This window comes from Hevea brasiliensis, chromosome 17 (genome assembly GCF_030052815.1).
Source record: "Hevea brasiliensis isolate MT/VB/25A 57/8 chromosome 17, ASM3005281v1, whole genome shotgun sequence".
NCBI lineage: Eukaryota > Viridiplantae > Streptophyta > Magnoliopsida > Malpighiales > Euphorbiaceae > Hevea > Hevea brasiliensis.
Window position 1 is genome coordinate 234,274 of NC_079509.1, and position 121,896 is coordinate 356,169.

At 34.0% G+C, this 121,896-nt stretch overlaps 3 protein-coding genes and 2 long non-coding RNA genes across 14 annotated transcripts; 2 read left to right on the forward strand and 3 right to left on the reverse strand.

Moving 5' to 3' along the window:
• The first annotated feature begins 13,854 nt into the window (after window positions 1–13,854).
• Window positions 13,855–14,421, forward strand: LOC131175466 (uncharacterized). The gene has a single exon (XM_058139855.1). The coding sequence runs from the start codon at window positions 13,855–13,857 to the stop codon at window positions 14,419–14,421; it is 567 nt and encodes a 188-aa protein (XP_057995838.1).
• Window positions 14,422–58,263: 43,842 nt separating this feature from the next.
• Window positions 58,264–66,930, reverse strand: LOC110665928 (organic cation/carnitine transporter 7). Of its 3 annotated transcripts, XM_021826237.2 has the most exons (7): window positions 66,551–66,699; window positions 65,552–65,571; window positions 65,303–65,429; window positions 64,447–64,684; window positions 62,834–63,365; window positions 62,526–62,728; window positions 58,264–58,737 (listed from the first exon to the last, which is right to left on the reverse strand). In XM_021826237.2, the coding sequence occupies exons 2-7, from the start codon at window positions 65,562–65,564 to the stop codon at window positions 58,471–58,473; spliced, it is 1,380 nt and encodes a 459-aa protein (XP_021681929.1). In that variant the 5' UTR covers window positions 65,565–65,571; window positions 66,551–66,699; the 3' UTR covers window positions 58,264–58,470. The 3 variants fall into 3 exon arrangements, with proteins under 3 accessions (XP_021681929.1, XP_021681927.1, XP_021681928.1); XM_021826235.2 differs by having other exon boundaries at window positions 65,303–65,571; window positions 66,551–66,926; XM_021826236.2 differs by having other exon boundaries at window positions 58,667–58,811; window positions 65,303–65,571; window positions 66,551–66,930.
• Window positions 66,931–70,848: 3,918 nt separating this feature from the next.
• Window positions 70,849–72,872, reverse strand: LOC131175535 (uncharacterized). The gene is made up of 2 exons (XR_009145723.1): window positions 72,727–72,872; window positions 70,849–71,256 (listed from the first exon to the last, which is right to left on the reverse strand). It is a non-coding gene; the product is annotated as an uncharacterized LOC131175535 (long non-coding RNA).
• Window positions 72,873–72,973: 101 nt separating this feature from the next.
• LOC110665929 (uncharacterized) lies at window positions 72,974–74,768 on the reverse strand. Of its 2 annotated transcripts, none has more exons than XR_009145721.1 (3): window positions 73,818–74,767; window positions 73,113–73,186; window positions 72,974–73,030 (listed from the first exon to the last, which is right to left on the reverse strand). It is a non-coding gene; the product is annotated as an uncharacterized LOC110665929 (long non-coding RNA). The 2 variants fall into 2 exon arrangements; XR_009145722.1 differs by having other exon boundaries at window positions 72,976–73,027; window positions 73,818–74,768.
• Window positions 74,769–111,340: 36,572 nt separating this feature from the next.
• LOC110665930 (uncharacterized) lies at window positions 111,341–121,192 on the forward strand. 7 transcript variants are annotated; one of them, XM_021826242.2, is made up of 13 exons: window positions 111,341–111,626; window positions 112,789–112,890; window positions 112,999–113,206; window positions 113,503–113,592; window positions 114,941–115,054; window positions 115,981–116,166; window positions 117,002–117,127; window positions 118,345–118,847; window positions 119,570–119,669; window positions 119,781–119,840; window positions 120,230–120,322; window positions 120,419–120,538; window positions 120,635–121,192. In XM_021826242.2, the coding sequence occupies exons 2-13, from the start codon at window positions 112,853–112,855 to the stop codon at window positions 120,950–120,952; spliced, it is 1,956 nt and encodes a 651-aa protein (XP_021681934.2). In that variant the 5' UTR covers window positions 111,341–111,626; window positions 112,789–112,852; the 3' UTR covers window positions 120,953–121,192. The 7 variants fall into 7 exon arrangements, with proteins under 7 accessions (XP_021681934.2, XP_021681937.2, XP_021681932.2 ...); XM_021826245.2 differs by lacking the exon at window positions 111,341–111,626 and adding an exon at window positions 111,680–112,474 and having other exon boundaries at window positions 120,619–120,795; XM_021826240.2 differs by lacking the exon at window positions 111,341–111,626 and adding an exon at window positions 111,682–112,474 and having other exon boundaries at window positions 114,941–115,018.
• The last annotated feature ends 704 nt before the right edge of the window (window positions 121,193–121,896 follow it).

Here is a 121,896-nt window from a genome sequence, read left to right on the forward strand (position 1 = left end):
ATTAGGATTGAAGGGTGAGGCTCGGCATTTGAGACAGCCGGGTAATAAGAGAAAGGCCGGTCATTATTCATGGCGACCGGATTGACAGTGATTGTCGGGTCTGGGATAGGTGATTGAAAGGTGAAAGAAGTTGTAGCTTGATGGGGATCCATCGTTGTAGGTGGTGGAGGAGGTAGTGGTAAGCTAGGTTCTGAGGTAGGTTTATTTTGGGACATTTCCCTCATTAACCTCATAAGTTCTGAGACCTGGTCTTTAAGTTCAGATACTTGCCCTTGTAGGTTCTGTACTTGTTCCTGGTCTTCCATTATCTTCTTTGTCCGGGATCTTGTTAAGTACACTCTCTTGGGTTGAACCGTGTGCTTGGTCAGACTTGCCTTGTTTGAAGCAATGTTGATTTCCTGTAGAATGTCGAAAAAAGGATTTTTAATGAATTTTGAATTTTGTAAAGAAAAAACTAAAAGTCCTGGTCTGGACGAAGGGTATAGTGGCATTTGGGACCCAGAATGAAATCTGCGAAAGGATAATTGCATCAACTTTATCATGGCATCGTTCGATAGTCTGACTGTGAATGACTGGATTGAATGCGCGTTTATGATACCTGTCCATATAGCGCATTCAATTTTTCATATAACCCTAGCGAGGGAGTTCCTACGGGAGTCATATTATTCATTCACAAAATTGCTAAACAATGGTCCAAAAATCATTTCATTAACTGAATAATTTGTACACCGTATTCTTTACATTGGCCTAGGCTCTGGGAGGTTTTTTATAATAAGATGACATTTTCTGAGATACTCATATAACCTTTCTTCTTGTTTAGTAGGGTCGAATGCTTTCAGAGCATACTCGGATTCAGGTAGGAGTTCTTGCTTTCCCTGTGCTATCGTTCTCTCCAGCTGGTCAACATTCTCTTTCAGCTCTTGATAGAGAGCAGCTTGTCTTTCTTTCTCCTTCCTTTCCTTAGCACATTCTTTCAAGATATCGTTGATGAGTAGTGCCTGTTCTTTTAATTCGAGCTTCTTCTTTTTGTTTTCCTGTTTATACTCTTCAACGAGTATCTCTTGGTATTTCGTTTTTTCCTAAAGCTTATTATTCTGTGCTTCTACTTCTTTCATTACAGCGTGGAGAGAGTTTTTTTCCTTTTCCCACCGTATCTCTTGCTCTTCAAAACCCATCTTTTCGGCCCTTGCCTCTTCCCTGAGCCTTCTTACTTTCCTCTTGAGAATCTGCTGTTTGTCCTCCAACTGTTTTATTTGTTCTTGCAGTTGCGAGTTTTTGGTGTTTGCCTTTTGTAGTGAGTTTATCAAATGGCTATCAGCTTCTTCTAATAGGACGTTCTGACGAGGGTCGCTGTCTTCGAATTCTACAGTTGAGTATTATCGGTCCCTGCCAGCCCTCCATTCAAGATAATCGCGTGTGGCACTTGGACCTTTAGGCGACCTTTCCATCAAAGAGATGTTTTCCCAGGATCTGCAAGCCATTTTCAACCCTTCCTCTTCCTTGAGCTCATGGTAGAGATGACCTTGGTGATATTCTTCAATGTCAATTCTGGACTGTGTTGAGCCAAACTGCCTCATTACCAATGCCGGAGTGTAACTTGTGTATCCGGTTACTCCGATTAGGGACACCGACTGATTACCTCTCGTGTTGATCAAAACGGATTGACCTGACACCCTCAGCTTCCTCCAACAATAATCATGGCCATTGAAACTCAAAATCTGTTCCCGCCACTGCTGTTCATTCTTCAGACTGATTACTAACCGGGTCATCTTCTCGATGGGAGGCTGGTCAAGGTACCAAGTCAATCCCTTTGTCTCCACAGGGCATATGTGACTGATAATCCAGAGATATAACAATTGAGAACAACACTTGATGGACCCTTTACCCTGTTGTCTGCAGTAGGTAAGGGTTAATAAGGTCTCCGCAAGAATTGCCGGTATCGGATTGACCCCCTGCCTTTCTACCGCCCAGAATACTTCCACCGTGCTGCAGGTTATGATTCCTAATGGTCCTGGGAACAAAATTAGGCCATAGATTCCCAAAGCGAGTGCTACTGAAGCTTGATCCCACTGTTTCTCTTGGAGGCATTGATCTAACCGCTTCTCGAGGTAGGTCCAATACCATCCATGCGTGTTCCCTTTGACTGTTTCTTTTGACTTTGCCTCCTCCGAAGGAATACCCAACAAATGTGTTAATCGCTTCCAGGTCTGCCTATGCTCAAGGTGTAGGTAGATCCGATTCTGTGTTGAGTAAGGAATCTCTAGAAATGCATGATATTCTTCCATAGTGGGAACTGTATCAATGTCATTGAAAGAGAATACCCCGTACTTTGGATTCCAAACTGACAGCATGGCCTTTAATGCCGGGATTTGGACCTTGACTCGCATTAGGGTGGCAATTTTTCCGTATTTCTTTTCAAATCGTGCCTTGACCTGATCGGGAAGCGACCTCCAACCATTAGACAGACCCTTGAGGCTGTTCATTCTGACCTCAATTTTATTCAGATCCCATGAGGGTAGTAAGCTAGCATGTGTCTTGGAAACATTATTTTGCGAGGGTACTGGGGTATGAGTTGATTTGGACCAAAGTTTAGCATTCTGAACTTCTTCTGCCAACTGACTCGAGGATGCCATGATAAAAATGATGCCTTATCTTTTTCACAGATTCTTGGTTTGATGATGCCTGCGGAAAAACTCATTAGCAAGATAAATTTGGGTAGTTTTGAATCATACTGTTGGCAGGGTGACACATACACATTTATCAAAGTAGGACAATGTGTAGGTGTTTCAGTAGAATTCAAAATTACCCTCACAAAAACGAACAAAAGGAAATTAAAGCAGAACAGGGTAAGAGTAAGTATGCCCCTTTTGTCCTAGCATAGGGAGACTCCAGATACCGAATGAGTGCTACCTAATTGGATAGTTCTATCTTATAGGGTAGCTTGCTACGGCTTTCAGCTATTGTGATAGTTTAGCTCAAGGTCTAATTTTCTAAAAGCCACAGGTTCCCAAATTGCCCCATCAGAATAAGAGAGCCCCGTTCTATAACCATGATGTTATCGGGAAAATTTCACGAGTATCACAGTGGATAGAACGAGTTTCAATCTGAGCAGAAGTCTTCACGGATACTAACGGGGTAAAACCCACGGGTACCGCTACATGACCCCCTCCTACTTTCCTAAAAGGGTAAGAAAGACTGGGTATAGGACCGAAGTGTGTGAGGACATCGTGTGAGTGTTCAGTGTGTGAAGGGACACCTTTACCTCTTCCCAATTCAGGGGGATTTTATTCTTTCCATTTTCTCCTTTTTCCCTTTTTTTTTTTCAAAACGAAGAGCACTGTAGGAGGATAAAACAAGCAAAACAAGCGGAACAGTTAGTAGGAATAAACAAAAATTAACACGTAAACTATCGCCGGGTGAGCCCACCTAACTATAATTTGATTGAAAAATTAAATCTACTTTTTAGACCTCTAGACCGGGGTTAAATTCGGATACTATGTCCCCAGCGGAGTCGCCAAGCTGTTGCAAGGAATTTTGCGGTCGCCTGAACGAACCCTCACCGAAGTGGGAAAGAGTGAGCAGTCGCCACTTTAATTTTGAGGGAAATTAAAGAAAACCATTTGTGAAAATAAACTGAAATGAAACCACTTCAAGATAGAGATTCTAGGTTCGGGGTCCGTAAACGGGTGGGGAAGGTGTTAGGCACCCCACCTCGTCCCTTAATAAGGGTAAGTAGATTTAACTTTGCATTAGTTAGGAGGGCTTGAATGGACATGTTAATCCTTTTAACTAAAGGAACATTTGATTTTTCACTAAATTTGAATTACCCAGATACATAAGTAAATGAGATAACCTTAGTGAGTTGCTGTTGTATGTTAATTTTATTTGAAAGAAATATTTTATTAAAATTTAATTTAAGAGTTGGATAAGAACTCTTCTCCGAACTCTTTAATATTTATTAAAATTCTGAGTTGAGACCGGATAAGAACTCTCCTCCGATCTCTATTCAATATTTATTAAAATTTTGAGTTGAGACCGGATAAGAACTCTCCTCTGATCTCTATGTAATATTTATTAAAATTTTGAGTTGAGATCGGATAAGAACTCTCCTCCGATCTCTATTTAATATTTATTAAAATTTTGAGTTGAGACCGGATAAGAACTCTCCTCCGATCTCTATTAAGTATTCATTAAAATTTTGAATTGAGACCGGATAAGAACTCTCCTCCGATTTATTTTAAATTATTTGTTAAAAATTTTGTTTGAGGAACGGATAAAGACTCTCTTCCGACCTCTTCGAAATTTGGACACAACCATATATCATAGGATTCTAAGTTTAAGAGTTCTAGTATTTAAAGGTGCCAGAGGTCGAAATAAGATTTCTTTTAACTCGTTAATACTTTGAGACTAAATAAGGGACGCCGGACTGAATTTTGCTGACCTCCCCTAAGGTTACTTTACCAGTATCCTATCTGTACCTTTTACTTATCTGAGTTTTGATTTTTATTCCGCCTTATGGCATTATGCCGGGTCGCCTTCCATGTCAGCCTAGTGATTCAATTTTGCTATTTCCCTGACGTGTTATTTAGACCCTCTTTTTTTTTTTTTTTAAAGAGACACTTTAAACACAGTTACCTACATTTTGCCTAGCTACTTCTACGTAACTCGGGACTAGATGACTTGCGTTTAGAAATAATAAAGATTAACAAAAGTGTGGGTTAGCCAGCACGAGAGTAAACTAGAGCATATCTTTCCTTCGTATTTTTTTTTAGCGTGAAATGAACTTAAAGAAAACAATAGGCATAAGAAAGAAGACAAAAGGAAATACGTGAAACGAGAACTAGACTTAATAAAATGGCGATATTAACACTGACCTGTAGGGAGTCGAGTCTATTGAACTAACTACAGAATCGCAAAAGTAGCAAGATTGCAGGTTGGCAGCCGGAGGACTATGGTTTGCCTCGAAATGAAGTATTCTTTGTTAAAATGTAAACAGGTCAAAATAACCAAGCTTGGATGGAGTTGAACTTAGACAATATAAATGGAAATAGAGGATAACAAAGATAGAAAGTGGGAGTGCCACAGGATATTGAACGAACTGAAAATGAAATATTTCAGTATTCAAGAATCCCTTTTGCAAGAAAACACTTCGGAAAACTAGTTTCAAAAGTTTTTCTACGAAAACTCTAAAAAAAATAGCAGAGTAACAAACTGAATTAAGTTTCAGAGTTCTTCCACTATAATAACCTTCTTTCCTTTTTTTTTTTTCGTCCCTCTGAACAGTTTTTAGGCAGGTATTTATAGGAATCGGGTGCTCCCCATGAAGGGTCAGGATTTATTTTGAGGGAGATGGAGGGTCTGGATTTTAAAGGACATGATTGGATGCTTGAGAATTAAAGAGAACCAAAATGAACGGCTGAGATTATTCTTCAGAATATTTGTCCTTTTCTTCTTTCAATTTGACGGTCTCAAATCCTCTTGTCCAGAGCGATCTGAGGGCTAAGAGCGAAAGGCGCTGGTCTTGTCGTCTCCTCTCTTGATCTGAGGGCTCCAGGTTCATCCGTACAAGTGAAATCAACGGTGGAGATTGGGATGTACAGGACTGTCATGACATAACCTGGCACCTGTCAGCATTGCGGGCGATTCTTAGGCGTGCGGTGGAGATCTCGTTTGCCACGCTTTAACTACCTCGGCTCTGAATCTGACGACGGTTATTTGGGATTTGTCTTATCCTTTTTGCCTTCCGATCCCTCCCATGCTCCTATTCCGATCTCTCATGCTGATCTCCCATCTTCCGATCTCTATTATTTCGATCCCTAGAGATCTCCCAAATGATGTAATCCGATCTTTTGGAAATAAAAGTCAATTATCATCTTATTATTATTGCATTGATTATTTTCCGATCTCTGATGTGTTTATCCGATCTGGTTCCCAACTGAACAACCCTTAACTGATCCGCAATTCGAAACATTTATCTTAATATGTCGATCTCTAATTAGCCGTTCTCTTTATGGAATTTGAGAGACGTGTCAGAACAGCTGGCGAATCCCGTTAACCGATGCATTGCCTGGGACATCATGAGCATTAAATGCTCGGACGAGTATAAATAGGGGTAGGGGTTAGCCAGTTTCTTACTTATGCCATTTTTTGTCTTTCGCAAGCAATTCCAAAACTCTCTCGATTTTCAAGCTCTTCCGACTCCGTTCAAGCTCCGGTAAGGGTTTTAATCCTTCTTTTAGCTTTAAGTTCTTTGTTTTCCTTAAAAATGAGCGGCGCCAAAGGTCAGAGAGCAGCAAGCCCACCTTCCATCCATGTTTCATGGTCGTCTGATGAAGAAGAGGTGGTCGGGCCGAGCGCACAACCAGAACCTCCTAGGGTCTCCGTTCCAGCTCGGGGGCGAATCGCACCATCAAGGCATGCACCTTCTTCGGGGAGGGAGAATCTTCCTATGGACAAGTTGCCGTCGATCTTACAAGAATCTGATCTGCAATCGTTTAGCCAGGAGTACAACATTGAGCCCGATTCATATGAACTTATCTAGTGTCACGGCGATCACCGAGCTGATCACTTCTTTGAAGAGAATGACATGGTGATGGTATACAAGGAACAATTAAAGGTCGGTCTTCGGTTCCCTCTGGACGACTTCTTCAAGGAGGTCCTAAAATTCCACCGAGTGTGCATTGCCCAAATTCACCCTAACTCGTGGCGGATCTTGGTAGCCTTCCGAGGCCTGTGCCGAGCTAAGGGAATCAGACCTACGGCTAAGGTGTTCGCCGAACTGCACAGGCTAACTCGCCGAAAGGACGATGAGCACTGGTTCTTTCAGGTGAAGCCTCATTGTGGGCTCTTCACCGACCTGCCCTCCTCCCTGAAGAATTGGAAGAACCGCTTCTTCATTCTGAGGAGCAAAAATCCGACCTGCTTCGAGGACTTCCCCCGTAGCTGGTGGCACCAGGGGCCCTTGATTCCGAAGCGTATTACCCTGAACAAGGAGGAAAGCCTAATAGTGATGGAACTGAAGAATCAAGCTGCCACTCAAAAGTACTCCTGTTTAGATGCGGTGACTGCCGAGTTGCATCATTGGACGATGGAGTTGATCACGGGCGAAAGTCGCGGGCTTCCGCAATCTGATGTTGGCATCGGTATTTTCTATTTCTCAGATCTTTGGACCTTAGCGATCTCACTGACCTCTTTTTTGTGCAGGTATGGCGGGTGGTGAAGGTTCTAGGAAGCGAAAGAAAGAAAGAGAGATTTCCCGGAAAATAAAGGAGATGAAGCGTTCGGCACTACTTCAAACACCCGGCCATGAACCTGGGGAGATACAAGGGGACCTGCCTCGACCTTCGGGACAGCCGATCGCAGAAGCTGTCCGATCTCCTCCTCGACGAGAAGAGCCGCCTCCACCTCTTCCAGCTGCTCCAAGCACAGAAGGGGGTCATTCTCGACCTCCTACGAGGCCCCCTTCTCGTGGCGCTCAAGTGCTGATTGCCTCCCTGGAGAACAACCGGACTGTTCGGGAGAACCTCGATTTTGCCAAAGTTTTGGGGTCTTCCATCTGCCTTCGGGAGGATCGGGACAAACTGTCTCCGGACAATCTTGACGACATCCTAACCCGATCCATGAGTCTGAATGTAGAGTGCTTGGTGAACCAGCACATAGTCCAGGAAAAGGCGCACCGCCTGGGTAAGGAGGTCGAGAAGAAGAGTCAAGAAGTGGCATCCCTCCGATCCCAACTCTCATCCGCTCAGGATTACATATCTCAAATTGAGGGGCAGATGAAGTACTATGAGGATAAGCCGCCAATGGACTCATGTTCGCCGAAAGGGATCATGCTCTTAGAGAAGTCCAGCGCGGGCCAACGGCCGCCGTGTCGCTTATCTTGCTGAGGAGCTTAAGGCAAAAGATGAAGAGATGGTGACAGGAATAGCCGGTGCTTATGTGAACGCTCACAAGGATCTCTTGGCCGAGCTCCAGAAGCGTTACCCAGATGAGGACTTCTCTTGGATGGCCGACCTGGCTCCCGAAGGCGAGGAGGAAAGCGAAGAGGAGGCCGAGGGTGAGAGAGAAAATGAGCAACAAAATTTTTGAAATGAAATGAAGTGGAATGCCCCTTTTTGTTGGATGAATGGTTATGATCGGAAAATTTCTAAATTATTAAACACTTGATTGTCTGAGTATGTTGAAATAACTGAAGATGTTTATTAACCTAAGTGTGAGAGATCGGAAAACACAATGAGCATGAGATCGGTAGGGAAGAAATGCTGAACGGGACTTGATTAAAATTGGAAATTTGACTTGAACACTTAAGATCGGAATCCTCATTAAACCGGACCAAAACCTTAGCTCTTAAACTTTTGAAAGGGAGATCGGCAATAAAACTTGTAAGAAAAGATCTAGCGTCAGTTCATTTCGTTTGTCAACAGAGATCAGGAATATACTTGTCTGGTCCGAAGATTCGACAATGGGTTTGAGAGATCGGTGAGCGATTTAATAGACTGGTAAGGCTTTGACTGATGTGAGGACTTAGCATTGATTCAATTCTTTATGAGGAGAGATCGGAAATGTGACTGTCTATCAAAGAGAGATCGGATATGTGACTGTCTATCAAAGAGAGATCGGAAATGTGATTAGATGTCAAAAGGAGACTTAGTACTGAGGTCAGTTTCAAAGTTCTATTGATTTTGGGGATCGGCCAAAATATGGTGTCGACAAACTTCTTCAAATTCACAATCATCCCAATCAATTTCAACATCATTTATCAACTTCCAAAAATTCAAATCCACAATATCTAATTCAAATACCATCCACAATATTACTAATTACTTTTGTTCAAATTAAAATAAAATACTTGCATTCATATGTAATTAAATGTAAAATAACTTATATACATCATACTAAAAATTTACATTAGGAAAAATCCAACTAAAATTTATTACAAACTTTGTACAAACTGCTCACGATCAATTTTACATGTCCATACCTTTACATACATTACACACATCAAAATAAATTTTTACAGTCAGGGTATAAATTATACCCGATAGCTTCTAGGCAAGTAGCTTCTCAATCCTCAGCAACTCAATCTGCTTCTCCTCTAGTCTCTATATCTGCGACAGCAATAACAGCCATCGCTGAGTACTAGGACTCAGTAGGGCATAACATACTAAAAATAATCTTTATACAGAATGTAAATCGTATTTATTCAAAAATTGGACTGAACATGAGAATTAAATACAAAACATGAATTATGAGATTTTAATTCAAACAATTTCATTTCGAAGTATCAAAATACATTTCGTAAAACCCACAGTTATATCATGCCATTCGAAACAAATATAATCTCAATAGCCAGAGAAGGAATCAAAATTCGAAACTGATTACCCCCACTAGTCATGCTAGTGAGGTGTTCAAATATATGGTTATGACACTGTGGTTTCAAAACTTATCTTAACAATTTACTAAACATTTATGCCATCTCAAATATACAAAAATAACTTCCAATAATTTAAATCAAAAGTATCATAAATACTTCATCATAATAATGTCACAATTCAATATTTCAAATTATTCAAAACAATATGTAGAAGATAATTTACAGAAATTATACGTTGTGCACAAACCTTATATGAGTCGCCTTTTGTCCTTGACTCGACACCTCGGGTTCCTTTCCGATATTCTTTTCCACTGAAACACACAGTTTCACAGTGTTTTGGTATCATAACTTAGCATAAATCCAAAAATAAATTTAATTTCACTTTTACCTAGCTTTAATGTGTTAAACTTGACGTTCTTTAAAATTTGTGTTTCAGGGTTACTATTCATTATACTATTCAAGTCAATTTGTTGACTTTCTAAGGCTTAATAGGTATGGAAATTCTAACTTCACTCACATACCACATTTTGGTAACTAAACTTGTTGGTTTTAATTGTTTATTCAAATTCCAAGTCTTTTAAGCAAATTTGTAAATTTTCAGTTTTGGTATCTTATGTTGCACTATTCCAATGGTCATTTTTCTGTTAGAATTTGACAAAACTTTCTTCATAGAAAATGTTTCATATTGTCTTAAATTTATTCTCCTTTATGAATCACTCCATTTGGATTTTTTTAGCTCAAGTTATAGCCATTTGAATCATGGCTGCCGGATTGGACTTAACCCGGATTTCTGGGCACCCAATTGGTCCTGGCAGTTTTAGGTTACCAAATTTGGGTAGCCAAATGACTTGGTTAAGGGCATAATTTGGGTTTGTATATCTCAGCTACCCACTGGTAAAATTTCAGGTCAGTTAGACCTACCTAGCCCAAGTTATGGCCAAATGAACAAATACTGTTCATTTAGTCATTTTTATACAGGTTAGAATGCAAAAATCTGGATTTGGTCAATTTGTTCACTAGGTTTTGATCACTTTTTGGGCATGATTCCTCAATCAAAATTGTGTCATTTTATGTCTATTTTCATTCCTAATTGGTCTCATACCAATTGGACTTGTAAATTTTCAGTTTTGTTCCCTGAAAGGGACCTTGGTCCTGCTGCCTGCAGTATGGCCATTTTCAATCCGAATTTAAAATCACTTCTAACAATTCCAACACATCTCAATTGGTCACAAATGACCATTTTTCATCTCAAACAAGGTCAAACACACCATTTGACCAATTCTCATATTTTTGCCTTCCAAAACCCTAGTTCATGCCATTTGTTGCATTTGACTAATTAAACACCTATAAACATGCTTCCTTAACTCAATTAAGCTTTTTAACATGTTTAGCTCAAACAAATTCATACTTTATCCAACCAAACCCTAGCTGGCCAAAATTTTATATAGTCCCTCAACAAGTATTTTCTTTTCATTTTAAATTAAATCTAGGTTCCTTAAACTATAAATACAATAATTAAACTATAAATTCCATATTTAACTAGTAACCTTGAATGCATAATTTTTTCACCTCTCAAAACTTCTTCTTTATTTTTTATTTTTGTTGTCAATCTCCTTATTAAGGTCTAGCTATAAGATTTAGTCATGGAGAGTAGGGTTTCTATGGTGGGAATTAGGGTTTCTTCAAGCTTAAAATGAGCTTTAATGGAGTTTGGTGAGGGAGAGGGTGAGAAAGAGAGATGGTTCACGTTTTTGAAGAACATGAAGTCTTTTTTTTTCTTGTCTTTTTCTTTTATGAATTTATTCTTTAGGAAGACCATAAATTAAATTAATTAAATTTTAATTATAATATTTATTACATCATGCATGAGGTCATGCATGATGTCATCACTTTTTACTTTTTTTTTCTTTTTTTATTTATTTTTCTATTAGTTTTTTAATTTAATTCCTGATTCTGAAATTTTCTTTTCTTCGATTTTATTTGTGATGATTAGGTCAGAGTCACTCTAAGGTCAATTGACCAAATTGCCCCTCGCCGGTTCGACCCGGTTTGAAAATAATTCAATATTTCTTCTGGATCCCTGACCTAATTATTTGACTGGCTTAACAATTCTTTTTTGTGGTTTTCTCTTTTCCACTGTGTTTGCAATAGTCTTAAGGATTGCGACGTCACATTTTACGGTTCGAAATTTGAGTTTAAATTGACTTCGCAGTCCTTCCCGAGAAGGTCACCCATCGCTGTGACTCTCGGCTCGTTTAACTTCTTATGTTCTGTTTTTCTTATTTATACTTAACTAATTGACAATTACTAATTATTTGGGTTTATGGCTTATCTAGTTATCTTAGATGTGATTCTAATCCCCTTCATTATCCGGACTGACTCTGGTCACCGGAATAGTGAAATATACCAAGCTATACAAATAGGGGTGTTACATGCTTGGAGTTCAGAGTAATTAAGGGGAGTCAGTCCCTCTGTTATGATGCTTAATTTGAACGTGGATCCGACCTTCAAGCTAATTTAACAAAAGAAATGACAGATCACCCAAGATAGGTAATAAGTGGTCAGAGATGAAGTAAATAAGTTGTTGAAGACCAAATTGATCAAGGAAGTTAAGTATCCCACTTGGGTAGCTAATGTGGTATTGGTTAAGAAGTCTAATGCCAAGTGGGGAATGTGTGTTGATTTTATTAACCTCAATCGAGCTTTTCCCAAGGATCATTATCCTTTGCCTATAATAGATCAATTGGTAGATTCAACCACAGGACATGCTATATGCTCCTTAATCGACATTATTTTAGGGTATCACCAAATTAAGATGGATCCAGATGATAAAGAAAAGACTGCTTTTATTATTGACTCAAGGGTGTATTACTATAATGTTATGCCATTCAGATTAAAAAATATAGGAGCAACCTATCAGTGTTTGGTAAAGAAAATGTTTGAAGGATTGATTAGAAAGACAATTGAAGTGTATATAGATGATATGATTATTAAGAGTAAAAGGATGGATGATCATGCAATAGACATCGCAGAAGCTTTTGACATATTGAACAAAGTAGGCCCACGTAACAGCTTTGTGGTAGGTTAATGTCTTGTTTGGTTAGGAAATGTCTACCTTTTTATCAAGTTCTAAAAGCATGGATACTTTTTAAATGGGGTGACGACTGCCAGATATTTTTTGATGAGTTAAAAAATTTTGTCACTAACCTAACTTTTCTTGACTTGCCCAAGCCAGGGGAAGTCTTGTTTTTGTATCTTGTAGTCACTCAAGAAATGATTAGTTTGGTTCTAATTCAGGAAAAAGGTAGTGAGCAGAGGCTAATATATTATATCAGTCAGGTGTTAAAAGCGGCCGAGCTCAACTATTTAGCATTGGAAAAGCTTACTTTTATAGTATTATCGGTAGCAACAAAGTTGAGACCATACTTTGAGTCACCCACTATTGAAGTTCGAACCAATTATCCTTTGAGGAATATATTACATCACCCAAAGACATCGAGTCACTTAGCAACATCGTCAGAAATATTAGGTGCACACAACATCAGATATGTTCCCAGAATAGCACTCAAAGCTTAGGCACTAACAGATTTTGTAGCAGAAATAACACCATTAGTGCAGAAGAAAAAGGAAGAGAGGGAAGAATGGAAGGTTTGGGTCAATGGAGCTATAGGATCAATAGGAGCTAGGATCGAAATTGTGTTAGAAGGACCTTGTCACATCAAGCTTCGTTATGCAGCTCGGTTAGCTTTTTAGGCCACCAATAATGTGGCAGAATATGAAGCATTCCTAATGGCACTTCAGATTATGAAGGAGTTAAGAATCCCAAATGTTACTATTTTTTGCAACTCACAATTGGTTCTTAATCAAGGTCGGGATAATTTTCAAGTCAATGACTCAAACTTAGCAAAGTACAAAACAAGAATTCAAAGATATATGCTGGAGATCCAATCTAATTCTAGAGAGGTGACCATCCTATAAATTTTGATATCGAAAAATAATAAATCTAATGCATTAGCCAAGTTAGCTGTAGCAGCCCGATCCATCTCCAGTTAGTATTATTTGCTTTAGCCCGTGGGCCTCACGAATATGTCCCTTGGGAGGTTTCATTCCCAAAAGTGCACTAACCAGGTGAGAAAGGCTCCCACATATATGGCCCAAATCTTTCTTTCCCATTTCTGATGTGGGACACGAAGTCCACTCCAGTGCGTAGCTAGTTGAACGAGCACATCCCAACCCCATCCTTGGGTCATGATAAGCCCACCAGCTTCTGCCTGGTGCATCCTCACACCACGCACCGTACTAGAGGGAGTCCAACTCTGATACTAAATTGTAGCAGCCCAATCCATCTCCAGTTAGTATTGTTCGCTTTGGCCCGTGGGCCTCACAGATTTGTCCCTTAGGAGGTTTCATTCCCAAAAGCGCGCTAACCAGGTGAGAAAGGTTCCCACATATATGGCCCAAATCTTTCTTTCCCATTTCCGATGTGGGACATGAAGTCCACTCCAGTGCGTAGCTGGTTGAACGAGCACATCCCAACCCCATCCTTGGGTCGTGACATTAGCAGTGAGCAACACTTAACCCAACCTATACCCTTAGAAGAGATTACTATCCCAACTATTGATCAAGAGGAGGCACTAACAAGTGATATTGGTTCCACTTGGATGACCCCGATTTTTTATTATCTGGACAATGGGGTATTTCCTGATGATCCTCTTGAAGCAAAAAAGATAGTGAAAAAGTCTTTTGGTTACAATGTCCTAGATGGATGGCTTTACAGAAGGTCCTTTTTGCGACCATGGTTGAAATGCATCACTCTTGAGGAAGGGATGGCGATCTTGATTGATATTCATAAAGGTCTGTGTGGTAGTCATGAAGGTGCTCAGACCATTGCTAATAAGGTTCTTAGGCAAGGGTATTTTTGGCCTTCAGCAATGGATGATGCCAAGGAATTGGTTCGGAAATGCAAAAAAAGCCAGGAGTATAACTTTATCCCTCAAGCTTTAGTAGAAAAGTTATCGGCCATTAGGAGTCCATGGCCATTTTATTAGTGGGGAATTGATATCATAGGTCCATTTCCTAAGGCTTCAGGATCTAGAAAGTATGTCATTGTGGCCATTAGTCATTTTACTAAGTAGGCTGAGGCAGAAGTCTCGCAGCGGATCACTGCTGATAATGCGATCACCTTTGTCAGACAAAATATTTTTTACATATTTGGTTTTCCTAAAGTAATTATCACTAATAATGGCACTCAGTTTGGAAGCTGCAAGTTTAGATCTTTCTGCTCAGAGTGGGGCATTAACCTCCGATTTGCTTCCATTTACCATCCTCAAACTAATGGAATGACAGAAGTCACTAATCATACCATTTTGAATGGCTTGAAACGAAGGCTGGACAAAGCTAAGTGAAGGTGGCCAAATGAGTTACCACATGTTTTATGGGCATACCAAACTACTCCCAGATTGGCAACTAGGGAGACACCATTCTCTTTAGCATATTGCTTAGAGGCTTTTATTCCTGTAGAAATTACCATGCTCAATGCTCAAACTAAGAATCCTGAGATCACTATAAATGAAGATAATCTCTTATTCAATCTAGACCAAGCTGAAATCCTGCAAGAACGAGTATACATCCAAATGGCAGAATACAGACAAAGGATAGTTCAAATATATAACCAAAATGTGAAACACTGATCTTTCATAGTTAGTGATCTAGTCATGAAAATAATTGATGTCTTAGGAGGGGAACTAGTGTCAGTAAGCTCGCAATAATTGGGAAGGTCCCTATGTCATATCTAAAGTCATCCACTCGGGTTCCTATAAGATTGCTTACCCCAATGGTAGTGATTTACCTCAGACATGGAATATCTATAACTTCCACAAATTTTATTAATAAAGACTTTTGACTATTTGATATGATAATCTAAAAAGGCAATTTATCGCCCACTTAAGACCCTAAGGGGCACTAAGGCGATCTCTAGCTCACCTAAGACCCTAAGGGGCGCTAAGGTGATCTCTCTCTCACCTAAGAGCCTAAGGGGGCGCTAAGGTGATCTCTTGCCCACTTAAGACCTTAAGGGGCACTAAGGCGATCTCTCACCCACCTAAGACCCTATGGGGAACTAAGGCGATCTTTCACCCACCTAAGACCCTAAGGGGCACTAAGGCGATCTCTCACCCATCTAAGACTTAAGGGGCACAAAGGTGATCTCTAGCCCATCCAATACCCTCAAGTGATACTTAGGCAACTTCTCACCCAACAGAACCTTAAAGGGCATAAAGACAATCTCTCGCCCATACATGCTCTAACAAGGCTCTAAAAGGTAATCTCTCACAAATGAAGAGGCAAGATCTTTGTGATAAAATAAGATCTTAAAGGCTATTTCTCACCCAAAAATGCCTTACCAAGGCACTAGTTTTCTTGCCCATAAACACCTAAAGGCAGTCTCCGATGCACTTTGGTCTCAATATGATATTATGGCATTAGAACTATAAAATTTTTTAATAAAATTCTTGCTCTATTTGGGATATTCATACTTAGCAAAATAACCAAAAATTCTTGCTCTGTTTAGGATATTCATCTTAGCAAAATAACTAAAGAAAAAATTAAAAGAGCTTAGAGATCAACAAAAGAGACTTCATTAATTTCAAAGTAAACATTACAAATTTAGTTTATGGGGGTGATCAGTCCCAGTTTGATCAGATACAGATGAGTTTTGTAACTCGGTAGCCCTCCCTCTCCCTCGCTCTCTTCTTGTGCTAGCTCATCCATCTAGAAGAAGTCTTCATTTGGAAACCTCTTGGACAGATCTTTTAGTAGATCACCATAGGCATCCACATAGGTTGTGGCTACCATTTGGTTTGCTTCAGCTTCAGTGGCTTTTAGGCACACTTCTAATTTGACAGACTTTTTCTTTTCTATTTCTAAAGAGAGTTTTCCACCTCTAGTTCTTCTTAAAGTTGTTGGATGGTGGTTTTAGATGTTTTGAGATTGTTAGTGAGCACTTCTATTTGAGAATTCTGGGTGGAAATATAGGTCTTCAAAGACATATTTTCTTGACCCATTTGCTGGAAGGTGCCCTTAAGGTTACTAATTTTTTCTCCAGCCATGTGATCAGTGGTAAGGGCCTCTAGCTTTAGACCACTGGAGTATAGTAGCAAGTCTTTTAGGCTCTCTTTCTCTAGCCATTTTTGGTATAAGTAGACCAAGGCACTCAGCACCCAAGCAAAATCTTTATTGTTCTTCACTGATCAGTTCTCTCAGATAGACTGGGCCAGGATCTAGGAGCCAAGAGAAACTGGAACACTTCTGCTAATCATACACTCGGAAGAAAAGGTATGTCTCACCTTACCCCTCTATAAGGCATAACATGATCCCGTAGAATACCTAATGAACTATCGAACTTCACCGACCGATAACTCATTAAGTACCCTACAAGGGATTTTAAAAAACCATTTTCTTACTTTTTAGATGTGGTGAGCATTTTCTTACATTTAATAGAAGTTTAAAAGCTAGTTAAAATTTTTGTCCATTTTTATTTGTTTGCACATTTTGGGAAAATTTCGGCAGAGTGCCGTCTATATTTTAAGAAAATAGTTCTTTAAAAAACTGTAAAAACACTTCCTATAATTCTTTTCATCAAAATCCATCACTACTACAACACAATCAACACAGTTTTTCTCAAACTCCAAAATTCAAAACAATTCTCAATTCAATTGTCTTCAAAATAATACTAAATAATTTCATTCATATTTCATTAAAGTAAAATCAATTTACATTCATCAACCCAAAATTTACATGAGAAAATCCAAACTAATATTATTACAAAATCAACACAATTTTTATACATGTACATACGGTTATATACACAAATATAAACATTACAAACAGGGTATAAAATTATACCCGACAAAATCTTAGGGATGTAGCTCCAAGATCCTCAGCAGCTCACTCTGCTACTCCTCTAGTCTCTATATCTGCGACAGCAATAACAGTTATCGCTGAATATTATGACTTAGTGGTGTACAACATACTAAAATAACAGTTTATGCATAATTCAAATCACATTTATTCAAATACAGTACTGAAATTGAAAGACAGATAGAAAACATGATTTATAAACTTTTGGTCCAAATAATTTCATTTAGGAAGTCTCAAAACAAATTTCATAAAAACACACAGTTATATAATGCCATTCAGAATAATACTCATCTCAATAGCCGGAGGCTTATGGGAAATCACAAGGCTAGCTAACTCAAACTATGGGTAGCCATTCAAATTTCTTCCTCTATTGGCACACACATCAACACTTCAACCAGAGAGGAAATCAAAAATCAAAACTAATTCCTCTCACTAATCATGCTAGTGAGGCATTCAAATATATGGTCATGACACTATAGTTTCAAAACTGTCTTAGCAATTTACTAAATATTTATTGCCATTTCAAACACATACAAGTAAACTTTCAACAATTTAAGTCAAAAGCATAATAAACATTTCAATCACCATTTTACAATATAAGTAAATCACAATTCGTTTCATGCACTTTGCAAAGGAATTTTAAAGAATATTTATGTTGTGCACAAACCCTATGCGAGTCGCCTCTTGGCCTTGACTCGATGCCCGGGTTCCTTTTTGATATTCTTTTCAAATGAAACACACCATTTTATAGTGTTTCAGTATCACAATTTATCATAAATAAAAATAAATAAATTCAAATCTATTTATATTTAGCTTTAATATACTAAACTTGACGTTCTTTAAAATTTGTATTTCAGGGTTACTATTTACGATACTATTCAAGTTAAATTGTTGACTTTCTCATGCTTAATAGGTATGGGAATTTTAATTTCACCCACATACCACATTTTGGTTACCTAATTTATTGTTTTTGGTTGTTTCCTCAAACTTTAAGTCTCTTAGGTGAAATTTCCAAATTTCAGATTTGGTGCCCTGTTTTGCACCGTTCCATTGGTTAAGTTACGATAGTAATTTGGCTAAGTTTTCTTCATAGAACTTGTTCCTTATTGTCTTAACTTTATTTCCCTTTTTGAATCACTCCATTTGGAGCTTTTTAGCCTAAGTTATGGTTATTTGAACATGGCTGGCTAGATTTGGTATTACCCAGAATTATGGGTATTTCCCAGATTTTTGGTAATTTTTGTACACTGACTACAAGTGAGTTTTTGGATAGGTTATGGTCAAAATTTGGGTTTGTTTTCTTCATGAAAGTTGTAGGGCAATGTCTCAGCTTTCTATCGGTATAAAATTCAGGTCATTTGGACCTTCCTAGACCAAGTTATGGTCATATATGTAACTACTGTTCATTTAGTTATTTTTGTACAGGGCAGTGTGCCCAATTTCGAATTTGGCCTAATTGTTCACTAAGTTATGGTAACTTTCTAGGCATGATTCCTAAATGAAAAATGGTCTATTATTTGTCTAGTTTCATTCCCAATTAGCCTCATACTAATTGGGTTGGTAAATTTTTAGTTTTGATCCCTGAAAGGGACCTAGGTCAAGCTACCTGCATATTGACCTTAACCAATCCGAATTGAAACTTATTTCTAACAATTCACACACACCACAAACGGTCATAATTGACTATTTCTCAACTCAAATAAGGTCAACTACATCAATTGACTAATTATTAACTTTTTTTCTAATTTTTTCAAAATGCTCAAAACCCTAATTACATAGAATTCAAATCCAATGCATTCAAAGTGCACATTCATGATCTATACACCTAATTCACCTCAATAACCATTCAAATCCACCAAATTAATTCAATACCAACCCCACCTACTGCTGTTCGAATTCCATATTACTCCCGCAATAATTGTTTTGTTTTGATTTTAAGTTAATTTCTAAGTTAATTAAACTAGAACATAAACATTTAACTACAATTTCCAAGCTTAGATTACTAACCTTGTTTAGACAAAATTTCCTCTTCTCAAATCTTTAATTCCTTTCTTCCTTTTTGCTCCTAAGTTGCTTAGCAAGGTCCAAAGATAAGATTTAATGGAGGAATTTATGGATTTAGTGATTGGATTTAGGGTTTCTCAAGCTCAAAGTAGGGCTTCAATGTAGTTTGAGAAAGAAAAATGAGAAAGAGATGGGGTGGCTGATATGAGGAAGAAGAAATGATTTTTTTTTTCTTTTAAGTATTAGGATTTATCCCCAAAATTTCAATTTTTTTAATCATTAGATTTATTGCATCATGCTTATGTCATGCATGATGTAAATAAACTTTTTTTCTTTTCTTTTCTCTTTTACATTTATTTTTTCATTAGTTTTTTAATTTAATTCTTGATCCTGAAATTTCTTTTCTCCAATTTTATTGGATAGTTAGGTCAGGAGTCAGCTCTAGGGGTGAATTGACCAAATTGCCCCTTGCTGATTTAATCCGGTTTGCAAGTTATTCGATATTTCTTCCGGATCCTTGACCTAATTATTTGACCTGCTTAATAACTCTTTTTCTTGATTTTCTCTTTTCCACTATGTTTGCAATAGTCCTAAGGACTGCGACGTCATATTTTTTTATTCGAAATTTGAGTTTAAACTGATCTCGCGGTCATTTCCCGAGAAGGTAACCCATCGCTGTGGCTCCTGGCTCATTTAACTTTTTATGCTTTGTTTTTTTTCTTTATACTTAACTATTTGACAATTACTAATTTTTTGTTTTCAGAGATTAACTAGGTGTCTTAGATGTGATTCTAATCCCCTTAACTGTCCGAACCGATATCGATCACCGGAACAGTGAAATATACCAGGCTATGCAAATAGGGGTGTTACAAGGTAGGAGTAGCCAGTTCATTGGTAGAATGTATGGGGCGAAGGGGTGAACCCATGGGATTGGGAGTAATTGGAATAGTAGTAGGCGAGGGATCCCCAAGTCGACTCTCTTAGTAGGAGAAGTGTGTCCAAGCTCGACCTCTTTCTCCCTCTTCAATTCTCTGATCAATCGAGCAGTTTCTTACATTTGGTTGCCTACCATGCCTTCACAAATAAAGCAGTTAGTAAGTGTTACAACTCATAAGGGTAAAGTTAAGGGTGTACCACTAGAGGGACCAAAATCAGCTAATTCTAGGGGCATGTCTATCTTGGCTATATGGGTGCCGAACCACTATTTTAGTTTGGCTTTCAGAACTCTAGTGATCTTGAAACGCTCTTTTTTCCCTTGCTTCTTGAGTTCAACCATCGAAATGTCCTTGATCATGTTTAGCTAGGAGACTTTTTGGTCTTATCGGCTAAGTAGTTCCAATTTCTTAGAATATCATCCCAACTAGTTCACTCTCTACCACGCAAAATGAAAAATCTTCCTTTCTAGTTCTTTAAGGAAGATGGGAGATCAAAAAAAGCTGACAGTTTGGTTAAGCCTGGAAAAACCAAAATTCGTCGTTCTTCTTAGCCTCTTCACTCTTTTAGCTACCTAAGCGATATAGACAAGTAAACACATTTTCAGTAGCCGCCAGATGTTTAGCTCGGCACATCACTCGAAAACCTACTAGTAATCACCAAGAGTTCGAGTGCAGTTACATGATCGATAATTATTAGTACTGCAATACTTTGATATGGAAGGGATCCAAGGGAAATCTTAGATCGGCGTTCAGCTGCTCTTCGTAGATGATTACCCTATCTCCCCCCTCAAAATAGTGGTCAGAGTGGATATGGTCCTTGCATGCTTCCACTTTATCTATTCCTTCGAGAATATGATATAGCGACATCAGAGATGGTAGCTCAATGGGATCCACTTTGATGGCTATCTCATCTATACTTAACAATTCAGCCACCATCTTCTTAGATTTTATTTATTTCGAAGGAAGAGGTAGGTCAATCATTTTTTTGCCCATATGGCTAGGACCTGCAACGTCACCACTTACTACATTTTCCATCACCATTTCTATATAAAACAAAGGACTATTCGCCATGTCTGCGAATAGAGAATCATTGAAGCTAGCACTCCTAGTGGGTATTTCTTGGGTTTCTTGACTATCTCTCTCACTCATTCTCATAAAGGAAGGGAATAAAAAAGTAAAAACAAAGAATAAAAGGAGTTAGTTAGCTAATGTTGATCATCGAAAAGTAGCCAGAGTGTCAAAAGCAGCAGAGAATAAGAAGGTGCTATAGCTCTAATTCAAGCAAGGTGATAAAGTGGTTTTGGTTTTATGGAAGTGTTTATATAGAGAGTTTTAGAATTTAAAATTCAAAATAAATTGTCGAAACATTCACCTCAAAAACATAAGCATGATTGTCTTTTTAGCTTTCCAAGATACAGTTGTCAGGCGCAGTTAATGGTGACAAGATTTCATAGGAGATGATCCAAACATAAAGATTCAGACTGCTGGGAGGACTAATGATATAATACAGGTAAAAATCCATTCTGAATTGAATGAGGGTTGGGTTTTAAAACCGAACCAATATTAGACACTAAGTGTTCGAATAGGTCAAGTGGTGTTCGGTTAAGACACTAGGTGTTCGAGCAAATAATAAAGTGTTCGGATAAGGTAAGGTATCTGAGGTGGTCAGAATAAATAGATTATCGAATAAGAAAGGAAGTGATAGGATAAGAGTGAAACACATGATAAAAACATGTCCTATGATGAAGCCAGAATATAGGGCATATTAGTTGGCACCTCCGTAAAAAGTGGAATCAGTTAGCATAAAATCCCGATTAATCTGGAAAAGGTATTATTCTCTACTCTATAAATAAGGGTCACGACAATATTAAAGGTACACAATTTTTATACTTTTTTTTATTGCTATCTGCTTTCTCGGCATTTACTGTGTCACACCTTACCTTTTTATAAGGCATAACATGATCCTGTAGTATACATAATGAATTACCAAACTTCGCCTACTGATAACCCATTAAATACACTACAAGGGATTTTAAACAATTTCTTACTTCTTTTTAAAGTGGTGAGCACTTTTGACAGGTGTTAAAACTTTTTTAATCAAAGTTAAATCACACATTAGGTCTGAAATAGCTACAAATTTTATAAAAATTTCAACAGAGTGTCATGAAAACAATTCTTCAAAAACCTGTTAAAAAGCACTTCCAATATATTTGTTTCAATCCCCAGCTCCAATAATAGCTCAACTCAAATCAATTTTCACAACACAAGTCAAACTCAAATTCAGCAATTCCAAAAAATAAAATGCAAAATAACTGAGTATTTCAAAAGCTGAAATAAGAGAATTGTAATACAACATTTTGACAGGCCAAAATAATTTACAACTTTATTTTACAACTTCTCAAGACCAAGTACAATATATACATACAGTTCATATACATTACAATAATATTTACAAGGAAGTGGTATACTTAATATACCAGGCAAAATCCCAAAGCAAAGTCACAAGTAGCCTACTCTGCTACTTTATCTATTTGTCTACCTGCAACAGCAATGAAAAAGCTATCGCTGAGTAAAATTTACTCAGTGGTGCATAATAAAAATTTAAAATGCGGTATATAAAACATCTATTGAAAATTCACAATTTAAATAATTCACAATTTCATATCACAATTTTCAAAGCTCATATAACATAAATTTGATCAAACAATTTAATAAACACAGTGTTGCCATCAACACAACTTAGGTCATGACACAAAATTTTTCGAACATGCCGTGTTGTACACCACGACAAGGCATACTCACCCCATTAATCGAAATCAATGAGGGGAGGTGGCTAGCTAGATAATGAGTACCCATCCAAACTCACCTCAGACTGGCAAGCCAGAAAGGGAGGAATATAGTCAAACTCACCCCATAAATGGAAGAAGAACATAGTGATATTACCATGCCAAGTGTGAATCAAAAACAATTGCAAATCACAATATTTAAATATTTCATACAAACCACAAATCATATTTTATATCAAAATTTCCATTTACAAAGTAGGCAACACAATAATTTTCAAATAAAATTTCCAAAGCCAAAACAATAAAAAATTATTCATAACTCTTATTCAATTAGCTTTTTAGTAAAAACAATGAATTTAAAATGTTGTGCACAAACACAATTTAAAACTATAATGTTCAAATGTAATTCAGACAGCAATTAAACAAACCTCATTTCAAATCTCCATTTCTAAAATAGGCAATAAACTTTTCTCAAATAAATTTTCTAAAGCCATAAATTCACAACTCATTTATCCAAATAAATTTTCTAGTAAAAGCAGTGAATATAAAAAGTATTGTGCACAGACCTCGGATGAGTCGCCTCTTGGCCTTGACTCAGTGGTTCTTTTCCCTTCCCAGAGTCTTTTCTAACTGAAACACACAATTTAAAGTATTTCAGTACTCAGTTAAATTGTTTCTAATAATAAAATTCAATAATTAAATTTTATTAGTACTATTCAGTTCCATTCATTTCATTAGTCAACTTATAATATTGACCTTTAATACACACTAGATGAATTAATTTTAATATTACCAATATGTCCCATTTTATAATCCTCAAGTGTTGATATATGTTACCAATTTCATTTTAAAGCTTATTGCATTTTATTATAATTTTTCAGATTTGGTGCACTACTTTGACCTAGCTAATTGACTTATTTCCCTTTGTTTCTGGGTCCTGGTCCAAAGAGAAAATTTGTAGGTCTATGTCTTATTGAATTTTTGCCACTAATTTCAAGTCATTCTGAGTTGTATAGACCAAGATATGGTCAATTTACTAAAGCTGGACAAATTGCATTTTTAAGGCAAGGTTAGGTCATTTTTAGGTCAATTCAATTCTGCCAGTTTTTGTAACCGAACTTGTGCAAACAAATTGACTTAGTTCTGGTCATTTTTGGGCTTTGTTGTCTTCAGAAGAGTTGTAGCTCTATATCTAAGCTTTCCAATGGTATAAATTTCAGGTCATTTTGACTTGTTTTAATTGAGTTATAGCCAAAAGACTTACTACTGTTCATATGGTCAAAATCTGGGTTTGCAAAGTTACAATTCCGAATTTAGGTCAATTTTAGTGTCACTTTTCGGACAGAATTTTGGTAAGTTTCCAACATAAAAGTTGGCCTATCTTATGTCTAGTTTTGCCTCCAATTGGTCTCATACCAATTGGGGTCACCATTTTCCACTTATGGCTTAAAATGTATACTGCCCTTAAACAACCTAAACCTGCATTGAAGATTAGCACTTTTAATGTTTACCATTTATATTTCAATTTGGTCAAATGACCAACCACAACTCAATTTGATAAGTTGTCCAGCAACAATTCAATTTAATGAAACCAAATGTCTAACAATACTCAAATCATTTCAACATCCAGCAGCAATTCAACTCCATTAAATTAAATATCTAACAATTTATTCAAGTCTCCAAACCCTAATCTAATTGATCAAACCAATAATGTACATTCCATTAACTAATTACTCAATATTAATATACATAAAATTTATATTCTCCTAAGTACATCAAAGCTGCCCACTTATACATTTACTTCAATCTTTCATAGACAATTCACAACCTTACTCAATTTAAGCATACACATAAAATTAAATTACTAATACATGTAATTAGCCTAATTAACTTCATTACCCATCAAATTCATGTGATAACAACTCAAACTTCTTCAATATCCATGGCTGCCAAATTTGGGGACTTGTAAATACTCATCAAATCCTTCAATTTCTTCCATAAATCAAGTCATCTCAACCTTCACGCAAACTTTACTTAAGAAAGGAAGGAGTTTAGACACTTACTTATTTTTGAAACTTATTAAATCTTCACTAAAACTCCTTCTTTTTGCTCCCAATATGCTGCCCAAGATGTGTACACAAGAATTAGTAAAGGAAGGTATAAAGAAAATGGCTTAAATCATGGAGATTTTGAGCTTGAAATTGGGGCAGCCATGGATAACATTTTGAGAGAACTTGGTTCGGCTTGGAGAAAAATGTAGAAGAAGAAGATGGAGTTAGTGGAGTTGGCTATCCACTAAGCCTTATATAGGTCCCTTAAAATGTAATTAGTAGAGCACTAACCTTAGTTTAGGACTAATTAATTCCCAAGTTTCATAATTTGTAATTTTTCCACCATACTTCTACTATTTACATTATGTACCACATTTTTATTTTTCATGACATTTTTAAAGTTTAATATTACTTATTTTTAATAGAAATTTGGTTCAAAAGGCAACTCGAGGTGTCAATTGATCAAAATGCCCCTATTCAATTTGTATTCCCACTTTTTCGATAACACCGATTTTTATCGGTTTCTTGATTTTTCATTTTTCTTTGTACTAATTCATTAATTTTTCTTTGACATTTCTAATGTTAATTACACCTCAATAGGCCTTTATTCATGTCTCAAAAATTATTTCCGAGGGTTTCCCGATGTCCAGGGTTAGTCGACGGTCCTCGCCGTAACTTCCCAGTGTGTTACCCATCGCTACGATGCCGGCTTATTTAACCTAGTTTCATTTCCTCTCTTTTATTTTTCCTTAGTTTTTCTTGTATTTTCTTATTATTTATTTCATCATTTTATGTCTTTTCAATATTATCTAAGTGTAATTCGCAACATTCTAACTGTCCGGACAGACACGGGTCATCGGAACAGTAGAATGCACCACTGAATATAGGAGTGTCACATACTGACTTAAGCATTGGAGTGACTTAGCTTAGGCCATCGACATCATCTTTTCTCTTGAGTTGCAGGCAATATCCAATCAGGTTCTGACCCAAGGATCCCAAGCAATATCAACAAATAATTTAAGGTTGTTTTTAGATTCATAGATTTAAAGTTATGGATTTTTTTTTTTAGAGAAAATTTGGCATTTCATGAATAAGAATAATAAAATAAGTACAGCATAATATTCTAATAAGAGAAAAAAATACAAACATAGATAATTAAAATATTCTGTTTAGAGATGATCTGGATAGAGTAGAACAACCTTCCAGATAGTAACTAGTCATTTTTATTTTGGACGACTAAGAAAAACTTTTGTAATACTGCTTTTTTAGGAATTTGTTATCTCTATGGCTCACAGAAGATATGAAACCACTAACTATCAATAGAGGAATAGGCTGCACTACTAGGCTCCATTGATTGAAGAGCATTACCTATGCCTGAGTCTCCAACTAAAAGAAATCAATGATACACGCTTTATTTTGAATTGTCAAATAGCCCATTCAAATATTGGAAAAGAATTCCACTAAGAGATAAAAACAAAATCCCACTAAGGGGAGAGAAACAAAATCCCAATAATGAGGAGAAATAGGACTTCAATATTAAGGAGAGAACCTTATATCTGTTCCTAAAGAACACAAAATCTAAGAAAAGAAACTCAGATCTATTCGAAATAAATGCAGATATGAGAGATTATTGAAAAAAAATAAAATTAATAAAAGAAAAAGGAAATCAATCTAAGGGTAGCCACTGGTGAAAAACTCACTGGTGATTGCAAAAAAAAAAAATTGAAAGAGAGGGAGAAAAGAGGAGAAGAGAGTAGTTTATGAACATCAAGATTTAAAATTATGGATTTAGATTTGTATAAAATATAAGTTTATAAAATATGAATTCAAGTTAAATATAGAGATTAAAAAAAAAAAGAATAAAGATTTCAAATAACAATATTATCTATGTTACTTGAAATTTAAAATCAACCTAAGAAATATTTTTTAAAATATTTGCCTTTGTTTTAAATTCAAAATTTAAAATTTTTTAAAATTTTTTATTATCTGAATTTTAAATTTCAAAACTAATATTTAAAATTCAAATTTCAAAAATTTAAATACACAAATACAAATGCAATATAATTTAATTTAATTAAATAATCCTTAATTGTAGATATATTTATTAATTCGACACTTTCATTTAATTTTTTTAATTTACATAAAAAGAAAATTAATAAAAAAAAATTTAATTAGAGGAGTAGATTTAGTGTTTAAACTAATTAGGACTAAAAATATTTTTATAAATTATACTTTTTTATAGATTACTTGCTCTCTTGAACCATTTATTATATATTTTACATTGGGGGGGAAGAGTTAGAAAATTCACGTTTTTCCTATAATTTCTATAATCCATAATTTATTTGTTTATAATAATAATAATAATAATAATAATAATAATAATAATAATAATATGAATGAGGGGCGAATTTGTATACTGACTAAAAAATACATGATTATTTTTATATATTTACAAAAGATCTATACATAGTAAAATTAAATATTTATAAATTTTAGTGTAAATAGAATTCTATCTATATAGAAAAAATACATGGTTAATTTTATACACTTTCAAAAGACCTATATATATATAAATTACATATTAATAAATCCTAATATAAATAGTGTCTATTTATATATAAAAAAAAAATTATTCAAATTATATGAAAATTTATTAATTTATATTTTATATTAGATAATCTTCTATCTATCTATCTATCTATAATTCTATGATCTATCTATCTATAACTATCTATAATTTATCTATCTATAATCTATATAAAAGTGGGAGAAAGAACATTTAAATTTCCTAAAATGCCCTTAATTATTTATATTATTTATAATTATCTTATTTTTTTATTATTTAAAACAATTTTAATTTTTTACATATATTTTATATTTTTTGTCCTACTTATACTTAACTTTCACTTAATTTATATTTTTTTTGAAAAAGATATTAATTAATATAAATATTAAAAAATATAATTCTAATGAAATTGTAAAGAAAAATAGTAGGAATAGTTTTTTCTTCACAATTCTTGCCCATCTACAGTATAGCCGAGCAATGCGTGTCACATTCGGTGTCAAAGCACCCTATCTTATCTTGTCATGTCTATTGTAAATTTTAAATTTTATTTATTCAGGTTATCCATGCGTGAAAATTTTTTTTTATATCACATTTTATTTTACTGGAAATCCTGACAGAGTCTTCTCTATTTTATTTGTATATGGCGGGTTCCACTATTCACCTGTTAAAATCACTTATATCTATTTCACATTTTCATATGTCATCTCATGTCATCTTTACTCATACAACCACAAGGGAATCATATATATATTTCATTCATATATAAATTCATTTACACAATAATTTACAATTTATTTACAATCCAAAATAATTACATTCTGTTTATGTACAATAATCCAAAATACAAAATCTAATACATGGGCCCTACCGATAAAATATAACAGCTGAGTTGACTAGCAGACAATTATAGATCTGGTCAAATGCTGTCAGAGCACTATTGCTGCTGCTGCGACTGGTCTTCAGTACCTACGCGATAGAAAACTAATGTGCTAAGTGAATTGCTTAGTGGTACATAATTTAAATTAAAAATAACAAAACGATCTAACATAATTAATCTATGTATGATTTTATAACATTATGGTCTTTTACATGTTCATTGATCTTTGGAGATAATTAAATTTATCGGGATCTTTTATATTCATTTCTCTCATATTCTGTCTAATTAATTTCACATCCTTTCTAACCACTGTTCTGCCTCTAGAGGATCTACTGTCCCCTTAAACTCTGTAGCCCCATATTTCATTAATTTGTCATATTGTCTAGCAGAAGACTGTGGTTGTACCACTGGTGTCTGTATTGGGGCTTGAGTAGGCACATTACCAGCCATTTGTTGGAACATTGCAGCCATCTCACGAGCGAATCGAGCAAGGAACTACAAGATCATGCGGGGTCTTCTTGAACCATCGACATTATGTAGGGTCAGCATCCCCTTGCACCTCAGCCTCTATAGATTGATCGACTGAACGATCACCCTCTTCCATAGTCAATGCGAGGATCTTAGACCTCCTAAACAAATAACACAAGGAGATTTCTTCCCGTTAGTGCATATTTATAATGTAATGTACTGTATGTATCAGACAATGATATTGAGCAGTTGTACTATGAAGAAAAAATATTCAAGTAACATGTGAAAACAGAATTTAAAAAACTAGCTCTGATACCACTAAAACATGTCACACCCTACCCCTCTGTAAGGCATAACATGATCCCGTAGTATACCTAATGAATTACCAACTTCGCCTACTGATAACCCATTAAATACACTACAAGGGATTTTCAAAAACTTTTCTTACTTCTTTTACAGTAGTGAGCACTATTTATAGGTGTTAAAGACCTTTTTGAACTGAGGTGAATTAACTAACACATTTATACTATTAGTAATTTCTGTAAAAAAATTTTGGCAGAGTGCCCTCCGTAATTTGGATAAAATAGTTCTTCAAAAACCTGTAAAAAGCACTTCAATATTTTTCTCAATCTCAAACTCTAGCATAATTTAACACAAATCCACAATAATTTTTCAAAGACTGAGATACAAGAAATATAATACAATTTTTACAAGTCCAAATAACTCATAATTTATTTTACAACTTTAATTTACAATTTTAATTTACAACTGCTAAAAATCAAGAACACTATATACATACAGTGAACATACATTACAATATAAAATGCAGAATATGGTATACTCAATATACCCAATGATTTCTCACTGAATGTACTAGCAGCCTAGTCTCACGCCTGTCGATTTGTCTATCTGCGACAAAGAATGAAAAGCTATCACGAGTAAAATTTACTCAGTGGTGCACAATAACAATTTGAAATGCGATATATAAATCTTTTATTGACAGTTCACAAATCAAATGATTCACAATTCCATTTCACAATTTACAAAATTCACCTAACACAAATTTGATCAAGTAATTGAATAATACCGTTTTGCAAATCAATAACACAATTCGATCAAATAACTGAATAATACCGTTTTGCAAATCAATAACACAATTCGATCAAATAACTGAATAATACAATGTTGCCAATCGATAACATAATTTAGGCCATGACACAATTTTTTCCACACATGCCGTGTTGTACACCACGACAAGATACACTCACCCCAATAATCGAAATCAATGAGGGAGGAAGCTAGCTGAATAATGAGTACTCATCCACACTCACCTCAGACTGGCAAGTCAAAGAGGGAGGAATATATCAACAGTGTCATGCCAAATGTGAATCAAAACAATTTCAAATCACAATATTTCATACAAACCATAAATCACATTTTATCTCAAAATTTCCATTTGCAAAGTTGGCAATACAATAAGTTCCAAATAATATTCCCAAAACCAAAGCAATCAAAACTTATTCATAACTCATTTCTCTACATAAATTTGCTAGTAAAAGCAGTGAATATAAAAGTATTGTGCACGGACACAATTTAAAACTATAATGTTGAATTAAATTTTTAAGTAGAAAATGAGAAGTCAAACTTATTGTGCACAAACACAATTTAAAATAATAACATAGAAATAATCATAATTTATTTCAATTGAAAAATTCAGAAGAAATACTTATTATGCACAAACCTCTGATAACTGTCTCTTGGCTCTGACTCAGTGTTTCCTTCCCCTTCCCTGAGTCTTTGCTAACTGAGAAACACAATTTGAAGTGTTTCAGTACTTAATTAAACTGTCTCTAACGATAATGTTTGATAATAATTCACTGAATGCTATTATTTGCTTAATCAACCTAATATGTCGACCCTCGATGCATTCTAGGTAAATTAGGTTTTAATGTAACTAACATGTCACACTCGATAGTCTTTTAGGTTTGGTACATGTTATCAAATTTATTTCCGTGTATACTGCATTTTCTTGCGATTTGCTGGATTCCGGGATACTAGTTTGACCTAGCCGGACGACCTAGTTCCCTCGGTTTTCGGGTTTCGGTCAAAACTACAAACTTGTAGATCTATGTCTGATGGAACGCGGGGCAAAATTTCAGGTCATTTTGAGTTGTGTAGGCCAAGTTATGGTCATTTTACTATTGCTGGTCAAATTGCACCAAAATTGGTCATTTTAGGTCACTTTAGGTCATTTTAGGTTCGGCCAGTTTTTGGACCCGAACTTGTGCAAGCTGTTTGACTTACTTATGCTCATTTCTGGGCTTTGGTGTCTTCATAAAACCTGTAGATATGGGTCTTAACTATTCATGGTTAAAATTTCAGGTCAATTGGACCTATTTTGAGTGAGTTATGGCCTAAAAACTAACTGCTGCCCAAATGGTCAATTTTCAGGTCTCAATTGTACTTAATCCGGATTTGGTCATTTTTCAAGCTACCTTGCAAGCAGAATTTTGGAAAGCTTCCTTCATGAAAGTTGGAACATTTTGTGCCTAGTTTCACCTCCCATTGGTCTCATACCAATTGGACCACACACTTAAAGTTATAGGCCTAAAATACAAATTGCCTTATTGCAATTCTTGCATACATATCAAACATCATTTTTAACAATCACCAAACTTAACATTCAAACTAATTCTGGTTGTACCATGACCTAAACATAATTCACAACACATTATAGGTCATTTTGGCAGCTTACAATTACATTCAATGTGCACCAACAAGTGCAGAATTTGCCCAACTCAATTTACAACAATTTAACTCCATAACCAAGCTCATTCACATGTCCAACCTTCACACCACTATACATACATTCAAACTGCCATAACAATCAACACATTTTAACATCATTATTCCATAAACCAAGCATGAATTCTAGCATTCTTCAAGATTTAACAAACTGCCACAATGGTACACTTACATTCTATTACTTTCTAAGCTTTAAATCTCATTTTACATTTACATGTACTAAGTATACATTACCCAAACAATTTCCTACACAATATACATTTAATCAATCATTTAATTCACCATTTACAAGCACAATTAAACTACCTTCAAGGTGTTTCCATGGCTGCCAAAAGTGCACATTCCCATTCAACATCAAAACTCAAAAATTTCTCCATAAATCAAACACCCATAACACCCTTACAAACTTTAACAAATCAACAATCAAAAACTCAAACTTACCTATGGATGAGACTTCTTAAATCTTCACCAAAACTTAGTCTTCTTGCTACCAATCTACTGCCCAAGTGGTGTAGACTAACTTTGATGAAGGAAGGTAGAAGGAAAGAAGCTTGAATCTCATATGCATGGAGCTTCAACCATGCGTCAATGGAGTTTTTTGGGAGAAAATTTTCTGCTGGTTCTAAGGTTGAAGATGAAGATGTATATTCTGCCCAAATGAAGCTTTAGTGGTCCACTTAAATGAGTTAGTGGACCACTATGTAAGAATTAAATCATTGTTTATTCTAAGGTTTCATTTTTCCACATTTAACTCCCAATTTTTGCTATTTACATTAGGTACCACCAATTTAATTTTTCATGACATTTTCCAAGTGTAATATTATTTATTTTTAATGGAAATTTAGGTCAAAAGACAACTCAGGCTGTCAAATGACCACAATGCCCCTGTTCGGGTTGCATTCCCGATTTTTCGGTAACACCGGGTTTTGTCCGTTTTTCGATTTCTCGCTTTTCTTTGTACTAATTATTTAATTTTTCTTTGATATTTCTAATGATATTTCTACTTCAATTGATGTCTCTTTAACTCCTGAAAATATTTTTCAGGGTTCCCCGCGGTCCAGGGCTAGTCAACGGTCCACGCCGTGACTTCCCAGTGCGGTCACCCATCGCTAGGGTTCTCGGCTCGCTTAACTTAGTTCCATTTCTTTACTATTATTTTTCATTTATTTTTCTTGTATTTTCTTTTCTTGTATTTCATTATTTAATGTCTCCTCACTCATATCAAAGTGTAGTTCTAGGCATTCTAGCTGTCCGGACAACACTGGTCACCGGAACAGTAGAACGCACTACCGAACTTAGGGGTGTTACAGGACATGACTTATCCAGAAAGATTGTATTCATGTTTGTTCCCAAGTTATTTATATGAGATATAAATAAGATGAAATGGTGAGTCTTATGCCATATAGCAAACATGATAGGCACTTATAAATGATAAGTAGGCCGAATCAGTGACACTTATGACAAGCATATGGAGTTTACTTTCGTCAATGTTTTGTCATAAATCATATCAGTGCATATAATCTTTAGACCTGAGATAGCACAGTTATCTTGTATATAGGTAGTTTGAGTTTGATATTGCTTTCATACTTGTACTGTGTATGGGTATATGGGCATGTGTTGGCTCCTACTAGTTATATATGGAGGTAGGTGTTGATCAAGATAGAATCTGTTCCTCTAAGTAAATAGAGATAAAATCCTATGTTCATTTAATTGTTCTTTATGTTTCAAGTTCCTGGCTAGGATAGATAGATTTATTCAGAAAAGAGTTTCTGATGAGAAAATCTTTTTAATCAAGAACTAGAATTAAAAGAGAACATAATATTTATAGCAAATGGAGTTTGACATAAACCATGACTCCAGCTTGAGTTGGAATTTTGTAATAGAGAGATTCTAGTGCTTGGTAACATATGATTATAGGTTCATTTAAGGTAAACCTTATTACTAATTGGGTGGCCATGGCATGCTATGCTAGGTGTTAACCATGGTCTATGAGGTGCATAAAATGATTTAGAGAAATTATTTATGGTAAGAAAGAGTTCTAATGGTATTAAGAGTTGATATCATATCTCATTGCCAATTAGTGATGAGTTTAGTAAGTCACACACATACACAAGTTATCACCTAATTAAATATGATTTAATTAATTAATTAAAGAGTTTAATTGATTAATTAAATAGGTTTGGTTTGCAATTAGATTGCAAAGTCCCTAGCATGACTTGAAACCAAATCTAGATTATTGAATGTATAATATAAGTTAAATTTATATTTAAAGTGTTTAAATATGAAATTAATTAATGAGAAATTAATTAATAGAGATTAATTAATTAATTTATATTTGATATAAATTGATTAGAAGAAGAGAAACAATTATTTTGGGTTAAGAACTCAAAATTAAGACATAGGGGCATTTTGGTCATTTCACAGGGTGACATGTGGCACCATGAGATGGTGACATATGGCATTACACATAAGCTTGCCAAATGTCTTTTAATCATGTAAGATGATTAAAATTAAGATTAAATATAGGTTTGACACTTGTCACAATGTGATTGGGTCAATTAAACTTAGAACCAATCAAAGGGTGACATGTGGCAAGGGTTTAATGTGTTGGCCTAGCTATATAAGTGTTTTTTTGAATTAAAAATAAGACAACCAGTAGCCACACCTCTTTTTTCATGCCATTTTGAAGCTCTCCCTCTCTTCCTCTTCATCTCTTATCAATTCAAAGAGATTAGCCATCAATCTCTTGAATTAAAAATACTAGAAATTATTTCTAGTGTCCTGTTTACATCTCTAATCTTTTAAAAGGCAGAACTTGATTTTATAATTAATAAAAAAAGCTTTAGAAGCTATTCAAGGGCTGCCATAGGTGTTCTTGGTGTGGACAAGCTAGAGGGACAACATTTGGTGTCCTGAAAACGAATCTCAAAGGCGCAAATGCACTGCAGTGCATCAAGAGGTTAGTGTGTTTGTTCTTGATTTAATCTTGGGTTTTAAAATTAATCTGATTAATTTTAAAATCTTAAATGGCAAATACAGATCCAAAAACATATTAAAAGAGTTTTAATATGTTGTTTATCATTGAAATCAAATAGATAAAAATAAATCTTACATGATGCATGTGACCCTAGGTGAAAATTTTTGAATTCAATGGTATAAACTTGTGTTTTTCACGCTTCTGTTCCTTCAATTGGTATCAGAGCTACTATTTTTTCCATTTAGATTGTTGTTCATATGATTTAATTGTGTGTTTTGATCATGAGATGATTTATCCATTGCTGGTTGCAATGGAGGTGTGGTGGCATGCTTGAAAAACACCATCAATGGTGCGCATGGTTTGGCTTCCATGGATGGTTCAAGATTTGGCTTTTAATTCTGTAATTGTTGTATGATCTTAGGCCTATTCTTTGACTAATTAAAGTGTTTAATTAATAGTTTTAATCACACAATTAAATTTTGATTCAAATCATAATTTTAAAAATTGTTTGAATGTGATTCAAATCTGAATTTTAAAAATTGTTTGAATGTGACTCAAATCTGAATTTTTAAAGTTGTTTGAATCATATTTAAATCTGATTTTTTAAAGTTGTTTGAATAATATTCAGATCTGAATTTTTAAAAATTATTTGAATGTGATTCAAATCTGATTTTTTAAAAAATGTTTGAATGTGATTCAAATCTGAATTTTTAAGGTTGTTTGAATGTGATTCAAATCTGAATTTTTAAATTTGTTTGAATGAGATTCAAATCTGAATTTTTAAATTTATTTGAATCATATTCAAATCTAGATTTTTAAGTTGAATATGAGATATTCAATTTAATTTAAGTATGTATATTTTATTTAATTGTTAAATAGAGATATGCATGATGGATGATCATGGACTATAAAAGACCAATGTGATTGAATTTATTTCTTTTATATTTCTTTGGGATTGTAAATTAATTAATTTATTTTAATTTATTTTGAGCATGTATTATTAAGGTTGTAATAATTTTTAGGTTGTAATTTTATTTATTTAAGTTCTTGTAAATTCGCCTTGGTATGCCAAGGAGTACTATGTTGGATTGCAAGAAGTTCAAGGAGGTCAAGAGCATTGGTGGGACCAGTGGAAGGAATTCAAGATCAAGTGTTGATTATGTACTCCTTCAGCAACTCTTGTAAAATGAATGAATGAAATGCACCTAGGAATACCCTGATTCAATTCTTGGTGGCTCAGAATTGAATCCCTTAGAAAGTCCATGATCATACCATATTTACTGCTTATCCATGAATGCATGAGATGTATGAGAATGTATGCAATTATATGGTATATGCATGCTAAATGAATAATGTGCAAAGTGAGACTTAATAGTAATTAGGATGACTATAAAATCTTCTAAACAAATGATTAAGTTGGAAATGCTATAATTATAGTAATTATAACATGAGCCCTCCATTGGGGCAATTATTTTAAAAATTTTAAATAGTTGCATAAGATGCAATTAATTTAAGAGATTTTCTTAAGAATAATTGTTAAGCATGAGATGTTGTAAATATGTAAATGGTTTGGTGGCCAATATTGGATGTACCTGAGGACATTAAAATTATTTGCATAATTACTGGCTCAATGGGATCAACTTAACTAATGCAAGATAAGTCAATAATGGATGTACCTGAGATTTTGAGCATTAGGGGCTAGGTAAAGGATTGCACCTCACATGAGATGTGATGGGCAAGGAGTTGCTCACTTATAGTTTATTGTAATACCAATAATGGATGTACCTGAGGATGATCAATAGAATTATAAGAATTCAATCACCCATTAGAAATCCATCCAACTAGGATTTTCGTTTTCTACTTTGGAAGTGTAGGATTTGCTAAGTTAGTGGGATGACCAATTTGATTAAAAGATCATAATCATTTTGGTTAATTACATGATACATTTACTAATTAATCTAGTTATTTTCTGCAGTTAATTTTCTGATAAAAATGAGCATAGAACAACCACCACCATCCAATATCCTTGCAAGCATACTTGATCGCAATAGGTTGACAGGACCTAATCTCTCTGATTGGCTAAGAAATTTGAAACTTGTTCTGAACCTTGAACATATAGGATATGTTCTAAACTCAAATGTTCCTGGTCCCTTACCTCCAGAGGCCACTCAAGAGGAACATGAAACTTTGGACAAGTGGAAGGAGCATGATATGAGAGCTAAGTGTTACATGTTTGCTTCTATGAGTAATGAGTTACAGAAGCAGCATGAGAACATGCAGAGTGCGAGTGAGATCCTCCTTCACCTACAAGAGTTGTATGGTGAGCACAGTAGGAATGCTGGGTATGAGATATCTAGGCAGCTGTTCCGCATGAGAATGTCTGAGGGACAGAATGTTGGGGATCATGTCCACAAGATGATTCGGCTGATTGAGCAGTTGGAACATCTTGATTTCAACGTGGATTTCCAACTACAGACGGATTTGATCCTTCAGTCCCTTCTTGAGTCTTTTGGGAATTTTGTGACAAATTTCCATATGACTCAACAGGAATGCACCTTAGCTGGTTTACTCAACATGCTGGTTATTGCCCAAAAGAATATGCCAGGCAATAAAGGAAAAGAGGTAGCTTTGATTGCATCTTCTTCTACTGGAAAGTCCAACAAGAAAAGGGCAATAAGAAAAAGAAACCTCAAATTCCTGGTCCTTATAAGAAAATTGCTAAATAGAAAGGGAAGACTAAGGCTGAAGGAGGCAAAGGAAAGTGTTTCCACTGCCAGAAAGATGGGCATTGGAAAAGGAACTGCCCAGAGTATCTTGCTTCTCTAAAGGACAAGAAGGATACACCTTCGGAAGGTATGTCCATATCTTGTTATTTAGATTCTAATGATACTCATAGTTCATCTACAAGTTGGGTTTTAGATACTGGTGCCAGTTCTCACATTTCTAATGATATGCAGGAACTAGCAAGTAGCAGCAGCTTGCGTTCTCAAGATGTTAGAGTCTAGATTAGCAATGGCTCAACTGTTGAAGCTTTAGCCATAGGATCTAAATCTTTTTACATGTTTGGACATGTTTTGTTTTTGGATAATATTTTATATGTACCTGATGCTTTTGAGAACATCATTTCTATATCTAGTTTGACTAGAAATGGCTATGAATTTCAGTTCACATATGATGTTTGCAATATTTATTTTGGAAATAAATATGTTGGTTTGGGTTATATGAATGATGGTCTTTATTATTTAGATAATAATGACAAACACAAATTGAATGCAAGTGATCTAACAGAATGCAATGCCATGGTGAAAACCAACTCAAGTTCAAAATATATTTGGCACTTAAGGTTATGTCATGTTGCAGAAGATAGGATTGCAAAATTGGAGAAAATGAGGATTTTATCCTCATTGGGCTTTGAGCCTACTCCTACTTGTGAATCTTGCCTTCAGGGCAAAATGTCTAAATCACCCTTTGTTGGACAAGGGCTAAGAGCTGAAAATATTTTGGAGCTAATACATAGTGATGTATGTGGTCCATTTAAGGAAATGGCTAGAGGCGATTTTCATTATTTTATTACCTTTACTGATGATAAATCAAAGTTTTGGTAATTGTATTTGATGAAATACAAACATGAATCCTTTGAAAAGTTCAAAGAATTTAAATCTGAAGTAGAAAATCAAATAGGAAAGAGTATTAAAGCTCTTCGATCAGATCGTGGAGGTGAATATTTGAGTACTGAATTTGATGAATACTTGAGAGAGCACGGCATTGTTTCCCAGCTGACTCCTCCAGGAATGCCACAGCTGAATGGTGTATCTGAAAGGAGAAATCGTACCCTATTGGATATGGTACGTAGTATGATGAGCTATACTGATATGCCAATCTTCTTTTGGGGATTTGTATTAGAATCAGTTTTGTATATTCTGAATAGGATTCCATCAAAATCAGTTTCTTCCACACCTTATGAGATATGGCATGGAAGAAAACCAAGTCTTAAGCATGTTAAGATTTGGGATTGTCCAGCTTATATAAAAAAGCTGAACACTGATAAATTGAAAACCAGATCAGAAAAAGGTCAATTTATTGGATATCCAAAAGATAGTTTTGGATATTATTTTTATTTGCCTACTTCACAAAAGGTTGTGATAAGTAGAGATGCCACAGTTCTTGAACAACAGTTTATTCAAGAAACAGGCAAAGGAAGGCAAATAGAGTTGGAATTGGAGAATTCTGACCAATCAACAGATCAGATGGATATAGATCCATCTAGTCAACCTATACCCGTTGATGAAACATCTACAGCTATTCCTCATAGAACAACCAAGGTATCTCACCCACTAGTGAGATATGGTTTCCTTCATGAAGAAGAGCAAGAGTTGTCTACTCATGAAGAAGTAGATCATAGAGATGATCCACTCACCTATAAAGAAGCTATATCAGATATAGACTCTTCAAAATGGATTGATGCTATGAAATTCGATATTGATTCCATGTATAAGAATCAAGTTTGGGATCTTGTTGACCCACCTGAAGGTATTGTACCTATAGGGAACAAATGGGATTTCAAGAAGAAAATTGGTTCTGATGGAAAGGTAGAGACCTATAAGGCAAGGCTAGTAGCGAAAGGGTTTCGCCAAAGGCAAGGAATCGACTATGAGGAGACTTTCTCGCTTATTGCCATGCTTAAATCAATTAGGATTCTATTAGCAATAGCTGCATACTATGATTATGAGATTTGGCAGATGGATGTCAAAACAGCTTTTCTCAATGGATACATTGAAGAAAACATTTTCATGGAGCAACCAAGGGGTTTTGAATCCCAAGATGGTTCCAAGGTATGCAAGCTAAAGAGATCCATTTATGGGTTGAAGCAAGCTTCAAGGAGTTGGAACATCCGTTTTGATCAAGCTATTAAATCCTTTAGTTTTATCAAAAATGAGGATGAGCCATGTGTATATAAGAAGGTTAGCGACAGTGCTATCACTTTCCTTGTCTTATATGTGGATGACATACTATTGACGGGTAATGACACAGGTATGTTGACAACTGTAAAGATATGGTTGTCAAATACATTCTCCATGAAAGACTTAGGGGAGGCAACCTATATTCTTGTGATTCGCATCTATAGAGATAGAGCGAAAAGAATAATTGGTTTATCCCAAAGTCTATACTTGGAAAAGGTGTTAAAGAGGTTTAATATGCTTGATTCCAAGAGAGGATTGTTACCAGTGAGACATGGTATCCATCTTTCTAAAGAGATATCTCCAAAGACACCTGAAGAAAGAGATAAGATGGTCAGGATTCCATATGCTTCGGCTATTGGAAGTTTAATGTAAGCAATGTTGTGTACTAGGCCGGATGTTGCATATGCTGTTAGTATGACTAGCAGGTATCAATCCAATCCAGGTTTGGAACACTGGATAGCTGTCAAGAATATCCTTAAGTACTTGAGAAGAATTAAGGATTTATTCTTGATCTATGGAGGTGGAGACTTGCAATTGGATGGTTATACTGATTCTGATTTCCAATCAGATATCAATGATAGAAAGTCTACCTCTGGATATGTGTTCATTTGTAATGGAGGTACAGTCAGTTGGAAGAGTTCCAAACAGAGCACGATTGCAGATTCCACTACAGAGGCTGAGTATATTGCTGCATCAGATGCTGCCAAGGAAGCTGTTTGGATAAAGAAGTTCATGACAGAACTTGCAGTAGTTCCTTCCATTGAGTCAGCAGTTCCACTACACTGTGACAACAATGGAGCAGTCATATACGCTAAGGAACCAAGGTCTCACCAAAAATCTAAACACATAGAAAGGCGCTACCACATTATCAGAGAAATAGTTGGGCGAGGCGATGTAGCCATGCAGAAAATAGCATCAGCTGAAAATCCAGCTGATCCATTCACTAAGCCTATGTCACAGACTCAGCTAGACCGACATCTTGAGAAGATAGATCTAAGATATTGTAATGAATGGCTCTAGTGCTAGTGAGAGATTGTTAGTAGTATGCCCTAGAGAATATCATTTAGTATGTATCTTGTACATATTTTTATTAATAAAAGGCTTTTACACTTTTTCGTTTACATAATATATTTATATGTAATAGAAAAGGTCCATTGATATTTTGTTAGAAATATTATTCTTAAGTTGTTAAGATATGAGTGACATTATTTCTAGCACAAAGTATCATAAATAGGTTCACAATCGAGGATACTACATAATAAGGACATGACTTATCCAGAAAGATTGTATTCATGTTTGTTCTCAAGTTATTTATATGAGATATAAATAAGATGAAATGGTGAGTCTCATGCCACATAGCAAACATGATAGGCACTTATAAATGATAAGTAGGCCGAACCAGTGACACTTATGACAAGCATATGGAGTTTACTCTTGTCAATGTTTTGTCATAAATCATATCAGTGCATATAATCTTTAGACCTGAGATAGCACAGTTATCTTGTATATAGGTAGTTTGAGTTTGATATTGCTTTCATACTTGTACTGTGTATGGGTATATGGGCATGTGTTGGGTCCTACTAGTTATATATGGAGGTAGGTGTTGATCAAGATAGAATCTGTTCCTCTAAGTAAATAGAGATAAAATCCTATGTTCATTTAATTGTTCTTGATGTTTCAAGTTCCTGGCCAGGACAGATAGATTTATTTAGAAAAGAGTTTCTGATGAGAAAATCTTTTTAATCGAGAACTGGAATTAAAAGAGAACATAATATTCATAGCAAATGGAGTTTGACATAAACCATGACTCCAGCTTGAGTTGGGATTTTGTAATAGAGAGATTCTAGTGCATGGTAACATATGATTATAGGTTCATTTAAGGTAAACCTTATTACTAATTGGGTAGCCATGGCATGCTATGCTAGGTGTTAACCATGGTCTATGAGGTGCATAAAATGATTTAGAGAAATCATTTATGGTAAGAAAGAGTTCTAATGGTATTAAGAGTTGATATCATATCTCATTGCCAATTAGTAATGAGCCTAGTAAGTCACACACATACACAAGTTATCACCTAATTAAATATGATTTAATTAATTAATTAAAGAGTTTAATTGATTAATTAAATAGGTTTGGTTTGCAATTAGATTGCAAAGTCCCTAGCATGACTTGAAACCAAATCTAGATTATTGGATGTATAGTATAAGTTAAATTTATATTTAAAGTGTTTAAATATGAAATTAATTAATGAGAAATTAATTAATAGAGATTAATTAATTAATTTATATTTGATATAAATTGATTAAAAGAAGAGAAACAATTATTTTGGGTCAAGAACTCAAAATTAAGACATTGAGGCATTTTGATCATTTCACAGGGTGACATGTGGCACCATGAGATGGTGACATATGGCATTACACATAAGCTTGCCAAATGTCTTTTAATCATGTAAGATGATTAAAATTAAGATTAAATATAGGTTTAATACTTGGCACAATGTGATTGGGTCAATTAAACCTAGAACCAATCAGAGGGTGACATGTGGCAAGGGTTTAATGTGTTGACCTAGCTATATAAGTGTTGTTATGAATTAAAAATAAGACAACCAGCAGCCACACCTCTTTTGTCACGCCATTTTGAAGCTCTCCCACTCTTCCTCTTCATCTCTTATCAATTCAAAGAGATTAGCCACCAATCTCTTGAATTAAAAATACTACAAATTATTTCTGGTGTCCTGTTTACATCTCTAATCTTTTAAAAGGCAGAACTTAATTTTCCAATTAATAGAAAAAGCTTTAGAAGCTATTCAAGGGCTACCATAGGTGTTCTTGGTGTGGACAAGCTAGAGAGACAATATTTGGTGTCCAAAAAATGAATCTCAAAGGCGCAAATACACTGCAGTACATCAAGAGGTTAGTGTGTTTGTTCTTGATTAAATCTAGGGTTCTAAAATTAATCTGATTAATTTTAAAATCTTAAATGGCAAATACAGATCAAAAAACATATTAAAAGAGTTTTAATATGTTGTTCATCATTGAAATCAAATAGATAAAAATAAATCTTGCATGATGCATATGACCCTAAGTGAAAATTTTTGAATTCAATGGTATAAACTTGTGTTTTTCACGCTTCCGTTCCTTCACATTTTACATACATGGCACTTCTAATAGTCAACAAATCATCTCAACAATGCCAATTTCAAGCATACACAAGGTTCTCAAAGTTAGGTCAAAACCCTAACTCAAAATTTCAATATCAAACATATCACTTGCAAATCAATGTATAACTCATCTCTACTTGTTAACCAACAACACAAATCATATTTATATTCAAGAATTCATCAAACCCCTATGGTTCCCAAGGCTGCCGAAATTTAGGGTTGCACTAATCATAATATTCTTTTCAATTTTAATGAATTTTTAGCTTAATTTCATATGCTAACCATACTTATAATAAGAAGAAAGTATAATTAAAGCACTAACCTTGCTTGTATCTAATTCCAAGCTCTCAAAACTTCAAATTTTATACTTTTTTTTGCTACTAGTAGACTCTCCAAGGAATAAAATTAAGTTTTAATGAAGGGACTAGGAAATTTTATGGTGAAAATTAATGGAATTTGGAGCTTAGAAGGAAGAACAATAATGGAGGGAATGAAGGGCTATGGTTCGGCCAAGATGGGTTTCAAGAAGAAGATGATAGCTTTTCTAATTCATTTATGTTTATTTGTCTCTTATAGGTAAGATTTGTCTAATTTTGATTGGTCCCAATAATTTTTTTAATTATGTATTTATGACATCATAATTAAATTTACATTTTTTTCTTTTCTTTTCCCTTCTTCTTTCTTTTCTCATTTTCATACATAAATTCATAACTTTAATTTATTTTCATGTGTTTTAATCTCTCTCATTTTAATTGACATTAAGGTCAAAATTCTACTCTGATGGTGAAATGAACAAAATGCCCTTCATTGTGCTTGTCGAGTTATTTTTATCTGTACCAATTGATTAAATTTTTTTAAATTTTCTTTGACATTTTTAATGTCATTTAATCTTCATAAAACTTTCAATTTAATCTCAAATATTTATTTCATAGGGTTCCTCGCGATTCTGAGGTCAGCAACTGTCTTCACAGTTCCTTCTCTATACGGTCACCCATTCCCGGGACCTCGGCTCATTTAACATAGTTACATTTCATTACTCTTATTTTTCTTAGCTTTTGCTTGGTCTTTATTCCATCATTTATGCCTCCTCACTCTAGTTTAAGTATAGTTCTAGACATCCTGACTGTCCGAACAGACGTTAGTCATTGGAACAGTAGAATGTACGGACTACCTAAAGTGAGGGCGTTACAAAACCTATTAAAAACACTTCCAATATATATATATCATATCCGTAACTCCAAAAAAAATCAACACAATTTTAACATATCTCAATATTTCATCTCAACCCATAATTTCATTCATCCCATTCTATCACATAACTATACTCAATTTCATAAAGAAATACTCAAATTTTATTAATTTGCATAATTTATAATAATTATACAGGTTCAAAATTTACAATACAAAATGAGTACATAATTACAAAATGCAAAATTACTAACAAGCCTAATGGGTCCTACGAAAATACACTGTAGATGTAGTGACACTGTACACAATGCAGATTTGATCCTCACCTAGTCTGAGGTCTGCTGGGTTCTCGCTTTATGTCTCCAGTACCTACGCGTGGCAAAAGCAACGAGCTAAGCAATACAGCATAGTGGTGTTAATATAAAGTAAAAATAAACTAAAATAAATAAATATGCAGAAATTATGGTAATATTTTATACAGACAAATTTTTTTTTTTTGTAAATATTAGTAATATTATTAATTTAGTATTTTTTATGTTCATTATTTGGTTATAAATTATTAAGACTTATTTTTGGTTGCCCAAGTAACCTATACCAGTGACTGGACTAGACAAATGGGTAAACTGGCACTGGGTACCAAGTACTTAGGGCCGTCACACCACCAATCACAAAGTGTCTGCCAGGTGTGCAATAGAACAGCTAACAAGCCATAATTGTCATCGGGCACAAGGCCAAGTACATCAAGATTATAAAAATGGCCAAAAGCCATAATGTCAGAAAATGGCACTATATACCATAAATCACGAAATGGCACGAAGCCATATGCAGTACTGCTATCAGAACCCTGTTGGCATGCTAACCTATCCAAACCAATTATACTAGGCATACTAGAGCATGTTACAAGGTTACTTATTTAATTCTTTGCATTTGATGTTTAGTGGTTACTATTCATCTTATTATTCATGCAAAAATGTTGACTTTTTCATAATTAATAGGTAGGCAAATTCAAATTGCACTAAAATACCACATGGTTTTTTTTTTCATTCGTTGGCATTGGTTGCCAATTTCATTTCAAAGCTCATTGGAAGTTATTTCAAATTTTCAGATTTGGTCACTTAGGTTTACTGTTCTATTGAACTAATCTACAATGGAAATTTGTCTAAACTTTTTTTATCAAAGTTGTTCCTTAATGTGTCTACTTTAATTCCCTTTTTAAATCACTCCATTTGGAGTTTTTTAGCTCAAGTTATGGCATTTTTACCATAACTGGCTAGATTAGTCCATTCTCAGATTTTCTTGCCAAAATTAGTTCTAACAGTTTTGGTGTGTTAACTTTGGCTAGCAATCTGAATTGGTTATGGTCAAAATTTGGGTTTCTATTCTTCATTAAAGTTGTTCTACATTGTCTAAGCTTTCCATTGGTTTAAAAATTAGGTCATTTAGACCTTTCTACACAAAGTTATGACCAATTGAACAAACACTATTCATTTAGTCATTTTCTAGGTCCAGAATTTTGGTTATCCGGATTTAGGCAATTTTTAGGTTAACTTAAGTTAGTTTTCTGGGAAGGATCCTTTCATAAAAAAATGTCGCATTATGTCCCTAATTTTACCACCAATTGTCCTTGTACTAATTGGAGTTACACAAGACAAGTTATAGCTACCCAAACACACTGAACTCAAGTCCAGAATTTCTGGCACAAGAGAGGCAGCACACTAATTCACAATCCAATGGCATAATAAATTCATTTTATGGTCAAAATTTATCAAAGGGTCACTAATTGACCATTAGAACACCAATTTACTATCAATTGAGCAAAACCCTAATTTTGCTCAAACCCTAATTCCTAATTTTTCCAATCTTGCACTACACATGCAATTTAAGATTCTAATTCACTTGTACACATAAAAAGGCATCTTTACACCATTTTAATTCACTCAAAAGTCATCAAACCCTAGCAATTTCATGGCTGCCAAATTTCAAAGGGGGGTCGATTATGCATAATTTGTTTAAATTCTAACATTTTCTCACTCAATTTATAGTTCTAACAAGGAATATAAAGAGAGAGAGAAAGAAACTGACACTAACCTTTATGTTTCCCAACCCAAAGCTTGCAAAACTTCTTTGTTTCTACTTCTTGTTGCTACCTACTCAAGGTACAAGGATCAAGTTTTGTGAAGGAAGCAAAAAGTTTTATGTTGGAAAATCAAGGTATGGCAAGGTGTGATGGAAGAACAAAAATGGAGGAGTGAGAGAAAGGTGTCTCGACCAAGGAAGAAGAAGAAGAAGAAAGGAGCATATTTTTTTGTTTCAAATTTTGACTTCTTTTTCTCTTTTTAATGTATTATAAATGTGCTTATTGAATTTTGATTGGTTAAGGGGTTTTTAATTACATCATGCATACATAATGCTTATGTAATAATTGAGTTTAAATTTCTTTTTCTTTTTTCTTTCTTTTCTACTAATTTTTAATTAAATTTTCATCAATATTTATTCATATTTATGTCATATAACTCACTTACTTAAATGGACAAGTTGGTCAAAAATCATCTCTGAAGGCGAAATGACCAAAATGCCCTTCTTTTAGCTTAATGAGCTAAAATTGTCTGTACCGACATAGCAAAATTTTCTTAGCATTTTCTTGGTATTCTATTGCTATCTAAGGCTCAATAACTCTTCACTGAAGTCCCAAAAATTATTTCACAGGGTTCCTCATGGGTCTAGGATTGCTAACTGTCTTTACAGTCGCTTCCTGTTAGGTCACCCATCGCTGTAGCTATGACTCATTTAACTTTAGTGCATTTTAATTCTAAAATTTTTCCTTAATTTTTCTTATTATAGTTTAAGTTATTTATGACTCCTCACTCTAGTATAAATATAGTTTCAGATATTCTAGCTATCCGGAAAAATATTAGTCACCGGAATAATAGAATGTATAGACTATCTAAAGTGAAGGCGTTACAGCCACCTTATCAGCATCAGTATCCACCATATCTTCTCACAAAAAGCGTTAGTGAGTTTATACTGATCAAGAGAACCAAGAAAAGGGAGTTACCCTTTCCGGGCCTAAGATCGGAAAGTTAAAGAGGAACATTTTCTTAAGCGACCACATTCATCAACCACCACTTCAGTTCGGCCGCAATGACATCAAAGCATAAGTACTGACGAGTGTTCGCTGGCTCCTAAGCTCCTTGACTATTACCATCTCATCCTGATTAAGGATGATCTTCTCCTGGGGCCTCTTAACCAACAGTTCCAACTACATGGAATACCTTAGAAGCCATGACTCTATAGAATGAAGAATCGATCTTTCTAGTTCTTCAAGAAGGAGGGGAGTTCGGTGAAGAGCCCACAATTAAACTTTGCTTAGAAGAACTAATACTCATCATTTTTCCATCAGGAGAGACGGTGTAGCTCAGCAAACACTTTCACCTTGGGCTCTAGACTCTTAACTCGACATAAACCCCAAAAAGCAACTAAAGTATGCCATGAGTTCGGTTGTAATTGAGCTACACAGATGCGGTGGTAGCTCAACACATCCCTAAAGAACTGCTCCAAGGGAAAAAGTAGCCCGGCTTTTAGTTGTTTTCTCGTATACAGTGATTTGGTCTCCCTCCTTAAAAAAGTGATCGGCTCGAAGATCCCCATGGCATCTGATGAGCTTGTACGTATCAGTCGCAAGGTTGAACTTTTGACTTATTTGCTCCAGTTTGGAATGCTTCAAAACTGACATCACTTCATCCATCGGGAGAGATTCCTTCCTAGGGTTTGGAGCCTGTTCTAGGCTCAACCCGACAACTTGGTTTGAGATTGGTCTAGTTAGCATCTCAACCTCATTCCACCTACTAGTTCCTACCTCTTCCCCTTCATCGGAGGTTTAAGAAACATTAATTGACGGCAAACTCGCCACTCTCTGAATGTCACTACCACTCATTTTTCGATGAAACAATAAAATAATGAAGGGGAAAAGATCAATGACTATACCTTCAATAAAAATCACATCGCTATAGAATGAAAGCTTAAGAAAAAACTCATCGGAGAAGGTTGAGAGAGGATGAATGTGAAGTGTGAAATGATAACCCCACCTAGATATATATAGCCTCATACATTTAATGCCTGCGAAGCTCAAGGCGATATCTCAAACAAAGAAACATTTCATAACTCCCTAGATGTACCCGAATTCGGAGACTGAGCTCGATAGGGGATCGATGATAAAAGAGATCGGCCAAGATAGAGCTTGCCCAATTAAATTCGGATTCAAATGGGTCCAGTGCTTCTGATCTCAACAAATAGAAGGCCTAGCCTTGGGAAAATTTTACCATTGGCCAATCACAGTAAGAGCGGACGAAGGGAGAGATCGGATAAAGAGGGTTCAAATGGATCAAAGTAGCTTAACTAAGATCAGATTAAGAGAGATTGAATCATAGCCGTTGGTTTTGTAGATCAAGTTTCCACCATTAGATTTAAGTTAGTTAAAGCACTCTGGTACGCCTTTGTTTGCTGGTTTTTCAACCCCGCAAGTGCACGGATCGCTAACAAGTAATAAAGTAGTGAGTAGAGTATCGTCCCACGAGAAATTTAATTAGCAAGTACCAAACTACATAGTAATTTTGACTGTCTAGGCTACCGAATAAAATGGGGGAGTGAAACTGATCTATTTTAAATACTAAAGACTAGAAGGATAATGAATTCAAAATGAGACAATCTATTAAAACAATTCCAGAATTAAGATTTCACACTTTAACCTTATTATGGATTTAATCTCGTTCATTCATTGGATTAAGGATCATTGCTTTGATAGAAATTAATCCTAAGATATCCGAGGTCCTCTTTCAAGGCACCTAAGGTGTGTTTCAATTAGAGCTAAACCCTACTTTCATTGGTGATTAGTCCTAATAAAAACCTTTTAAGATCTATGATTAATTATAGAACTCCACAAAGGTCATCAACCTATCTCTAGGTCATATTTCCTAGGTTCAAAATCTTAATTTTCTAATACCAATCTTCACCTTTCAGTTCTTCAACTAGTATCTTAGATTATAGCTAGGTGGGTACCAACACATAGCATGAAATTAAATCAAAGAACAAAACTCAAATCCAATAAATAAGACTCAATATTTGTCCATAATAATGATTACAAGCGTTACTCTCCTAATTCCATAATAAAGAAACTATTCACTCATAGTGAGTTTAGCAAACATAATAAAAATGAAATAAAAGAACATAAAAGCAGCCTAAAGAAATAGAATAAAAGAACCGAAGAGAATCTGCAGCTTTGAACTTGTGGAACTTCGGCTGAGGAATCCTCATTGATGCTAATGCACTATTCTTCAAGACGGCTTAGAAAGAATGATGAAGATGTATGAAGATGTGTATGTGAAGATGTGAATGTCCTGATCTCCTTTCTCTGTTTTTTGCTACTTCTATTTATATTGAATGCTCTAAGGTTAGGTTTTAGAGTCCCTCAGACATCAGGAGTCTATTCTGAGCTAAAAAACTAGAGCTGAAATCTGTCCAGGAACCTGGCTGTTGGTAGATACACGGCCCATATGTCACTACACAGCCCAAGGCCGTGTAACTCGCTAGGACTTGAAGGCTACATCACGTATGATACACTTGTATTATATAGATATTTTTAAACACATTTGTACAACATTCTATGGCATTTGGATAGGTAATTTCATACATAATTCCTAAATTCATTAACATTGGTAAATTTAATCATTCTGCACTAAATTCTATGTTTTCTGCATATTTTAAGATGTTTAGAGGAGGTTCCAAAGCATAGGAGTAAAGAAGGATGCTTGGAAGAACTCAAAGAAAGAAGATTGTTGCTGATACATAATACACGGGTCATGTAAATACACCATAGACCCGTGTAACTTGCTGCTAGGAGAAAGCCAAAGAAGCCAAAGAAGAAACACAGTACACAAGCCATATAACATGACCCGTTTAACCTCCGGAGACTCGTATAAGTTTCTACCTGGCAAAGCTCAAAGAGTTCCTAGAAGAACAACAGTACACGAGCCGTGTAATCAAACCCTTGTAACTAGCCGAGGCCTATGTAAACTTCTGCCCCGACACAATATGCAACATTCAAAGCTCTAGTAAGTTACACGACCCTAGGCGGGCCGTGAAGTGACACACAGGCCGTGTATCAGCCGACAGCCAGTTTCCATATTAGGGTTTTACCTCCAGTTTTTACAGAGAAAAGAGACTTCTAATGCTTTTGGGACTCTAAAAACCTAACCCTAGACATTCAATATAAATAAAAGCCGTAGAAAACAGAGATGGGGGACAAAAGATTGAAAATCTTTAGATACACATTTTCATACATTTTCATCATTCTCTCAAAGCCGTCTTGAAGAATAGGGCATTATCACTAAGGAGGAGTCCTAAGCTAAATTTCCACAAGTTCAAAGCTGCAGATTCCATTCTGTTCTTTTGTTCTATTTCTTTAAGCTGTGTTTATATTCTTTTATTTCATTTTATTATGTTTGCTAAACTCACCATGAGTGAGTAGTTTTTTTATTCTAGAATTAAGAGAGTAACGCTTGTAATCATTATTATGGATAAATATTGAGTTTTATTTATTGGAATTGAGATTTGTTTTTTGATTCAATTTCTTATATTCTTAATGCATGCTATGTGTTGGTACCCACCTAGTTATGCATATTAATCGAAGAACTGAAAGGTGAAGATTAGTATTGAAAAATCAGAATTTTAAACCTAGAAAATCTGACCTAGAGATAGGCTGATGACCTTTGTGGAGTTCCATAATTAATCATAGATCTTAAAGGATTTTTATTAGGACTAATCACCAATGAAAGTAGGTTTAGCTCTAATCGAAAAATACATTAGATGCCTTGAGAGAGAACCTAAGATATCTTAGGATTAATTTCCATCAAAGCAATGATCCTCAATCCAATGAATAAACAAGATTAAATCCATAATAAGATTAAAGTGTGAAATATTAATTATGAAATCGTTTCAAATAGATTGTTTCACTTTTAGTTCATTACTCTTCTAGTCTTTAGCATTCAAAATAGATCAGATTCTTTCCTATTTTATTCGGTAGCCTAAACAGTCAAAATTATTGTGTAGTTTGATACTTACTAATTAAATTCCTCATGGGAGATTCTCTACCAACTACTTTATTACTTGTTAGCGATCTGTGCACTTGCGGGGTTGAAAAACCAGCAAATAAGTTTTTGGTTCTGTTACCAGGGAATTTAATTTTAGTAATATTAAGTGATAGGCAATTTAACTGATTTAGGCATTTGCATTTATTATTTAATTTTACTTAATTTGTTTTATTTCTTTTATTTTCTCTCAGGTATTTGGTTTGGTGCATGACTAGAACAAAACCAGAGGAAGAAGTTTTGGACTTTGATGCCAAAATAGATAGGACTCTATGAACCATCAAGAGAGAGAAAATGCCAAGAACAAAATCAAGGAAATCTAGAAACTCCCATCATGGCCGATAATAACAACAGACTAAGACTCCTGAGGGACTACAGAGCTCCATCTATACAAGGATTTCAGCCCCTTGTTACGAGACTTATAGTGGAGGCCAACAACTTTGAATTAAAATCGGCATGGCTCCAAATGATTCAACAAATCCAGTTTGGAGGTTCACCTACAGAAGATCTACACTACCACCTCCAATGCTTTCTTGCCCTATGTGACATATTCAAGATGAATGGAGTCTCTGATCAAGCTATAAGACTCAGAGCATTCCCATTCTCCCTTCGAGATAGAGTAAGGAAGTGGCTACTTTCATAACCAGCTAGAACATTCACCACTTGAGAATACCTCTCATAAGTTTTTCTGGCAAGGTATTTCCCACCTGTAAAGACTGCAAAGTTGAGGGTTGAACTCAATACATTTAGGCAAAAGGAAGGTGAATCACTCTATGATTCATGGGACAGATATAAAGACCTACAAAGGGAATGTCCACACCATGGCATAGAGGATTAGCTATTAGTTTAGAATTTCTATAATGGGCTGCTGCCCTCTACAAGGAGCACAGTAAATTCAGCTGCAGAAGGTGACCTAATGGAGAAAACAATAGCACAAGCACTTGAACTTCTGGAGAGGGTCGCTAATTGTTCACTATCTTAATGTCATTTTCTGGGCATAATTTCTACATGAAAATTGTGGCATTATGTGTCTACTTTCATATCCAATTGGCCTCATACCAACTGGGATGGCAGAATTACAGTTTTGGTCCCTGAAAGGGACCTAGGTCAAACTGCTTAAAAGTGAACCCTCACTAATCCGAATTGCCTTGCAATTCTCATCACTCCAACACATCCCAATTGGTCCCAATTGACCATTTCTAACCTCAATTAGGTTCAACTACATCAGCTGACCATTTCTTTCAAATTTTCCCCTAATTTCAATGGCAATAAGAACCCTAATTTTACAAATGTGCAATTTGGTGCAATTAAAGTGTCTAACTATCTTCTACACACTTAATTGCACTTCCATAGCATTTTAATTTCATCAAAATCATATAAATCATCACTCTCTATATGCTGGCCGAATTCCCTAAATGGTCTCACATGTTTGATTTGTTTGAATTTTTCATAATTTCTAAGTTATTTCAACTACACAAACATGAATTTAACTAAAAATTTACAAGTTTAAACGCTAACCTTTTCTTTGAATTCCAATTCTTTAAATCCTTCACTTTCTCCCTTCCTTTTCTTCTTCAATCTTCTTGTTTAGGTTAATTTAGAAGCTTACTAGGGTTTAGGGTTAGAATTTATGGGAGAAAATCAAGTTATTCAAGCTTGATTAACTCTTTAATGGAGGAATTTTCATGGAGGTGAGGGAAAGAGGGTGGTTCGGCTAGCCAAGTAGAGAGGAGAAAGATGAGTTTGTTTTTCCATTTTCTTTTTTTTTATGTGTAATTATCTTGAATTTGACTTAGTCAAAATTTTAAACAAATTAAAAATTAATTTATGATGTCATTTGTTAGGTCACCTTGATGATGTCATAAGTCATTTTCTTTTCTTTGTTTTTCCATAGTTCTTTAATTTAAATCTACATTAAAAACTTTTCATTTCTTAGATTTTATTGGACAGTTAGGTCGTGAGTCACCTCCAGGGGTGAATTGACCAATTTGCCCCTCGCCGGTCTGATCCGGTTTGTAAATAATTCAGTATTTCTTTTAGAATCCTGACCTAATTATTTGACCTATTTATCAACTCTTTTATGTGATTTTCTCTTTTTCACTAGGTTTGCAATACTTCTTATGTCACTACCTTACCCCTCTGTAATGCATAACTTGATCCCGTAGTATACCTAATGAATTACCGAACTTCACCTACCGATAACCCATTAAATACACTACAAGGGATTTTAAAACAATTTTCTTACTTTTTGAAGGTGGTGAGCATTCCTAGCAGGTATTAAAAACGTTTAATCGAAGTTTAAGAGTTAGGTAAATTTTTTTATCATTTTTATTTTTGCGCAAATTTTGTAAAAATTTAGGCAGAGTGCCAATTGTAATTGAGAAAAACTAAAATTTTTGACCTTTAGAAAAGCACTTCATATAATTTACTTCATCAAAATCAACCACCATCACAACTCAAATCAACACAATTTTTCTCAAACTCCACATTTCAAGTCAATTCTCAACTCAATTATATTCAAAACTAATACTAAAGAATTTCATTCACATTCCATTAAAGAAAGATTGATTTACATTCATCAATCTAAATTTACATCAGAAAATCTAAAATATTTTATTACAAGTTTTGTGCAACAGCTCAAAACCAATTTACAATATGTACATACAGTCATATACATCGAAATAAATATGTACAGTAAAGGTATAATGTTATACCCAACAAAATCTCAAAGGCAGTGCTGTAGTCCTCAATAGCTCACTCGGCTGCTCTACTAGTCTCTCTACCTGCGACAGCAATAAAAAGCTATCGCTAAGTACGATGACTCAGTGGTGCACAACATAACAAAAATACTAATTTATGCATAATTTAAATCACAATTATTCCAATTATGGTACTGAAAATAGTAAACAGATATAAGTCACAATTTAAAATTATAGTCAAATAATTTTTCACTTTAAAAGTCACAAAACAAATTTTATAAAAATACACAGTCATATCATGCCATTAATATATTGTTCATCTCAATAGCCAGAGGCTTACGAGGCATACCAAGGCTAGCTAGCTCAAATCTATGGATACCCATTCAAATTTCTTCCTCTACTGGCACACACCTCAACACTTCAGCCACAGAGGGAATACAAAACTAATTCCTCCCACTGATCAAGCTAGTGAGGCATTCAGACATTTGGTCATGACACTGTGGTTTCAAACTATTTTAACAATTGTTTAAACATTCAATTGCCAACTAATCACATATAACACATTTTTCCTTTCAATTAAATTTTTCAGAACAAATAAAATCACAATTTAGTTTTCATACTTTATTCAACATAATTTGCAAAATAAAATTCAAAGAAAATTTATATGTTGTGGACAAATCTCGTGCGAGTCGTCTCTAGGCCTTAACTCGATGTTTCCTTTTCTTTTTCCATATTCTTCTCAACTGAAACACACAATTTCAAGTGTTTCAGTATCACAACTTATAATAAATCCAATAAATAAATTCATGTCTACTTAATTCTAATCTTAATATGCTTAAAATCATGTTCTTAAGAATTTGCATTTCGGGGTTACTATTTATGACACTATTCAAGTCAAAATCTTTACGTTCTCATGCTTAATAGGTATGTAAATTCAAATTACACCCACATATCACATTCTGAGAACCTAATTTGTTGGTTTTGGTTGCCCCTTCAATTTTTTTTTGTCTCCTAATGACAATTTCAAATTTTCAATTTTTGTGCCCCATTTTGCATTGTTCCATTGATCTAGTTACTGTGAGAATTTGGCTAAGTATCCTTCATCAAAGTTGTTCCTTATTGTCTTATCTTTAATTCCATTTTTGAATCACTCCATTTAGAGTTTTGTAGCCCAAGATATGACCATTTTACTAAGGCTGACCGGATTGGCGTTACCCAGAATTTTTGGGCACCTAATTGGTTCTGACAGTTTTGGACCATTGATTTTGGATGACAATTTCACTTGGTTATGAGCAGAATTTGGGTTGGTGTTCTTTATAAAATTTGTAGTTTTATGTCATACCTTTCCAATGCCACAAAAACTAGGTCATTTGGACTTGTCTAACCTAAGTTATGGCCAAATGAACAAACACTATTCCTTTAGTCATTTTGGTATAGTGGCAGTGCATATTACCTGGATTTGACGTAATTGTTCACTATGTTAATGTCATTTTATGGGCATGGTTTCTACATGAAAAATGTGTCATTATATGTCTATTTTAATTCGCAATTAGCCTCACACAAATTGGGTTGGTAAATTTTCAGTTTTGGTCTTTGAAAGAGACTTAGGTCAAACTGCCAGATTAGGAACCCTACCCAATCCGAATTGCATTTTAATTCTACTAATTCCCACACATCACAATTGGTCCCAAGTGACCATTTCTAACCTCAATTAAGGTCATTTGCATCAATTGACCATTTTCTTCAATTTTTCTCCCAATTTCAAGAGGCTTAAGAACCCTAATTCCTCAATTGTGTAATCTAATAAAATTAAAGTGCATAGATCTTGTTTACATGCTTAATTCAACTAAATTAACGCTTTAATTCCATCAAATTCTTGCAATTCCATTTCCCTCTATTATTGGCCAAAATTTCCCTTCAGTCCCTCATAATGGTTTTTGTTTGATTTTAAGTTAAATTCTAAGTTAATTGAACTAAAAATATAAAAATTAAACAACAAAATTCAAGTTTACTTACTAACCTCAACTTTGATTTCTAATTCTCTAAATTCTTCAATTTCTCCTTCCTTTTTCTTCTTCAATCTTCTTTTCTATTTGAGATTACAAGGTTTTATGAAAAATTTTGGAAAAATTTAGGGTTAATTGATGGGATCAAAAGCTTGAATCAAGCTTTAATGGAAGATTATCAATGGAGGTGGGGTGAAGGAGGGTCTCAGCCAAGTTGATGGGAAGAGAAGAAAGTGATTTTCCTTTTTAATTTTTTTTTGTATTTATGTGTAATTATGTGTATTTGACTTGGTCAAAAAAATTGGGTAATTAAAATTTAATTTTGACATCATTCATGATGTCACCAAAGTGAGGTAACAATTCAATTTTCCTTACTTTTTCTTTTTCTTTAATTTTTCAATAGTTCTTTAATTTAATTCTCAATTCTGAAATTTTTATTTTTTCGATTTTATTGGGCAGTTAGGTCAAGAGTCACCTCTAGGGGTGATTTGACAAAATTGCCCCTCACCGGTCTGAACTAATTTGCAAGTAATTTGATATTTCTTCTAGATCCCTGACCTAATTATTTGACATACTTATTAACTCTTTTCTGTGATTTTCTCTTTTCCACTAGATTCGTAATAGTCCTTAGGACAGCAACATCATAATTTCTGGTTAAAAATTAGGTTTAGGGCTGACCTCGTAGTCACTTCCCGGTAAGTTTACCCATCGCTGTGACCCTCGACTCATTTAACTTTTTATGCTTTATTTTTCTTGTTTATACTTAACCTTCTAGTCGGTACTATTTATTTTCATTCAGGGCTTTTCTAAGTGTCTTAACATGGTTCTAATCCTCTTAATTGTCCGGACCGACACCTGTCACCGGAACAGTGAAATATATCAAGCTATGCATATAGGGGTGTTATAATTTTCCCCCCCTTAAAATAAATTTCATTTTTAAATTTTACCGGGTATCAGTCTCTGAACAGCTGTGAATGCTATCTCCTCATGTCCTCCTCTCGTTCCCAAGTAGCTTCTTAGCCCGAATGATAGTTCCACAGCACTTTAACCAAAGGTATCTGCTTGTTCCATAGCTGTTTCACCTCATATGCCAGAATCTCTATGGGTTCTTTCTCATATGTGAGGTCTGGATTCACTTTAATCTCTTCTACTGGTAGTACATGAGATGGGTCAGATCTGTACCTCCTCATTTTCCCAGTAACCAACCTTTTCTTTCCATTGTAAGTATCAATCGTTCTTTTGATATGATTGGACACAAATTAAAACGTCTGCTTCATAATCTTATAACAGCATGACATTCATAAAATATATATCTGTGCTTTCACAATCAACTAAACCACAGATGTGAAGGCAGTCTGCTGAATATTCACATTTCAATTGCCCCTCATTACAGAAAGCCTACCTCTAATAGCAAACCAGACAAAGGACCAATATTTTGGAATGGAAATAGGATACCACATGACCTTGATGTTTGAACCAACCAACCTACTCTAGGTATTTGGTTTTGATTGCCCTTCCAAGATTCTGCAGATGCAAAATTTCCAGAAGGTGAAGGAATCCAACCAAGCCTACACTTAGGCATATCAAGACACATCAGCTTGAATCTCTCTAGTCTGATTGCTTTCCAATCCACTCCCCATTCAAGAACAAAGATAATTCTGCATCAAATCCAACAGAAGCATCAGTGATAATCCTATTCTTCAATAAATATGTTTAAGTAGATTTTACACGAATTAGAATAATATAAAGCTACATAAGACAAATATCTGCCACTCTACCCGTAGAATTGACAGAAAAACACTGGAAAGAACACAATTGACTATTTTTAAATTTTGCATGATAGGCATTATAAACAATTTAAAGGTTCTGACGGTAAGTCGGGAATAATTACTAATCCCTTTGCGCATAATACAACCATCCTTGCACACTATCTCTAGTTATCTACAAATGAGGAATATAATTATTGCAGCTAAAGCAGTAAATCAGTTAAGAGGAACTACAGAAGTTAAGAGAGAACTCACTGAGAAGTAGATGCAAAGCAACAAATCCAAAGAGAACTCACTTGCTGAAAGTTGTTCCTTTTGCCCTTTTTGGGAAAAGGGGAGGAGAGCCAATGGCTGAAAGTATTTGAAACATAATTATCAACATGGTCAACTAACTAAGCTCTCCACAAAACATGGCTGAAGCATGACAACTATCATTGGTTTTTCTTGTTTTCCCAGAAAGGTTTTAATTTCTCTTTTCCCCATTTTGGGTTTGGGTGATAGGCACTCATCAAATGAAGCCGCCCCAAAAAGGCCATGACTGTCCTATAAACATATAAAATATATAGAACAGCAAGAGAAGGCTGGAAACAAATAATTGTTATTGACTATATTCCATGAAAAGAAAAAAAAAAAATTATACATGGAAATTGCAGATCTCAAAAATTAGCATTCACATAAATACACAAACTTCTTTGGGTTTGCACGTATAAAGTATAGGGGCAATTCCTTTTAGCATGGTCAATTCAACCTAACACAACATTCTATGCACTGGATATATTATTGAACACTTCATGGCTCTTCTAGTGTCATGGCCTTCGGTTTTTCAAGTTTTGTACTGGATACACTATCGGTCAGCTCACGGCCCTTGGTTTCAAGAGGAAAGAAGGAGACACAGATCCCTGATAAAAAAACTACACCCACAAAAAGAAGAACTGCTGCAGCTTGATGGCAACCTTGCACCAAGCTTACTGCCACAAGAGGGCAGAGCATTCCACCAATTCTTCCCATTGAGCTTGCAGCTCCAACGCCTGTTGTCCTCACTGAAGTTGGGTATATCTACATGATTAAAAGAAATAACGGTTATTACCTGGCCCTAGCCAAGGTTCCTTTAAATGGATGAGCATGCCAACCTGAGCATACAAAAACGAAAGTTTTTAACTGCATATTTTAGCTTGAAAGTATAATTTATAAAGGGAAAAGAAAGAGACAGACAGAGAAGGGGAAAGCAGAAAAAGTTTAACAAAATGTATGAAGGAGAGTTTGTCATTTCAATATGACTTATCTTCAACAGAAGAACTATGGGGTTCATAAGCAACTGCCATAAAATGTAAAAGCATTGTGGAACTTGTATGAACGAACGTATTGTTACATAGAAAAGAGGTTTGATTTTCAATAAGAAATGTCTTACTTCTTTCAATAAATGAAGTGGGGCTATTATTGGCAATATAATCCACAAGATGATATAATCTGAGTTTTATTAGAACTTCATCTTTTTGTCAAGGAGCCTTAAAATTCTATCCTTTTAAATCCAGTCATTACATAGTTAGAGACATGATATATATCAATATATGTGTACATGCACAAACAAAGCATACAACTCAACTCAACTCAACTAAGCCTTTATCCCAAAAATTTGGGGTCGGCTATATGGATTCGCTTTTTCCACTCTGAACGATTTTGGGTTAAATCCTCAGAAATGTGTAATGCTTCTAAGTCATGCTGTACTACTCTCCTCCAAGTCAATTTAGGTCTACCCCTTTTTTTCTTTCTATCCTCTAGCCTAATGTGCTCTACTTGTCTAACTGGAGCCTCCGTATGTCTACGCTTCACATGACCAAACCACCTCAATCTCCCTTCTCTCAACTTATCTTCAATTGGCACCACTCCTACCTTTTCTCTAATACTTTCATTACGAACTTTATCTAGTCTAGTATGGCCACTCATCCACCTTAACATTCTCATCTCTGCAACTCTTATCTTAGATGCGTAGGACTCTTTCAGTGCCCAACACTCACTACCATATAGCATAGCCGGTCGTATGGTCATGCGGTAAAATTTTCCTTTTAATTTATTGGGAATCTTACGATCACATAAAACTCCCGTGGCACGTCTCCACTTCAACCATCCGACTTTAATCCTATGACTAACATCCTCCTCACATCCCCCATCTACTTGAAGGACTGAGCCTAGATATTTAAAGTGATTACTTTGGGATAGTGCCACTCCATTCAAACTAACTCCTTCCCTATCACCAGTTTGGCCTTCACTGAACTTGCAATGCATGTATTCTGTCTTCGTTCTACTTAACTTAAAACCCTTTGACTCTAGAGTACTTCTCCAAAGTTCTAGCTTCCTATTGACTCCTCGTGTCTCATCTATCAGAACAATATCATCCGCAAACATCATGCACCAAGGAATACTCTCTTGTATATGTTTCGTCAGTTCATCTAAAACTAATGTAAAAAGGTAAGGGCTTATGGCTGATCCTTGGTGTAATCCAATTGAGATCGGAAAATCTCTTGTGTCCCCTCGCACTGTGCGCACAATAGTAGTTGCTCATTCATACATATCTTTCAATACTTGTATATACCTAATAGATACCCTCTTTTGTTCTAACGCATTCCATAAGACCTCTCTTGGAACACTATCATAAGCCTTCTCCAAATCAATAAAAACCATGTGTAGATCTTTCTTCCCATCTCTATATTTCTCCATCAAGCTTCTAATGAGAAAGATCGCTTCCATAGTTGAACGACCAGGCATGAAACCAAATTGATTGAGAGAGATAGAAGTATCATGACGTAGTCGATGCTCCACAACTCTCTCCCACAACTTCATAGTATGGCTCATGAGTTTAATTCCCCTATAGTTTGAGCAACTCTGTATGTCTCCCTTATTTTTAAAAATAGGTACTAAAATACTCTTCCTCCATTCATCAGGCATTTTCTTTGAGTTTAGAATCTTATTAAATAATTTAGTTAACCATGCCACTCCCATATCTCCCAAATACTTCCACACTTCAATTGGTATTTCATCGGGTCCACAGGCTTTACCTACTTTCATTCTCTTAAGTGCTTCCTTTACTTCTAAAGATCTAATCCTTCTAGTATAATTTACATTCTTTTCTATTGTTCTATAATCTATATTCACGCTATTTCCATTTTGACTATTATTAAAGAGATCATTAAAATAATTTCTCCATCTTTCTTTAATGTCCTCATCTTTCATCAACACTTTTCCTTCTTTATCCTTAATGCACCTAACTTGATTGAGATCTTGACATTTCCTTTCTCTACTCCTTGCTAATCTATAAATATCTTTCTCCCCTTCTTTAGTTCCAAGTTTCTCATATAACTTTTCAAAGGCCTGGGCTCTTGCTTGGCCTACTGCCTTTTTTGCCTCTTTCTTTGCTATCTTGTACTGTTCATATGCCTCATTATTATCACATTTAGGTAATTTCTTATACCATTCCCTTTTTCTCTTCACTGCCTTTTGTACTTCCTCATTCCACCACCATCTCTCTTTTGAGGGTGGTCCATGTCCTTTAGACTCTCCAAGTACTTTTTTAGCTACTTCTCTAATCTTTGATGCCATCTGTATCCACATATCATTGGCCTCCATATCTAGCTTCCATACTTCGGACTCAAGGAGCTCATTTTTGAACTTCACTTGCTTTACTCCTTTGAACTCCCACCACTTTGTTCGAGCTACACTATTTCTTCTGACCTTACTTGAATTGTTCCTAAACTTGACATCCAAGACCACCAACCTATGTTGACTTGTTAAAGCTTCTCCTGGAATGACCTTGCAATCCTTGCATAGAGCTCTATTTGTCTTCCTGGTTAAGAGGAAGTCGATTTGGCTTCTATGTTGCCCACTTTTGAAAGTCACTAAATGTGACTCTCTTTTTATAAAGTAGGTATTTGCTAGTATTAGGTCGTATGCCATAGCAAAATCCATGATGCTTTTTCCCTCCTCATTTCGACTGCCAAAACCAAAACCTCCATGAACATTCTCATAACCTTGCCTATCACTTCCTACATGTCCATTCAAATCTCCACCAATGAAAACATTCTCTTCATTCGATATGCTTTGCATTAAATCATCCATATCTTCCCAAAACCTTTGTTTACTCTCACTGTCTAGTCCTATTTGTGGGGCATAAGCACTAACTATATTTATTGTTTCTCCGTCTAGTACTAGCTTTACTAGTATAATTCTATCTCCTACTCTTTTCACAGCTACTACTGCGTCTTTCAATGTCCTGTCTATGATTATACCCACTCCGTTCTTATTTCTCTCCTTTCCGGTAAACCACAATTTGTACCCTGAATTACCCACTTCCTTACTTTTCTCTCCTACCCATTTAGTCTCCTGAATGCAAGCAATATTCACCCTTCTCCTTTCCAAGGTATCCACAAGCTCCATTAATTTTCCTGTAAGTGATCCAACATTCCAAGTACCAACCCTGATCCTCCTCCTATCCTGCTCCTTCCTAATTGGTCTCCTTCTATGATATCTTCTATTATTTTTTATGTCTATCTTGCGCCTCATTATTTCTAAAAGATGAGATTCCTAATAACCAACCATGTTTGACCTCAGATCAGATCACAAAATAGTAAATATCATAACAAAGCTTAGTTGAAAAAAATAATAAATCTATAAATGATATGGCTTCTAAGAAAGTATCAAGAAACTGAGATTCAGTTCATTCAGTGAACTTTACCATGCAGATAAACAAATATAATTTGCACTTGTTTTATATAGTTTCTTGTTTATGAAATACTAACAAAAACAGTACAATTAATAATTGGCTGGAGTGAAAATTCAGCTCCTTGATTTACCTCTGGTGCATAAATATAGACAACTGTGAAGGTTTCTGTGATACATATTCGAGCTCCAAAGAGAAGGACTGTTGTCAGAGCTCCAGACTGGTGGACCACCAGTGGTAGCAGGAATATGCAACAGATGAAGAACATAACCACCATTGAAAGTTTACGGCCAAATCTATCAACTGTGAGAGCTGACAAGATGAGCCCCGGAAGCTCTTCAAGCAAATTAACGTTAGATGTTAATCAGCTGCTTCTGAGAGAGTACAAAAATCACCTTTATTATGCAAATAATCATTATTTTATTTACTACACAATCTTACCTGCAAAACTAGTGATGAAAACATCTTTGTAGTTAACACTCCCGGACTTTTGTGACTGCATTTCATTTGGATTGCATTTATTGTTCCCATTGTTCAACTCAGTGGTCAGCAACACGAGGCCATAGTATGAAAATGCATTCCCAAAAAATACAACCCATAAGAGCAAGGTTGACCTAATTAATTTTGGTGACAGAAGCATTAACAGAGATCTGAAGGCCCCCAAGTCAGAGTCCTTCCACCTAGGAGGAGGAGGAGGGATAATAACATCATCATCATCTCTATGTCCATCCCCTGGTGGGAGTCTCCTCTCTTGTAGCTCAATTTCATGGTCAGTAACAAGAACACCAGGGGGCAATTCTTTTCCATTTAGTTTGCTTATTTTCTCTAAAATCCTAAGGGCATCATTTTTTCTACCTTTCAAGCATAAATACCTTGGTGACTCAGGTGTCAGACTATAAAATATAAAGAGAAGCAATGAAGGCAAAGCAGACAACGCAAGTAACCACCTCCATCCCAATCTCGGCATGATAATCTGCATGGACATAGCATGAGGATGAGGAAATTTCATTGCATGTATAGTGCATCTTACTATGATGATCCTACAAAACAAAAAACAATCAGCTTGGACTAAACTTGAAAAGTGAATGATTTGGCCAAACTTTGAAAAATATTATGTTTTTCTACAATTAAAACTTGCAGTGCAACAACTAAATTAGTCTCAAGTTATCCAAAGCATTCCATGCAGGCCACTGTGAATTGCTAGTTAATGTTGTCAAACTTTGTAGACTAAGTACAAAATTTATTACTGTACACCAATATTTAAAAAACACTCAAAATCCCTGAGGTTATGATTGGATAGGTGAGAATTTGAAATGGAGGGGGATTTGAATTTGATGTGAGTTTATTGTCAACCATATATAGATTTACTTTGGTTGTGTAGATTTACTCAATGGAGATTAGGTCTAAGAATGTGGATGAAGAATTGTTTGATGATGAATTTGAGATAACTACCAAATGGGTGTAATTTAAATACATTCTCTAATATTTGTAGAAACACATTTCAAATTTCATATCTATGACCTGACAGATTTCGGAGATTTTTCCCACATATGTATCAACAACTTGTTATCTCAGGTATAACTCACATCACTTATGAAAATAAATGAGAACTGATGCAAGGAGTTCAATGAAGAACGTAAGCAACCAACAATGACAGAAACAACAATAATTAATTCTAGAAGAAGAGGAATTGACACATAGCCATAAGCCACGGCAAGGGAATACAACAATTTTTATTGACTTCCGAAACACAAAGGAAAATGCCCTAAATTATAGGGTCCCCGTATTTTCATCCACTCTATAATTAACATAAGAAACAGTTAAATAAAATGCATCAGATACTTTACCTACTGCTCTGAAAGGCTAATCTTAATGAACTATAATGTGTTGGTGGATGAAAAGAATCATAGCAATATAAATTTTACCAACTCTTAACTACTATGAAATTAAGATTTTGTCTAGTTAGTTCACTATAGGATATACAGTTTAAGATTGAAATATATTAAGAAAATGAATCAACAATACCCAAAAATATGATGAAATCATAAGTATACCCAAGCGAGAGCAGCCTCCAGAATTGCTCCGATCGTCCAGAATGCTTGGAAAATAACCATCCAAGTGCCTCTCTTTGGTGCAGGTATAAACTCTAGAAACCAGGCTAAGAGTACAGGACCACCTCCCAAACCAAGGCCAACCAAGCATCGGGATATAATCAATACAACATAGTTTGGTGCAAAGGAACTCAGAAATCCAGATCCAGAAGTAACTATTGCTGTGACCAGAAATCCCTTCCTGAACAAGAAAACAACCAAAAGAATGCACTAAATGACAAGACTTCAGCATTATTGAAAAACAGCTGCTTCATTTCTTTGTAATATTTTGGATAAGGAGAATTTGAACTCAAGACCTCTTTACAAGAGAATAATCCCAACTATTCAGTCACTTTTATTCTATTTGTACAAAAGACAACTCATAGAGTGACTAAATAGTTTATCTGTTTCTAACTTCTTATAAAAGCTATCAGTTTCAGATGTCACTTTCCTCCAGACAAGACAGTAGGAAAAAGCTCAGACATATTCTTATACAGGGAAAAAGGAAATATATGTTATGTAGCCATTAGTATATTAATTGAAGCATCATCTTCATGTTGTAAATAATATATTGTTTGTTTGTCCCAAAAAATAAAGAATGAAGAATTAAAATAGCGTATTAAGTCTTAAGATCTCTTTCTTTCTTTTTTCATTTGACCAAAAATTATATGAAATTAAACAAAACATTGCATATAGAGTGCAGTTGAATAAGCAACCGATTTAGAAAAAATAAAAGATGAAGCAAGAACAGCAAAAAGATGCATGTAATATAATAAATTGAAAAAAGAGATGAAGGAGAATAAAATGATAGAAGGGCTACCTTCTTCCATGTTTATCTGAAACTAAGCCCCATGAATATGCTCCGACCAGCATACCAATAAAAACCACACTGGTTATTAGGCTTTCTTGCTGAGAAGAAAGACCCCATTCATGCTGAACTGCTGGTCCTACAAAAGACAGAAGCATCATTTCCATTGCCTCTGAAATCCAACCCATGCCAGCATAAAGAAGCACAAGGTGTTGGAATTTTCCAAAACCCAGTGCCAAAAGACCTTCATCAATGGTATACCTTGGGCTTCCATCTGCTATCTAAAATTATAAAAAGATGATTGAGTCAAATATCAGAGTCTTGCGCCGCTTGATATTATATGCTAAGCAAAAACAACTACAAATATATAGATAAACAGCCATATGATTGACCTAGCATCCCATTTAGTCGTAACTTGAATGATCATAGGAGAAGAAAAACAATACAAGTCCTCCAAAAACCTACAGATTTAATTCTGTCATAATTGCTATAAAAGGGTGAAATTTCACTTATTATGTGGAAGTGAATTTTTATTATCGTAATTACAGATTTCAGTTACAATGGAAGCATTGATACCAGACCGCCTTATCTAGCTAATATTCATGGTACTTGTTGGGAATTCTGTTGGTGTGATTTGATACCCTTCCCTATAGAAAATGAAGTTGTGTCATCTCATTGGTAATAGGAAGTTGATTTACTGCAATGAGATTATTTTTCAAGGTAGCTTGTTAACCAGACGTCTCCAAATCAGATTTCGCACTTACAGTCAGCTGGTCTGGGTTCTAAACTGGGGAAAATATCATTTTTTACAATGAGGAAAAAAGAAGAAGAAGAAGTTAATGATGATGATGATGATGATGATGATGATGAAGAAGGCCTCTGAAGTCTGGTAATCATAATCTCACGCGACAACCCAATGATGAGCATCTTGAAAAATTTAAAACGCAACATCAAACAGAATCTTACAGGCAAAGTTGTGTGGAAACCTTTTCTGGAAAAGTTCCATTTCTGTGACTGTGGTCACTAGTCTCTTATCTTCATTGATCAAATAAAGGATTTAAATGCATAAAAGGAACGTGAAAGAAAAAATTTGAAGCGAAAATATCTTCATTAGGAAGAGGAATAAAGGTAAAATATATATACATATAGCGCGGATTCATCAATCGTCAGCAATATCAAGCACCAACAAAGAGAGCAACAATTAGATCAAGACTCAATTGAAAATTGAATAAAGAGTGTTGTTGAAAGTGGATGACAAACCTTATCTGGGATGATAAATGCGGATCTATCTTCTTCCTCCTGTTGCTGTTGTTGTTGCGTATGAGGCTGAAAGTAATTATATAAACGATAAGTCAAATGATCAAAGAAACCAGCATATTTATTTTTCGATTGAATGATGGTTGGTGGATCTTGTTGGTTCATTTTGCAGTTCTTTAGCTAAATGCTATTGAAAATTTTTTGGAATGAAAACGAACAAATCTCCAATTCTGGATTATAAATATTGAGGCTTTTCTTCATTTTTATTTTTCTCCAGACTTCATGGTCATGGGCTTTGACACGTCCTTCTCCTTCCCATAAAGTTTCGTATCCTATTTTTGATTTCCTTGAGATCCTGCTACAAGTGCAAGCGGCAAATTGAAACCACCGTTTTGGCCCCCCTTCTTACATCACAATCACATGTAGCTAAGATGAGCTTCCAATTTTAAACTTCTGGTTTGGGCTACAGCCACCAAAATTCCATTTTTCTGGAGCCCAATCGAAGTCGGCCCGCAGCATTCCAATAACCCTTTTAAAAGGCTTGCATTATAGTGAAATAAATGAAAAATACATTAATTAGTTTTTAAATTTTAATTTTATCTTTATAAAAAAATTTAATTTTATCTATTTTTCTTAATTTTACAGTTAATGATAAATTATTTCTTTCTTAAATTTTTACTATTATAAATATTTTTATCCTTAAATTTTTATTATTATTAATAACCCTTATTTATCACCTTTTAATCTCTTAATTAATTATTAAATTGATAAAATTAATGAAAAATAAAATAATTAACAAAATTAAAAGAAAAATATTAAATCATGTATTTTTTTAAAAACAATTAAATTGTTTTCCTTGCTCACCACCGCTTCTTTGAGTATCATCGCTATCAAAAAAAAAAAAGAATATCAATCTATTATAAAAATTGTTATTTAACAAGAAATTAAATAATTACCGCTGATGTATTTCTGAAATTTTAATTTCATATTTTATCATTAATTTTATTTCTTAATAGATGATAGAGTTCATCTCACTGCAATTGAGTTAGTACACATATGAGTTCAAACAAATAATCCCACAAGAGCCCAAAAAATTAAAGAGTTCAAAAAAAAAAAAAACTAACAAGCTCTACTATAAAAAAATAACAATAAACCCTAGGGCTGTGAGGAAAAAGAAAAATGATTGCTTGTTTGGAATAGTGCCACTTCCTCCTTTCTCCCACACCACCAGCCTTTGCTTGAGAAGAGCTCGATTTGTCACACTGGAACATCTTCAAAAGCTCTTCCTAAGCAAACATCCTTTCAAATAGACCAAGTAAGACGCCCTAAGCCAAATATCTACCATCGCCGGTGGTATGCGAAAGAGTCGACGGTCATAACTCTTATAGCTCATGTGCTTTCAATGTCCAGTAGTCAAAGTAATCCTTATGGCATAAAACAGAAATGCACCCTCTCGTAGGCTGTAAACAGAGAGCTTCAATTGCTAGAGAATAAAACTTTTCTGGACACACACATACACAGGTTGAAAGAGAGGGAAGCTTCCTCTCCGGTCAAGCCCAACCTTTACATGCCAAAAAAAAAAATCTTGGGCAAGTTGCATGATTTATTCACCATTAACAATAAACCTTCAAGCCACAAACTTCAAAACCAGAAAAACCTATGTACAATCCAACTCGAAGAAGGAGAAGGAAGACTCATGTCTAGGCCAGGCCATCCCCAGTTGGAAAGGGCAAGGAACGACCTATATAACCAGCAGAATAAAAGCCTTTGTCTAAAAAATACAAAACTCCTTAGAGAAACTTTCTCTCTCTATTTGCTAGAAAGAGTTTTTTGCAACAATAATTTTCTCATTAATTTGATTGAGTAATTATTGGAAGTTTTATTTTATGTGTGTTCTATGCTCTTATTAAGTGATCTAATATGCGTAATTGGTGAATTTGAATATGTGTGTGCACTTTGAGTGAAATTGCACTTATTATTGCTTTATTAAAAAAAAAATTATTACTCCACAAACAATCAAAGTCGAAAAAACAATAAGAGATTGTTTGGTTGAATTCCAAAATATAAAATTTTATAGAATTTAATTGAATTTCATGTTTTGTGTGTTTAGTTTGAAAATAAAAAAATAATTCAATTCCAAAAATTCAATTTTAGGAATTTATCATAACTAAAATAAATTTCTATCAAATTTGAGGAAATTTGAAATGAATTCTACAAAACTTACATAACAATATTTTTTCTTTCACCAAAAATACCATTGTCAAAAAATTTCCTCCCAATCAAACTTCGTTAACTAAAAGAATATGGAAATCACATACTTGTCATGATAGTTAAGCTTATTATGCATTTAGTAATAACACTATTTATATTGTTGTATAAATTTCCTATGTTATGAGACATGCAAATTTATTTTATATTTATTACTATATTGTTATTTGGTTTATATATTAGTTAATTATTATAAATTTATTAGAAATTGTTGTATAAATTTATTAGGTATAAGATTTTTTTTTTCATTTTGTAGAAAATTATAATTTTGTAGAAAATTATAATTTTCTAATCTTACTCTTGATGGTAGTTTAGAAAACGAAAACAAATGAATTTCAAGTCTAAAATTGTACAAAACATAAATTGTATGGAATTTAATTAAATTATACATTTAAAATTATGTGATATCAAGTAGTAAAACACTACAAGAAAAAATTAGATTTATAATGGATTTTTTCGTCACAAATCTAATTTTGTGACGAATTTGTGACTGAAAAATTGATGTCATAATTTTACTTATCACAAATATTTAGTGACGGATAAGAAAAATCCGTCACAAATTTTGTAACAGAATTGTGACGGAACATCCGTCAAAATTTTTGACGAAATTCATTCGTCCGTCATAAAATGTTAACGGTCAAAACATGAATCCGTCACAAAAATTGGGACGGATTAGTGACGAAAAATCCATCATAAAAAATTGTCCGTCACAAATTATTTTGACTAACTTTTTTTTTTTGCGACGGAAAGTTTTTCGTCACAAATTTGTGAGAGATCAGTCCGTCACAAATTTAACGAATTATAATTAATTACAAAATTATTTTTTTTAATTTTCTAATTTTTTAATAATAAATAAATAATAGTGAATTGAGAATTATTATATTTATATAATTAATAATAATCATAAATAAATATAATAATAAAATTTACAATAATTAATAAATAAAAATATCATATATTATATAAAAATACCAAGTTAACCATACAAGTAACAAGTTCAGTTAGCATATGTATATAGACAATATCAAGCTACATATTCAGCATGCTCTGATTATGGGGATCAATAGAATCACTTGAAGGGCGGGACGATGACTCCATCTGCCTCATCATATGCCTCATCTCCTCTTGCATAGAGTGAAACTGCTTTTCACTCTGTTGCCTGAGGTGCAATACTTCCTCCTCAATGCATTGCTAGAGAATTCACTCTTGATTTTCCCTCATGCGCACGATCTCCTCTCATGATGAAGTTAACGCTTTTTTTTCCCTACTAATAACAATGATAGAATTAGCATATGAAAGCATTTAGCATAATGATAAGTGCACACAGTCACTATAAAATCAAAAGTTATATAACTGTTTATGATCAATTAGCCACTTTGAAGCCTTTTATTTATAGAAATACCATTCCCTTCTGTAAAGAGAATATTACAATTGAAGTCATAATTCGAGAATGAAGAAATGCCAAGTGCTTATGAACCCTTCACAATGTCTGGTGTAAGAGTAAGTGATTGTCAAAACCATGAAGGACTTTATGATGTGTCCATAATTGGAATCTTTGTACGTGATTAGGACTGACGCATACCAAAGGCCGAGTTCATAGGAACCAAAAGCTAATAGTTGGGTGAGGCCATAGAGTCTATGAGAATGAGCAAAAGTGAAGATATAAAATACCATCATCCATATTAAAAAAGACAAAAGAAGGAAGCCCATTGGAAAATAATTTGTAGTTCAAAATAAGGGAAATTGATTAAATGAAGTTCTTCTAATTAAGATCAGTTGGATTTCTCTTCAAATGGTGGAGATTGAGGGAAGAAGATCCAATGCTGGGAAAAACATCAACATAAGGATCTAAATAATTAATGTTGTTCCAGTGCATAATTTTTTTGACACTTTAGTTCTTGTCCATAGAAGATGTCTGGGCCTTCTGATGGTATGAAAAGGCAAATTAGGAGCCATATGAATATGAAGTTTCAGATCCCATGGATTATATGATTGATAAGGCACGGGGTGGAGAAAGTGAGAAAGTGACAATATGAACCAAGGGGTGGATGTATTGAAGGATTCATAGCAATAATCAGATAAAACAATATTTTTTACACGAGACATTTACAAGAACATGTATCCAGTAGCCATTAGCAAATACCTACACATACTCATTTTAGCATAGCCACAATTAAAAAAAAAAACTCTATATTCTTTGATCATCACACATTTTAACTTAACACATTGATAAGAGATGAAGTCATTAATTCAAATCAACTGAATCAAAGAAAATAATACATGGACTTCCATTCCCCCATGTAAGTAAGCTAATCCTTCAGCTGCACCAAGCATAACCTCTAATCTCATTTTCCAAGGCCAAGTGGGCAAACCTTTGCTAAATAAATGATCTTCTAGGCTCTTATTAGGCATAGATTCATACACAAATAATCGCTGGATCCCTATTTCATCATCAACCAAGCAGTAACAAAGATTAGTCTAAAATACAAAGTGCAAATAATTCATTCATCAAAAAATAAAGAAAAGAGAGAGAACAGATTCAAGAATTGAATAAAAGCAATTAAGAGCTAAGGAAAGCCAAAATTAATCATGATTTTCATGAAGTTTAAACACAAAAATTATAAGGACTTCTTCAAAATTAAAAAGAAAATACTACAGAACAAAAACTTCCCTTTGGACCCAATTAAGTGGGCAATGCACCAAAAAAACACCTCCCTTTTCCTTGTAGTGGAAATCAGTTCTCAGTAAACTTCACATTCAGTAAAGCCATAGCTGTAACAGACTATTGTGAATATGTCACTACTATTGCTACATGTTTTATGGACCATGCTGTTACATCGTCTTAATTTCAGGGACAATAGGTGAAATTTACGCTCTCCCTTTGGACCCAATTAAGTGGGTAATGCACTAGGAAATACACCCCCTTTTCTCTTCTTGTAGAGGAAATCAATTACCAGCAAAATTCACACTCAGTAGCAGAAACTTCATTCATCTAGTACTCCATTTCACTGATTCTTCTCTCCTTTCTCGTTACTCCAATACAATCTAGAAAAACCAATAGAATAAGGATGGGAAGAGCCATACATTCCAAAAACTGGGAGGTAAACCGAGGAAAGGACCATCTTCTGTAAGTCACTCAGCTAGTGAATTTCAGCATATTATTAGTTGAACTAAGCATTTCCCTAGTCTTTGTCCTAAACTTCTTGTCCTTTATTGCTAAATTTTGACATAGTTGCCAATTTTCTTGCTCATTAACATATTTCTCCCCTAAATCTATAATCTATATGATTGTATAATTGGTACCAATGTGTTACAAAATCTATAATTGTCACTATCAGCAAATCATTATTTATGAATGGAATCCAAGAATTGAGTCCACCCAAATGGAATTGTCTCCCCACTAGGAATAGATGTGTAGTCAAAACATGCGCCCACTTTATTATATCACCTATGGATTCCAACACCAGTTCACCCACCAACTCATGAGTTCTGTCATATTATACTTCGAATAGGAAAAAAAAAAATACAGCATCTTTTAGAGTAAACCATTTGGAATCTAACTTCTCCTACTTGACCAAAACAATTTAAATAATTATTTATTTGATATTTTACAGTAGGAAAATCTTTACTTACTATCAAGTGAATACAAGTAATATCACTATCACATCATCTTATAATGCATGCATTATTAACACAACATTGGACATGTATTGTATATAGCACACATTATTAACAAAAAATTGAATTCACACATAGAATGCCACACCTTAATGAGATTTGTTTATAAATGACTAAGCAATAAATATTTCTCACATATGTTTTTCAACTTAAATTTAAAATCAGTCGCATTTTAAATATCAAATCCAATAACCATATCTATGATCCCAAAGTTATTTATATGAGTAACATACCATTAAGTGAGAGGTTTTCCTAGTATCATGATGACATGAAGTTGGTGAAAAACCCATAGGTTTTCCTAGTATCAACTTCTGTTTCTGTTACCATTGGCTGCAAATGATCACAGAAGTGAAAAGGCATCCTCTGCTATCTTGTATTTCCAGAAAAAATAATTTTATAGTGGTTTTCAAACTTTGTAAAAGCTTCTTGGAAAGTTAATAGAAAAAATAGCAGTTAAGCATGTGAGGGCTAAAAAGCAGTGACTTACTCCAAGGTCTCAATGCTTTTTGCTAGTAAAAATGCTTTCTCCTTCTCCTGCTATAGAAACCAAATGCGTCTTTAACTTCGATGAACACAAAAATGAAGAAAAGCAAGCTAGAAGCCATATTCAAGCACAAACCTCCAATTTCTTCAATTTTCTTTCCTGAGATTTGCTCAACTTGGGGTTTTTCTTTTTTGGAACCCTTCATTCTTCTGTACAATAAAATTTTTGGCATCAATCCCTTATGCTTAGTAATAGAACAGACTCAAAAATGAAAAAAAAAAAAAAAAAGAAATATTAATCTGGTGCATTTACCAGATTCAAATGTTTCCTTTCATTATGTTTCTTTGCAGGCAAGACCAATACATTGCTATCACTTTCCAAACTACCAAATGCGAAGATTCCTTAGATGTGAGAAATGCAGAAAGAAAAAGAAAAAAAAAAACTCTAATTCATTAATTAATTAACCACTAAGAATTATTAACAAGGAATAGTTCATTAAGGCCTTTAATAGGTACTTAATTGCATATTAAATTTTGCTACAATTGATGCTGTCTATCATAAATATGATTACGCAAAAGAAAAAAAATCCAACATGAAGACCACTTGTCCATATGTTGATTAAACAATCCAATTTTGTTATGAACTCGGAAGCCATAACTACACTATACACAAATGCACTAGCATTAGCATATATAACTAAATGAATACACCAGTTCCTTTTTACCTAACACAAGTTCAGTATACCAAAACAAAAAGATAGTTCAGTTCTTTCCTACAATTTTCTCGGTAACCAAACAGAGTAAAGCTGAAGGAAAAAACTGATATGCAAACTAAAATTACCATGAATTTTTCATTTGCACTTCCATATTGCCTCTCTTTAGTTGAACTGCGCCGCCCTAAAATCTCAAATAATTAGTAATTCTTTATTAATTCTCTCTCTATAAATAAGAGGATGTTGAAGAGGATTTAAGGAGAGAATGCGAGACGCAGCTGCTAAACAGAAAATCGAGAATGATTGGCAATTGCTTGCTAGTTGCTATGGGTGGAAATAAAGAAAAATACTTTAACAAGGGTAAATAGGCGTTAGTGGGAGAGGAAAATAGAGGAAAGAATAAAACATAAACAAAAATGGAGAAAGCGAAGAAAGAGGTTCTTATACCTAACCTTAGTAGTTTTCAAACCCAGACACAGAATAATCACTCAACACTCTAACTTAGAAAACCTTCAAACATAACCCAGAAAATCAATCCATGAAAATCGATCGAGGAACATCTTCAAACAAAAGCCATGAACATCTTCATACAAAACCCAAAAATTCAACCTGGATTCAACTTAATAAACCTAGAAATTCAAGAAACCCATTAACACACCCGAACTCAACAAACCCAAAAATCCGCGGCCATGAGAGTTGCCACTAGTCGGTAAAGTGGCAATATGATACTAAAGAAATATGAGACTAAGGATTAGGGGAAATTCTGAAAGAGGAAAGGTTAAAACTTGAAAGAAAATCAGAAAAAAGAACTGCTAAGGTTGGAGTATATGTGTCGAAGGAGAAAGACGGTGGAGGCTTGTTATTATTTGGGGAGGTAGAGAAGGAGGAGGTTGGTGGTGGTGCGAGCAGAGTATTGAGATAGGGAGGCGGCCATGAATGGAGCTCGTGTTCGGTTGGGGGGAGATGACAACGTGAGAGTTAAAATGAGGGTTAGGTTTTAGACGACGTTTGGAACATTGGGGGTGAGCGGCGGCATTGAGAGAGCATTAGTTTTGTTTTTTAACTTTAAATGACAGTTAGTTTTAAGCCATAATATAGTTTTGTTTTTTAACTTTAAATGACTGTTAGTTTTAAGTAGAGCCGAGCAGAATCCTCCTTAAATTGAAAAATCAAATTGAATTGAGTTAATTCAATTTAATCGATTTAATTTTAAAATTTAATTGATATAATTTTATATTATAAAAATATAAATTATTTTAATTTGATTTAATTTTGAAAAGAAAAAAATTAATTAAATCAAATTGAATTAAATAGTAATTTATATAGTCAAATCAAATTAAATTGAACCGAATTAATTTTTAAATTGATTTATTTTTATGAAAAATTTATGAATTATATTTAATTTTATATATATTAATTGTTTAATTTCATTAATTAATAGTTATTAAGTTCAAACTAAAGTTAAAATTAGATTAAATAATTTAAAAATTAAGTCTAAATTAAAAAATTAATAAAAAAATCAAACTGATCGGTTTAAATCAAATCGAACCGAAATAAAGCGGTTATTTTTATTCGATTTTTTACTCATTTCGGTTCGATTCAGTTTCTAAAATTTACGGTTTGATTTTTATAATTTAATTCGATTCGATTCGGTTTAAACCGAATGCTCACCCTAGTTTTAAGTCATATATATATGACTAAAATATTATACTTGTTATGATACTTTAAAATTAATTTTATTATTTAATTTGTCTTCATAATTTATAAAATTACAACTTAAATTACTTTATAATTATAAAATTATATATATATATATATATATATAATTTTATAATTATAGCAAAATAACAATATTTTTAATTTACTCAGAACTTAAATCATTTTTAATTAAATGTCATTTTACAATCTGCTCTTATTCTAAAACACAAGTTGCTCTACATCTATCATCTTGAAAATTTTATTTAAATTAATAAGAAAATAAATAAAATAAGTATATGGAAAAAGATAAAAAGGAAGAGATGTGTTTTTTTTCTCCACCTACTACTACTAGTGGAAGTGGTGGACAACACCTGCAAAGGGGAAGGAGGCAGCGAGGGGGAAGGTGGCGGTAAGGTGAGGAGGGAAGGAAAGAAGAAAGAAAAATGATAGATTGTTTGGTTAGGAAATTCTAATTTTTAAATCTGAGCTTTTATGACAGATTAACTTATCCGTTACAAATTTTTGATGAAACACATAATTCGGTCATTAATTTTTGAAGAAAAATATAATTCAGTAAAAAATTTATGACAATATATTATACTATCCCAAATTTATTACGGATAAGTTAATTTGTCACAAATTTGTGACGGATGAGTTTTTTCGTTACAAATTTGTGACGATGATGGAATAATGTATTTCGTCACAAGCTTTGTGATGAAATTATGTTTTTTGTCAAAAATTAGTAACAAATAATTATTTTCCATCATAAATTTGTAATAGAAATACATTTTGTCATAAACTTTTTGACGGCAATATTTTTTCGTCACAATTAGTGATGAATAAATTCATCTATCACAAATTTATGACGACTTAGAGACGAAATATTCCGTCTGTCAATAATTAAAATATTCAAAAAATAATTAACAAATTTGTGACGGATATTTTGTCTAATGATATAATCTGTCAAAAATCTATTTCTAATTTGTGATAGAATCGTTCCATCATAAAAAATCTATCATAAAATTTTATTTTTCTTATAGTGTTTTGTGACAGATTAACTTATCCGTCACAAATTTTTGACGGAAAATATAATTTCGTCATAAAATTTGTGACAGAATATATTACGCCGTCACAAATTTGTGACAGATAAGTTAATCCGTCATAAATTTGTGACGGAATAATACATTTCGTCATAAACTTTGTGACAGAATATATTATGCCGTCATAGATTTATGATGGATAAGTTAATTCGTCACAAATTTTTGACGGAATAATGCATTCCGTCACAAACTTTGTAATGAAATTATGTTTTCCGTCAAAAATTTGTGACGGATAATTATTTTTTGTCACAAATTTATGACAAAAATACATTCCGTCACAAAGTTTTTAACGGTAATATTTTTCTGTCACAAATTAGTGACGGACAAATTCGTCTGTCACAAATTTGTGACGGTTTATAAACGGAATATTCCATTCATCGATAATTAAAATATTAAAAAAATAACAAAAAAATTTGTAACGGATATTCCGTCACAAATCTGTCCAATAATGTAATTTGTCACAATCTGTCTTTAATTTGTGACGGAATAGGTCTGTCACAAAAAATCTATCACAATGTTCTGTTTTTCTTGTAGTGAAATTTATTTCAAATGAATTCTAGTTATAATTCATTTTAATTGAATTTTAAAATATGCGGTATAATTAAACCAAACACTATGTAAGTGAAAAAAAAAAGGGAAATAATGTCAACAAAATTCCAAGCTTTGTAATTTCTTTTACAATTGTACCCAAACTTTTTTTAAAATAAAAATATCCTAAACTATTAACTTTATTACAACTGTTAATTCTAACACTAAAAATGCATAAAAAAAATCTCCAAACTTTACTCTTTTTTCTTTTTTTTTTACAATTAAACCCAAAATTATTTTTTTAACAAATATACCATGAATTTTGAAATTCATTATAATTGAACCTCACTGTTAATTGCCCCGTTAAATGCTAATAGAGGTGCTAGGTTAGCACTACTGATCCATCAAATTAAAATCAAAGAAACTTAATTTACAATAAAATAAATCATAATTAATGAATTAATGGGTCATGTTTTGAGGCTATCAATGTGCATTTGGTTGAGTTGTTGAGAGATGATGATGATGGGGAGTAAGTTTGAGTCTTCATAAGGGAGGGCAGAGGTGAGCATCATATAGACAATGGCTTGTCGAACAATTGCGAGAGATGTTGTATGCTCTAATGCAGTAGGGGAGTGTTAGTAGTATGCCATAGAGCATATCATTTAGTATGTATCTTGTACATGTTTTATTAATAAAAAGGCATTTGCACTTTTCCTTTTACATAATATGTTTATGTGTAATAGAAAAAGTCCATTGATATTTTGTTAGAAATTCTATTCTTAAGTTGTTAAGAATATAAGTGACAGTATTTTTAGCACAAAGTATCATAAATTGGTTCACAATCGAGGATAATTCACAATAAGGACATGACTTATCCAGAAATATTGTAATCATGTTTGTTCTCAAGTTATTTATATGAGATGTAAATAAGATGGAATGATGAGTCTCATACCATATAACAAACATGATAGGCACTTATGCATGATAAGTAGGCCGAACCAGTGACACTTATGACAAGCACGTAGAGTTTACTCTTATCAATGTATAGTCATAAATCATATCAGTACATATAATTTTTAGACCTGAGATAACACAGTTATCTTATATATAGGTGGTTTGAGTTTGATACTGCTTTTATACTTATACTGTGTATGGGTATATGGGCATATCTTGCCTCCTATTAGTTATATATGGAGGTAGGTGTTGATCAAGATGGAATCTGTTATCCTAAGTAAATAGGGATAAAATCCTATATTCATTTAATTGTGCTTGATGTTTCAAGTTCTTGGCCAGGACAGATAGATTTAACAAGAAAAGAGTTTCTAATGAGAAAATCTTTTTAATCAAGAACTGGAATTAAAAGAGAACATAATATTCATAGCAAATAGAGTTTGACATAAACCATGACTATAACACCCCTATTTGTATAGCCTGGTATATTTCACTGTTCCGGTGACCGGTGTCAGTCCGGACAATTAAGGGGATTAGAACCATACTTAAGACAACTAAATAAGCCATAAACACAAATAACTAGTAATTGCCAATTAGTTAAGTATAAATAAGAAAAACAGAACATAAGAAGTTAAATGAGCCGAGAGTCACAACGATGGGTGACCTTCTCAGGAACGACTGCGAAGTCGTTTTAAACTCAAAATTTGAACTGTAAAATGTGACGTCGCGGTCCTTAGGACACTTATAAACATAGTGGAAAAGAGAAAATTATGAAAAAGAACTCTTAAGCCAGCCAAATAATTAGGTCAAGGAGCTAGAAGAAATATGGAATTAATTGCAAACCGGGATGAACCGGCGAGGGGCAATTTGATCAATTGACCCCGAGAGCTGACTCCTGACCTAACTGTCAAATAAAATCGGAGAAAAGAAAACTTTGGGATCGAGAATTAAATTAAAGAACTAATAGAAAAATAAATAGAAAAAAAAAAGAAAGAGAAAATGGAAAAGTCAAAAGGTGATGACATCATGCATGACCTCATGCATAATGCCATAAAGAATAAAATTAATTTATTTATTTATTTGGATTTTTGGTCTTCCTAAAGAGATAAAAGACAAAAGAAAAGAAAAGAAAAAAAAAATTAAAAGCCTCATCTTCCTCAAAGTGCCGCCTCCCATCCTTTTCTCTCCCTCACCATTGCAAATCTCATTTAAAGCTTGCTTCAAGCTTTGAAACCATCATAAAACCCCAAATCCTCCCATACTTACTTCACAAAAACTTAATTTAATCACTTGAGAGGAAGATTGGTCATCAAAGAATTGAAGAAAATTGAGAGGAAGTGAAAGTTTAAAGACACCTAATAAGGTTAGTAATTCAAACTTCAAGTTTTTAGTTTAATGTATGTATAGCATCAAGAACATAGAAACAAACTTAAAATGAAAAGAAAAATTGATTGAGGGACTAAACTGATTTTCGGCCAGCTTGGTTATGAGGATGATTTGCATGAATTGAATGGTTTGAAAGGGGTATATAAACCTTAGTTAGTTGAATGACTATAGTTAAAGGGATGGAATCAAGTAAATGCAAAAATTAGTGTGAATTAGGGTTTGGACATTAGGGTTTAGGGACCAAAAATGTGAATAAGTGCTAAATGATGTCTTTGACATAGTTTAAGGAGAGAAATGGTCATTTGTGACCTAATTAAGTGTGTTAGAAGTGTTTGAATTAAAGCCAAATTCGGATTGGGTATGCACCATGACCAAAAGTCAACTTTGAGGGATCAAAAATGGAATTTTACAAGTCCAATTGGTATGAGACTAATTAGGAATGAAAATAGGCACTAAATGACACAATTTTCATTTAGGAAGCATGCCCAAAAAGTGACTAAAACCTAGTGAACAAATTGACCAAAGTTGAGAAATCACAGTATGCCTCTACACAAACTGATTAAATGAACAGTGTTTGTTCATTTGGTCATAACTCGAGCTCGAAAGGTCAAAATGACCTGAAATTTTACCAGTGGTTAGATGGAATATAGACCTAAAACTTTCATGAAGAACACCAACCCAAATTATGCCATTCACCCAATCAAATTACTGAGAAAATTTGGTGACTTGAACCTGTAGAACTGCAGATTTACCATATGAACAGTAAAGTTTCAATGGCTATAACTCTCTCTAGAAAACTCCGATTTAGATGATTCTTGAACCGATGGAAACCTAAGACATAGTAGAACATTTTATATGAAGAAAATTAGACCAAATTATGGACTTAACTTGATCAAATTGCTGAATGAAGTTGGATCAATAAATCTACAGAACCAAATTCTGTAGCATGAACAGTAACCGTAATTTGAGTATAACTTGAGCTACAAAACTCTAATTGGAGTGATTCAAAAAGGAGAATAAACTTAAGACAATATGGAACATTTTCTATGAAGAAAGTTTTGCCAAATTCCAATAGTAAAAGGACCAATGAAACAGTGCAACTTAGGACTCCAAAACTGAAAATTGGCAATTTTGCCTAAACGACCTAAGTTTTGAGAAAATGACCAAAACCAACAAGTTTGGTGACCAAAATGTGGTATGTGGGTGAAGTTGGAGTTCCCATATCTATTAAGTCTTAGAAAGTCAACAATTTGACTTGAATAGTGTAGTGAATAGTAACCCGAAACACAAAATTTCAAGAACGTCGAGTTTAACACGTTAGAACTAGGTAAAAGTGAAGTTAAATTTATTTTTGGATTTATGCTAAGTTATGGTACTAAAACACTGTGAAATTGTGTGTTTCAGTGAAAAAGAATACCGGGACAGAACCTGAGGAGTCGAGTCAAGGCCAACAGGCGACTCGTTTGAGGTTTGTGCACAATGTATACTTTTTATAATCATCTTTTGCATACTGTTTTGAATAATGTGAAATATTGGATTATGGCATTCTTAAGATGTTTGATTTAAATTGTTGAAAGTTATTATGTATATTTGAAATGACAATGTTTAGCAAATTGTTAAGATAAGTTTTGAAACCACAATGTCATGACCATATATTTGAACACCTCACTAGCACGACTAGTGGGGGTAATAAGTTTCGAATTTTGATTCCTTCTCTGGAGAAGTGTTGAGGTGTGCCAGTAGAAGAGGATGTGAATGGATATCCATATATTTGAGCTAGCTAGCTGTTGACCCCGTGTAGCTCAAAATGAGCATTGATTTTGATAATAACAAAACTCAAACAGAATCTATCTAACCCAACTTTAAAGTGATGTGTAGATTCCTTTTCTTATTCATAAAGAATTTTTGAAGCTGCATCTAAGGAGGAAGAATACTCAAACGCATCTCAAGACAAATCCAAAATGAGAAAAGAACAAGATTATGAAAGCCAAGACTCAAGGTAAAGGTATGAAAGTCATAGAGTTAGAAATTGAGTCTTAAGTCTTATGTGAAAAGAATAGATGAGAGTTTAGTTGAATGGAGCTCAAAAATGAAACTTTATTTTCTGATTACTTTTCCTCATCATGACCTTGGATACTGCTATTGGAACTTATTTTTCTTCTTAAGGTCTAAATCTTTGTTTTTAATATTACAAGTTGAGACATGCAGCTGTTAACTTAGTTTGCTAACTGCTTTGCTAAAAAATTAGTTTGCTAATATGTTTGCTAAAACATTAGTTTACTAACTAGTTTACTTCTGTTGCCAAAATTTTATTAGTTTAATAAATGATCAGAGCTGCTCAACTTCGCACAAAAAGATAAAATAATGGCCATTTTGTCTTGAGCAGTGTGTATAACGTTCCAAAAAGGTTTCAAACGGTCTAAAATGATTTAGGACTATAAATACACCTTCTTTACTTCATTTTATACTTGATGAAAGCTTACATTTGATCTCCAACTTTGATTTTTCATTTATTGCTTTCATTCAAGAGCTTTAAAGACTTTGAGCTACCATTGGCAAATCAATTCATCTCTTCTTTATAGTTTGATTTGTATTAAGTAAGAGTGAGTGTTAAAACATTAAGTTGCATTTAAGAGAGGTTGTACAAGCACCTATTGAAGCTTGAGAGAGAGTAAGTGCTTGAGATAGCACTTGTCAAAGGTTCAAACTGCCTTGGTAAAAGCTTGGTGTTGAAAAAATGTAAAGGGCTTTTGGTCTCTTGACTTTAAAAGAGCAAATAGTGGAGAGAAGACTCAAAGAGGGTTCTTTGAGAGAGTGGATGTAGGCTAGTTAAGCCGAACCACTATAAAAATTATTATGTTTGATCTCTCTAACCTTAACCTCTTTACTTTTGTGCAATATAATTTTTTATACATGACCTTGAATGTTGATTGAATATATTGAGTTGGTATATTTGAGGATTTATGAGTATGATGAGAAATTAGTTGAAAGTCTTATGATGCATGTTCTGGTAGCTATAAATATTGATTAAAGCTTGACTTGCAACTTAGGGACACTTTATTGAAATACATATCACTGTCATTGTATATTAAGAAGCACCTAGTTGAACAAAGCCACAATTTTTTATTAGGCTACAAGCAAGGGCCGAAAAATTGTTAAAGTCCAATTCACCCCCCTCTTGGACTATTTTGGAACAACAAATTGGTATCAGAGCTTGTCTCTCTTGCTTAGGGTGTTACAACCTTAGAGTGATCCATAATGGCTAGTTCATCTAGCAATACTGCCGGTATACCCACACCATTAGCTGAAGGCTACTCAATCACTAGACCACCACTCTTCAATGGCACTAATTATTCATTTTGGAAAGTAAGAATGAGAAATTTCATACAATCTGTAGATATTGATGCATGGAGAATTATTAAAAATGGTCCGCATGTTCCTCAAAAGAATGGTCCAGGAACTACAAAAGTTCCAAAACATGAAGATGAATATGATGACAATGATTGGAAGAAAATTTCTATAAATGCTAAAGCTATTAATATTTTACATTGCTCACTTGACCTTAATGAATATAATCGTGTTTCAAGATGTCAATCTGCTAAGGAAATTTGGGATAAGCTTGAAGTTACTTATGAAGGAACGGATGTCGTCAAAGAGTCCAAAGCAAACCTTCTTATTCGAGATTATGAGCTATTTGAAATGAAGCCAGGAGAATCAATTGCGGATATGAGTACAAGATTTACCGATCTTGTAAATCTTCTCAAAGCACTTGGTAAAAGATTTGTGAAGAAAATTCTTAGATCACTTCCAAAATCTTGGGAAGTAAAGACTATAGTTATCCAAGATACCAAGGATTTTAAAACATTCACTTATGATGAACTCATTAGATCTCTCATTGCACAAGAGATGGTATATAAGAAAGATGAAGTTGAAAATGAGCAGAAAAAGAAGAAAAGCATTGCTCTTAAGTCAAATAAAGATGAAGATAAGAAGAAAGGAGTTGCATTCAAAGCTGACTCAAGTGACAACTCAAGTGCTTCAAGTGATGATGATGATGAAATGGCTATGCTTGCGAGAAAATTCAAAAGAGCTTTCAAGAAGGGAGGAAGCAAATATAAGAAATTCTTGAAAAAGTATACTCCCAAGGATAAACATTTCAGGGATTCAAAAGAAGAAATTGTATGTTATGAGTGTCACAAACCTGGACATATCAAGCCCAAATGTCCATTACTCAAAAACAAGAAAGGAAAAGAAGATAGGAGCAAGAAAGCTATGAAAGTAGTATGGAGCAATAGTGAAGAATCTTCAAATGATGAATCAAGTGACAAAGAGATTGCACTTCTTTGTATGATGGCACTTGAAGAGAAAGTCGAGAGTTCACAAAAGGAAGAAGAAAGTGACAATGAGGTAAACTCTTATGAATCTCCAAATATAGAAGAACTTGAACTTGCATTTGCTAAAGTATATGATGAGTATAGAAATTACAAGAGAAAATGCACTAAAATGAATTTAGAGATTGAATCATTGAAATCACAAAATATTGTCATGTCCAATGTGTATAAAGAAAATGAAGTGTACAAAGGACAAATTGCCTTGTTTAAAGAACTAGATTTAGAGTTGAAAATCTCAAAAGAAACTTGTGAAATGCTCATTGAGAAAAATAAAGTTCTTAAAGCTAAAGTAGAGTCCTTGACAAATGATTTGGCAAAAATTACAAAAGGAAAAGAAACTCTAGATCTACTTCTTGGAAACCAAAGAATTTCAAATGAAAAGTATAGAATTGGTTTTGATGGTTTCATGAACTATGGTAAATATAAGAATCATTTCATTAAAGCATCTACATCCTCCTTGCCTAATAATACATGTTATTATTGCAATAAAAGAGGTCATATGATTAGTTCTTGTGCACTTAGGAAAGGTCTTCTTAAGGTAAAGAAGGTATGGGTGCCAAAGGGAACCTTACCTAAGGTCACTAACCCCCAAGGACACAAAGTTGCTTGGGTACCTAAAGCTCAGTGATTAAATTTCAGGTTTGTTTCAAAGGGATGAAGGAAAGTGAAAAATGGTATATAGATAGTGGTTGTTCAAAGCACATGACCGGTGAAAAGGACAAGTTTTCAAAAATCACAATGAAAGATGGAGGACATGTAAAATTTGGAGATAAAGGGAAAGAAAAAATAATTGGAAATGGCACAATTGGAACCAAACCTTGTATTGAAGATGTGTCGCTTGTTGAAGGATTGAAATACAACTTGCTAAGTGTAAGCCAACTTTGTGATAAAGGTTTTGAGGTAAAGTTCACTTCTTCTCTATGTACAATCAATAACTTAGATAATGACACATTGTTCATTGCCAATAGATCCAATAATGTTTACTTGCTTGACATGAATAATTTTGAAACTAATCATGGTACATGTCTAGTATCTTTTGATAATTCTAGTTATTTGTGGCATAGAAGACTAGGTCGTGCAAGCATGCATACACTCTCAAAACTGTCTAAGAAAGAACTTGTTAATGGTCTTCCTAAGATTAAATATGAAAATGAATTTTAATGTAAAGCATGTGCACTAGGAAAGCATACTAGAGCATCTTTTAAATCTAAAAATATTGTGTCTACTACTAGGCCGTTAGAATTGTTTCATCTTGATTTATTTGGACCCGTAACTCCTACTAGTCTTGGTGGGAAGTCATATGCTTTAGTTATTGTTGATGACTATTCAAGATATACATGGACATTTTTCCTTGCTCACAAGGATAAGACTTTTGAAAAATTCACCTCTTTTAGTAAAATGGTTCAAAACGGAAAAGGATTTTGCATCACATCTATAAGAAGTGACCATGGAACTGAATTTGAAAATTATTTATTTGAGAAATATTGTGATAAATATGGAATCAACCATAATTTTTCAGCTCCTAGAACACCACAACAAAATGGGGTAGTAGAAAGGAAAAATAGGACTTTGCAAGAAATGACTAGAACTATATTGAGTGAAAATAATTTGCCAAAGTACTTTTGGGCTGAAGCTGTTAATACATCTTGCTATGTGTTGAATAGAGTTTTGATTAGACCAATTTTGAAAAAGACCCCCTATGAGCTGTGGAAAGGAAGAAAACCAAATATCTCATATTTCAAAGCATTTGGTTGCAAGTGCTATATTTTAAATAATAAGAAGGATAACTTAAAGAAATTTGATACTAAATCCGATGAAGGTATCTTTCTTGGGTATTCAACAAAGAGTAAAGCCTATAGAGTGTTCAATAGAAGAACTTTAGTTATTGAGGAAACTATTCATATTTTGTTTGATGAGACTAACCCTTCTATCAGAAAGAAAAATGTTTGTGATGATAATAATGAGCAGGTTTTTGGAAAAGAAAATATAATATCAAGTCAAAAAATGGAACAAATTGATGACAAAGATGAAGAAACTCAAGGAGAAACCACAATAGATGTCCATAATGCCAATGAAGATCAAATCAATGAAGAAATGCCAAACTTGGAAGAATTACAAGTAAATGAGCCCCAACATGAAGATTTACCTAAAGAATGGAGAGCCCATAGAAATCATCCTCAAGAAGACATTATTGATGATCCATCTCAGAGGATGATGACTAGAGCACAATTGATAAGATATTTTGGTAATGTTGCTTTTGTTTCACAAATAGAACCTAAATGTTTTGAAGATGCTCAAAATAATGAAAGTTGGATTCTTGCCATGCAAGAAGAACTAAATCAATTTGAGAGAAATAAAGTTTGGAATTTAGTGCCTAAACCAAAAGATCATTCAATTATTGGTACTAAGTGGGTTTTTAGAAACAAAATGGATGAAAAAGGCAATGTTGTTAGGAACAAAGCTAGACTAGTGGCTCAAGGCTACAACCAAGAGGAAGGGATTGATTTTGATGAAACCTTTGCTCCAGTTGCTAGAATTGAAGCTATTAGAATGTTGTGTGCCTTTGCATGTTACAAGGATTTTATGCTTTATCAAATGAATGTCAAGAGTGCATTTTTAAATGGTTGTATTGATGAGGAAGTGTATGTTGCACAACTACCAGGCTTCGAAAATCATGAGCATCCAAATCATGTTTATAAACTTACTAAAGCTTTATATGGTTTAAAACAAGCTCCTAGAGCATGGTATGAAAGGCTTAGTAAATTTCTTTTATAAAATGATTTCCAAAGAGGCAAAGTGAACACAACACTTTTTGTTAAGAAGCATCATGATGATATGCTCATTGTACAAATTTATGTTGATGATATAATTTTTTGTGCTACTAATGAATCTCTTTGCAAGAAATTTTCTAAGATTATGCAGAATGAATTTGAAATGAGCATGATGGGTGAGCTCACATTCTTCCTTGGACTTCAAATTAAGCAAATGAAAGATGGCATCTTCATAAATCAATCAAAGTACATCAAGGATATGCTAAAGAAATTTAAAATGGAAGATTTGAAGAGCATGGGCACTCCTATGAGTTCAACAATTAAAATGGACAATGATGAAAAAGGTAAAGAAGTAGATACAAAGCTTTGTAGATGTATGATTGGCTCTCTTTTTTATCTTACTGCATCTAGACTAGACATACACTTTAGTGTTTGCTTGTGTGCAAGATTTCAATCATGTCCAAAAGAATCCCATCTAAGTGCAATTAAAAGGATCTTTAGATATCTCATTGGCACATACTCAATTGGTTTATGGTATCCAAAATGTGAATCATTTAATCTTGTTGGTTATAGTGATTCCGATTTTGCTGGAAGTAGATTGGATAGAAAAAATACTTCAGGTACTTGTCAATTTCTTGGTCTTGCACTAGTTTCTTGGCACAGTAAGAAATAAACTTCAGTAGCTTTATCTACAGTTGAGGCAGAATATATAGCTACTGGTAGTTGTGTTGCTCAAATTTTATGGATGAAACAACAATTGGAAGATTTTGGTTTAAAACATAATCTTGTTCCAATTAGGTGTGACAACACAAGTGCCATAAACTTGATCAAAAATCCAGTCCAACATTCAAGAACAAAACATATTGAGATCAGACATCATTTTATTAGAGATCATGTCCAAAATGGAAATATCAAAATAGAATTTGTTGCCTTTGAAGATCAATTTGCTGATATTTTTACAAAACCACTTAATGAGGAAACCTTTTGTAAAATTAGAAGGGAAATTGGCATGAGTAAACCACTTGCTTGAAATTTAAGTCATAGTAATATATCTGCATATTATCTAATGTGTGAGTGATTTGCAGTGATATAAGTTTACTGAGAAAATTCTAAAGAACATTAGCTAACTTGTTTGCGTACACGAGAAATTAGTTTACTAAGTTGTATGCTAATGTTGCGTGACTAAATTCAGTCTGCTATATCGTGTACTGTTCAAATTTCAAACCAAAAAGTGATTGTGCTTGAAACTCTCTGCGTGTCCAGCAATGCTCTTATCTATTCACATTTGGTATTACATTCTCAGTGCTGTGTCAGACATGTAGAAATATATATATATATATATATGTGTGTGTGTGTGTGTGTGTGTGTATGTGCATGTAAAGATAGATAGATATATTTGAAATTAAAAAAAAAAGGAGGGAAATAAGTTCAGATGAAGTACACTAGAATAGAAAAGCGCGGGACTCAAGAAAACTTAAAACCTCTGCTACACGAAACCGTCACCCATTTTTCCTCTCTCCTCTGCATTGGTTTACGACATTACACCTCCAAAAATTTTCTTTCCGGCAAAACTAACCCATTTTCATCAGACCGCTCATCTCTCTTCTCTTCTTCATTCATCACTGCCCCGAAAGCCATTTTAGATTTCACCATTTTTTTTATCGATGGCTCGCACTAAACGCAAATCCCCGCTGCTGCTGCTGCTGCTTCGTCATCCTCATCTGCATCTGACGATCTCCCTGTCACCGCATTACGGAAGAAATTGAGAGAAAAGAAGAACTCACCTGAACCTGAATCAACTGGTGCATCCTCTGACCCATCTAAGGTTGTCGAACCCACTGTGTCGGTACCATAAAAGAAAAAGAGGAGAAAAATGCGCGGGATTGATACCCAACGCAAAAAGGGCGCTGCCCAATCTTCGGGTTCAGTGGATAAAGCGTTGCTTGATTGTAAATTCATCAAATGGGATTACTTTGGTCAAGTAAATTTTCAATTCAAAGAACTTTTTGAGTTTCAAGAATGGATGACTATTTGTGAGTGTACAAATGCGTATTACCCTAGACTGGTTCAAGACTTTTATAGAACTTTAAGAACAGTTAATGATGAAGACAAATTTGAAGTTGTTTTGAATGATAGTGTGTATGTTGTTTCTGTTGAGATGATTGCTAAAGCTTTGAACTTGCCTAATGATGGAAATAAAATCTCCACTCATAGAGATGTTGCTAGGGTTCCAGGCTTTAATTTGGCTGAGTTTGAAAATGAAGTCTTCCCTGCCAACACTGCCACAAATGAAAAGTTCACTAGCACAAAAGCTTTTCAACATATTAAAATCATTCACAGTATGGTGAACTACATTTTCTATCCTAAGTCTGGCAGCTATGGTTATTTGAGTTACCTGGACATGTGTATCATGTGGCACATTGTTTACAAAGTAAGGATGAATTTGGCTTATTTGATTTTCAAGAACATGTGCAAAGCTTATGGGATTGGAAAATTGCCTTATGCACATCTCTTGACTGCTTTGTTTAAAGAGCTGAATATAAATGTCTCTAAGGAAAGTTCTAGGACTGATTTGATTATGCTTAGAGAAATTCACTCTGACACTGATGGAAGAAAGAAAAGGTTTGAAAAAGGTGGTTCTTCCTCAGCTAAGGTTGGTTCAGATTCTACAAATGAGTTTATGAGTGAGCTTCAAGGGCTAAAAACTGCTATTAATGATCAATTTAGTTCAACCCATCAGTCCATTGAACTTCTGAGAAAATTTGTGCATGTGGTTGACTACAAAATGAGTCACTTGCTTACTTAAAATGAGGAGTTGAAGAAGCTACTTGTGGATCTTCAGCAGGCCAAGGAAACTGGTTTCCCAACCAAAGTTGGGACTGCTGTACCTGCAAATGATGCCTCATCTCCAGCTACTCAAGTCTCTGCTCATGATATTGATAGGGGTGAAGGTAATAAGGTTGGTGAGTCTCCAGCTGCTGTGGCACATGAAAGTGAACAAGTGGTTGAATATGAAATTGGACCTGCAGCTAAAGCCCCTGTTGAACATGCTAGTGAACAGGTTGTTGAACCTGAAGTTGGTCTTGCAACTGATGTCCCTATTGAGCATGGTAGTGAAAAGGTTGTAGAACCTGAAGGTGAGCTAGCTGTTGAACCTCATAGTGAACCACTTCTGGAACCTGCAGCTGCCTCTACACAGCAGAAGGAAGCCTCTCTCAAGGATCACCACGAGAGTGCTCCATCTCAACTATCTGCAGCTGCTGCCCCTTCAGCCAAGAAAGGTAGAAAAAGATCTAAATCTACCGTGTCAAATCCATACCAGTCCCAAGCTGCTGCCCTTCAACCACCATCTGATGAAGATGAAGCACAGAAGCATGACCAGTTGGCTGACCAAGGTTCTCAGTCACCTGTTGCTAAACCCACCAGGAAGAAGATGGTGCCTTCCAAAGCCACTCGCAGGAGCAAAAGACTTAAATGATTAGCATCTAATCTGGATTTTTAGTTTCCTATCTGCATTTTTAGTTTACTAGTCTGTTTGCTACTATTGTTCACTGCCTTTTTAGTTTGCTACTGTTTAGCTTACTGCGTTTAACTTTGGGCTAACTTGATTCTTTTTGGGTTAATCTCTCCTATTTCCTTTTTGGATGATGACAAAAAGGGGGAGAATAGGATGGATATGTGTTTATACTTTGATAGGATGGATATGTGCTTATACTTTGACAAATGGAAGCATGTTTATGTGCATATTTTTTTTGAGAATATTGTGAATATCTTGTGAACATGCCTTATAGCATAAACTCAGGGGGAGTTTTTGTATAGCTGATAAATGTCTTGGAAGTTATGTGCATATATTTAGGGGAAGCATTTTTCTGCATACTAACTTGCTTGGATATACATAATCTTACACTCATTTTTATTGTTTCTTGATTGATGATTCAATTGAGTTTTGTCATCATCAAAAAGGGAGAGATTGTTGACCTCGTGTAGCTCAAAATGAGTATTGATTTTGATGATAACAAAACTCAAACATAATCTATCTAACCCAACTTTAAAGTGATGTGTAGATTCCTTTTCTTATTTATAAAGAATTTTTGAAGTTGCATCTAAGGAGGAAGAATACTCAAACGCATCTCAAGACAAATCCAAAATGAGAAAAGAACAAGATTATGAAAGCCAAGACTCAAGGTAAAAGCATGAAAGTCATAGAGTTAGAAATTGAGTCTTAGGTCTTATGTGAAAAGAATAGATGAGAGTTTAGTCGAATGGAACTCAAAAATGAAACTTTATTTTCTGATTATTTTCCTCAACTTGATCTTGGATACTGCTATTGGAACTTATTTTTCTTCTTAAGGTCTAAATCTTTGTTTTTAATATTACAAGTTGAGACATGCAGCTGTTGACTTAGTTTGCTAACTGCTTTGCTAAAAAATTAGTTTGCTAATATGTTTGCTAAAACATTAGTTTATTAACTAGTTTACTGATGTTGCCAAAATTTCATTAGTTTACTAAATGATTAGAGCTGCTCAACTTCGCACAAAAAGACAAAATAACGTCCATTTTGTCTTATGCAGTGTGTATAACGTTTCAAAAAGGTTTCAAACGGTCTAAAATGATTTGGGACTATAAATACACCTTCTTTACTTCATTTTATACTTAATGAAAGCTTACATTTGATCTCCAACTTTGATTTTTCATTTATTGCTTTCATTCAAGAGCTTTAAAGACTTTGAGCTACTATTGGCAAATCAACTCATCTCTTCTTTATAGTTTGATTTGTATTGAGTAAGAGTGAGTATTAAAACATTAAGTTGCATTTAAGAGAGATTGTACAAGTACCTATTGAAGCTTGAGAGAGAGTAAGTGCTTGAGATAACACTTATCAAAGGTTCAAGCTGCCTTGGTAAAAGCTTGGTGTTGAAAAAGTATAAAGGGCTTTTGGTGTCTTGCCTTTAAAAGAGCAAATAGTGGAGAGAAGACTCAAAGAGGATTATTTAAGAGAGTGGATGTAGGCTAGTTAAGCCGAACCACTATAAAAATTATTGTGTTTGATCTCTCTAACCTTCACCTCTTTACTTTTGTGCAATTTAATTTTTTATACATGATCTTGAATGTTGATTGAATATATTGAGTTGGTATATTTGAGGATTTATGAGTATGATGAGAAATTAGTTGAAAGTCTTGTGATGCATGTTCTGGTAGCTATAAATATTGATTAAAGCTTAACTTGCAACTTAGGGACACTTTATTGAAATACATATCACTGTCATTATATATTAAGAAGCACCTAGTTGAACAAAGCCACAATTTTTCATCAGGCTGCAAGCAAGGGCCGAAAATTTATTAAAGTCCAATTCACCCCCCTCTTGGACTATTTTGGGACAACACTAGCCTTGTGATGTGATTTCTCTTTAGCCTCTGGCTATCGAGATTCTATTTGTTTCGAATGGCATGATCTAACTGTGGGTTTTATAAAATGTGTTTTGATACTTTGAAATGAACTTGATTTGCATTAAAATCTCATAATTCATGTTTTGTGTTTAATGCTCATGTTTAGTCAAATTTTTGAATAAATGTGATTTATATTTTGCATAAAGATTATTTTAGTATGTTGTGCACCACTAAGTCCTAGTACTCAGCGATAGCTTCTATTGCTGTCACAGATACAGAGACTAGAGGAGCAGCAGACTGAGCTGCTAAGGATTAAAGATCATTCAGCTTAAAGTTATCGGGTATAATTTATACCCTAATTGTGAATATTTCTTTTAATGTATGTATTGCATATAAAAGTATGGACATGTAAATGGGTCTTGAGCAGCTTGTACAAATTTGTATGAAGTTTGTAATAAAATTTAATTTGTATTTCTTTTGATGTAAATTTTATAAGGATGTATATAAATTATTTTGTCTCTAATGAAATATGAGTAGAACTATTTTATTTAATTTGAATGAAATGTATTGCTAGTATTTTTAGGATTATTGAATTTTGAACTTGAGAAATTGATTGAAATGATTGTGGAGTTGTTGAAATGGATTGAGTTTGAATGTGAAATAGAAGTAGTTATTGAGAAAACATTTTTAGAAGTGCTTTTTACAGGTATTTGAAGAACTGGTTTCTCAAAACACAGACAAAACTCTATCAAAATTTTTATAAAATTTGCAGAAAAATAAAATGAACCAAAAATATTAACTAGATTTACTTTTAATCATATGTTTTAAATACCTATTAGAAAATGCTCACCACTTATCCAAAAATAAGAAAATTATTTTAAAATCCCTTGTAGGGTACTTAATGAGTTATCGGTAGATGAAGCACGGTAGTTTATTAGGTATTCTACGGGATCATGTTATGCCTTACAGAGGGGTAAGGTGTGACAATGACTCCAGCTCAAATTGGGCTTTTGTAACTGAGAGATTCTAGTGCATGGTAACATATGATAAAAGGTTCATTTAAGGTATTCCTTATTACTGATTGTGTGGCCATGACATACTATGCTAGGTGTTAACCATGGTCTATGAGGTGCATAAAATGATTTAGAGAAATCATTTATGGTAAAAAAGAGTTCTGATGATATTAAGAGTTGATATCATATCTTATTGCCAATTAGTGATGAGCCTAGTGAATCACACACATACACAAGTAATCACCAAGTTAAATGTGATTTAATTAATTAGTTAAAAAGTTTAATTGACTAATTAAATAGGTTTGGTTTGCAATTAGATTACAAAGTCTCTAGCATGGCTTGAAACTAAATCTAGGTTATTGGATATATAGTATAAGTTAAATTTATATTTAAAGTATTTAAATATGAATTTAATTATGAGAAATTAATTAATAGAGTTTAATTAATTAATTTATATTTGATATAAATTGATTAGTAGTAGAGAAATAATTATTTTGGGTTGAGAACTTAAAATTAAGACACAAGGGTAATTTGGTCATTTCACAGGGTGACATGTGGCACCATGAGATGGTGACATATGGCACTATACATAAGCTTATCGTTTGACTTTTAATCATGTAAGATGATCAAAGTCAATATTAAATCTAGGTTTGACACTTGGCACAATGTGATTGGGTCAATTAAACTAAGAGCCAATCAAAAGATGATATGTGGCAAGAGTTTTAAGTGGTGACCTAGATATATAAGGGAAAGGATGAAAGAATAAAAAAAGCAATCTGATTTCTTTCATTGTGTGTTGCCACCCATTTAGTACCTCTCATCTCTTCTTCTTCATCTCCCATCAATTCAAAGAGAAAACAATTGTTTTCTTTGAATTAAAATTGCTAGAAATCGTTTCTAGTATCCAATATACATCTGCAACCTCTCTAAAAGGCAAAACCTCAATATCTAATTAATTGTAAAGGCTTGAGAAGCTGTTCAAGGGGCTGCCATTGGTGATCTTGGTGTGGACAAGCTAGAGGGACAACATCTAGTATCCTAGGTGCATCCTAAAGGTACCAAACACAACTACAGTGCATCAAAAGATTAGTGCACATGTTCTTGATTTAATCTAGGGTTATAATAAATTAATTTGTTAATTCTAAAATCTTAAATGGCAAATATAGATCCAAAACATATTAAAAGTGTTTTAATATACTGTTTAACATTGAAATCAATTAGGTAAATAATGAATCTTGCATGATGCATGAGACGCTAGAAGAAAATTTTTGAAATCAATGTTCTAAAGTAATATTTGTCATGCTTTCGCTCCTTCAATTGGTATCAAAGCCACTATATTTGCCATTTAGATTGTTTATTATATGATTTAATTGTGTGATTTGATCATAAGATGATTGATTCATTGCTGATTGCAAAGAAATATGTGGCGGCACACATGGTGCGCAAGGTTTGTTTGAATGTGGGCTTGGTTTCAAGGCCCATAATTAGGCCCCTGACTAATTAAAGTGTTTAATTAGGAGTTTTAATCACACAATTAAATTTTGATTCAAATATGAATTTTTAAATTTATTTGAATGTGATTCAAATCTGAATTTTAAAATTTGTTTGAATCATATTCAATTCTTGATTTTTAAGTTGAATATGAGATATTCAATTTAATTTAAGTACATATGTTTTATTTAATTGTTAAATAGTGATATGCATGATGGATGATCATGGACAATAAAAAACCAATGTGATTGGATTTATTTCTTTTATGTTTCTTTAGGTTGTAAATTAATTAATTTATTTTAATTTATTTTAGTGGCATATATTATAAATGTTGTAATATTTTTGGGTTGTAATTTCATTTATTTAGTTCTTGCAAATTCGCCTTGGTATGCCAAGGATTACTATGTAATTGGATTGCAAGAAGATCGAGGAGGTCAAGAGCATTGGTGGGACCAGTGGGAGGAATTCAAGATCAAGTGTTAATTATGTACTCCTTCAGCAACTCTTGTAATATGAATGAATAAAATGCATCTAGGATTGCCCTAATTCAATTCTTAGTGGCTCAGAATTGAATCCCTTAGAAAGTCCATAATCATACCATATTTATTGTTTATCCATGAATGCATGAGATGTATGGGATTTTATGCAAGTATATGATATATGCATGCTAAATGGATAATGTGCAAAGTAAGATCATAATAGTAATTAGGACGACTGCAAAATCTTCCAAACAAATGATTACGTTGAAAATGGTATAATTAAAGTAATTATAACATGGGCCCTCCATTGAGGCAATTATTTTAAGAAATTTTAAATACTTGCATATGATGCAATTAATTTAAGAGATTTTCTTAAGAATAATTGTTAAGCATGAGATGTTGTAAATATGTAAATAGTTTGGTGCCCAATAATTAATGTGCCTGAGGACATTAAAATTATTTGCATATTTACTAGCTCAATGGGATCAACTTAACTAATGCAAGATAAGTCAATAATGGATATGCCTGATATTTTGAGCATTAGGGGCTAGGTAAAAGGATTGAACCTCATATGGGATGTGATGGGCAAGGAGTTACTCACTTATAGTTTATTGTAATTCCAATAATGGATGTGCCTGAGGATGATTAATAAGATTATAAGAATTCAATCACCCACTAGAAATCCATCCAACTAGGATTTTCGTTTTCTGCTTTGGAAGTGTAGGATTCGCTTAGTTAGTGGGAGGACCAATTTGATTAAAAGACCATAATCATTTTGGTTAAATACATGATATATTTACTAATTAATCTGGTTATTTTCTGCAGTTAATTTTTTGATAATAATGAGCACACCACAACCACCACCATCCAATATCCTTGTAAGCATATTTGATCGCAATAAGTTGACAGGACCTAATCTCTCTGATTGGCTAAGAAATTTGAAACTTGTCCTGAACCTTGAACATATAAGATATGTTCTAGACTCAAATGTTCCTGGTCCCTCATCTCCTGAGGCTACTCAAGAGGAACATGAAACTTTGGACAATTGGAAGGAGCATGATATGAGAGCCAAGTATTACATGCTTGCTTCTATGAGTAATAAGTTACAGAAGCAGCATGAGAACTTGCAGAGTGCGAGTGAGATCCTCTTTCACCTACAAGAGTTGTATGGTGAGCACATCAGGAATGCCAGGTATGAGATATTTAGACAGTTATTCTGCATGAGGATGTCTGAGGAATAAAATATAGGGGATCATGTCCACAAGATAATTTGGCTGATTGAGCAGCTGGAATGTCTTGACTTTAACATGGATTTCCAACTTCAAACGGATTTGATCCTTCAGTCCCTTCCTGAGTCATTTGAGAATTTTCTGATAAATTTCTATATGACTAAACAGGAATGCACCTTGGCTTGTTTACTCAACATGCTGGTTATTGCCAAAAAGAATATGCCGGGCAATAAAGGAAAAGAGGTAGCTTTGATTGCATCTCTTCTGCTGGAAAGTCCAACAAGAAGAAGGGCAATAAGAAAAATAAACTTTAAATTCCTTGTCCTTCTAAGAAAATAGCTAAACAGAAAGGAAAGACTAAAGTTGATGGAGGCAAAGGAAAGTGTTTTCACTGCCAGCAGGATGGGCACTGGAAAAGAAACTGCCCAGAGTATCTTGCTTCTTTGAAGGACAAGAAGGATACACCTTCGGAAGGTATGTCCATATCTTGTTATTTAGATTCTGATGATACTCATAATTCATCTACAGCTTGGATTTTAGATACTGGTGCCAGTTCTCACATTTCTTATGATATGCAGGAACTAGCAAAAAGTAGCAGCTTGCGTTCTCGAGATGTTAGACTCCAGATTGGTGATGGCTCAACTGTTGAAGCTTTAGCCATAGGATCTAAATCTTTTTATATGTTTGGATATGTTTTGTGTTTGAATAATATTTTATATGTACCTGATACTTTTAAGAACATTATTTCTATATCTAGTTTGACTAGAAATGGCTATGAATTTCAGTTCACAGATGATGTTTGCAATATTTATTTTAGAAATAAATATGTTAGCTCGGGTTATATGAATAATGGTCTTTATTATTTGGATAATAATGACAAACACAAATTGAATGCAATTGATCTAAATGAATGCAATGCAATGGTGAAAATCAACTCAAGTTAAAAATATATTTATCACTTAAGATTAGGTCATGTTGTAGAAGATAGGATTGCAAAACTGGAGAAAATGGGGATTCTGTAATATCCTCATTTTCGTAGCTCGTACATCCTACTATTCCGACAGCTAATGTCTGCCTCGGAAGTCAGAATGTCTGGAACTAAACTTAATTGACAGTGAGGAAGTATAAAATAATGAAATATGTGATGAGAAAAATTAAGAAAAAATAAAAGAGATAAAATGTGACTAAGTTAAACGAGCCGAACCCGTAGCGATGGGTAACCGCACCGGGAAGTTACGGCGATGACCGTTGACTAGCCCGGAAAAATATTTTCAGGACATAATTAAAGGTCTACTGAGGTGTAATTGATATTGGAAATGTCAAAGAAAAACTAGTAAGTCAGTATAAATGAAAAACGAAAATTAAAGAAATCGGAGGTACAGGGAGTAAATCGGTAATACCGAAAAATCTAAAATACAACCCGAAGAGGGGCATTTTGGTCAATTGACACCTAGAGTTGACTTTTAACCTCAATGTCCACTAAAAATAAATGGTATTACACTTTGAAAATGTCATGAAAAATTAAATTGTGGTACATTATATAAATAGTAGAAGAAATGAGGCAAATATGCAAATAATAAAACTTTAATTAATTAAACATTAAATTACTCCTAAGTGCTCCACTAACTCTCATCTTGAGCCACCTATATAAGTAATTGGGACAGATTTTTCTACTAAATCATTTCATTTTCTTCAAGCTTTCATCCATGGCCGAAATGAAATCCTCCCAAATTCACCATGGCTGTTTCACGCATGAGCTCAAGTCCTCCATGATCAAGCCATTATTTCTTCAAGCTCCCTTCATGAAAAATGATCCTTACACCATGGGCAACCTATAAACAGCAAAAAGGAGAGGAAATTTCAAGGATTTTTCAAGCTTAAGTTGAGGTTAGTGCTTAATCTTTCCAATTTCCTTCACTAATCCTTGTGTTGAGTTTTGGGTAAGTTGAATTGTTAAGAAAATTTGAGGAAATGATTGAGTATTGGTGAACCTTAGTTTTGGCAGCCATGAAAATGCATGGTTAGTATAAAATAATGAAATATGTGATGAGAAAAATTAAGAAAAAATAAAAGAGATAAAATGTGACTAAGTTAAACGAGCCAAACCCGTAGCGATGGGTAACCACACTGAGAAGTTACGGCGATGACCGTTGACTAGCCCTGGACTGCGAGAAATCTGAAAAAATATTTTCGGGACATAATTAAAGGTCTACTGAGGTGTAATTGATATTGGAAATGTCAAAGAAAAATTAGTAAGTCAGTATAAACGAAAAATGAAAATTAAAGAAATCGACGATACAAGGAGTAAATCGGTAATACCGAAAAATCTAAAATACAACCCGAAGAGGGGCATTTTGGTCAATTGATATCTAGAGTTGACTTTTAACCTCAATGTCCACTAAAAATAAATGGTATTACACTTTGAAAATGTTATGAAAAATTAAATTGTAGTGCATTATATAAATAGTGGAAAAAATGAGGTAAATGTGCAAATAATAAAACTTTAATTAATTAAACATTAAATTACTCCTAAGTGCTCCACTAACTCTCATCTTGAGCCACCTATATAAGTAATTGGGACAGATTTTTCCACTAAACCATTTCATTTTCTTCAAGCTTTCATCCATGGCCGAAATGAAATCCTCCCAAATTCACCATGGCCGTTTCACACATGAGCTCAAGTCCTCCATGATCAAGCCATTATTTCTTCAAGCTTCCTTCATGAAAAATGATCCATACACCATGGGCAACCTATAGGCAGCAAAAAAGAGAGGAAATTTTAGGGATTTGTCAAGCTCAAGTTGAGGTTAGTGCTTAATCTTTCCAATTTCCTTTACTAATCCTTGTGTTGAGTTTTGGGTAAGTTGAATTGTTAAGAAAATTTGAGGAAAGGATTGAGTATTGGTGAACCTTAGTTTTGGCAGCCATAAAAATGCATGGTTAATGACTTATTCTTATATTTAATGGATGGGAATTAAGGCTGATTAACTCAAATGAAAGTTGTAGTAAGTTAATATCCAAGTATGTGTATGTCAGTGCTTGAATTAAGGGTTTAATAGTAGGACTTTGATGCTTTAGTAAACTGCTATGTTGGGCAGCCTTAAATATCATGAATTTGTGTGTGAGTTTATGAAATTTATCAATGAAATATGATGGTATTGAATGGTGGGCAGTTTGTGTAATTGCCATGGAAGTGTATGTGTACGATTGATATTGAGGTATGTTGAATTTTGGTGGAAGTAAATGTTAAACTTGAATGGTATATTATGTGCATTGAACACCTGAGTGTTTTGTTCAAAATACCTTGCTGGAATTGTGTACAATATATATAGAAGTTCCATGATTAAATGTTGAAGTATTGGGAGGAGGAGAATTGTCAAAATTGAAAGTGTGATGTTCAAATGCAGGTTGTGTATGTTGGCAACACCTAAATTAGGTCATAAGTACAAAACTGTGAACCCAATTGGTATGAGGCCAATGGGGGGGGGGGGTGAAAATAGACACCAAATAGGCCAACTTTCATGTAGAAATGTTGCAAAAATTCTGCCTAGAAACTTACCTTAAAAATGACCAAATCCGAAATGGCAACCTTACAAATCCAGATTTTTGACCATATGAAAAGTAGTAATTGGGATGACTATAACTCACTCAAAACAGGTCCAATTGACCTGAAATTTTTACCATGGATAGCTTAGACATAGAGCTACAATTCTTATGAAGACACCAAAGCCCAGAAATGGCTAAAACCAAGTCAAATAGCTTGCACAAGTTCAGGTACAAAAACTGCCAGAACTAAAAATAACCTAAAATTGACCAAATTTTGCACTAAAGGTGTAATCTGTCCAGCTTTAGTAAATTGACCATATCTTGGTCTATACAACTCAGAATAACCTAAAATTTTGCCCTGAGTGCAATAAGACATAGAGCTACAATTCTTATGAAGACACCAAAGCCTAGAAATGACCAGAACCAAGTCAAATAGCTTGCATAAGTTCGGGTACCAAAATTGTCAGAACTAAAAGTGACCTTAAATTAACTAAAATCTTACACTAAAGGTGCAATCTGTCCAGCTTTAGTAAATTGATCATATCTTGGTCTATACAACTCAGAATGACCTGAAATTTTGCCCAGAGTGCAATAAGACATAGAGCTACAATTTTGCTTCTTTGACCAGAAGCTAAAAATCAAGAGAAATAGGACTTTAAGCTAGACCAATCTAGCACACAAAAATTGAGAATTTGACATCTACATACAATGATGCTTGAAGCAATTTGACAATGAATGCCAACTTGTAAAAATGGTAAATTGTACTATATTGGCAGCATATTGAATTACGAATTGTGATATGTTGATACTAGAATCAACTTATGCATGATATATGAAAAGGTCAACATTTTCATTGACCAGTGAATTATATAATGACCAGTAAACCCTAAAAATAAATATTTAATGTTGTACTATGCCCTAATTTGCCTAGTTAACTACTTTGGATAGGTTGGCATGCCAATAGGATTCTGACAGCTGTTCTGTAAATGACTTTGTGTTATATTGTGTTTTATGGGTTATTATGCCATACTATGATTTTAATAGCCTATGGCTATACAGATTGTGTTATTATATTTGGCTTGATGCCTGATTGATTATATGGCTTTTTAGCCACACTATTTGCACACCGGGAGATACTTTGTGACCGATGGTGTGACGGCCCGAGGTACTAGGTACCCAGTGCTAGTATATCCATTTATCCAGTCTGGTCAGTGTATAGGCTACACGGGCAATCAATTAAAACATTATTCAATTCAGGCAGCTAAGTTAAGTTAAGTTAAGTATAATGAAATTTCAGTACAATTAAATTAAGTATTGAATGAATGAGTAAAAGAGATTAGCAAAAGAAACATAACAAAAATATAAATTGCAGAACCGTAGAGACTTGAAATACAATACAGTTAGAATAATTTGTGTACTGGGTAGTATTATTGAAAAGTTATAAACTAAGCACTTCTAAAGAGGAACAAACTAGTACATAAGATCGTTGATACTAGAAATACCATACCAAATTAAATTAATTCCTGAGTATCCGATTTATGACTTATTTCTTTCTTTATTTGTATATATTATTTCTTGTTATGCTATTGCACCACTAAGCAGAAATGCTTAGCGCGATGGAATTGCTTCCTCGCGCAGGTACTGAAGGTAAAACTAGTAGACTGTCGACTAAGATTTTTGGAGTCTAGATCTGCAGAAGTGTCAGAAGAGTTCAAGATTGTCACCTCCTTAGCAATGCATGTAGATAGGGCTCATTTTAAGCTTGTTTTATAATCTGTACATTATTACTACTATTATTGTAATGTGAATTAGTAACTGTAATTTTATTTGTATATCCTGTACTTGATAAATTTATGTACTTAATTAGCAAATTATATAAGTTAATGAAATATAAGGATTCTGATATTTGAATTGATTATGTAATCATAATGATTCTGAATGAGATTGAGTTTGAGAAATTTTGAGACTGAATCTGAACTTGAGAAACTGATGAGAATGCTTTGAGATAATCTGAGTTATGAATTTGAGCATATATTGAAATTGTTTTTTGCAGGTTCAGAAGAACTGTTAGTCCAAATTACAGCCGGCACTCTGCCGGATTATCGTTAAAATTTTTGAAAATTTCAAATTAGTTAGATTTTGATAAAAGTAAAAATAGCCTAAACCTTAAATAAAGTTTTTGAACAAGTAAATCAAGAACTGTAATGAAATCAGATAAGATCAAGTGCTCCGACACTCCGTGTGACATGCTTCGCTCGGCTACACTGTAGACGGGTGAGGGGTGTTACAGATTCTATCCTCATTGGGTTCTGAACCTACTCCAACTTATGAATCTTGCCTTCAAGGCAAAATGACCAAATCACCCTTTGTTGGACAAGGGCTAAGAGTTGAAAATATTTTGGAGCTAATACATAGTGATGTATGTGGTCCATTTAAAGAAATGGCTAGAGGTTGTTTTCATTATTTTATTACCTTTACTGATGATAAATCAAGATTTGGGTATTTGTATTTGATGAAATACAAACATGAATCCTTTAAAAAGTTTAAAGAATTTAAATCTGAAGTAGAAAATCAAACAGGAAAAAATATTAAAGCTCTTCGATCAGATCGTGGAGGTGAATACTTGAGTACTGAATTTGATGAATACTTGAAAGAGCATGGCATTGTTTCCTAGCTGAATCCTCCAGAAACACCACAACTGAATGGTGTATCTGAAAGAAGAAATCATACCCTATTAGATATGGTACGTAGTATGATGAGCTATACTGATATTCCAATCTTCTTTTGGGGATTTGCATTAGAATCAGCTTTGCATATTGTGAATAGGATTCCATCAAAATTAGTATCTTCTACACCTTATGAGATATGGCATGTAAGAAAATCAAGTCTTAAGCATGTTAAGATTTGGGATTGTCCAGCTTATATCAAAAAGCTGAACACTGATAAATTAGAAACCAGATCAGAAAATGGTCGATTTGTTGAATATCCAAAAGAGAGTTTTGGATATTATTTTTATTTGCCTATATCACAAAAGGTTGTGGTAAGTAGAGATGCCACATTTCTTGAACAACAGTTTGTTCAAGAAAGAGGCAAATGAAGGCAAATAGAGTTAGAATTTGAGAATTCTGACCAACCAACAGATCAGATGGATATAGATCCATCTAGTCAACCTACATCTGTTGATGAAACATCTACTGTAATTCCTCAAAGATCAACCAGGATTTCTCACTCACCAGTGAGATATGGTTTTCTTCATGAAGAAGAACAAGAGTTGTCTACTCATGAAGAAGTAGATCATGGAGATGATTCACTTACCTATGAAGAAGCTATAACAGATATAGACTCTTCAAAATAGATTGATGCTATCCGAGATTGATTCCATGTATAAAAATCAAGTTTGGGATCTTGTTGACCCACTTGAAGGTATTGTACCTATAGGGAACAAATGGGTTTTCAAGAAGAAAATTAGTTCTGATGGAAAGGTAGAGACCTATAAAGCAAGGCTAGTAGCGAAAGGATTTCACCAAAGGCAAGGAATCGACTATGAGGAGACTTTCTCGCCTGTTGCCATGCTTAAATCAATTAGGATTCTATTAGCAATAGTTGCATACTATGATTATGAGATTTGGTAGATGAATGTCAAAATAGCTTTTCTCAATGTATACATTGAAGAAAACATTTTCATGAAACAACCTAAGGGTTTTGAATCCCAAGATGGTTCCAAAGTGCGCAAGCTAAAGAGATCCATTTATGGGTTGAAACAAGCTTCGAGGAGTTGGAACATCTATTTTGATGAAGCTATTAAGTCATTTGATTTTATCAAAAATGAGGATGAGCCATGTATATGTAAGAAGGTTAGTAATAAGGCTGTCACTTTTCTTGTCTTATATGTGGATGACATTTTGTTGATGGGTAATAACATAGGTATGTTGACAACTGTAAAGGTATGGTTATCAAATACTTTTTCCATGAAAGACTTAGAGGAGGCAACCTATATTCTTGGGATTCATATTTATAGAGATAGAGCGAAAAGAATGATTAGTTTATCTCAAAGTCTATACTTAGGAAAAGTTGTTAAAGAAGTTTAACATGCTTGATTCCAAGAGAGGATTGTTACCAGTGAGACATGGTATCCACCTTTCTAAAGAGATGTCTCCACCTGAAGAAAGAGATAAAATGGTCAGGATTCCATATGCTTCGGTTATTGGAAGTTTAATATATGCAATGTTGTATATTAGGCCGTATATCGCATATACTGTTAGTTTGACTAGTAGGTATCAATCTAATCCAGGTTTGGAACACTGGATAATTGTCAAGAATATCCTTAAGTACTTGAGAAGGACTAAAGATTTATTCTTGATATATGGGGGTGGTGACTTGCAATTGAATGGTTATACTAATTCTGATTTCCAATCAGATATCAATGATAGAAAGTCTAACTCTGGGTTTGTGTTCATTTGTAATGGAGGTGCAATCAGTTGGAAGAGTTCCAAACAGAGTACGACTGCTGATTCTACTACAAAGGCTGAGTATATTATTGCATCAGATGCTGCAAAAGAGGCTGTTTGGATATAAGGAACCCAGATCTCACCTGAAATCCAAACACATAGAAAGGCACTACCACATTATCAGAGAGATAGTTGGGTAAGGCAATGTAGCCATGCAGAAAATAGCATCAGCTGAAAATTCAGCTGATCCATTCACTAAGCCTATGTCACAAGCTCAGTTAGACCAACATCTTGAGAAGATGGGTCTAAGATATTGTAATGAATGGCTCTAGTGCTAGTGAGAGATTGTTAGTAGCATGCCTTAGAGCATATCATTTAGTATGTATCTTGTACATGTTTTTTTAATAAAAAGGCATTTTTACTTTTCCGTTTACATAATATATTTATGTGTAATAGAAAAAGGTCTATTGATATTTTATTAGAAATTTTATTTTTAAGTTGTTAAGAATATGAGTGACAATATTTTTAGCACAAAGTATCATAAATTGGTTCACAATCGAGGATAATTCACAATAAGGACACGACTTATCCAGAAAGATTGTAATCATATTTGTTCCCAAGTTATTTATATGAGATGTAAATAAGATAGAATGGTGAGTCTCATGCCATATAACAAACATGATAGGCACTTATGCATGATAAGTAGATCGAACCAGTAACACTTATGACAAGCACGTGGAGTTTACTCTTATCAATGCATTGTCATAAATCATATCAGTACATATAATCTTTAGACCTAAGATAGCACAGTATCTTGTATATATGTGGTTTGAGTTTGATACTGCTTTCATACTTGTACTGTGTATGGGTATATGGGCATATGTTGGCTCCTACTAGTTATATATGGAGGTAGGTGTTGATCAAGATGGAATCTGTTATCCTAAATAAATAGGGATAAAATCCTATATTCATTTAATTGTTCTTGATGTTTCAAGTTTCTGGCCAGGACAGATAGATTTAATCAGAAAAGAGTTTCTGATAAGAAAATCTTTTTAATCAATAACTGGAATTAAAAGAGAACATAATATTCATAGTAAATGGGGTTTGACATAAACTATGACTCCAGCCCGAATTGGGATTTTGTAACAGAGAGATTCTAGTGCATGGTAATATATGATAAAATGTTCATTTAAGGTATTCCTTATTACTGATTGGGTGACCATGACATGCTATGCTAGGTATTAACCATGGTCTATGAAGTGCATAAAATGATTTAGAGAAATCATTTATGATAAGAAAGAGTTCTGATGATATTAAGAGTTGATATCATATCTCATTGCCAATTAGTGATGAGCCTAGTGAGTCACACACATACACAAGTAATCACTGATTTAAATGTGATTTAATTAATTAGTTAAAGAGTTTAATTGATTAATTAAATAGGTTTGGTTTGTAATTAGATTGCAAAATCCCTAGCATGGCTTGAAACTAAATCTAGGTTATTGGATGTATAATATAAGTTAAATTTATATTTAAAGAGTTTAAATATGAATTTAATTATGAGAAATTAATTAATAGAGTTTAATTAATTAATTTATATTTGATATAAATTGATTAGTAGAAGAGAAATAATTATTTTGGGTTGAGAACTCAAAATTAAGATACAAGGGTAATTTGGTCATTTCACAGGGTGACATGTGGCACTACATATAAGCTTGCCATTTGTCTTTTAATCATGTAAGATGATCAAAGTCAAGATTAAATCTAGGTTTGACACTTGGCACAATGTGATTGGTTCAATTAAACTAATAGTCAATAAGAAGATGACATGTGACAAGGGTTTTAAGTGGTGACCCAGCTATATAAGGGAAATGATAAAAGAACAAAAAAAGCAATCTGATTTCTTTCATTGTGTGCCGCCACCCATTGAGTACGTCTCCTCTCTTCTTCTTCATCTCTCATCAATTCAAAGAGAAAATAATTGTTTTCTTTGAATTAAAATTGCTAGAAATTATTTCTAGTGTCCAATACACATCTGCAACCTCTCTAAAAAGCAAAACCTTAATTTCTAATTGATTGGAAAGGCTTGAGAAACTGTTCAAAGGGCTGCCATTGGTGATATTAGTGTGGACAAGCTAGAAGGACAACATTTGGTATCTTAGGTGCATCCCAAAGGTACCAAACACAACTACAGTGCATCAAAAGGTTAGTGCATATGTTCCTAATTTAATCTAGAGTTCTAATGAATTAATCTATTTATTCTAAAATCTTAAATGACAAATATAGATCTAAAAACATTGTCACACCCTACTCCTCGTAATATGTAACATGTTCCCGTAGTACACCTAATGAATTACCGTACTTCACCTACCGGTAACCCATTAAGTATACTACAAGGGATTTTAAAACAATTTTCGTTTATTATGGAATTGGTGGGTAAATTTTTTTTTTCAATTATTAAAAACCTTTATTTAAAGTCCAAACACAAATCAAATTTTTGGATATTTAAAACCTCCGCAATTTTTACAAAAATTTCGGCAGAGTGTCGTCTGTATTTTTTAGAAAACAGTTCTTCAAAACCTGAAAATAAAAACACTTCCAATAAATTACTCAATCACAACTTCATTTGCAACCACCAAACTTCAAATCAACAACCCTGGCAACACTTCAACTCAAAATCCAAATTTCAAGTCAAAAATTAATTACTCAAAACATTTCATAAGCTCATGCACATTGCATTTTAAATATTTTATTTACATTCACTATTTAATTTACAAACACAAAATCTCAAAAATAATATTATTACAATTTTATCTGTACAACTGCTCAAACTACAGAGATACATATGCATACTATCATATTTACATCAAACTAAACTACAAGGGTATAGACAATACCCGTACAGAATTTCTTCAACCGTGCTCCTCTCTGACTATAGCAGCTCACTCTATTGCTATGTTCTTTTCTCTATCTGCGACAGCAAGTTAAAGCTATCGCTGAGTATAAAGATACTCAGTGGTGCACAATAAAACGTAAAATGTATAATTTAAAACATTCATGAATAATTCATAATTCAAATATTTCACAAACATATTTCAAATTTTCAAATCACATTTATAACAAATCATAATTTTCAAAGCTTAACACAACACAACTTTGATTAAATAATAGTGTTGCCAATCAATAACACAACTTAGGCCATGACACAAAATTTCTGAACATGCCGTGTGTACATCACGACAAGGCAAACACCCTCACTAATCGAAATCAATGAGGGAGGTGGCTAGCTAGCTAATGAGTACTCATCCAAACTCGCCCCTTAGACTGGGAAGCCAGAGAGAGGAAACTGATCAAATATCAAACTCACCCCATAAGTGGATGAGGAACATATTAATATTGCCATGCCAAGTGTGAATTAAAACAATTTAAATCAAGTTATTCAAATATTTTATGCGAAACACAATCAATTTCTAAAGTCAAATTTTCATTCACAAGTGGCAACACCGTAGTACTTAAAACCCATAATTAACACAAAAATTTCACAATGCAGAAAATTAAACAAGCTTTATTTCAAATCTCCATTGTAAAATAAGTAGCACAACATTCTCGAAATTCATAATAAAATAAACATATTCACAATGTATAACAACTCAATTTTCATTGTGAAAACTATAATTTATAAATTTTTGTGCACAAACCTGATGTGAGTCACCTATCGACCTTGACTCAAATCCTCGAGTTCTTTTCCCGAGTTCTTTTCCACTGAAACGCATAGTTTCACAGTATTTCAGTATCATAACTTAGTATAAATCCAATAAATTAATTCATAAATACTTAATTCTAGCCCAAATATGCTTAAACTAACGTTCTTGAAAATTTTCATTTCAGAGTTACTATTCATTACACTATTCAAGTCAAATTGTTGACTTTCTAAGGTTTAATAGGTAAGGGAATTCCAACTTCACCCACATACCATATTTTGGTCACCAAACTTGTTAGTTTTGGTTGTTTACTCAAATTCTAAGTCTTTTAGGCAAATTTGGTAAATTTCAGTTTTGGAGTCCTAAGTTGCACTATTCCATTGGTCACTTTATTGTTGGAATTTGGCAAAACTTTCTTCATAGAAAATGTTCCCCATTGTCTTAAGTTTATTTTCCTTTTTGAATCACCTCAATTGGAGTTTTGTAGCTCAAGTTATAGGCAAAATACAGTTACTGTTCACGTGTACTGTTCATACTGCAAATTTTGGTTCTAGCAGATTATCGATCCAACTTCGTTCAGCAATTTGATCAAGTTACATCCATAATTTGGTCTAATTTTCTTCATACAAAATGTTCTACTATGTCTTAGGTTTCCATCGGTTCAAGAATCACCTAAATCGGAGTTTTCTAGAGAGAGTTATAGCCATTGAAACTTTACTGTTCATATGGCAAATCTGCAGTTCTGCAGATTCAGTGACCTAATTTTGCTTAGTAATTTGATTGGGTTAATGGCATAATTTGGGTTTGTGTCCCTCATGAAAGTTTTAGGTCTATATCTCATCTAACTACTGGTAAAATTTCAGATCATTTTGACATGCCTAGCTCAAGTTATGACCAAATGAACAAACACTATTCATTTGGTCAGTTTATACAGGGACAGACTGAGATTTTCTAAATTTCGTTAATTTTTTCACTAGGTTTTAGTCACTTTTTGGGCATGCTTCCTAAATGAAAATTGTGTCATTTAGTGCCTATTTTCATTCCCAATTGGTCCCATATTAATTGGACTTGTAAAATTTCATTTTTTATCCCTCAAAGTTGACTTTTGGTCATGCTTCATACCCAATCCGAATTTGGCTTTGATTTAAACACTTCTAACACACTTAATTAGGTCACAAATGACCATTTTTCACTTCACATTAGGTCAAAGACACTATTTACAAGTTTTTTACATTTTTTGTCTCTAACCCTAATGTCCAAAACCCTAATTCATGTCATTTGTTGCATTTAGCTACTTTCAAGGTCTTTAATCATAACTACTCACTAATTTAAGTTTCTAAACCCATTTAAACCATTCAAATCATGCAAATCACCCTCCCCCTTCATGCTGGCCGAATTTTAGTTTGGTCCCTCAATAAATTTTCTTTCCATTTTAAGTTTATTTACAAGTTAATCAAGCTAAAAATGCAACAATTAAACTAACTTCACATCTTAAATCACTAACCTTGTTAGTTGTCTTTGAGCTTTCCTTTTTTCCTCTTTCTTTGATGACCAATCTCCTTCCCAAGTGACTATAACAAGTTTTTATGAAGTTTCTATGGAAGCTATTGAGGTTTAATGAAGGATTGTAAGCTTGAGTGCAAGCTTTAATGGAGGATATCCATGGGGAAATGAGGGAGAGTGAGGGTGGCAAGGGAGAAAGGAAGAAGAAGACTTTTGATTTTTTTGTTTTTCTTTTCTTTATTTTGTTTTTATCCTTATGGAAGACACAAAAATCTAAATAAGTAAATAAATTAATTTTATTCTTTATGGCATCATGCATGATGTCATCACCTTTTTACTTTTTCATTTTCTTTTTTTTTTAATTTATTTTTCTATTAGTTCTTTAATTTAATTTTCGATTCTGAAATTTTCTTTTCTCCGATTTTATTTGACAGTTAGGTAAGGAGTCAGCTCTCGGGGTCAATTGACCAAATTGCCCCTCGCCGGTTCATCCCGGTTTGCAAATAATTCAGTATTTCTTCTGGCTCCCTGACCTAATTATTTGACTGGCTTAACAGTTCTTTTTCGTGATTTTCTCTTTTTCACTGTGTTTATAAGGGTCCTAAGGACCGCGGCGTCACATTTTACGATTCGAAATTTGAGTTTAAATCGATTTCGCAATCGTTCCCGAGAAACTCACCCATCGCTGTGACTCTCGGCTCGTTTAACTTCTTATGTTCAGTTTTTTTTGTTTATGCTTAACTAATTGGACATTACTAATTATTTGTGTTTATGGTTTATCTAGTTGTCTTAAGTGTGGTTCTAATCCCCTTAATTGTCCGGACCGACTCCGGTCATCAGAACAGTAAAATATACCAGGCTATGCAAATAGGGATGTTACAAATATATTAAAAGTGTTTTAATATGCTGTTTAACATTGAAATCGATTAGGTAAATAATGAATCTTGCATGATGCATAAGACCCTAGAAGAAAATTTTTGAAATCAATGTTCTAAACTAATATTTTTCATACTTCTGCTCATTCAGAGAGAAATAAGCGCGTTAGATGAAGTGAGTAGGTGTAGGAGATTGGTGTCAAAAGGCTTTATGAGGCGTGGAAGTTGAGGAGATTTAATGGCCGAAGAGTGAGGAGGTAAAAGATAAACTTTGTGATCTTGGTGAGAGTGATATCGTTTTGCTATAAATAATTATTTTTCCTTTTTTTATTATAAATTAGATTTATTTAATTTGGAGTACAATTGTAAAAAAAAAAAAAAAAGACTAAGATTTTTTTGAACATTTTCCTGTGTTGACATAGCAAATATAGAATTAACGGTCCAATAGACAGTAGGATATAATTGTAATGAACTTAATGGTTCATGCTATCATTAGACTAAAAATATCACATGTTTATATTAATTTGTGTTTATATTCATAATTTTTAATTTTACTTGAAATATTCAAACATTTAATATCTGTCACTATTATATCGAAATATCCAAACATTTAATATTTGAAATAGGTTAAAAGTGAATTTAAAAAATTAATAATAAATTATAATTGTTCATTAACAAAATAGTCTATTAACTAAACTTTATATTTAAAAAGAAATATATTTTACATTTATTTTGTAGTTTTATATTAAAAAATATTTTTATTAAACACATTAAATAAAATGCACATACATACTTTATATTTAATAAAAATATTTTTTTATAATATTTTAATTAAAAATAAATAAAATATATATATATATATATTTTAAATATAAAATTTAATAATAGGCTATTTAATTAATTAAATAAAACTTAAGGTATCTTTTTAAATTTAATTTCACTTTTTAATATAATTATAATAAATTTTAAAAATTTAAATATTTTATATAAAATATAAAAATAAAAGTTGTGAATATAAATAGAAACTGAGTTACATGTTTACAATTTTTAATTCAATTAGCCTATTTTTATTAAAAAATAAAAAATTAAAAGTACAGTAAAAAAAGAAAAAAAAAGTAAGGATTTTTTTTTTTTTAATGATAAAAAAAGAGTAGGCACCTAGTGCCTCAACTTATTTGTCTTTTTTCACTGCTTATTTCAGAGTAGAACGAAACGATTTTGAATTTCATGGGAAGCTAGGTTCCGAACTTTGGTTGCGACACCTGTTGATGTAGTTGATTGAGAGTGAAGACTGAAGGGGGAGCCGAAAGATTTTTTTTTCCCTCGCTTAAATTATTTAGCTGCATCGGAGAGGGCACGGAAACAAGCAATTACGCGTCAATAGTTCAATAAAGTTGTTTCGGGTGATTGATTGAACAATTGCTTCCAGCCGCAGCCAGGTATCTTTCTTCTACATCTCCAATGCCCTTTTTGGCTTTAGTTCATTGCTTCGAAATGGTCCTTCAAGTTGGGATACTTTTGAATCACTGTCACTGGCATTATTTCATTCATCTCTCTCAGGGGAGCATTTCAGATCGCTCATCTATCTCACCGTATTTTTTTACAATTCCAAATATGGGTTTGCGTTGATTTGTTTTCTTGTCTCTTTATTTGTTTGGGTAGAGGAGACTTGAGAAAAAGGGGGATACAACGTGCTACCTTTCTGATTACCGTGAACATACATATCCTTGTGTGAAACAGGGACCACAGAGATCTGTCTTTTGGATTGTTCTTTTGCTTTTACTTCTTTTATTGATTAATTCGCTTCATCATTGTCCTATAGATTAGAAGCCTTTTGCAAAGCAAATTCATCCTATGTTACCCTTCTTTATGAACATCCATATCAAATTCTTGCTAATTTTTCCTCGTCCTTCGTAGACTCAACTTCGAAACGCTTTTGAGGGTATTTTCGCGAAATGCTGACCTTCTTGCTTACAACTTTTGTCTGCCATGATTGTCAGGGAGGCACCCCACTTTCCTCCGCCCTTTTTCCCCTTGTGGACGGTTTGCATTTAAACAACTATGGAAAATTTTTAATTCTAATTTTTTGAAAAAAAAATCCATTTTCTGTTTTTAGAAATGATCATATACTCAAAAGTTCCAGAATTTACTGCTTTTTACTCTGTTCTGATTTTCATATATTGAAAATGCAGTTGATTATGTGAAAGATGCTCAAATCCTACTCCTATTATGCTATTTGGTCAATTTTCTTCTCTATTTCTAGGGACTTCCTTTTCAAGTTGTGGTGGTAGGGTCTCTGACTTGAAAGAGAAACTGCTTAAGCTCACACTTCGTGCTGATTTTTTTCTTTTTTTTTTTTTGTATTGTTGTGATGAAAATGACTGGGAGCTGTAGCATTCATGAGTTTGTTTGTCCTCTTTACATATTCACAGGTAGCACAGTGCTTACCATTATTCTGCATCTAATTTTCCCCCATAGATCATGTTATCCTACGATCATTATTATTGACAAAAATTACTCTCTTAGATTTGCCGATATAATTTTCAAATAATTTCTCTTGGGTGAATTTATAGGGTTTTTTTTATGCTTGTTCGTACACAGGCGAAACATTTTTCTGGGTATAGAGGCCAACATATTTGGGGATTTTCATGCCTTTCATCACAGGATGTGTGACTCTTCAGTTACGCAATCTTCCTTGAGCCAGTAAGACTGCTCCCTGTTGCTTTCTTCTCTTCTTCAGTTATACAAGTGGTGGACAGGGTTCTATGCGTTTCTAATGCTTTCTTTGCATCTTAACGGTATTTTCTGCAGAAGGGATTCTACTTCCAAAATTTTCCGGCCTGGCTTGACTTTTGTTGATTCAGAAACTCAGTTGGATCTTGTTGATGAACTTAGGAGCAATGACTCTCCATTAGAGGTCAGTACTAACGGGCTTTTTCATTTTCCCTTGGGGTGGCTGGATGGGGGAAGGGTTGCATTGGATTCTTGGCTTCTATTGACAAAGACAGAAGACCAAAAGGTTGAGTAAGATACTGGGATTTTACACTCTTTGATGATGCCATGAACTGTTTTTGTCATCATGTTTTTGCCCATCTGGGTGCTTCATCTTTTGTTAATAGTTTCTTCATTTTCGAGGCTTCTATATTGAAATGGACCGACTTTTTATTGGAATAGTGAATTTTTTTTTTTTTGAAATTGAAAATTTTTCTTCGCATATCTTAAGCTATTTGGTATTGACATATTGTGCTCATTCATTTAATCTGCTCCAGTTGTTAAAATGACTGTTCAAATTGATAATAAATTTGTGCTTTTCAGGTGAACAATATTATTGATGGGGCTGGAAGTTTTGGATCAAGCATTACAAGCAATAATTCTTTTCCTTACAGAATCCAACTAGAACACGATGTGAGTTCTACCATCCTGAAGCCTTATGGTTCTGATATTGTTTTTGTGGAAATTTTGTGTCACTTTTGTTTTTGTTATGGATTTATGTGGAGCAACAAAGGGATTCCATGAAACACTCAACAAAATTATTCATGTTTATTATATGAATATAGTGGCAGTGATAGATATGAAATGCTTTTGTTATAGGAAAATATGAGTAAATTTCACCTATATTATTTCCTAAAATTGTCACTATATTTCGTCTTTGTCACCTCAACTTTAATTTTTAACTTAAAAATCAATGAACTTATTAAAAACATTGCATAAAGGTCACTTTTGCCAGAATTTGGCTAATCTTTTCCCAGAATGCTTATGTGGCAGCTAAATTGAATTCCTCACCTTGTAGTACAATCTTTGAAAACCCTGTATTCACTTTTTTTCTAATTTTCTCATTGTAACAAACCATCAGATTCTAATGGCATTGATATTATTGCAATGACTTAACAAATTCAGTGGTATCTAAGTTACAAGCTAAAGTTGCGGGACAATATCGAAATTTGGTGATTCGTTCAGGGACCATAGAAGAAATTTACTGGGAAAATACTAAATTTTCAAGTCAATATTCTTTTGTGCTGTTTTTCAATTTACTGGGACCATAAAATACCACTGAAGTGCAATTAAAATGGAGAATGATGTAGGGACTATTGTTAGTGTTTTCCTCAAACCTTAGAGCAAGGGATTTCTTATGTACAATACTTAATAAGTGCCTTGTTATCCTTGCCAAAAACATTTGCGTTTTGTGTTGATCTGGGAACTTTTGGGTAATGGTACAACATTTCTCTTTACAGAGAATATCTGGGGGAATCTATGTTATTGATTGTTCGAGAGAGCTGACTTGTGAGGACTGTGCCAAGTATGCTATGCGGGTGTTTGTTCCAGAATGAGGTCCTTCTTGTAGCTGCATTTATGGTTTCTGATAAATAGCAGGTTGCGACGACAGTAACAAGCTTCTGTTTGCAATGATGAGGACATCAGTAGGTATCATCTAGATATAGAGTTTTTATAGGTCCCTATAGAAATTAGATGCTAGTCCACAGAGAATTTGAGGTGTAGAATGCTCTAGAGGCAAAGTCTTTAGATGCTTAAGGCTGTTGTCCATAGAGTGTAGTTTAGACAGGTCATTTGCAGTTTGCGTGAATTAGTGATGTAGTGAAAACATATAAATGAGATTTTGCTGTTTTTGAGCAAGCATCAAACTGTTTGAATATCTTTATTGTCTCGCAAATGATTTTCTAGAACTGATTTGAAAGTTTGCTCAGTTGCCATTGTATTCTACTTAGCAGACCTTTATGAATTGTGCCTTCAACAGGTGCAAAGATTGCAACAGCAGTTGCAAGAAGAGATGGCAACACATGCTATTTTGGAAGATGCTATTGGAAAAAAAGCTGTAAAATTATCTTGTCCATCTTGCCTCTCACAACATGTATGTTATTATTATTATTATTATTAGTCTGATTATTATCTTTTGTATGTGTGTTATTATATGTTCATGAGTGATCAGGAAAATAATTTCCATGAGGTATCCTTTGGAATTCATTTTCTAAATTAATATTTCACTTTGTACTGGTGATTTTTCAGTTCAAGCAATGTCAGAATTTATTCTGTATTTGTGGTTTGTGCATGTGCTGTGGGGCCTCCAGTACAAAATTTTTTCTTCTTTTTAAAATAATTGGTACCTTGATCTGACTTGGATGACTTCATGGATGTTGTAATCTCATAATTATCAAATTGTTAGACTTCAACTTTTATAGATGCTTTGAGTTACAGTTCTACAATGGTAGTCTGCTGCATACATGGCTAGTTTCCTCTTTGCAATTTTGGAATTCGAGGACAGCCTGACTGATAATTTTAACCACTCTTTACTAATTTTTAGGCATGGCACTATCCAAACAATCAGTTGCTGCCTCACATATAACCAATCACTGTTACTGTGGTCCCTGCTTCATACAAGCTGTCTAGTTCACTCCATTTAATAGTGGAGAAGTGTTGAAAGGGACTGTGAGCAATGTCCAAGAGCTTGCATGGAGGCTTATTAATAGAGTTTGGTGACTAAGTTTAGATCTCTAAAAGTTGTGGTTACCAAACTTTAGATCTTTACCATTGTTGAAAGATTTTGCTACATGCAACATAGATTGATTGCATTTAGATTACTGCAATCAAAGTAATGTCTTGATTGCACAATGGATTAAAATTTTAGATCAATCATTGTTGAAAGATTTTGTTACAAATGGTTAATTTTTTGTTTGTTGATCTACATATTCTGGTTTCTATTATTCTATTTCAGTTGTGGTTAGGGATCCTGTTAGGAGTTTTAGATTATTATTAAAGCCTCACCTTGTGCTTCCTCAGGCTCAAGACGTTCTATCCACTATTGCTGTACTGGAAGTCACAGTTCTAAAACTTGAGCAAGAAATTGTCTCTTTGCATTTCCAACTTAGTCAAGAGAGAAATGAGCGGAGGCTTGCTGAATATCGTTTGAGGCATTCAACGTCTCAGTCCATATCTGTTTGCTCCTCTGCAAATTTGAAAGCAGTGGTAATTAATCTGTTTCTCTTGACACATTATTTCTCCTGACTATAAAAGAAACTTTTCCATTTCTTCCTGGGCTAGATTTTATATTGATCACATTCTGCCCACCATTTTTTCCTATGAAACATATGAAGTTGATGTTGCTTTTCCTTTTCCTGCTGTCTTTCAGTGCTACTAGTTGTTAATTGTGAATGCCACAGACATTTACATTTGCTTTTTGATGCGTACTGTTAAATTTTGGAGAGAATGCTGGACATATTATATAGGTGATTGAATTGCTTTGCACATCAAAATGACTAGCCAATTCAATGTTGCAACCTAACCGTTTATATTTTGCCCTTCATCTCATACATTCCTGATGTGGGATTCCCGACAGATGTAAATTGGTGGTTTTCATCTCTCTCTCTCTCTCTCTCTCTCTCTCTCTCATCACACATTTCTTAAGGCTGTTAAATATTCCCTGACAGTGTCCAAAGATTGGCCTTGGCAGAGGTAGTGTTTTCATTTGAAGTGTGAACCAAATTCCAGAATTTCAGTTTGGAGGATTTTCTTGACTTGTTCAAAAATAAGTATATGCAAATATGCAGAGGTGGTGTTATTCAAATGAGATTTTATGAATCGTGAACTAAAGTTCCACTCTCACACCATTATGCCAATTTTATGCGTTCGAAGTGCTTTTTTCGCTTCATATGTGAATATGCTTTTCTTACTCCTATTACTGATTTTGCAACTCCATATAGCTAAATATTGGAAGTATGAGAATTTTTTAGTGTATGGTATGCATATTTTACCTTATTTACCAAAATTTGCGGTTTGTGTGACCTTTTATAACATTTTCCAGATTTCATCTTCTTTGAGGCATTCAAAGCATTTCAATTGTGCACTGCATCACTCTGACAATATCTCATGTGAAGAACACCTTTTAGAATCTACCAGTGAAAAACCTTGTACAGAGTCAGTGATGGAGGTATCTGTCTGGATTCCTTTTTCCTTTGTAGCTTTATATTTTATGCTTGATGACTATTGTAGTATGGTGTACTTGTAAAAACATCAACCTTAAAGCAGGTTGCTACTGCAATGATTTTTTTGGTCTTCATGTTTTATTGACAAAAAGTGGAACTTTTCTGATTAAAAAGATTTGAGTTTGATCTGGTTTATGAATGAAGTGTCCATGTACAACAGTACAAGTACCTAAGTCTGTCAGGCAATGTGGTTTTAACATATCAGAATTAGAATTAAAATTTGCTGAACAGTGCTATTCAAGTCCAATTCCTAAAGGAGGAGAATCTATTGCAATGTGCATGTTGCAGGGTAAAACAAAAGCTTAATTACTGCAAATTGTTGAATAAATGAATCCAAAGTTAGTTGGGTGCTTTTCCAGAAACATGCATTTTTTGTTGGATTGCTATCTATTGCTAATTGCTCTGTGATTAGACTCACTCGTACTATCTATTCTCTAAAAAAAAGTTTAACAATGGAGCATCAATAAAGATTTTTCATCTTTTTGTTTTAGCATATTATTTTTATATATTTATTTTTTACAGTCAATTTCTATTTGTTTAAGGGCTCATTTGTCTATACTTCTGATTTCTGAGGAGTTTGAGCAGAAATGAAATTTTTAGGGTATTTAAATTGAATGAGCAGATTTAATGAATTCACTCGCAAGTGAAACCACATGGACCAACTGAATAACAATGATTTTGGTCTTAGGACTGGTACATTGTGAAACTCTGAGCTCTAGAGATAAAGCCTTGAATCAGATCAGTTTTGATTGCTTTTGCTGTTGAATTCATAGATTGGAAATGACCATGCAGAAGAACTGGGAAAGACTTTTTTTTTTTTCAAATAGAATTTGCCTATAAAGATAACCAGATTGAACCTATAGATGCTTGAAATCTACCATTTTGTCAAAAATTTTGGGATAGTTTAGAGCCTTATTGATGATTATTCTTCTTTGCTTGTGATGGATATGCTCGTCTCTATCTCTCTAAAATATTTCTATCATATATTCAATTATTATATTAATAAATCAATTAGTTGTAAATGGAAAATTCTCTCTCTCTCTACAATATTTCCATCATATTCAATTATTTATTAATAAATCAGTTAGTTTTAAACGGAAAATCTTTGCCAGAAATTTATCAATGGAGTACTCACCATTTAACATGTATTACTTTGGATCAGCATGCAGTGAAGTCAACTGCACCACTTCAGGAGAATATATCTGTTAAGATGGATACTGAACCTACTCAATCTGTAAAGCTCAAGAACCTTTCAAAAGGAATGCCACCTAAGGGCCTTTGGGATTACCCTAATCAACTTTCAGAGGAAATGGTAAGATGTATGCAAAATATATTCATGTCTCTGGCAGATTCTACTTTGCCATCCAAGTCATCTGCAATGGAAAGCCAATCCTTATCTGTGTCACCACGAGGACATTTTTCCAATTCATCGTGGTGGTCATCTTCTGAGCGCTCAGTGATTTCATCGTGGGTGCAGAGCCCCCAAGTTGATATACAGAGTAATTCTGAAGTTTTGGCTTCAGAGAATGTCTTTGATCCTTATAGATTGCATGGAAAGTTGAGTTGGGCAGACATTGGAAACTATGGTTTGGCAACCGAAGTTTCTTGGATGTCAGTTGGGAAGAAGCAATTAGAGTATGCCTCGGGTGCATTAAGGAGGTTCAGGTATGTTATCTGACCCTTCTGGCTTAGATCTTCTCGTATCTGTCTCTTAAACTATTTAGAGTCTATGAGGATTTCAAAATGATAAAAACTATTACTATAAAATAAATACTGAAACTATTTTTAAGTATCTCTGATCTAGAAAGTTCTCTGCATTCCGTTTGCCTGGATGGTTTGCTTTGAGTTCTTCCATGAATTTGACTTTATAAATTATAATTACCTTAGCTCACAATCTCTTTCTCTCTCTCTCTCTCTTTTTCCTTTTTTTTTTTAAATTTCTCTTTTTCTTTCCAAGATAATGTCTCTTGATCTCTGAACATAAGTTTGTAGATATGATGACTAATTCATATAATTGATGCTCAAAAAATCTGAATATTATGTGCTTTATTCTTTTCCTTCATATTGTTTCACTTTACTGGTGTTTTTTCACCTGAAGTTGCATGCTATATTCTTTTCCACCCTACCGTCTTATTAATATATTGAGGTTGGGCATGGAAATGTGCAGTTTTAACTCATTTTCTGAGAGCATTATTTTGAGTTTTGCCTTTCATCTTGTATGCATTGGATGAAACAAGTAGAAAAAAAAATAAAAAAAAAACTTTGGATACTTCGATAAACTTCTTGTTATTTTTTTATAGAGATATGGTTGTGTTGATTGGTTGAGCTGTCTGAAATCTTATCTATATATCTTGTTTGGTTATACCGTTTGGACTTTTGGAGAGCAGGACTCTTATTGAGCAACTGGCCAAAGTGAACCCTATCCACTTGGCATGCAATGAGAAGCTTGCATTTTGGATCAATTTGTACAATGCACTGATAATGCATGTAGGTCTCTATGCTTCTGACATGTAATTTTCTAGCATAACTGACACAGCAGGATTTCAAGTATTAAACAGGTTAAACTTTTAATTGTTCTTCTTTCTAAATTTTTGGCAGGCATACTTGGCATATGGAATTCCAAGAAGTGACTTGAAGCTCTTCTCATTGATGCAAAAGGTTGGTTCATAACTGAACATCTCCAATCCTCTTCTTTGCCCTCTAATTTGTTTTTGAGGTGAAGGGAAGTGCCATAGTGAGTGAAACCCTTTATACACATCTGCTATATTTATGGATATGGTTCATATGTTTCTTCACCTAAAGTTGAGAGGATCTTTTTTATGATTATATCCATCTGAGCTTTTGGCTTTACCAAGTTTATTTTGTCAAAAAGACGTTCCTAAATCCTGACTAGACCTTGAATGAATCAGCGTCAAATAGATATTTTCTGTGTCATTCTGATTAAGAAATGAACAGTTTTTAAGGCTATAGTCTTTGAGCATGAGATTGATTACTGGTTTTCATGTTTGTGAGAATCTGTTGATGAGACAATGTTTTGATTCTTCCAGGCTGCATACACCGTTGGGGGGCATTCTTTTAGTGCAGCTGCCATTGAGTATGTAATATTGAAGATGAAACCACCTCTCCATAGGCCACAAATCGTATGACCTATCTTAGTGATGCCATGGTCGTTCACTGTTTTGTTTTGTTATTTATGTCATTCTATGATTAACAATGTTTCCAAATACTATTGTCAGGCTTTGCTTCTTGCCCTTCACAGGCTGAAGGTATCAGGGGAACAACGAAAGTCTGCAATAGATACACATGAACCGCTTGTAGCATTTGCTCTTAGCTGTGGAATGTATTCGTCCCCTGCGGTAATAATGCTTCTTTTGTAATATGCCAGAGTTATTTTAATAGTCTTGTATATTCAGATGTATTTTAGATGATATTTTAGTGGATGGAAAATGCAGGTAAGAGTTTACACTGCTAAGAATGTAATGGAGGAGCTTCAAGAAGCCCAGCATGACTTCATAAGAGCTTCAGTTGGAGTTAGCAATAAAGGGAAGTTATTGGTGCCAAAAATGCTACACTGTTTTGCCAAAGGTTTTGTTGATGACTCGAATTTGGCTGTTTGGATATCACATTACCTTCCATCCAGTCAAGCTGCCTTGGTTGAGCATTGCATTTCACAGAGGCGGCAAAACCTGCTTGGTTCTCACAATTGTGGCATTCTTCCATTTGATTCTCGTTTCCGTTACCTTTTCATGCCTGAGAAAATTTCAGTTTGATGATGCGTGTTTATACTAACTTTGACTGGCAAAGTGACTTGACTGGACCTGGAAAGCTCAATTCAAAATTCATGTGATTTAGGTTTAGCCTCCCTGAAATGATGAAGATGGTGGCAGTTTTGGTCTTTAGCCTGTAGACCTGTACATTTTGTTCTAGGTTAGCGTTTGTTGCTGATTTATTGTGATGCAGGGCAGAATTGTAGATGTATAATAAAAGTTGCAATAATTTGCTTTGCCAAACTTACAGCGAACAGGTCGTCTTGTTATTGGAATCAGTCTTAAAATTCAACTTGGTATGAACTTATGTAAATCCTAAATTTTATTGCTGGATGGTTTTGTAGCTTTCAAAATCAAACAAGTGACTGGATAAGAAGCGGTAGAAATGGTTGAACAAAAGAAAGTTGCCAACTTTTACAAAACAAAGAATCACAAAAATTAATCCTAAATTTTATTGCTGGATGGTTTTGTAGCTTTCAAAATCAAACAAGTGACTGGATAAGAAGCGGTAGAAATGGTTGAACAAAAGAAAGTTGCCAACTTTTACAAAACAAAGAATCACAAAAATTAATCCTAAATTTTATTGCTGGATGGTTTTGTAGCTTTCAAAATCAAACAAGTGACGGGATAAGAAGCGGTAGAAATGGTTGAACAAAACAAAGTTGCCAACTTTTATTAAACAAAGAATCACAAAAATTATTATTGCGGCACATATATCTCCTTTTATATGCAAGTAATGTTTACAATATTAAAAATAATTTTTATATAACGTATGTACTGATTAACCTTAAATTATAATTTCTTAAAAACGGTGATGAAAAATGTATATAATTTTTTCTTATATATATAGTTTTAAATGAATTCAAATTAAAATGGGATTATGTTGCAATGCAATACGTTGTTTTTTTTCAAGTTAAGATGAGAGAAAACTTGTATTTCTTATTTTA

Coding starts and splice junctions, on each gene's coding strand:
- LOC131175466 (XM_058139855.1), top strand. CDS start 13,855: ATGTGGGACATGAAGTCCACTCCAGTGCGTAGCTGGTTGAACGAGCAC.
- LOC110665928 (XM_021826235.2), bottom strand. CDS start 66,712: ATGAACCAACAAGATCCACCAACCATCATTCAATCGAAAAATAAATAT. Junction 64,685..65,302: donor TCAGATAAACATGGAAGAAG/GTAGCCCTTCTA, acceptor TTTCTTGTTCAG/GAAGGGATTTCTGGTCACAG. Junction 63,366..64,446: donor TGGAGGCTGCTCTCGCTTGG/GTATACTTATGA, acceptor ATGTCCATGCAG/ATTATCATGCCGAGATTGGG.
- LOC110665930 (XM_021826238.2), top strand. CDS start 112,395: ATGCTCAAATCCTACTCCTATTATGCTATTTGGTCAATTTTCTTCTCT. Junction 119,841..120,229: donor TCTTCTCATTGATGCAAAAG/GTTGGTTCATAA, acceptor TGATTCTTCCAG/GCTGCATACACCGTTGGGGG. Junction 120,539..120,634: donor GAATGTATTCGTCCCCTGCG/GTAATAATGCTT, acceptor TGGAAAATGCAG/GTAAGAGTTTACACTGCTAA.